Genomic DNA, 122,126 nt, shown 5'->3' with positions numbered 1-122,126 from the left:
CTGCAAACTGGGCGGTATTTGGAAGTCTCTGTGGCAGGCTTTATGTGGCCTACATATGTCAATCTAAGCAGAAGTCCCCAACCTGAAACGTATCTGACCATCAAAATCAGACAAAGCCCACCTTATTACCTTAGTGATGTTTGGGTACCATCCATCCATCTGAAGGCTTTGCATGGCCTTTGAAACTGAGCAGAACACAAAGCATTTCTCATCAATTTTATTTTTCCTTCACTATCCTGCAAATAAACACTTTTTCTCTTGTCGGGAGACTGTACAGTGGAATATCATTTGCTGCTCTCAGTGCATTCTTTAGTCAAGAGGATCCCAAATGATTAACTCCGTTGACAGGTATAAAATACCATCTGGTACTCGACCATCTGACCTGAACAAACCTGAGGAAAAACCTTTTTGCTCATTAACGTCACACCTTAACTCCCAACTTGGAACGTCTACCTTGGAGCTAAGAGCATGGAAAATAAAAAGGCAACTGGGTGCATATATATATATAGAGAGAGAGAGACACAGAGAGAGACACAGAGAGAGACCATCAATTGACTGGCTAAATTGGTTACAAAACGGCATTCAACTGACAAGCAGCTAGTATTTAAAATAAATAAAAAGCCAAGGTTCAAAACAGATCTTCAGAAATCTGGTGGAGGGACTCTAAAAGGTGTATTGGCTCCACCCATATGCAAATATGGCTTGTGGGAAAGTTGGGACTGTACCATGTGAATTGACAAAGGTGGGAATGGGGTTTGACAACTGCATTAGCTTCACCATTTGGGTGAAATGATTTTTGAGTTTGTTTGGGATGTCTTTTTGTCTGGGTTATTCTCTATTTTACCACAGACTGTAGAATCCAATAACCTCCTCCTAATTTTCAAAAGACAAACAAAAGGATGACAATCTAAGAAATCAACACCCTCCTTTGTGCTTCTATAAATATGTTTCTGATCTTTTAATTTTATTTCTCGTGCTCCACTGTACTGTTGACAGTTACATTGTGTATAATTTTTTTTAATTTGGAATTTTTGCGTTGTATAGGGTTTAGTTTTAAAAATATATATATATTTTTTCCATTTTTTAAAAAGGGGTGTTGCAAAAAAGAATTGCACGATTTAAATGACAAATAGTTAAAATGCTGCAGTTTTTAGAGATATGGAAGCAAAATGGAGCTTATTTATTCTCAAAAGCTATAAAAGGTGTAAAATGCATGAAGAAAAAAACATTTACAAAAAACAAAAAAAATAGACAAAAAAAGTGTAACCTGAACAAAGTGTAGCGTTAAAAAAATTTTAAAACGATTACAACAATGAAAAACAGCTAATATATTGTGTTTGGCTAGTTTGCTTTTGTTTTTAATTGTTCCTTTTTTGAGAATGAAATACAATTGTGTATATTTTTCATATAAGAAGTATGCACTGATATGTTTCAAAAAATGATATATTACTTTCTAAAGGTGTGGTTACTTACCAAAGTCTGTTTCTGATCTTTTCCTTCTTGAAACCTATGTGGATCCTTCGACATACATACTCTGGAGTTAAACACAAAGAGGCCTAATTCAAGTTACACTAAGACCTCTTTACATTGCTGTGGAAGAGGAAAGGAGAGAGAAATTAAAATGGCTTCATCTTAAAGCTTCTTTACACTCCGAGAGTGGTGTAAAGAGTCTTTTGTGTAACAGGTTTCTCAAGCAACTTAGATGTTGGGTTTGCTTTGATGTGTGGTATCTTCCCTACCAGCACCAAAAATGTAGGGCGTAGCCTAGGTTCTGAGCAGATTTTAACCATAGGTTAACTGTTCCATCAGAAACTGTTTTAACCCATCAGGAGAACAAAATAGTCCTTCATGGATGGGGCGTGAGACAAATCAAGACATGCACTGAGAATTTCTTGGGTAGATTCAGACTCAAACACAACACTGGATTCCTGTTTAAAATCATATTTTGTTGAGTAGATTCCAGTGCATGAAATTGGATCAGGAGTTTCATCTGCATACATCCTGGAAGTTGTAGCATTGTGGTGCCCTGGTTGGTGTTCCTTTCAACCCCTTGAGTATGCTATATTTGGCCATAAAAAGGCCATTTGACTGTGTTGGGACAGATTGTGGTCATGTGTTTTTTTTTCAGCCCTAACGTTTATAGAAATTCTAGGTCATTTCAACAATAATGTTATATTTCCTGTTGTCTCTTAGGAAAAGGAGCTGGGTTTGATTCCCCTCTTTGTGACTAAGAAACTAAGGGGAGGAGGGAGGGAAGGAGGCAGCAAAATTTCAGAGATCGGTGTCTTTTCAAATATTGGTTGGCAGCAAAACATTGTCAAATGTTCTATTGGACATGGGGTCTCCTGCGTTCGAAGGGCAGAGAGGGGAATCTCTCGAAGCTTGAGTAGGATGCTGAGAAACTAGATAAATTTCACAGAGCACAACTTCTCCGGCAGTGTACAGGGACCTCCTCATTGAGTCAGTTATAGTTGTGACTACGTGGAGGCCCTTTTATGCTGCCAGAGTGGTGGAAAGGAGAAAGGGGAAAGGTACAGATAACTGAATAGAAATAATTGGACAGCAAAAGTCCATAGAGTTTTCCAGTGGAAATCAAATACCATTGCATATGGGAACAGGAATAAATTGGGTTGAATGGAAATAAGGCCAGAGGGAAAATCTTGCAACCTACCATCCCGTTGCTTTGCCGGAGCAATCCGGGGTCAACTCAATGCAAATTTCATACTTGGTTCCCATCTGTATAGTAGGCTAAAGCCAAACACAAGGGGCTTGGTTCTTCGCAGGCCTGCTTCTTGAGTAATTCCTAAGGCTGCTGCGAAGTGAGTGTAGAATGTTGCTGTCTCGCGTTTCACACTCACATTGCACTGACGTCAACGAGCAAATAAGGGGCCAGCCAGCCGCAAATCAGGGAGCTAGAAAGCCAGATCAGTGTTGTGGCCTGAGCCCACTTCTGGACTTAGGCAGTGAAGTACGTGGGATCAAATCCACCACTGGTGTAAACTGCAGTTAGTAGAACCATGATGAAGCTGTTGGTAGTGGGGGTAGGAAGTCATTTTGGAATCCCTGGATTGGAGGGATGGCTATGTTAATTGAGTTCTTTCTAAATGTTGGCACTATTACTACCGCTTGTTCCTTCGAGCTTAGCAGAAATCTCCTCCATAGAACGTACTTTACCAGCAACAAATCACATGGTTTTCTGAAATTTTGCATATTAAGGGTCTTATCCTAACTCCCCACCCTGAGTTATACAGCCGTAAAGCAATATTACTACCCAGAAGGTCACGTGGGGATACAGGGCAGAATTAAGTGTAAACTAGAGCTGATGAAGAAAAAAAACAGAGTGTCTGTGTTTCACACGAGGAAGCAAAGACAATTGTCTTAACTTCCACACTGCTGAAAAATCTCATCCATCATAATAAACAAATGGATTTTTTTATTTAAAAAAAAAAAGGCAGGTTTTTTGGTCAGAAAATTCTGTTGAGATCTTGAAAAAAAATCAATGTTGACTAGTTTAAAAACCCACAAGCCCACTCTCAAAACAAATTTCAGCAGTCATTTAAAACCTTTGGACTAGCTCTAGGAGAAACCTTGTAAAACTTTTAATAACCATACGGACGGGTAATATAGAGAGAAATATTTATTTCTTTTAGTGGTTCTCTTAAGAGATATTGCAGGAAAAGTGTGTATATATATATGCACATAAATATATCTATGTGGGAGTTCTTCAACTTTTTTTTTTTTTTGGTAAATGCAAACTCCCTACATTGCTTAACTGTCCCTCCTAGCTACAAGGGTTCTAGTGAAAGTTTACACAGTTTTGTAACCTGATGGAGTCAAAGAATTTTCAGTTTGCTAAAAGGTTCCCGGTGTGTTTCTTCCCATGCCTTTTTTTTTTTTGTTCCATGCCATTTTCCATTTCATTGTGACATGTCCCACCTCGTCCTCTCTTCCCAGTTCATTCCCCCAAACATTGGGCAGGATTTTGAGAGAGTCCATTTAAAGCATCGGTAATATATTCTTTGATGGCCTATAATTCTGTTTGCCCAATAAAATTAGGGAGTGGGGGAGGAGAAGGAGGTGATGGAGGGAGCTGCCTGAATCCTACCTAGTCTGTTCAGTTGTTGGCCTTTGCTCCATGTCCCAGTTGGCGTATGGCTGTTTAGTGACATGGCTTGGTGGGAGCGGGGGTGAAGAGAAACTGGGAGGGCAATGCCTGGAAGCCAGATCCTATGCTGGGGAAAACATGGGAGTGGGAGCCGTGGGTGCCTGACACTTGAATGGTGGCCTGACGGCTGCACCAAAAGCTGCCTCAGGTGTAAAAGGGGAACAGCGCCCTGGTGAAATGGTGACCCTGCACTAGAGTAACGGTTTCCTCGTTGGGTTTAAGGAGGGCTCCTGCCTTCAAAGGAACAAACTTATATCTTCCGCCCCCCTGGCCTCCTCTAAACAAGGCTCTTTGGCCGAGGCAAGATAAGCCAGGGTAGCCATCCAGGACCTTTAGCACCAACTGCACAGGCCTCTTGTCACTTGAGCAAAAGGAGTGTCTCCCTCAGCCAGTAGCAGTAGCAAGCTCTTATCCTCTGCACAGACCAGCCACTAGAGGGGGACATGGCAGGCTCAGCCAGTCTGTCGCATTAGCTTCGCTGAGAAGGTCGCAGACTCTGTTTGCTCAACGGGGGGCAGAGGGGGGCACATATGTCTCCTGGTCCCCCGAGACGGTGCTCTAACACTGTTAGTAGGACTCAGTGCATAGTTAGCAGTGGGGAGAGAGAGGGGAGCTCAGGCAGAACAGGGCTTCCCTGTTGTAGAAGGCAGGAGAGTAAATCAACAGGGCTCACTCCCTGAGGGAAGTGAGCCAGGTTTGGGGGAGAGAGTGGCTCATCTCTACTGTTATAAAAGGCCAAACACTAAGTCCAAAATAAAGCCTAGAGTCAAGATGGCTTCTCCCTGAGCCAGGCCCTCAAAAGCCACTTGGGGAGGCCCCTTTCTGGCCATAATAAGATCCCTGCAAGTTGTGTGAGGTAAAAGAAAACCGTTTGCCTGCACTTCTCCCCCAACGGCCCCTGGCAGGCGTTGGGAAGCTAGGATGGGGCCTGGAGAGCTGATGCCGCCCTCTCCAGTAGTGCCAGCTTGCCTTGGGGGTCCCATCTTTGCTTCATAGAGCACCCAAGCTACATGGGAGCTGGGTTAGGAACGGAGCCAGAGCAGGCCTGTCCTGACCCCCTCATTCCCTGCTGCAGAAATAACATGTCCCTCCTCTCTCATCTTCTCATGAGCCATGCCCCCAGCGGGTCTAAAGCAGCGGAAGGCCAGTGACAAGCCAATTGGCACCTGTGGAGGGTTAGGTCATAAATTTCCTTTCTTTCTCATCTGTTTCCATCGCCCCCTTCACTCTCCCTCCTTCCCGCTGTTAAAAAACCAACCGCCCATGCCCCATAAATGGAGTGTTATGTCCTCGCTACCTCTGCCATCCCTCCTTCCGTCTGAAAACGAGAAGCCATGAACCGTTTGTAGAAGAGGTCCTTTCCTCTGGCTTTTCTTTCTTCTGGAGCTCCAGTCTCCCGGTCTCTCTTCCCTTCTCTCTGATCTTTAACTTGTAGTATTTTACCTGGCTACTGTAACTGTAAATAGCAAGTTTCAATATGTTAGCAATGGTAACAGTACATGAAACTGTTTTTCTTTTCCTTTTTCTTTTTGTTTGTTGTTGTATTGATATGAAATGAGATTATATTTTTGTCAGAGTATATTGTAATAATACTGACTTTGAACATGGCCACAACTTGTACAGCTTATTCTTGTTTTACCTTCTGTTGACCTGCCTTTCCTCCCCTCCTTTGTCCCCAGACCTGCTCCGCTTCCCCCGCCCTGGTTTGTTCTGTATCGCAGAATTTCCACCCACCCAGGCGTTGGGTGGCTAGAGGGCCAGGCGTTGGTGATGAATTGAGCAAAGAGAAAACTTGCAACAGAGCCCAGAATGATACTCTGTCAAGAAGTCCTGAAAGCCCAAGCGACCCATTTACCCCCTCCTTTGCACCTTACACCAGTGCAAAGTCGGCATGGAAAGCACTAGTGTCCGGTCAGCATTCACGCCGGCTTTGCACAGGTGTCAGTGACAAGGCGAGTTGTGTGTTACAGCTCTCCGGGCTGGGTTGTCTGAGGAATGCACCTGAGACCAAGGGATCTATTTCCCAGTGATTTTAGCAGGCAGCAGCTAAGTCCTCAGATGGAGTAAATGTATTCAGAGCTCTCTTGAAGCCAATTGGGCTGTGCTGATTAATGCCAACGGAGCATTTGACCCACTATCCCAATGCGATTGCCCCGTCTGGCTTGTAAATAGAAACTAGAATCCCACGGAAGCCTTCAAAATCAGCCCACAGTGATACATAGGCCTTGTGCTGGCCCCTCTGCATGAGGGTGAATTACAACCCCCTCTGGATTCCCCATATGGGACAGAGAAACTGAGGCACTCTCTTTGGATTGGGGCAGAAACAGGCATGCTCAGATCTTGTAGTCTTTGGGGGAGGGTTGCAAAAGGAGCTTCCGGATCCTTTATTTTCCCCTTTTTTATTTCTGTTCTCTGCTAGCGGTGGCTGGATCACAACGAGATGAATGACCCTGCCACCTCCTTGGCTAAGCGGGTCTTTTAGCTCCCTGCATTAAAAGCCTTTAATACTCTGGTTTCTGATGTGATTGTCCCCCTGCTGGCTTGGAAGGCAGATGTGAAGGCTAGATGGGTGGCATTCAAATTCAGGGGTTCCCTATTTTTGTTAAGGGTGGTCATTTTTTCTTTAAAAATACCCCAAACCCCCAGAGCTGGGCTTGAGACATGAAATGGGGATTGAAACTGTGTCTGGCTGTACTGGGGCGAGAAAATCTCCCAGCAAATTTGGGCTGGCTCGTGATAACAGGCACTAAGCCAGATTCCCAGCTGGTATAGAAATCAGTAGGGTTCCATTGGAGTCAATGGGACAGATCTTTGGCTACTGTAACTCAGGACAGTGTCTGTGAAGTCAATGGAGCTACACTGGTTTTCACTGGCTGCCCTTTCTGGGCCTCATTCCCATTTACCGAAAGGCCCCTGTACACCATTCTGGCCAGGTAAACGTGCATCAGTGTAAACAAGAATCGAGCAGACTTCTATTTATTTTCCCATCTGAATTTTTTTTGTCTGATCCTTTCCTTTCAGTCTCTCCAGCAGAGAAAACAAATCCGGGGGCAAGCCCCATGACCCCCGAGTAGAGAAAGGGACCTGCCAGCCCCTCATCTACAGGTCTGGCTCTCATTTAAACACAGATTTCGCCTCAGTATAACTGTATCCGTGAGGGGAGGTGATTGGTAAAATAATCTAGTTATTACAGTGTAACCCTTAGTGTGCATGCAGTTAAATTGGTGCAAAGGTGCCGTGTATTGACATAGTTTATTCTCCTTCCCATATGGGAAATATAATATATATGGGAAATATATCCCATATATTATATATATTATATTTCTCATATGTTATATATTTTATATATATTTCCCATATTTATATATATATATACACACCATACCAATATAAGCCCCTTAATGCTGATATAACTGCACTCAAGGGTTTTCTCTCTTTAACAATACTGGTATAAAGTGGAGCAACTTTTGTGTGCCTTAAATCTCTTTCACACAACTGTGATAGCAGAAAAGAGGTTTTAGTGGGTACAAATTTGTGCTCACTTTAGGGCCCCTTTACCCAGCCAGAATCATGTAAAACTGTAAATGAGACTCTAGCTCATATTCTCCTTAGGAAAGGCAAACCAGAAAGGGCCCTTTTTGGCCACGCTCGGTGCAATTGCTCTTTGTTGCATCTCCGCCCAGCCCCCTGTTTCAGCCTAGCTTGTGGCCACTGGCGTGATGCTAAAATTCTCAGGATTGTGGTTGGTGACCCTGCAGGCCTCTCTCAGAGCTCTTAGGGATGGTGTTAGCTCCGGGTCCGCTTTCCTGCCTGCTCCCCCCGGCCTCCTCATCCCTGTAAGTTAGATAGATCGGGATAGATGTCGTGTTCTCTGGGCTACGTGCAAAAACCTTTGTAAAATAGAATACACCCTTTAAATTATGCACTAAAAAAAAACAAAAACAAAACCCCAACATATATATATTGTGGTGAGTCGAATTTCCTACACAATTCAGCCCGCCTATAAAGTCACGGGCAGCTTTTATTTTCCCGCCCGTGATGGTGCAAATGTACAAAAAATTGTGCACTTCCCTGTATTAGGTTTTATTTATTGTTTAGAAAGGCAATTTTAAAAAGCTATACCGTGTATCTATAAGTATACATACATATATATAAATATATATATTTTTAACCTCTTCTTTCCCAATCCCTGCACCCCATCTCCCAAAGCTCCCTCCCCTTTTTTGTGTGTGAATTAAGGGATTCTGTTCTCTTGGGTGGCGGCACATCAGTTTAAAAAAATCCATGATCTTCATGTAGGGGAGAGATGGGGGGAGGGTAATTTTTCTGGGGTGTTGCCCTTCTTTGATACATCTGGATCGTGGGAGCCCATCGATCCATTGAAAGTAAGAAAGCGGTGGAGAGGTGGATACGTGCTAGTAGCTTGTAAATTTCCATCAAGGATCTTTTACTAATTCCAGCTTTCTCTAGGCGTTTGCATCCCTGGGGTTTGGCCTTCTATATTAATCTCCCAACCCCTGGGAACGCTTTCTTGGTCCACCTTCGCTTTCTTATCCCCAGGCCTATCCTTTCCCCACTCCCACCCCTTGACAATCAATGACTCCTTCCCAGGAACAGCAGCACGTCAGTGAGATGTCTGATTTGTTTTTTCAATATTCCTTTCTTTGTGCTGTATGGTGATGCGTTATTGTATATTACACAATAAGAAAAAGAGATGAAAAAAATGACCATGGAAAAATTCTTATGAGTTTTGTTTGGAAACTCTTTCACTATATTTGTTGTAAAGAGGTTTACTATTAAAAAGAAAAAAAATACACATTTCTGATAACTTTCCTCGCCTCTGATTATTCTTTCCCCTTCCCGTGTCTCTGAGTGGCACGTTCAGTGCAACCATGTGAATGCTAGAAGCGGGACAGGGGAAGGGCCGTAATGACTAGTGCCGGCAGGGAGGAAGAATGTATGGGGCATCGGATTTAGCAAATAAAATGTTGGCTGGGGAACATGGGGAGGGGGGGAGTGCAGCTTCCAAGTCACCGATGGGGATGAGAGTTTATTCATTAGGAATTTCACTGGGAGGAGAGGGTGGGAGAAGTATTTGTTACTTAGAAATGAAATGAAATTTCTTACAAAAAAGAAATGAAATCAGAGGGGAAAAGAATCAAACTTTTTTTTTCAACTAGCTTCATAATGGAATTTCCATCTTTTGGCTCAATGAAAGAGCCGGAAGAGAAAAATAATCCAGGAATTAAGATGCTAAATACCTCCCAAGATATTTAGGATTTTGGCTTTTTAATGTTCTGTTATCTGGAAAATGGGGAAACCAGCACTTCACAGTTGTGTTGTGAGGATAAATGCATTAAAGATGGTGATGTCCTCGGGTACTACAATCTCGGGCCATATAACAAGTTGGTGTAGGTGGCAGACACTAATCCCCATGGACATGAGTGCATTTTGGATCACATTCTAGAACTGGTTGGAAGAGCGTGGGGGTGATTTTGTTTGGCTTTGGTTTTGCGATAATCTCTAGAGATGTGCTGTTGTGTGGTTTTCGAAATGGGCCCAAATGCTTGTGTGTTTGACAGAGTTTTGAGAATTATTTTTATTTTTGAAAACTGGAAATGCAATTGTTCATTTCGGGGAGGGGAGCTCATATCCCATCCTGGGATTAAATTCAGTTCTTAGTGTGCATGATGCAGCCATAAAAGGGGGAATGAAACCCACCAACCAAAACAATCAAACACAAGGCCTGATTCTCTTGTATAGGAAGCCCTTTTCACCCTCTCTTGCAGTGTAAAGGGATCTTAAAGTGGTTGTAATTTACGCTCACAGATGGCTCCTTTACATGGCCACGGAGGTGTAAAGGGGGATCTGTGTAAATGAGAATCATGCCCAGCAACCAAAGAACAGACTCCACTTGGCATCAACATTTCTGTTAAAATGTTTTGAAAACTTTTAAAAAAAGTGTAAAAAAATGTTTTAAGGGGATTTTTCTATGACAAACTAATTTGTTCCAAAGGATGCCAGCAATTGTACATCAGCTAGGGTGTGTGTGTGTGTGGGTGTATGTGTGTGTCTATCACCCTCCCCCTTCCCCAGCGGCGGGTGCACAGCGGAGCAATGCAAGTTCTATCACTGCTGGCTCCTAAAGGGGATTCTCCTGTAATCCATGCAGCAGAAGAATTACTGCAGCCAAACCCCCCAAGGTCCTAACCCAGTGATGGGCAACTGGCAGCCCGCTAGGGTTCTCTGTGTGTGGCCCACAAGACACTTTGCTGCCTGTTGCCCAAACACAAGGTTGCCAGATTCTGCTGGTTTTCACCCGCGTAGGTTTTTTCCTACTGGTGTTACTATAGCATGTAAAGCCAGGACATGTGCAGTGCGGTGCAGGCTGATCGCACGCAACACTGAGTGTGAGAGCCGTGCACTGCCTCTGCAGCCAGTCACAGCGCTGCTATGGTTCCATTGACACCCCTGCGCATTCTAGGTACACCAGAGCAGTGAGCAAAAGTGCCCTAGCCCGGGAGATCGTCTTGGTTACGACAATCTTGCAGCCCACAGGGATGAAGGAGGCCCCTCATGCAGCCCACTCACTAGCCTAGGTTGCCTGAGGCTGCTCTCGCCCCATTGCTGAGTGGGGGGTTTGCACCATCTATGCAGCACAGAGTTTTGTCCTGCAGTGGCAGGTTCCTGCTAATAAAGCACAAGAACCATCTGTCCCCTCACCCTAAATTGCTTTACAAACACAGTCAATACCCTCATCCTCGCTTTATGGACAGGGAAACAACTTCCGCAAAGCCACCCAACAGCACAGCCAGGTACAGAACTCAAGTCTCTGAGTCCCAGCCCCATGCATGATCTGCCAAGCTGCCCACAGTGCCTCCTTAGGCCTCTCTGGCACAGGGCATGGCCAACATCTCTCGGCAAAGCCAGGAGCCAAAGGACACAGCACTAATACAAAATACAGAGAGTCCATCCCGTTTTGTTCCACGCCTGCTGCTTCTTCCTATACAGGATCTTTACAGGCCAAGAGATGCTCTAAATGTTTCCATCTAAGGCTACGTCTAGAATACATCCCTTTTTTGTAAAAGGGATGTAAATTAGACCTATCTCAATTGCTAATGAAGCGGGGATTTAAATCTCCCCCGCTTCATTAGCATAAAAATGGCTGCCGCTTTTTTTCAGCACGGAGCTTTGCCAGAGAAAAGCGCCAGTCTAGACGCTGATCTTGCAGAAAATAAAGCCTTTTCCGAAAGATCCCTTATCCCTCTTGAAATAAGGGGTAAGGGATCTTTTGGAAAAGGCTTTATTTTCCGCAAGATCGGTGTCTAGACTGGTGCTTTTCTCCGGCAAAGCTCAGTGCCAAAAATAAGCGGCAGCCATTTTTATGCTAATAAAGCGGGGGAGATTTAAATCCCCGCTTCTTTAGCAATTGAGATACGTCTAATTTACATCCCTTTTACGAAAAAGGGATGTAGTCTAGACATAGCCTAAATGTTTTTTGATAGAAAATTGGAGTTTTAGATACATTAAAAAGTGTGCAAAAAGTGTCCGTTTTCTGTGGAAAATCTTGATTTGTTTTTGCTCCCCAAATGGCCCCAAATCCAAAAACATTTCTGTTTTCAGCCAAAATCTGAAAGATTTCAGCTGATGATTCGGAAATGCCACCGCTCGCACCCCCATTCTCCTCTCTACTGGAGCTGGGTGAAAAACAGCTTTTACATTTGGCCGGCACTGCTGAAAAGTTGGGGAGAAGATTGTGTCACATTCAGCAAAACTTTTATTCAAGTCAGTACAGCTCTGAGGTCTTTGGTTCAGGATTCACATGGGTGCTGGATGGGTATCCATGCTGTACTCACTACAGGTCCAAGGTACATTCCAAAACACTTGGACTTAGAGCAAAACAACTTAAAGTAGGAGGATTTTTTTCCCCCACAGCTGACTTCCACTTGCGCAAATTGTGGGGTTTTTGAGCAACTTAAGAATGGGGAATGGGAGAATGGGAGGACTTATAACGCATCCGTTCCTACAAGCTGCCACAGTCTGGCTAGATCTAGACTGCAACAGTTTTGCGGAAAGAGCTATGCAAAATGTTCTCCACATTTTGCATGGCTTTTTCCGCTTCTTTTTTCTTGGAAGAGGCTTTTCCGCCATTTAACCCCGTCTAGACGGAGCCAAATGGCAGAAAATCCTCCTCTTTTGGTGGAGCCCTTAGATATGGCTACAGTGCTGCTTTTTTCGATATTTTTGTCTGAAGAGGCTTTTCCAACATTTGGCGCATCTAGACTGGCCAAATGTAAAAAAAAAACCCTCTTTCAGAAGCCCCCTTATTTCTCGTAGAATGACGAATACAGGGGCTTCCCAAAGAGCGGGTTTGCTCTTCCAGAAAAAAAACAAACAAAAAAAACCAGAAGAGCAAACACGTCCCTGGATGTGGAAAAGTTTTTCCAGGTATCCCGGAAAAACTCTGCCATAACCTTTATGTCTCATGAAACGAGATATACAGGGTTCCCCGAAAGAGCATGTTTGCTCTTCCGTGGAAAAAAAGCAGAAAAGCAAACACGATCCTTGGACGCAACAGAGTTTGAATGTAGTCTAGACATAGACCTGGTCTTTCTTTCTTTCTTTCTTTCTTTCTTTCTTTCTTTCTTTCTTTCTTTCTTTCTTTCTTTCTTTCTTTCTTTCTTTCTTTCTTTCTCTCTCTCTCTCTCTCTCTCTCTCTCTCTCAAATAGAGGATTGTTTCCCCTGACTGCTCTTGCACTAAATTCACTTTATTATTTAAAAGCAAGACCAACCAGCCAAAAACCTCCACTGATGGAGCAACAGCTAGGTTGAGTTCTTCCTGCAAGCCACAAGGTGGCAGTATGTAGCAACACAATGGAGTAAAGCTATCAGAACAACTAAAAAACAGGACTATGTAGCACTTTAAACACTAGCAAGATGGGTTATTAGGTGATGAGCTTTCGTGGGCCAGACCCACTTCCTCAGATCAAATAGTGGAACAAATAAAGGCTGACAAGTAGCATCAGACCAGGAGGTAGGATGCGTGGGTTCAATTCCTGTCTGTCACAGGCCCCCTGCATGGCCTTGGGCAGCTCACTCAGACTAAAATTTTCAAAGGTGCTGCAAGGACTTAAAAGCTTAAATTCCATAAATTTTCAAGGTGATGGCGCTTTTGAAGAGACCCCTTGGCCTTCGTGGTCCTCGGAGGATGCTTCTTTCACCAGTGAGCAATTGCCTTGTAGGTAGGCCGTGTCTTGAGGTTTGCCCCCCCCCCCCCACAGCGGGGAGACCATGCTAGCGCACCAGCCCCCCAGACCCTGACGCGTTCAGAACACCAGCGCCGGCTTCCTACTGTGGAGGGAGGGGGAACATGAGCCCTGAACCTTATGAGCTGGATCCAGCTCATGCGGGAGCAACTGGCTCCATGCACTGCCGTTCCGCCTCCCTCCCTGGCTGGGAAATGGGTGTGCAGGGATTGGGAAGTGCTGCCTGGAGGCTTTCCCCGCTGCTCCCATTGGCCAAAATTGTGGCTAATGGGAGCAGCAGGGGCGGTGCCTGGGACGTAGTGCCTGGGAGCAGCAAGGGATGCGAAGCCAGGTATGCACTCCCCCCTCCCCCTTACGCCCAGACCCCTCACCCCAGCCTGCTCCTGAATCCTCCCTCCTGCCCAGACCCTGCATCCCAGCCTGCTCCTGCACCCTCCCTTCTGCACAGACCCTGCATCCCAGCCTGCTCCTGCATCCTTCCTTCTGCACAGACCCCACATCCCAGCCTGCTCCTGCATCCTCCTTCCTATCCACCCCCCCCACACCAAGCCCACTCCTACACCCCCCACACACCCCAACTTACTCCTGCACCCAGCAGGCTGATCACCACCATGGGCTCTGCGACCAGATGTGTGGGGGCAGTTCCACCCCCCCACCCCCCACAAGAGGCAGGGCCGAGGGCAGTCAATCTTTAATGCCACCTAGACCATGGCACTGTCACTCCTCCTACCCCTCCTCCCCAAGCTCTCTAAGCCATAACATGGCCCCGGACTGAGAAGCAAAAAGACACACCCCACACCAGAACCTAGGGTAGCCCAGGCTAGTGGATTTTGTGTGCTTCAGCCCTGCAGCAAGGCGGTGGGGGGGGGGGGGGATAGAAGGGACTGGGGTGCCAGCATGGACTCCCCAATGCTGGGAGCTGGGGAGGCCTGAATCTTGGGGTCCAGATCCAGGCAAGCCGGGGATCTTATTCAGCCCCTGGGCTTTAGGTTCCGCACTCCTGTTCTAAAAGCTACGCTCTAGTCCGGTTATAGGCCGTCGGGTTCAGTGCAGGAATGAAATGAGAATACCTGGCGTGTGTTGTGTCCAAAGTCGGAAGGGAAGAACAAGGTGGTTCCTTCTGGCCTTGAAATCTATGATGCTGGCTTTCTTTCAAATCACACTGTGCCTCGGTTTCCCCTGCCTCTGGGTGTGTCTTTGCTGGCTTCTTACTCCCAACTGGAACATTTTAATATTTACATTGCATTAGCTAGATTTTTATTTTCCAGCTAGAAAGCATTGAGGTTAGTTTGGATAAGTGTATTAATGTTATTTTTATAGCTAGATATTTAGCCCTTATTTCTCAATGAAAGGAGAACAAAGCTCTCCCCTCCCCCCCCCCCCCCCCCCCAAAATAAAGGTCAATCTGTGTCAAAAGTGCTCAGCTTTTTGTAAAAACTAACAAACATAAAATAAAATAAAAAACCCTGAAACCTGACAGATTAAGCGTTTGGACAAAAAGCAGAAAATGTGGGGCCAAAAAAGAGGCAAGATTTTCCGTGTGTCAAAATTTCTCCCAGGGACTCGAAAATAAATTCCATCCCTGCACTCCCTCATAGAACTTGGGAATCAGCAAACAGCTGCACATTTCATCACTCCAGGCCTCAGGAAAAAGGGGCCCAGTCTATGTGGGGATAGCAGCGTCTTCTCTCTGCTTTGATCCAGTTAATATCTGCTGGGGAAGCTGCCCTTGACATTGCAGAAGTCTGATAATGCCGGGCCTTTTATTGGACCAACAAAATAAATTATACGCCAGAAAATCATTTCTCCCAGCTTGGCTTTCTGCTGCAGGATACATTTGAGAGCTTGCCAGTCTCTCCAAGGGCATATTTCCTTGCAAATGTAGATTAAAAAGGCTTCAACATGACATGGGCCAGCCGGTATCTCAAGACCATTTGGACAGCAGATCTCTAAGCATTACAAAATGTACTGTCGGGAGTCCCCTGCCTTGAAAGAGAGATGGATTAGGTGGAGCCTGACAAATAACCACACAGCTCTTGATTGCAGAAGAGCTCAGTGCTGTAGAATGACAGAGCTTGGATTCGGTCGCTGCTCAGAACTCAACCAGAAGATGGTGACTCTAAGGTAATGAGGTAAGTGCAAGCCCTTAGAGTTATTTTTACAGGGGCAGTATGGTCCAGTGGCTAGATTTAGGAATCAGGAGTCCTGGATGTAATGTCCCCTCTAATCTTTTCCAGTGATGTGTGGAATAATTTTTTTATATGCGCACCAATGCGTGTGTGAATGTGTACCCCTGGTAGAAACTGAAAACCTAACTATGGGTGCTCTGCTAATCAGCTGAGTGGCATTTGAATCTCTCCTGAGTCGCCGCACAAGAGCACAGCTGACAGGGAACACTTCCTGGGTGCCACCCCTGCCTCTGATTGACTGTGGGACCTTGGCCATGTCCTATTTCCTCTGTGCCGGGCTTGTGTATGTAGTTAGATGCTCTTTGGGGCATTGACATTGTCATAGATGTTGGGGAAGGGGCCAATGCAATGTAAATCTTAAGCACCTGGACTTTGCCCTGCAATCTAATGACTCAGGTATTGCTGTAGGGGGGGGGATGTGTTGTTTGAGAAGACCCACCCCCCATCAGCTTCCCCAGAGTCATGTGGTTCAGTGTCCTCCATTGGCTTCCTCTGCAGAGCCCTCTATCTCCAGGCAGGATCTCAGGGAATGCGGATGAGCCTTCTGGGTCATTGCAGCTAAGGTGTAAAGGCACCAGACTCTGTGGCCAGACGTAAACCTAAGATGCACCCTTCCCCCCATTTCAATCTGCTGAGATCAGGTCGCCAACTCTCCTGGACAGGACAGACCGGACTCCATGACTGCAGATGGTGTCCAGTCTAGGAGAGTTGGCAACCCTCATCACCCCAGGCTGGCGCCAGCTGCAGAGCCCTGGGCTGGTGGCAGGACCCCGGAGCTGGCAAGGCCAGTGGGCAGCAGGACTCCGAGGGTCCATGGGATCAGCAGGTGATGGGACCCTGTGTGGGCTGACGGAATGCCAGGGGACGGGCTAAGTAGGATCCTGGGGGGATGGCATAGTTCTTAGGGCCAGCAGGACCCTTTGGGGGACTTCCCAGAGGCTGAGACCCATGGCAGGAGGAGCCAGCAGCAGGGCCAGCCCCCAGGTGTGGGGAAGCTGGGTGCAAAACCTGGGAGGACTGCATTACCCCCACACCCGTACTTCCCCTGCCTCTGTGTGGCGGTGACTGGATCCTCCACCTTTTGGGACATTTCAAATTAGACTTGACAGAAGAGACACTGTCATAGAATCTAGAACACTAGAACTGGAAGAGACCTCGGGACATCCTCAAGTCCAGTCCCCTGCCCTCACGGCAGGACCAAGCACCATCTACATCATCCCTGACAGGTGTCTGTCTAACTTGCTCTTAAATATCTCCAAGTGATGGAGACTCCACAGCGCCCCTAGGGCCGTGTCTACACTACACCCCTCTGTCGGCAGAGGGACGTAAATAAAGCACATCGAAAGTGCAAATGAAGCGGGGATTTAAATATCCCGCACTTCATTTGCATAATTACGTTCTGGTGCTGTTTCGAACAAGCATCATTTTGAAACTGAAACCACGGTTTAGACGCGGCTATGCCGACAGTGGGGTTTTTTTTGACAGATCCTGTACTCCTCAAAAAACGAGGAGTACAGGATCTGTCAAAAAATCACCCCGCGGTTAGCAGAACCACATCTAAACTGCGGTTTCAGTGTCGAAATGGCGCTTGTTCAAAACAGCACCAGAACGTGATTATGCAAAGGAAGCGGAGGATATTTAAATCCCCGCTTCATTTGCACTTTCGATGTGCTTTATTTACGTCCCTCTGCCGACAGAGGGGTGTAGTGTAGACACAGCCTAGGTGATTTATTCCAGTGTTTCACCACCTGGACAAGAAGTTTTTCCCAATGTCCAACCTAAACCTCCCTCGCTGCAATCTAAGCCCATTGCTTCTTTTGAGGAGCAATCCCACATTGGCTGGTGGAGACAGACTAGCTGTGAGTAATAGACTAGAGCCGGGTTGGGCAACCTTTCCAAATCAAAGAGCCAAACTCATTTAACACGATAGATGCTTTTCTGAAAATGTTCATGCTAAGCGAAAATGTGCTATGCGAGGTCAATTTTCCCATTAAAAATAATGGAAAAGCTGGTGGTTGCATTTCAGGTGGTGGTGGCAAAGTCAATTTTTTGTTGGTGCTGGGTCATCAACATCTACATTAGATCTCTAGCAACACAAGTCGCCGCGGTTTCTTAAAAGACAAAGATAAACATGTGAGTGAGAGGAGGAGCTCAGTGACCACGTGTATTCATCCACTCATGTGTATTACCACTGGTTTCACCAATTTATACTGCCATGCGAAGTAGTCTGCTACTTGATTATTTTCATGTTATTTCGGGGCGATTGTGTTAGTCGAAAAACGTTCCCCCCCAAAAATCGTGCTATTGCAAAAACGTGTTAAGTGGGCATGTGTTAAACGAGTAATTACTGTACATCAAAATTCAGAACAAGTGGTCAACAAAGAGCCGTATAAAAATACCCATTGGCATGACTGAAAATATGCAGCTTGATATTATTGACAATGGGCCTGACGATTAATAATAGCATCAATGAAACATTGTGCTCACAGGTTTTTTTTAAATGATTTCTGCTGCTACAGCTCTTCACACATTTCTTTGAAGCTGACATCAGAACTGGTCACATTGCGGTTCACGCGCGCATTCAAGCTACGTAAGTAATGACACATTTTTAAAAGCTTGAGTTAATTTTTCAATTTTAATTTTTAAAAGTTGCCAGCATTTTGGGAACAACAAAGGAGCCCTGTTTGGTTCTATATTGAGCCATAGCTCGCAGACCCCAGGACTAAAGGTAAAAAAGACCTGGGAGAGTCTATAACTTGAGACCCAAACATCCCTCCCTCGCTAATTAGCCAATCTGACCACCAGGGGGCAGTAGTGAAGTAGGAAATGTAGGTGTGTGTGAAAGAGATCAGTAGTCCCTTTCCTCCCATAGAAAACGCTTCTAAAAGCAAATACCCCATGTTCAGTTCCAAAGAAAATATGATGGCTGCTTGTTTACAACCGATCTATTATTTACTTCTATTATTGAAGCCCCTTGATAGGGACCCATTGTGCCAGATCACCGGCAGGGAACCTTTTTAAGGTGAGGGGCTGCTGACCCACAGAAAAATCAGCTGGGCCCAGGCTTGTAGATTTTGTGTGCTCCAGCCCCACGGGGGAGGGGGAAACAGCGGTGGGACTTGAGCGCCAACACAGGCTCCTCAATGCTGATGGGGAGCGTCAAGGGCCAGATCCAGGCAGGGCTAAGGTTCCCCACTCCTGTGCTCGACAGTCAAAAAAAAACCATCCCTTCACTTCTTTTTCTTTCACCATCGCCACCTCCTCTTCCAGGTTCCATCGCTGCTCTTGTCTAAAAGCGGCCCCATCAGACTTGCAACCCTCCATGTGCTTCGTCTTAAGCAGCCGAGGAACCCTATTGGATTTTGCGGGACCTTTGTGTGTTGAAAGTTAAACACTTGTGTAAATGTTTAAAGCCTCAAGGCCTGCCCCAGCTCTTTTGCCTCATCTCAAAAAGAATTTGTCCCAGCTGGCGCGTGGCACAGATTTTGGTTCTGATCCCTTTTCTTTCATGGGGGCTCTTCATCTATTAACAGTTAACCTGTAAAGAAGTTCCAAGATTGTGAGAGGAGGCTGTTAAAAATGGTTCTGACAAAGACTGAGACATGGAAAATCAATTCTGGATCTTTATTGGTTTGTAGCTCTCAGAAAAAGGAAGGAAGGAAGGAAGGAAGTTAAATACAGCCCCAAAAGGTAGCCATGACATTTAATATTTTAATTTGTTCTGGGTTGGTTTTCTATTGTTTTCCCTTTTCAGACAAAATCCTACAGAGAAACAGCAAAAGACGTAGGCTGTATTTATGCAAGCAGGAGTTATTTTCTAGTGATGCCAGTTTTAGAAGGTGGCTGAACTGGATCCGAGGAAAAATTGCTGGAAATCCCAACAGACACCTTTTCGCTTACACTAAGGCCTCTTTGCACCGTCTTGGAACCATAAAGAGGCCTTACACAATCAGAGCAGTATAAAAGGGCAGTAGTGTAAATGAGGATCTAGCCCAAAGCACCTGTGACTTGGAAGAGTTAAAATCAGCTGCCTCTGTTTCTCATCAGGTTTTTTTTTTCTGTCTGAGCGTGTCACCTTTGAAGCAGGAAATTAAGTTAAATTGGAAAATATAGCAGAAATCCAACAAGAAAGAAAGAAGTTAAAATGTCTCTCTGAGCAAGAGGAAAGAACATTTTTGGTATTAATTTTAAAGCAAGGAAAATAAAATTGAAAATAGAATAAAAAATGATTATGGAGCTATAATTATTTTCACTCAACTTTAAAATTTCATTCTTTCTTTCTTTTCTACATTAACTATAGTGATGCTATATCCCAAATTTGATATTTACATAAATACAAATGAAGCACTTTTATACATAACTCCGAAGTCTTTGCTACATTTATAATATGATTCTGAACAGGTGTTTTTTCACACCTGCTTTTAATACCCAATCTGTTTTCCAGTGACATTTATTTTTAAATGTATTTTTTTTTCATTGCATGCAATTGATTAGATTGCAGGAAAGCTAATAAAAGCAATTTAAAATGAGTGACTTCAACTGGCTGCTCATTAGAAATAGAACAGGAATGAGGATTTCTTTTGTTGTAATAACAGAAATATTGGTTCATAATTATGAAAAATATACAGTGCAATAAGGTGATATAAGCAAGAATTCTGTGTCTGGTGAATACACTTGTAAATATTGAATCTTCTAGCCCCCAAATGCTAGGTTAGACTTATTTTACTAATAAGTTTTAAATAAAAGAATGACTCCTATTAAATTATTTCTGTACAGTTGCAGGAGGGTTCATTGTCTCTGACAATCATTCCACCCCTTTTCTGCCTTTGATGCTGACAGGCATTTCCTTTTCTTTCATTACAACTTTTAGTTTAACTAAGCTGTTTTAATGCCTTTAATTTTTCCTTCAACAATCGGACCTGCTTTTTCCCCTGTTTTGTATTTTATTTATTATTTTTGGTGTTAAATTCCAGGGAAATGTGTTGGGATCTAAGAGGAAAAAAATCTTGTAACATTTGTATATCTTGCACGTGTGTGTGGCCTTGTGTTTGGTTCCTTGTTCTTACCGCTGGTCCTCCATAAGAGGGATCTCATTTTCCTTTGTGTTTTCCTGTTAATGTTTTAGGTTTTCTAATAGAGAATTGTGTGGAGTCTCTGGATTTCTCATGATGTAACATCCTAGTGTTTATAACATAAACAGGTAGATAGGAGAGTATGACAGGTTTATGGTATGAAGTTATCATAGAAATCTGTGCAAAGATGGGGAAATACCTGAGTAATAACTTCAGTGTGTGACTTCAGTGTCTGCCAAATACATGTGTCATAGTGTATGTGTCTATGTGTGAGAGAGAGATGATGGTAAACTGTAGAAAATATTGCTGATCAATGTAGCAAGTATCTCTGTAAAATTGAATACACTTGCCTTTTTGTTTACTTTTGTTCTCTCCAACTGGACCTTGTAAAATGAAAACCTTAGATTCACTTGTTAATATTTTAAATTAGAACAAAGGTCTTTTCTTTCTTTCTTTCTTTCTTTCTTTCTTTCTTTCTTTCTTTCTTTCTTTCTTTCTTTCTTTCTTTCTTTCTTTCTTTCTTTCTTTCTTTCTTTCTTTCTTTCTTTCTTTCTTTCTTTCTTTCTTTCTTTCTTTCTTTCCAAAGTAGTTTAAAAACGTTTACAACTTTGGCAGGGAGTTCAGAAGGATGATTGGGTATTGTTTCATGTTCATCCCCCTTCCCGGCTGGACTGCTTGACCACAGGGCTGGCCTTGTTGCCTGCAAAGCAGAGAGCTCATACTAGGTCGCTGGCTTGTCTATAGACACACAAACGCCACTAGTGATTGCTTATATGCGCTCAGTAAAATTCTTGTGAACCATCAATGAAAGAGTAAAATGTTAACCCCTAGCAAACACCTTCCCGGCCCCTTTCTTGTGCTTTTGGGCGGTGTGATCTTGGAGCCAGGTGAAACCAGCAAACCCCAGAGCTCGACAAGCTGGAGGAAGCGAACGAAATCCCTCAGCCTGCCTTGTCAATTTCAGACCCAGGGGCTGAGAGCGCCCTGCTTCCAGCCTGGCCTCTCCCAGCACAGCGAGCGATTCTGCGTGGGATGCATCGGGAGGTGCCCCAAAAATGCCAGTTTGAGCCCAGTGACGGAGCTGGGACGCTCACGCCTCGTAGCCTTTTACGGGTCCCCGAGTATCGTCCACAAAGAATTCCCTTAAAATGCCAAGCTTGCGGGGCGCCTTAATTTGGTGCAACCCCCTTCCCCCCTCCCCCGCCGGTCTGTTTTATTTTACTGCAGCACCCACGAAGGAGCCAGACTTTGGATCGGCGTCTCCTTGCCAAATAATTCGGGGGGGGGGGGGGGGGATCAGATCCAATAGATGCCACAGAGGGGAACACTGAGGGCTGGTAGGTGGCAGCCTTTCTGCATTTCCCTCTCCCGCTGTGTTTGGGTTCCTCGTCCAATTTCTCTTTCCTCCCTCCCCTGCAATCCTACTCGCGGGCTCGCAGCTTTCCTTTTGGGTGACTTGAGATTTTTTTTAACTAATGCCTGAAACACTAGGTTGCTCCTAGGGCTCCAATTATCTCCAGCGTCAGTGATTTGGGGGTGGGGGATGGTTCTGCTCCACAGGCTAAAAGCAGGGTCCCCCCACCCGTCCAACCCAGGAAAGGAGGGAGAAAAGATCAGCCTAGAGCTGACACCTTTTATTCTCAGGATTTCCGTTGCGGGGGGGCTTCCCAAGAGTTAGATTCAGTAGCTTCCTCCCCAGGAATTGAAATTAGGGAGAGGGGTGTTAAAATTGACAAGGGGGTGTCAGTGCCGATGAGGGGTGAGACCGTGAGGGTGAAGATGGGCTGTATGACACCATAGTTCACAAAACTGGGGGGTCTTGGGGAAATTCGGGGGGTAGGCACCCCCTTGGGGAGGGTTGGGGTGTAGGGAAATCCCTGGTTAGATTTGCCTTGAAAGGAACTCTAACTGAAAGGGTGGAGTTGTAGTTGGCATACGATTGTATGCCTGTCATCCCTCGATTCCAAGTAGTGATGCAGTGCAAACCGCATGTATACGGGGGAAGGGGGATATATAAAATCTATCCGTGTTTTCACGCTGAGTTTTTCCTCCAGGAAACAAGGAACGAACACACACACACACACACTAGCACTACCACCACCAACAAAAAAACAAAAGAAAACCAAAATTAAAAGCCTCTACAACCCCAAACTTTCAAACAGCGCAAACTTTTTCCTCCAGGAAACGAGGAACACACACACACACACACACACACACACACACACACACACACTAGCACTAGCACTAGCACTATCACCATCACCACCAACAAAAAAAAAGAAAACCCAAAAGAAACCCAAAATTAAAAGTCTATACAAACCCCAAACTCTCAGACAGCACAAAGAAGCTTTCCCAGAAACATAAGAGAACAGAAACAAACCCCACACATCTCCCAAACAGCCTAAACCAGTCCGGGGGGTGGGGGGAGGAAGGGGAGATTCCAACACACGCCAGAACTGCAGAGAAAAACACACACAACCCAACCCCAAAAGTAGTACCGGGCAGACAGACAGACAGACAAACAGACAGCCTACTTAGAAGACCTAAGACCGATAGCTCTGCTGCCCTCAGTTCAAGAGGAAGTCAAATTGGGTTACAAACGAAGTAAACCTCCCCTGCCTGTAATGTTTGCACCCCAAATCTTGCACCTTCGTGAAAGTGACTAGAAACAAAAGTGAAATTGACATAAATGATTTTAATTGAGAAGACACTCATAAGCAAATAGAGTTTTTCTTTTAAAAAAACCCCAAACCTTTCAACGTTACTACGTTTGTTCTTGATTCTGGCTAAGGCAGGATAGTGAAGAACCCTTAAATTGTGATATTTAAAATAGAAATGTCCCTTTAAACATTTCTCCCCGTAAAGATCCCTCGCTTAAAATCTAGGGATATATAACAGCTTCTTTGTTACGCCTGGGGCTGCAGAAAATCTGTTCTCGGTAAGTTTCACCAGCGCTTTTGAGACGGTTTTCAAATATTGTCCAAAGTTACGCCAAATTCTCCCCCCTGAGCAGTTTATCTTTGGAGGAAGCGGTTGCCAGAAAAGATTCCAACCTTGAGCTGAAATGGCGCCGATAAAATAACACGATGATATCGATATTTACGCCTTTTATTGATTGGGAAGTAAATACTAATATATGTTTCACATAGTTCTCTGAGCCTATGGGGCAGAAAGCAAACTGAGCCGATGATCCCTTCCCTTCGCAGGCCAAACTGTTGGGAATTTTTTTTCTTTTGGCTTTTATGGGTAATTTAATTGAACGGATATTACTTTACCATTCTCTGTTTAGGGGGAAAAAAAGTAATTTACGCTCAGAATTTACCTTCCTAGGGTTCCCGCGGCACTGACCACCAGGTGGCGCTAGAATAGAAGGTTCTACCTGATGCTTTCTCAGACTAGTTGATTCAACATCGGGAAAATAATGAGAGTGATTTCTCTAAGGTACATTTGTCTAATCACCCCCCCCCCCCACACACACACACCTTCTAGCTTCATCCCTCCATTCCCTGTATAATCTATCTGTCCATCCCCCAGCTACTAAATCTATTCATCCCTCCATCCCTTTATTCTCCTCCTCTGACAACTGGCATGTCAGTTTTTGCCTGGTGTGTGGGTTTTTTTTAAGCTTGCAGAAATGCAGCTAGCTCCCTCTCCATCCAAGGGATGTGTTTTCAAAGCCAACTGCCCCCATCTGCCTCCATCATACTCCTCTGACTTCCCTAGATTTTGCAAACTGCACACTGCTCAGTTGGCATTGGGATTATCAGATGGCAAAAGCCAGGAAGAGTCTGAAGAGAGCATGGATAAAGAGTTGGGGTTGATTCAGGAAAGCATGAGTTAGCAGTTGAGATATTTTAGATAATAAATAGGGTGTGCATAGGTAGGAACCTGAATGCCAGGCCTCCTCATAGAATCATAGAACACTAGAACAGGTCATCAAGTCCAGTCCCCGGCCCTCACGGCAGGACCAAGTGCCATCTAAATCATCCCTGATAGATGTTTATCCAGCCTGCTCTTAAATATCTTCTGTGATGGAGATTCCACAACCTCTCTAGGCAATTTATTCCTGTGTTTAACCACCCAGTTACAAAGTTTTTCCTAATGTCAAACCTCAACCTCCCTTGCTGTAATTTAAGCCCATTGCTTCTTGTCCTATCCTCAGAGATCAAGGAGAACAATTTTTCTCCCTCCTCCTGGTAAGACTCTTTTAGGTACTTGAAAACTGCTGTCATGGCCTCTCTTTTCCAAACTAAACAAAGATCTCAAAACAAGGTATGTCCAGGCTTCTCCTTCTTGAGAGCTCCCTTTCCCCGTGTCTTTCCTAGGGAATATCACATGGTGTCATTGGCTTTGTGGTTTGCTGCTAACACAACACACAGGAAGAGCAATAGAGCCCTGTGCAGACACACCATTTGTATCCTCATCCATATCTGCAAAAAGGAGCCATGGATATCTGCATCCACAGCCGCGCATGCAGATCCCTGCGGCTATCAAGTGGTGATCATGGATTTGCACGGCTGTGAAGATCTAAACGTTTAGGCCAGATTGTTCAAAACCAAGCACTGAGTCTATTTCCTCGTTTGTGTTCTTACTGCAGGAGGAATACTGGGTTCTCGATGAATCAATGTTCCACATGGTGAATGGGTCTCCGGGGAAAGTGGAATCCAATAGTGAATGTTACCAATCCATCTGGGAAATAAATTTCCAACAGTAAAAACATACCGGTCCGGAGCTTTCTTTTAACAGCCTTTCACCCGTCGTCCCTTGAAATCGAAAGCAGTGAGGGATTTCATTGCAAATAATGGATCATTTTCCCATTTACGCATGATTCAAGGATTAATAACCTAATCCCATCAAAGGACATCTGCTTATATTGTTCCTTGTCAGTGAAAGTAAATAGACCCTTTTAGTCCTTAGACCTAAACTCCTCTGAGGTTATTGTGTTCGGGGAGCCTTCTACAAAACCGTTGCTTTCTATTTCACTCCTGCTGCGACTAACCCTGGAGGGAGAAAAACAAACTTTGCTGGTCCCTGGACATAAAGGTTATTCGCTAGAATGGAGCAGGGTTTTATGGACGGCTGCCTACCAATCCTCCCCTAAGGTTAGAACTTTGAAGGAGGCTCTGTCCCGGGAAGACCTTTGAGTGTATTGTCCTTCAGCTATGTAAGAAGTTTCCCTTTCAGAAAGTTGATACGGTCCCTTCGTGGCCCTGTGTCTAAAGACACGTCCTCTGTCCCCATTAAAAACTGCCTTATTTACTAGTGTGTGTAGGAGGGGGGAGTAGACGCCTTTATGGCAAGGCCCAATTCAAAGCCCCGTGAGGTCAACAGAATCACACTAGCTCCACTAGCCTTTGGAGGTTGGTGCTTTTGGAACGGCTGCTTTTGAAAGAGCTTAATGTAATGGGCCAAGCGGCTTGGCTATTTCCAACTGGCATCACCACATGGATGTCCCTCCAGGATCTGCCCCATGGCTGTGAAAGAGCTGTGAGCATCCTGCAGGGGGAAGGTGTCCCACGGTATGTGCAGGCTGCGCCTACCATTGTGAAATTCTGATTTTGGGGGACCGTAGGGTGCTGCTGGAATAGACATAAAAAATCGTGATCGTATGAGGCTTGGAAAATAAGTGGGAAGATAGTAACAAGAACAACATAGCTTTTATGAAGCACTGTGCATCAGGAGCTCTCCTAATGCTTTACAAAGGCGGTTGGCACAGGTGGGGGAAACTGAGGCACGGAGTGGGCAAGTGACTTGCCCCAAGTCAGCCCAGCAGTCTAGTGGCATGGGATGATAATCGCTTGCCCTGCTATGCAGCCCTCCATGAGAGGCCATTAAAGCACTCAGCACATAGGAATGAATTCACCTTTTGGATCTTCTCTATTTTACAAATGGTTGAACGTCTCTCTGTTGCATAGCTACCCTCACAGTCTGTACAGGACTCACTCTCATAACACCCTGGAGAGGCAGGGCACAGACTATTATCCCCATTGTACAGATGGGGAAACTGAGGCACCGAGCCTGCATGACTTGCTTAGAGTCACGCAGGAAGTTTGTGGCATACTAGGGGCCCAAATCTTAGGCTGTTACCTGAACCATTAGATCTTCCTTACCCTCAGCCAGGGAGTGACTGAGACTTGCTCAAGAAAACAGCAAATCTGTGGCAGAATCGAGAAAGAAACACCCATCCATCCGTCCCCCCACCTCCCATTCTTATGTGTATGTGTGATTAAGTTAGATTGGTGCTTTTGGATTCTGTAAGTAGGTACATGTGCCATTTTTTGGCTGCATTTGATGTGTTCTAAGACTAGATTTTTTTAGCCTGGAAGTGGAATAAGCAATATTTTTTTAAAGGCATCATTGTCACTGAACAAATTTCAGGGCAATGTTCCCTTTGTTGTTGTTTTGGGAAGGTTTCTTGCAAGCTACAGACAAAAATCCATGGGATTCTGGTCTCACGCTATTGTGACAAGTACACTCCCAGCAATAACAATCACGTACTCCCATTATTATTTATTATAACCCATGGATGCCCTGTCTGAAATCAGACCTCTGTTGTTCTATGCCCTTTAGATAGAGCACCTCAGCCCTTAATGAGCCCAGGAAAACTTGCATCCAACTTTTCGTCCATCTCTTGTCAGCTAAATTCACTCCACTGAGCCTCAGTGTCCTTCAGTTCTTGCAGGTCAAAGCCCTATGCAGCATATATAGGTTATACCTCTCTAATCCAGCACCCTCGGGACCTGACAGGTGCCGAACCAGAGAACTTGTTGGACTATGGGAAGTCAATATTGCATTACCAACGTGTCTGCTCCTTGCTGGGCTCTTAGAAGACATTTAGGGGTAAATTAGAGCTAAATCACAACACAGAACACTGAGAGTCAAGACTGGGGGCTATAAACAAACTTTATGAGACTGTGGGAAACTTGGCTACACCCATGATAAGTGGGCATCTGGCTAACTAAAATCACGCTGGATAACAAACGTTCCCAGACCAGAGAGTGCCAGACTAGAGAGGTTCAACCTGTACTTCATGGAAGCATCTGTGGATAAGGAATTGACTGAAAGCAAAGGCCCTTGGTAGTGAAGTAGGAAGGAACTTAAATGAAGGCCTAGGGAACTAAGGGTATGTCTACACTACATGGCTCCATCGACGGAGCCATGTAGATGAACTTTGTAGGCTTAGCAAAATGAAGTGGCGACGTAAATAATCTCCGCTTCATTTACATCAAAATGGCTGCCGCGCTGTGCTGATCAGCTGTTTGTCGGCTCAGCATGGTAGTCTGGACGCTCGGCAGTCAACATCAAAAGCCTTTGTTGACTACCCCGTTATGCCTCGTGGGATGAGGTTTACCGGGGCGGCCAACAAAGGCTTTTGATGTCGACCGCCAAGCATCCAGACTACTACGCTGAGCCGACAAACAGCTGATTGGCACAGCGAGGCAGCCATTTTGGTGTAAATGAAGTGGTGATTATTTAAATCACCACTTCATTTTACTATGCCTACAAAGCTCATCTACATGGCTTTGTTGACGGAGCCATGTAGTGCAGACATACCCTAAATGATCACAGTTTTCCCTATCTTCTGTTGCTTAAAGATGATTTAAATATATATGTTATCCTGTATTTAAATACACATTAAAAACAATGAGTAGTCCTGCAGCATCTTAAAGACTAACAAAAATAAATAAGATCATGAGCTTTCTTTGGTAAAATCCACCTCATCAAATGAGTGTGGTGAAACTGCTTTTCTCCTAGGCTATGTCTAGACTGCAGGCTTCTTTCGAAAGATGCTCTTTCGAAAGCATCTTTCGAAAGAGCATCTTTCGAAAGATCGCGTCTAGACTGCAGGCGGATCTTTCGAAAGAAAAATCCGCTTTTTCGAAAGAGAGCACCCAGTGAGTCTGGATGCTCTCTTTCGAAGACGGCCTCTTTACATTGAAGAATGCCTTCCTTCGAAAGAGGAACTTTCGAAGGAAGGCGTTCTTCCTCGTGAAATGAGGTTTACCGCCATCGAAAGAAAAGCCGCGTTCTTTCGAAATAATTTCGAAAGAACGCGGCTTGAGTCTGGACGCAGGGGAAGTTTTTTCGGGAAAAGGCTACTTTTCCCGAAAAAACCCCTGAGTCTGGACACGGCCCTAGTGTCCAAAACTGGACTCTGAGGAAGTGGGTTTTACCCACGAAAGCTCATGATCCTATATGTTTTTTGTTAGTCTCTAGAGCTATGTCTGCACAGCAGTGTTCTTTCAGAATAACTGACGTTATTTCAGGATAACCTAATGTGCGTCTGCACAGCAACCCTCTATTTTGAAATAATTTCGAGATGGCGGACTTCTTACTCCAACTCCTGTAACCCTCATTTCATGAGGAGTAAGAGAAGTAGAAGGGACAGTGCTCTTTCTTTGACTTCCTGCTGTGTCAACAGTGCCAAAAGTCAAATTAAGCTATTTTGACTTCAGCTACGCAATTGATGTAGCTGAAGCTGCGTGGTTTAATGCGACTTCTGCACTGCAGTGTAGACATGACCTACGGTGTCACAGGACTACTTGTTGTTTTTCAAATTACAGACTAACATGGCGACCCCTCTGAGACTTTTTGAATAGACATATTATCCTCTATTTCAAGATGTCATCTCAGACGTGTTGCTGTGTTAGGCTATAACAGTGTTTCTTAAACTGTGTTCTGTGGCATACCGGTGTACCGCGACACACTTGGAGGTGTGCTGCGGAGAGCAACAGAATTCAAAATGGCAACCCTTAAAGGGGCAGGAGACCCCTTTTTTTTGTTAATAACTTTCCCCTGACCCATTTTTCCCCTCAATAACTTCCCCCGCTACAAACCTTTTCCCCGCCCCTGACTTTTTTTTCCCCCCACAACAAAAAATCCTTGGTGTTCCTCATAAAAAAAATTATTATTGTTTGGTGTTCCTCAGTCTTAAAAAGTTTAAGTAATACTGAGCTATAACTTTAAACACAACAAGCAGTCCTGTGGCACCTTAGGCTACGTCTACACTGCGGGTTTTTTGCAGAAGAGGAAATGCAAATGGAGTGCTCATTTGCATATCTCACACTCTCATTTGCATATCTTGTTCTGAACCTTTTTGCAGAAGAGGTTTTGGTGATAAAAAGCCCTGTGTAGACAGGGCCATGTGTCAGAAAAAACCCTTTTGCGTAAGAGCCTGTAAACCTCATTTTTTGACAAATACAGGGGTTATCCTCTATTTAAACATACGTATTATCCTGTAAATCCAGAGATGGGTTGTGTTTTAACCAGTGTATGACCCTCTGGCCATGTGCACACAAGCCCCTTTTGATAATAGTTCTCCCACTAAGCCTGACCAAAACTTGTCAAATGGGATAGGAAGGCTTCCATTGACTTGGGGGGAGGGGTGGTCATGCCTTAGCTTCAGAGTCCAGTTTTGGGGACTAGGAGAACATCACCCGAGCACAGGCGATTTGTGGTAGCACCCAGGGTGTACACTGCTCCCCCAGTACACCTGCCAAAATTTTGATTGCTCACTGCGGTGCTCCCTCATGCCCCCTCCTTGTTCTTCTGAGTGACTCTCCCCGCAGGCATCAGTCGTCTTGCACCCGAGTGTCTTGCAGTGGGATTTTACTCAGGATTTTAACTCAATGGAAGGTAAGTGTCTAGAGTTCTGCGGATCTGAGCCTAGCTCTTCTAGGTGCATTTGAAACTTTTTCCCCTTGGTGGGCAGGATTAGCCCTGTTGGTGATTATGGTTACAAATCAGTATGAAATCAAGAGTTTGGGGAGGAAAACAAAGCCACATTAGACTTTAGCACATTTCATATAACCAGGGACGGCCCGAGACGAGCTGCCGGCAACTGGTGCCCCAAGCAGAATGCGGGATCAGCACCCCCACCTCCGAGATGAGCTGTCGGCAACTGGAGCCCTAGGCGGAATGTGCGATCAGCGCCCCTGCATCCAAAGTCCTCCATGGTGGTGCATCATCATTGGGCGCCCCGTTTCATGTGACGACTGCCGAGTCTGCATGTATGCACGGGCCGCCCCTGCATATAACTCAACAAACCCCTCCTTGATTCCTAAAGAACTGTGTCTACATAGGACCAAAGCTGATGGCCTCCTTTAACAGGGCGCTCGTGCCTAGCTTTACACACACTGGTGCGTCTACACAAAAGGGCTTAATTTGAAATAAGCTATGCACATTGAACTACGTCAATTGCGTAGCTTATTTTGAAATTGAAATTGGGAGCATCTATACAGCACTTATTTCGAAACAGAGCACTTTTCCTCCGACTTCCCTTACTCCTCGTACAATGAGGGTTACAGGATTCGGAGAAAGAAGTCCCCAAGTTTGACAGTATTTTGACATTATTTCGAAATCACTGCCTGCTGTGTAGGCCCGGACTAAGTTATTTCAAAATAACACTCGTCATTTTGAAATAATGTTGCTGAGTGGACGTACCTCTACAGTCCCATGGGATGACTTCCATGCTTCAAGTTAAGTACGTGCATAAGGCCCTCACTGCATTAGAGCCCATGTTAAGGGCTAGTCTGTAACATTTCAGTTTACAACATGAATCAATCCAATTAAAGCTCTCAGATGAATTCTTGGTGTCTGTGGTTTTCTTTGCTGCCATCATATAAGAATCATAGAATCATAGAACACTAGAACTGGAAGGCACCCTGAGGGGTCTTTGAGTCCAGTCCCATGTCTTCACATCAGGATCAAACACCATCTAGATCAACTTTGGAAGCCCCAGGAACTATGATGATACTTACAGAACATGCCGAGGGCCACAACTTAAGTTACATATATATGCAAAAATATGCAAATAGCTTCTTTCACACTGATGAATACAATACACACAATGAATACAATAATTAAGGCAAGACTACACAACATGCAGGCCCCGTTTAAGTCAGTTCTGCTGATATTAATAAAATGCAATATTGACCCGATTCCACCCATATGACAGCACTTTTAATGAGCAATGACAGTCCAGGAATTTAACTTCTAAAATGCATATCAACAGAAGACAATTATATTGATTACTTTTTTGTTTTGGCTCCCATCCGCGGGCCTGCGTAAACCCAAACCACACTGCGGGCCGCAAACAAACGGGCCACTGGCCGCATGCAACCAATGGCCCTCATGTTGAGTTGCCCTGATTTATATTATCCCTGATAGATGTCTATCTAACCTGCTGCTAAATATCTCCAGTGACGGAGATTCCACAACCTCCCTAGGCAACTTATTCCAGTGTTTAACCACTGTGACAGGCAGGAAGCTTTTTCCTTATGTCCAACCTAAGCTTCCCTTGCTGCAATTTAAGGTGTTAGGTTAGTGTCAAAGAAACAAAAAAAATCTTGCTTCTCAACTATAAAACTGGTATTTAACCTCTAAAATGCCCAGATAGAAAATAGTAAGATTAGGGGACTTTTACATTTTAATTAAATTCAGGGAACTGCACTGATTTTTTTTTAAATTTCAATGTCTCCGATGAACCATATGGTACAATATAGGGAGTAGATTTCAATAGAGCTGAATTTCTTTTTAATTCACTTCAGGCCCAATCCTGCAAAGTCTATTGTCTTCAGTGTGACCATTAATACGCACAGAGTTAATCACATGCCCCAGTCTTTGCAACTTTGTGGCCATGGAAATTATTAATAAGTGTACTTTAAGCCAGAGGTATGTGACTATTATACACTGTGTTGTTATATATGAGAAACAGGTAATAGAAAGTATTATAAATGTATGCATAAAATGTGTATGTACACGTATTCATATATATGTATTATACAGTAATTCCTTATTTAACACTATAGGTATATTTCAGAAAATGATCGTGTTAAGTGAAAATGTGTTCTGCGGGGTCAGTTTTCCCATTGAAAATAATGGAAAAGGTGGGGTTGCGTTTCAAGTGGTGCCGTCTGTTGGTACCGGGACATAAGGTTGGAGGAGAAAGGGGACTGGGTTACAGCAGGGAGGGGAGGTGTTTGGCTCTGGGGAAGGGAAGGAAAGGAGAGGGGAGGAGGATTGGGTTGGGAACATGCCCCTGAGATGGGTCTGCCGGGACCTGCACTATGTCCGGAGAGGGGGTGGGCACTGGGGAACGGCGTGTTGAGTGGTGAACCCTCCGCCGCTTTGCAGGGAGGCAGGGGAAGACCCGCGCAGCCACTGGCAATGGGTCAGCTGGGGAAACCCAGCCGACGGCCTGCAAGCAGGGGCAGAGGAGAGGGGGCAAAGCGTCCGGCAAGGGGGAGTCAGCGGGAACGGCGTGGCGAGAGGCAAACCCTCGCCGCTTTGCAGGGAGGCGGGGGAAGCCCCGTGCTGCCAGCGGCGACAGGCTGGCTGGAGAAATCATGTTATTCCGGAGACGGTCGTGTAATTCAAAAAACATTCCCTAAAAAAAATCGTGCTATCACGAAAACGTGTTAAACGGGCACATGTTAAATGAGGAATTACTGTCTACATGGGGGAAAGCTTATGTGTGTACATATATATAAACATGTCCATTTTTAAAATTCTGCTGCTAATACACTTCTTAAAAGTGTTATAAAGATGAATATGTGTGTAGGATGCTTATGTGTATATGGATATAAACACACACACATATATACATACATATATCAACACATGTTCATTTATACAATATTGCTACTAATAAACTTGTTAAAAGTGTTTCGTATATATGAATACGTGTGTAGGGAGCTTATGGATGTAAATATATATAACACACATGTTCAATTACAATTGTTGCTGCTAATACACTTGTTAAAAGTGTTTTATATCTTTATCTATATATCTATAAATATGCATGAATGAATATGTGTGTAAGGAGCTTAAATGTGTAAACATATCTAAATGCATGTTCATTTATAAAATTTTGGTGCTAATACACTTGTTAAAAGTGTCTCTGGCCCTGATCTGGCAAACATATACATATGTGTGCAATTAAATATCTATGTAGTGTTGTGTATATTGTATATGTGTGGGTGTGTGTACACCTCCATGTACTCAGACATATGATCACTCAGATATTTGTGCATCTTGCTTATAATATACTTGTTAAAATTGCCCATATGTGTGAAAACAGACATAACATATGTAAAAGGTATGCCTATAGTTCTTGATAATCCTTTTCTCTTATTGTTTTTATTATTAATACAGATAGTGGATTCCATCCTGCAGTTCTTATTAAATCAGTCTTCGAGGAAGCGCCTGAATATATTGCCGTTTAGTAGCTGTCAACATTTACCTTTAAAAAAATAATATTTGTGACTTTTAAAAATCCAATTTCTCGGAAGGACGTTTCTGAAAAGGGAATTCTGAAATGGACCAGGAAGGAGGTGGGGGAAGGGAGCAGACAGGTTGACAACAATCAGCCTTTCACGTGAACTATGGAATGTGTGTTCTCTTAAGGAAAAGCCACAACTTGTGTGGTGGACACAGCTCTCCCCTAACCTGGTCGGCACTAGAACGGGTGGAAAGTTCTCAGGAGAACTGATCACATAAGTCCTAAAAGATTCTGTGTTGAGATCAACTTTAAACACATCTTTCCTTTCCTGTCTTAAGAATCACCAGGAGAAAAAGAACAACCCGACCTCAAGCCCTCTGACTGTTACCTTTTGAAAAGCAGGACACAAAAAATGAAGAAGTCAAGGATTTCTAAGGGTATGTCTACACTATCACCCTAGTTCGAACTAGGGTGGTAGTGTAGACATACCCTGAGAGCTTACATGGGCTGTAAATTCTTTGCGTTCATTCCATGGTACGACTCTCGGTTCTGGGGACAAGCCGGGGGCTGGCCAGAGCTTGATACCCACACCGATCTTTCTCCTAAGATCCTTCCTCGAAAAATCAAACTCAACGAATGGCAGACCTAGAACCTAGCAGATTTTTGGATTAGAACTGGGCGAGGTATGTCTTTCCCCTTTAAACTCGTCTGTAAGGGACTTTAAAGTGTATTGATTTGGGGTTTAGCTATTCTGGATCGCCCAGACTCTAGTCAGATGAATCTAGCCACAACTTTAACATTTCCTGTGTGTGAGGTCAAAAGAATGTGCTTCCAGTCTCTGGAGGGATGGAGCTCTGCGCACCTCCAACCGTGTCTCTTTCACTCACAGAAGTTGGTCGGGTGAGAAACTACCTCACCTCTCTCCAAACTTACGGGGAGACGTGATACAATCCACACATTGCAACTGTGTCAGTTTCCTTCTGCTGTGATCGGATCTGTGATCTTCCTTTTAGAGAGGCTGGCGTTCCAAACGAGCTGTATTTCATTCCGGGCGCCCCTGACTTTCTTGGCTTTCCTTGGGCATAACCCGCCTGTTTTAGCAAACCAGTCCCCACTGTGTTTGACTACCGATGCAAATGGCAACGCTCTGTTTTATCATAAGTCTGAAAGAAGGGCAAAAATGTTGTTCCCAGCAGAGAGAGGTTTAAGTTAAGACCTTCCCAAGGCTGGGTTTCGTGCAAAAATGAAAATAGACGCAACACAGAGACTGGAGTTTGAACAACAACAAAAACGTTTCTGGTGCCACTGACAGATTTCTCGGTCCTCTCATTTCAAAATGAATGAAAACATGAAATACCGTGGATGGAGGCATAAAAATAAAATCAATTTTACAAAATCCTAGACATATGATAGGACCTGTATTTGTAAAGCCCCCGTCTCTGAAATTCCTTCTTTCTCAGCCAGGAAAAAGAATGAAGAGTAGAAGATGCGACATTTGAAAACAGAAAACTGGAAGTGATTGGGAAAGCGGTAAGAAAGAGCAGTACAGAAATTATATGTGGGTTTATGATACATACAGACATTTCTCCCGGACACATTATAATATGACAGCAGTAAGTCATAGGTCTGTTATAGAGACTATATTATGCAATATATAATGGTATAATGGTGTGTATATATATATATATATATATATAATGGTCTGAAGGTATATTTCCTATATAATATAAATATTAAAATATAGAATATTTAATATATACATATAATAGTGTATATCTACTATGTATTAAATAATAGTTATTTGACATTCTCTAATCTTATATATAACAGGAGGCATAATATTATTAAACATAATATTAAATATTAAATAACAGGACGTATGAAATATTTTATAATAGTTTTGTATTTCATAGCTACATCGCAATATGCTCTTTATATTTTACGTATATAACAGTCATAATTTCTGTGTATCTTATTTAAAAGCTATTGAGGCTGTTTATAATTTTAAATAGCTTTTAGCTATCATATCATTTTGCAATGAGTTACCATCGGAGAAACGGATTTTATTCCCCTGTCAACTTTGATTACTGCGTTGAGAAAAATGTTTTCGTTGTAAAAAAAAAAAAAAGATCTTTGCAGCGATTTCCTGTCTTAATCTTCGTTTCTTCCTGGAAAACGCAAACAAACGGGGCGGAGGGGGCGGGGGAGAAGAGACTTTTTCTCCTTGCCTCTTTTAGAGAACGGGGAAAGGGTTACAAAAGGGCCTGATTCCTGTTGAATGCAGGCTCGGCCCCCAGGAGGAAGCCTTCCTTTCCTAAGCAGGTGACCCTCGTGAGGTTGTGTGGGAGGGAAGGCTGCACGTGTGTGTGTGTGTGTGTGTGTGTGTGTGTGTGTGTGTGTGTGTGTGTGTGTGTGTGTGTGTGTGTGTGTGTGTGTGTGTGTGTGTGTCTCTCCTGTGCAGGATTAATTGTGATTCTCGCACCTAACATCAGAGCACGTGCAAAAAAAGAACAAAACACCCCACCAAAGGCGCGCAACTTTCTCCCTCGCCCCGCGCCTCCGACGCGTAGCGCAGGCCTTGGGGCTAGGGCGGGCAATCGGCTGCCTGTGCCCGGGTCCCTCGCGCCTCTCGGGGCTCTCCCCCCGCTTCTCTGTCCTGTGCCCTGCTGTGACCCGGCCAGTCTGCCCGGGTCTTCCCGCTGAGCTTGTCGGTGCCAGGGAGAGCGGAGTTAGACTCTCCCGGGGGGGCTGAGAAACTTCCCCGTGCGCGCCTTGCGCCACGCCCCGCTCTGGGATGGAGCCGGCTTGGTGCCTGGCTGCAGCAGCGCTTCCAGCTGGGGGGAATTGGAGGCCGCGTCCCTCTCCACCTGGAAAACAACCCGCCCCCAAAGTAACGAGGTTTGTCCTCGGAGTGAGCACTCCCCTCCCCTTTTGCAGCTAGTGGCGTTCAACTTTTGTATCCGAACAGCCAGCGAGTCCCTTCGGTGGCCAGACCTGGAGGCAGTAGCCTAGCGAAGCAACTGCAGGTGACATTTAGTCTAGTCCTCTCCCCATCCTCCGATGGGGCAGGAAAAACAAAAGATTCAAGACCTATGATGTTTTGAAGAGCATTCTCTCCCCCCCCCCCCCCCAAGAAAGAGCAGAGAATGAAGTTTGGGAAAACATTCCTGAAAACATCCAGAACGGCTTCAAAGCAACCTAGAAACGATTCCCTTTGTACAGTCCAGCGTCTTTTCGAGGTGTCTGCATTAGCGCACAGGGCTAGAAAAGGCCTGGCTTCTTCTGATCCTTTTTTTTGTTTTGTTCAAATCTCGCTTTCCTTCCCCTCCCCCCAGCTGTGATTGATTAGTAACAAGAAAAGAATTGCACCTTGAAACAGAGCGAAGGCTGGGTTGGGTGGCTTTCATGGTCTGCAGACACAAGAGGTGTGGGTAGCTGCATCTTACAGAGTGGTACTGTAAGAATCAGGACCAAGTGTGTGGGGGAAGGCAACATAGGGAATCGAAATGGGGAGACCAATCATTAAAAGAAGCAGAGGTATTTAAAGACCCTTTCCCCTCTTTCAGTAAAACCAAGTACAAAATGTCTGAGAATGCAAACGCTTATGGATAACATATATACATAAACTTTCGTGTACTGTGTGGGTATACATACATGAACTATCTATCTATCTATCTATCTATCTATCTATCTATCTATCTATCCTCATACACGCTCTCTCTCTCTCTCTCTCTCTCTCTCTCTATCTCGCTCTGTCCACTCCTTCTATCTATCCATCCCCACACCACATCTATCTATCTGTCAGTCTGCCTGTCTGTCTAAATATGATTAGCTCTTTGAATACTACAATAAAAACCTATTTTGACAGTATCAGATATGCCAAGCATGTTTCTACCATGTGTATGTATGTTTATTACATGCAATGTGCACCTCTGTGTACATACACACATATTCCATGTTTTGTGTGTATCACACGCCAATAAATAATAATAGAATCCAGTTTTACCCCTTAAAGAATGACATACAGCCAGTTGTACTAAAGATCAGCTGATAATGCTAAGAAGTAGTTTAAAAGGGGAGTGCTGGGTGTTTCTAAGTGGTGTATTTGAATTTTAGCCTCACTAAAGAATGAAAAGCGAAATCAATAGCAAGGGCTGAAATATTAATTCTTCATCATTTTTTACTTCGGGGAAAGTATCTGTATTGCGTTGCTTGTGTCTTTTTTTTCTTTAAAGGGGAATAGGAAATAGATTTCAGACTCAATGCAAAAAAAATGCAAAATGAATGTTGCCAACCCACCAATGCTGCACGGAGAAATAGAAATTCAAAACAGAACAACAATCTGTGTTTTAGGGTCCTTTTATTGTAGAAATGGTCGCAGATACAAATGTCCCTCTACTGCATTCTGGTTTGAAAAGTGTAATCAGGAAAAGAAAGAAAGAAAGAAAGAAAGAAAGAAAGAAAGAAAGAAAGAAAGAAAGAAAGAAAGAAAGAAAGAAAGCTCAATCAAGCAATGGCATAAACAGGTGTCTGACAATATTGTTTTGTCTACCACCAAAAAAAAAAAAAATCTAAGTCTAAATTCTTCCACAGGGCTGAATTTGCAGGGGGCTCACCATAAAATGCTCGCCACGCAGATGGGTCCCTTCGGATCCACCTTGGGCAGCAAGGGGGAGAGGGCGTAGGGGGGAAAGTTCCTATCGCTGTGTAAGCCTTGTCTCTTTAACATAGTGACAAACCCGCCTTCACAGAGTTAAGGAAGGATTTTCAGCCGAGCTGAGCTCCACAATGAAGTGGCTGGTTTCCGCCAAGGGGGGTTCCTAGGTGCTCCACACGTTTCAGGTCCCTTCCTTTAGGTGCCTGAATAGAAGCTAAGCCCTTTTGATTGCCTAAGCTAGTCTGGGTTAAAGGGACCCCTCCTACCCCTAAGACCCTAGGTTCCGCAAGGGAATCTATGTATCTCTTTGTCAGGCTTTTCCCCGCAGAATTCCCATGCCATATGGAGGAGCCTTCTAGACTTTACCAGCCTTCTCTTTCTAATGCTTCTCCTCCCCCCCCTCCCCGCCCATGCCACCTCTTTCGAATATTTTCAGTGCAATGGGTCCGCAAGGTATTTTCTCACCCTTCCGTGTTCATGATACGATAGCCCGTTGCCAAGCATAGGGCTTCATGTTCTGTAACAGGCTTTTATTCCCTGCCTCCTTCCAGCGCCGTGGTGGGACGCTCACACAAAAGAACAAAATCGTGTCACTTCTGTGGGGCGTCTACCCTATCCGTTGTGCATGTGTGTAGCGACTCTGTACACGTGATGGGCAACATGTGTTGTCTTCAATTACGCCTGGATCCAGTGGAATCAATGGGAGTGAGTTCAATTCAGGGGATTCGATTTAAGCCTAGATACAGTAGAACCCTCTAACTAGGAGAGTTATAGGTGGCTAGATTCAGAGAAATGCAGGGCTGGAAAGCTGGGTGTGATTGTTAGATATGTGTGTACTTATCACGCACAAATACACACTGAATATTTATACTTACTATATATACAGCGATGTGTTCGTAAATGATCTATCTATCTATCTATATATCTATCTAGTATATGCACAAAAGGGGCACAAAACACAGTCACACATTTGCGGAAAGGAAAACAGTCTGCATTTTAATGGTGTAGGTGTCTATAGACGGGTGTGTGGATGGGTGGGTAGATGTAGCGGGTGGGTGTATACAAAGCGACACACACCTCTGTCCTTTGAGACAGATAGAAGTATGTAGATTAGGTATATATATGCATGCAGATGTGTATCAAAATTTGCATCTCTAGTTAGATATATTTGATGGCTGTAAGTGTATGTGTACACACACACACGCACACACATAGAGAGAGAATGCGTGTGTGCATAAAATATGTCGGTGTGTACACACAATGTACACACAATGCACACACACACACACACACATATGCAGATCATGGAGCTGAGGTTCACTTTGTAAGGTCCCTTTAGCATGCGAGAACAGTGCAAAGAATCTTAAGTGTAACTGAAAATAAGATCCTACTGCGGGATGGGTGTGTGTGTTTAGCTAGAGGTATATGTTCAGTTAGTAGTGGGTTATACAGTTTTGATACTATAGATTATAACTGGACAACGCTGGGGGAGTAACGAGCTAGGGAAGGGACTCCCAATCAAACGAAAGTTTCCATGCATGCAACACATGCAGCTGTGTTAATCATATGGCAGTTACTACTTACCCTTTCAGAGACCGCTGTGTAAGGGGCTGTATTCATCCCAAGTAAAACCGTGCTGGGGTTTTCACCCTGACCGGCCGAAAGTGACCGCGTGACAGCTATCCCTGCCTAATGGGATCCACGGCATTAGTTGGGAAGGGAAATCGAGGCACGGCAGTGAATTCTTGGCTGCTCCTTCTCAATAAATAGAGGGGTTCCCCAGCACTGGCAGTGCTGCGATTTTGGGGAGGATCTAAGTGGGGGGGCGAGAGAAAGGGAGGGGGAAATCCAGCCATTATTTCAGACAGATGCACAGACATTTTTTAGGCTCAATCCATACTCTTCAGAGTGTGGGACTGGAACTTTTGCAATCATGCATTTGTATCCTGTGACTCGGAAGCTTGCCATTATCTCAGGGGAAAAGAGACTGGATGTTACTGTTAATAACCCGGGCCTTTTCTCCAACACACAACAGTGCTGTCTTTGCATTCCTCTTTCTCTGTTAATAAAACACGTGTGTGTGAACGCACTTTTCACAAGACCATTTAACAGAATTCTGTCGGTCGGTCGGTCGGTCGGTCTGGCTGTCTATCTATCACCTCCACCTCTCTATATACCAGAGTTATATATTTGTAACCAGTATAAGCTATAGGCATCTAATTCTATATCGCAAAGCGATATTGTGTAGTCTGTACAAGAACACTTATATAGGAAAAGTCCGTATCATAGAAGTTCATCTCTTTTGTTAGCTACAGATTAGTAATTCTGTATGAACACCTCACAACATCTGGCTGTAGATATTGTCCCGGAATATAGTTTTAGACACACCTCCGTGTTGTTGCATGTTCCGGGGTAACATATTGCTGAACAATGTGTCTGTGGATTCATTCATTTATCATAATAATAATAATAATTAATAATAATTAATAATTAATTAATTAGTTTAAGTGAAAATGCCTCTTTTCCTTTGATGGTCTGTAGTTTAATTGACTAACCCTTTTTGCTTGTTTTGTTTTAAAGATACACTATCAAATCGGTATAACACGCCCCATAATATTTCCAAAGGGGGCGTGCACTAAAATAAAGAAACACAACAAATCTAGATTTAAAAGGAAGCTGAAATCTCCAAAATCTGGCAGGTTTTCTGTTGTTGTGGCTGCAAGAATGGTCTTCAAAAAAAGCAAGCAAACAAAACCAGGAGCGCAGAATACAGCAGAGCTCTGTGTTACCGGCACGAAAGTGGAAAAGTGCAAGATCGGATGCCAATTCCAACCTACTGAGAGCAGTGACCACATATGATCTTCATTTAAAGGCGAAAGTCATCACTTATTTGAATTGCTACGTTGGAGCAACGGAAGGAAACCAAATGTGTTGCTTTCGCATAATCTGGTCAATGAAGCAACCCCCTTCCCTAAAATTCAGTCCTATGAAACCATGACCTAACAAATGGGGATTGCTCTTCGCAAGAATATAGATGCTTGCTCGTGTATTCCATGTTCCTGAGAATTTGCCGCGAGGAGGGAGCGATCGCTGCATATTACAAAACGCAGTTTCTCATGGGCTTTGCAAAACCAAATGGACAAAGCCCGATCCGAATATGAAATAGGTGTCTCTAATAAAAAGGAAGTGAAATTCCCAGTTTGGAAAAGTATCCACGGATCTATCGCTAAGTGGCTGCTCCGTTTCTGTCCATCCTCACTAAGTTAAAAAAAAAACAACCCAAAATGTAGATCAAGAAGCAACTGCAAAAATACATAATCTTCTCCCGTCTGATGGGGTGTTGAAAAAGAACACATTGGCCGGAGATCTGTGTTCGTGGATTTGTACGTTGCAACACGGAGCTTTTTCAAGAGCTGCAGTGATATTTGCCAGCTGAAGAAGTGGGGTTTGCCCACGTAAACTCATGATTCCATCTACATATGTTGTTAGTCTTTAAGGTGCTGCTAGAGTTGGTTGCAGCTAGACTATTTGTAGTTTTTAAAGTTTTTACTGTAAACCAGTGACAGCTCGGAAATTGACGTTGGTTTGTAAGAGCGAGCTATGCAGGAGGATAAGGGGGATAGCTACTGAAACTAGGGGGCTGGGGTTACTGCAGCACCCCCTGAAAGGGACCCCAAATAACGGGAAGTAAAATAAATGATTCACATCCTAGCATGGTTGCACAACATGTCACACCTTATGGCATTGGCACTGAAGGCTACATTGACCTTCAGTGAAGGCTACATTGACCTTCAGTGTGACCCAGTCTGGCCGTTCTTATAGAGAATTGAGACAAAAAGCACAGAGGTTTTCTGGATGACTGTCCCACATTAGCTTCCTTGGTGGCTTTCCCACACGCCCCTCCTCCCCCAGCGAAATATGAAGTGATGCATTGATAGGAATCGAATCCCGTTTTCTTCTGCTTTTCAGGCTTTCCAATTCGCCTCGAAAACTATTCACCCACGTGTGGGAGAAAATGTTATTCTTACTTTCACTAGCCATTGGTCTATAAGTGCCCGCGCGTGTATTTAATCTCCAACCTGAGATTTAATCCATGTGTGGGGAGGGGAAGCGGTATACAGCTGATTGTAACTTCCTAAATGGACACCGAAGTTATCTAGAATCTGGGTTTTGTCGCCAATATTTTCCTGCCATGGCCAATCAAGAAGAAATCCATTACGCGATTGCTTCTGCGATGTATACCTATTCAGCTGGGATCAGAAGTCAACCAGTCCTAGGAAGACCTGCTGTGAAACTACCCTTATTAAGCCACAAAATCCTGATCCTCGAATAAAATGCCCGCGCGGATAAGATTGCAGGTAACTCTTCCAGGCAATAACATGTCCACAAAGCACAATAAGGTAACATGTTTGTACACTCGGAAATGAAAGGCGTCTGGTTTAGGTTTCTTTTTTTGGGGGGAGGGGGGTGTCCCAAAGCTCACGAAATAGTGCAAACCTACGGCCAGGAAAACAGGGGCATCCCAGGAAAATCCCCTACCAGGTCTCACGGAGATCTAGCGAGCCCAACTTTAGGGGAGCCGGAGTTTGTTTATTTCAGCCCCGTTCGGATTTCTGGCTGCGCCCCCGAGATTTTCACCCCAGGAAGGTTTATGATGATGATGATGATTGTGCAGGGTCCCAAACTACAGAGTACGGTTGCCTGGGGAAAGGAGGCGGGGGGAGGGGCGTCAAAAATGGATCGACACTGGTATCCGCTGCTCTGTCTATTTCACACGGATACCGACACACACAGGGACACAAAGGCGTGGGAGAGGCAGCGTGGCCTCTGTTCACTCCCGCCTAATTAGGGGAGTAGGCCAATTACTTCTCTTAGCGACCCAAACTCGGGTGCCTGACCTCAACAGCTAGGCTCCCTGCTCGCCACTTCGGGCGAAATCGGAGCGCCGAAATCGGAGCCGAAATCGGAGCGCCATCGAGGTGGACTCGGCCGGCTTCCTGCTGAAACCAGCAAAAAAAGCCATCAACTATGTGTGTCTCTCTTCCCTTCCAGTCCCTCTTCTCTCCCCCCCCCCCATTAAAGTCAACAGCGGTGCTATCATTTGGCGTCATTGCTAAGAAACGCGGCTAAGAATTCATCCTGGTAGCCTCCACGGCGGTGGCTGTAGGTTGCCATATTTGCATATATGGTAATGAGCTTCTAATTGCCAAGCTGCTGGGCTTTGCTGATCGATTGCTATAAATACATAGGTTAAGAAAGCTTTGCACTATTGCGCCCCCACCTCCCTCCTCCACCACCCCCTTTCAAAATACCCTTGTAATGTATGAGTTTGACCTCCCAACATTTGCATATCATCTTTTTTTTTAAATATAATACGTATACTTTACGTATAGGCTACGTGGAAGTCTCCTTTGGCGGCTCATATATATCCTCACGCCTCGCATCTCTTTCCCCCTTTTTTTCCTTGTCAATTCCATCTTCAGCGTCCCTCCTTGAAGACTTGTTTCTCCTCCGAGGATTAAAGGAAGAGGAGAGAAAAAGAGCAAGGAAGAGAGAAAAGGCGAAGATACGTGCCCATCTTTTTAGCCAAAAGCGAGGGGCTTCGTGGCAGACCCACGAGGTAAGAATCAAAGCAATGAGATAATATATTTTAAAGGTTCCAATTCTTATGTCCCCCCCTTGTTTTTTCTGCATGACAGTAAAGGGGGGGGGGAGAAGTTAAGATGTTTTCCCCATTCTTGGATGCCTGAATCCAGCAGATAAACGTCCCTGGCAAAGAGGTGTTGGTTTTTTTAAATCAAATTACAAATATAGAGACAGATCTCTCGGCGTGATTAGCCCAGAAATTGAGATTGCAAACTCCCCAATTCCTGGGCATCAAAGAACACCCCTCAATTCCTTGAACTCCCCCCTTGCCCTGCATGGGAGAATTTCTCTCTGTCTCTCTCTCTGTGCGTGTATATGAAAAGCGAGCAATCAGGAGAGGTTTCTCTTTTTAATTATAATTACCCCCCTCTTCGCTTCCTTTCTGCTAATGAGCAAATTTTTTAGAGGGGGAGGGGAAAATCGGGTGGGGGGGGGTGAGGAAAAGCCAGGCTCACGTGATGCTGGGGAGGAAGGCGGGTTTAAATCAAGTCCCATAGAGTGATAACAATGTGAGATTTGCCAGAACAAAAGGCTGGGAGGCTTTGGTTGCTGGACACGTCTGAGGCCAGACAGGCCGTTCAGTGTATTGGAGTTGGTGAGAAAATGACAATCATCATCATCATAATAATAAAAATGTAAAAAAAAAAAAAAAAAAAAGGAAGGGGGAGGAGAGAAAACTGCGTCTCTCGGTGCCTCTTTAGGAGAAGCACTGAAGTAGAGGTAATCAAAGCAGGGGGGCAAAAGGGAGGGAGGGTGTGCGTGCGGGGGGGGGGAGAGAGGGGATTTTGCAGGTTACAGCCTAGGCGGGCTGTTTGGCTTTGCTTGGCAAATACAAGGATCAATCCGTGGGTGTGACGGGGAAGGCTGTAAGAGGCACAAATAGGGCAGCGAACAGTGCTTCAAATGAGAGAGAAATAATCCCTCCCCCCCCCCCAGATACAGACCCAGGAAAAATAGGGGACACTCCCGGGGAGGGGAGACCACAATGAGCACCAATTAGCACTTCCAAATAATGTGGCTAAAAGATGGGAACCCAGGAGTGTGTGTGTGTGTGTGTGTGTGTGTGTGTGTGTGTGTGTGGTAGCACTTCCAAATAATGTTGCTAAAAGGTAGGAACCTAGCAGGTGTGTGTGTGTATCTGTGTATCTGTATCCTAGCAGGTGTGTGTGTGTATCTGTGTATCTGTGTCCTAGCAGGTGTGTGTGTGTATCTGTGTATCTGTGTCCTAGCAGGTGTGTGTGTGTGTGTCCATGCCTGGGGGTTGAATGGCTGCTGCTAGGAGTGAGGCTACGTGTAGCGCCTCATTATGCCCGTCTACGAGTTTGTAGTTTCAAAAAGCCCCCCCCCCCCCCCTCGGGGAGGGTGGGGAGAGTTCTTGGACAAAAGTTAGTCCTGGGAGCCGTGTGGCCGGGGGCAGGGCGGGGTTGTCTGCGAGGCCTCGGTGACAATGAACTTGAGACGTGGGCTCATCAGCATGCAAGAGGGTGGCTCCCAAGTTCAGGGGGACCTGAGTTCCCATGCAGGCTCAGAGACACAGTGAATTCATTATGCATTTTCTACGGACCGTTAGATTTCTGCTGCCTTTCCGCGGGAGCCGGGGAATCTACCCTGGAAACCAGACTGGAGAGAGACCACAAAACAAACACAAACAGAGCAGGCCCTTCGCCAGCCAGTAATTTATTTACACGGTGCAAATCTCCTCCCTCCTCCCATCAGAGGGAAAAAATCAAACCGCGGAGTCCTCCCCCACAATCTCTCTCTCTCGCTGTCTTTCACCCTCCCCCTACCCCGAGAGACAAAGTTTTGCAAAACCAGGGGTACCGACCCCCTCCCTCACCCCACCTCACCCCAGTCTAGACTTTCAATCTAGTGCTTCCTTTTCCTTTATTCAAAGCAACTTGCTGGAGATGTGATTATTATGCTAATGCTCACTCCCCCCTCCCCATACCGCACTAGCCCCCCCCCCCACCTCTTTTAAAGACCTCCAGTCTGCAAAGCTCAACTTGGGGGCTTGACAATCGAGATTTCCACGGTCTTGAGGCTGACCCAGACGAATTCCTAGACTTGAAGAGGCTTTCGGGGGCTGCTGGCGGGAGGGGTGTGTGTGTGTGGGGGGGAGAACTTGATGGCTTTAAAGGGGATGCGCTTAAAGAGGCGCCACCCCACTTACAAGCCCCCCTCTTTTTTGACCCCCCCCCCCAACCCTGCCACCAACATGTTTGCCATTCATGTGGATCTCTTAATGTTCTCTCGAGCCTAGCGGGGCAGAGTAAGGGGGGAGAGGGATTGGCTGGGGCGTCTGGGCAGATTTCCCCTTTGTCTTTCGATCACAAGATAGGCACGGAACAGCCTGGATCCTGCAACCTTGCTCGGTCTTTCTCTGTAAAGAAAAAAAATCCACCCAGCACCGTTGATTTGTTTCTCCCTGTTCATTTTTAAGCAGGATTTTTTTTGGGGGGGGGGATATATGGGGTAAGAGAGCTGGGCTCTTTGCAAGATGTGTTACCTGGGTAAAGACCCACGCCACCCCCCGTAAGGGGAGGCAGGGATGGAGGGGGGGGAGGCGGAAAAATATCTTGAATGGATAGACTGCAGCTACGTCACCCCAAGCGCCAACCATCCATCCACAAGTGGGTAGGATGCCAGAGGGAGAGGGTTATTCTAGGTACCTCTGGTGGGCTGCAGGGTTGGTCATGGAACCTCCGCGGCCAGCAATGGTAAGTGCTAATTATTATTTGCAATCAACGGGGAAGGGGGAGGAGGGGGATTGTCTAGGTCAGGACGCCGCGTTGCAGCGGAGCTCTGTGTGTTTCCAATGCAGATGGAGTCGTCTGTGCAGAGACAGGCTTGCTCCTTTTTTTAAGCGAGTGCTTGCTGCCTTCCTCAAACCTCCCCCCGGCCTTGCTTTGCCATGGTCAAAGATCTCAGTCGAGGGCGGTAGCAAAGAGGACCCGGCCTGCTTCAAAGCCCATTATTCCCCGGGGTTTTTCTTACCTAGACCCACACCCGCCCGGCTCTGGAGACCAAACATCATCCTAAAAACCTTCCCCGCGCTGGGAGCAGATGAGAAGTTTTTTCCCCCGGGAGAAAGGGCGAGGGTTACGCTTGGTTCTATCTTATGAAAACCCTCCGGGCGGACTCTTGGCATCTCAATTTGGCCGGGGAGAGGGGGATGAGATCGCTGCAGTGTAGCCATGAGCCGTTGGTTGCCTTGATCCGGGGGGGACGGACGGGAGAACACCCCCGCCGCCGCTGTAGACCCTTCTTTATTTCCCTCTTCCGTCTTTTTTTTCTCCCCCCTTCCCCGTGCCTCAAAAAGTCCATCAAAGGACACCAGGGCTCACGGACGAGAGTGTGTAGACCGTAGACTGACCATGTATTGATTGGCATCCTCAAAGGAGCTGTGTCTGAGTGGGTTTAATTTCAGAAGGATGGGTGAGCTGAATTCCTTTCCCCCTTATTCTACACACACAAGCAAACTGTACTAATTGATTTATAACCTGTGTGTATCAGGACCAATTTGTACTTCCCTTCTGATGTAAAAATCTATCTTGGAATAACCCAGCGAATTTTTAAGACATTAATGTGACAGGCCAGGGAGCACAATACCGAATGGTATATATATACACACACACACATACACACATGTGTGGGAAAAATAAGGGATACACTTAAGAAGAAGAAGAAGAAGAAGAAGAAAATAATGTAAACACCTCACCTTTGGACTTTTGACAATACGGACCATATTTTGTAGAAGCAAATTCCTAGATTGGGTAGGGGAGAGCAAACACACACACATACATAAATCTTTTTGCAAACACTCTCAGATTTGAGTGTGTATTTTAATTCTATCTATCTATCTATCTATCTATCTATCTATCTATCAGTCAGCTAAAATTTCCCATATATATGACACCCACCCAGCACTGTGTCTGCATTTTCCCTCTGCCTTTAGTGTCCCCACCTAACTTAATATCCGCAGCATGTTTTCATTTTACAGGGTTCCCCCTCCTTCCCTTAAACAAACTTCTGAAAGACATGAAAAAATGTGAACGTTTACTTTAATTGTGTATCTCTCTTGCTTGATGTACATTTAGTTTATTTAGATACTCCAACATTTGTGCGGGGACACACACACACACACACACGCAGATTGTCTTTGATAAGAACATCTATCTCAATATCTCTCTTTTTAGCATGACAGTGTTCGGAAACCCAATTGCTTTACTAGCTAACTACTGGCATGTTGACTAAGAAAGATTACTCGTGTGTTCTAAACCAGAGCACTGAAATAACATTATCTGTAGCTCATGATCAAATAAGCAGATCTGCGCCGATGGTGTTTATGTGTATAAAAGAAACTCAAATCTCAAGTTACAATAGAGTTAAGTACCGGGCATTAGCTCTGGAATTTCAGAACTATACTAATGCCGTGTCTGGTTTGCAGTAGTTACATTCCTCCTATTAAATTAAGGCAATTTTGAAAAGTACAAAGGCCTCCTATCACCTTTGCTAGAGAAACGTACATGGGAAGGGAATGATTTATTTAATATACTTATTATATTAGCTCTCTCTCTGTGTAATGTATGTGTGGGCATTGACAGAGAGCAATATAATTTCTCACCGCCCTTCGATTGCTGATCAGTTCCATTTTGGGTTTAAAAATACCCACTCCCAGCTGGCGATACAATTCTGCACACGAACGTGGGCCCGTGTTATTGCATCTGGTGGGGGGCAGAATCTATTTTAAAGCATTCGGTGGAATTTAGAGGCTACCTACAGCATCAGCCGGAAGTGCATTTGTCAGTTACCACCACACAGCAGAAATATGGCTTCCTGGCTATGAATAGAACCTTGCATCCCAATTGCCTGGTTTTAGTGCACTGGGTACAACTGGGAACGGGGGCGGGGGCGGGGGATTAAGGAAGAATGTCAGGCTCTAAGAACTGTCCAGTTCTTTCTGAAATTCTCGTCTCCTCTCACCTTAGGTTAGAAACATACCTCTCTGTCTTAGCGCCATACTTTGCTATTCACATGCACCGGGAGGAAAATCAGAGTTGTCCCACCATCTATTGCGTCTCTGAAAAAGCTGCAGCCTATTCCTTGAGCTCGAACACACCAGGTTCTCCACACTGGGAGATATCGTTCTTATTAGACCAGCTGCTAGATTTTAATGCCTGCAAAGATGGATTTTTTTTAAAGAATGGGGTTGAAGCACGGCTGTTTCTAGTTGCGTCTGGGCACATGCCAACATGTCATTCTAAAGACCCTTGGAAATCTCAAAACCTGAAGCTCAGTAGGCAGCCTTGATTCTTCAGCGTGGGCAATAGATCATTGAACCTGGCTGCATTTTCCCTCTGCCTTCAGTGTCCCCGCGTAACTTTATGTAAAAATGTCCGCAGCATGTTTTCATTTTACGCCTCATTTGTTAATGAAAAGGTGCATCTCTCTCTCTCTCTCTCTCTCTCTCTCTCTCTCTCTCTCTCTCTCTCTCTCTCGCACACACACACACACACACACACACACACACACACACACACACAGGCTGCAAATTATTCTCAGCCTCCCATAAGTCTCGTAGACCAGGACATGTAAAATACGATGCTAATAAAAAATGGATGATCATCAGGTTTAACTCATGATGTCTTGAGTTCGAATGCTGAATCCGTGCCTTTGTCTTGTATGTATTCCAAGTTAAACAGCCAAATCCACGGTGTACTGTTTTTTAGGACAGGAGCGTCTAGTATAGGGACTGATTTTTTTATGAGGATTTTTTTAAGAGAGAGAAAATACGGTTAGGTCGGAAAGGAAAGCGGTTGTATTTTAAAAGATTCTGCCTTCATAAGGACTGGGAGTGACTAAAACTCATTTCGATTTCAAGGCAATGTCATACCCCCCACCATGGTAACGTCGTAAAGGGCCTCTGGTAGCAATTCGACTGCATTATGCCACAATATAGAGCTGTGTTGAAATTGACCAGCCTGTTTAACTCTCCCCTTTCAATCTCTTCTCTTGCAGAACAGATCCGGCGGTCGCATGGAACAGGTATAGTCACTGCTTTACTTAAGATCTCGTTCTGCTTCCGTTGAATGCAAGACCTGGAACGGCATTTCCTCTTGCATTGCAAAACTTTCTCTTTCCTCCCTCTTCTACGCCTTGCATGCATTATCCCTACGCCATTCCAGATCTCTGTTGACTGCTTCTCTTGCCTAAGTCCTGCCTGGCTCCCTTAGATCATGGTATACAGCCCCATGACACTATCAAGATAAAAATGGGTGGGCCAGTTTCTTTGGTAACATACAGTGTGTATGATCCTGTACTTCAGTGAAGTCGCTCCTGAACGATTTACACCCATAGGAGAGAGAGAGAGCCGGATGGAGCCCTGTAAACTGATTAATCTCGTTTTAACTCTTGCTATGTCACACAATCCACCCGTGATCTCGTTTCTTCACGCCCACTCGGGTCGCCTTTCCCTTTCTCCCTCTTAAGGCAAGCAATGCTGGTACCTACTTCTTGAGCAAGGACACGCAGGTGGCATATACAGATAAGCAAGAATAAAACTCCAGCGCTTTTTTTTAACCTTCGGCCCAACACGAGTGCATAGAGTCTGTAACGTGGGTTGCTTTAAAATGGGATGCGGGATTTTTCTATTGAGAGAAAAACAGTCACTGTTAGTCATTGTTGTTCCTTAGATATTATCTTTCAGGGACAGATCGTAGTTTTAAGTAATTGTGTTAGTGATCAAACATACATTGCATATCCAAACATGATCGTATGATTATCTATCTATCTATCTATCTATCTATCTATCTATCTATCTATCTATCTATCTATCTATCTATCTATCTATCTATCTATCTATCTATCTATCTATCTATCTATCTATCCCTCTTCATAGTAAACATACCTTTTAATGTAAGGAGATGAAACATCTTTTCTCCTACATCAAATAGACAGGTAGGAATCTGTCCTTTTGTATGCTGGTTTCTGACAACAGAAACAAGTCTATTTACAATGAGAGCAACTATTTAAACCAGCACCACTATTATTGCCTCTTTATACAGTGTTTAAGGAAAAAGCCACTAAATAAATAAAGGAAGCTCAGTCCTTTGCCAATTGAAAGAACGCCCAGTCCACCCCTCTGGATATATATAGTACAAGCGAAAGTGAACAGTTTCTGGGGTTTTGCCAGTTTTAATAAAGATCATAAAAGAATCTGGTTGGGGATTGTTGGTAAAGGAGTCTGAAAAGTAGAAGGATCTAATGCAAGGGCTTCAAGGACTGCACTGAATGCACGGAATTGTGTGTGTGCAGAGAAATAATATAATATAATATCATATAATATCATATAATATCATATAATATAATATAATATAATATAATATAATATAATATAATATGTGTATTTATAGAGAGATGTTTCTGTAAATGAATGTATGTCGTGACCGTAAACCTATATGTGGATCTAAATATCTATACATAAATGCACATAATTTTAGGTAGCTATAGATGGTTACACACAGAGATTCATATGCATATACATAGAGACACGTGTGCATATAGGTTCTCACACGCCTGTATAAAGAAATAGCATAACGGTATAGACATGTGCATACACAGCCTTTATTTTTCCTGCGATATGGTTATAAAGATGGGTTGAATCCCCCTAGATTCTCATCAGTTTTCTATAGATAGCAGGCTTTCTACCTGGAGTAAAAGTGTCTTTGATTTTTAACAGGGCCACCCATCCAAACATTAAGCAGCTCTCAAAGCAAAAACACGTCTCTGAGTGCATTTTATCAAGTATTGGGGGACCTTTTCGCATACGCCTCACTGCGCGAGTGTTTGCAAATTTAAAATCTAACCCCAAGAGGGTTTGTTCTTTAAAAAAAACAACCTGCCATTTTAGTCTGTGGTTTCTGGTTGAAATTTGACTGTTCTTCTTAGCTGGAGAATGTGTAGACCGAAGGTGCAAGTTTTCTTTGTTTACATAAACGTTTTGTTTTAAAACAACAACAATAGCCATAGAGTGGAGAATAATATCTTTGTATTTGTTGTTGACATCAGAATAGAATTTATAAAGGTTGATTTTAAAGCAATCGCAACACGTCTTGGTGCAGAATTTTCTCGGAATATATTAATTTAGCCCCCCTTAAATATGTAATACTTTATATAAACACAATCGGTAGACTTCTGTTTCCCGCTGGAGGAAACCGGTCGTGATGGGAGAACAGAGGGGAAAATGCTGGTAAAACCTACAGGGAAGAAAATAGATATGTGATCGAACATTGCTTTTAGGCTGAAGTGGCTGACCAAAGCAGAGAAATAGAAGAGAAAATAAATCAAGCCCAAACACTTCGGGGATCCACATCTGATGAGATGTGAAACTTACCTGTCATTAAGAGGTTTGAGGACTATAGCTGTGGGGTGATGGTTTAAGAAACAAGAAACTTGCATCAAACGTATTGGAGAGCCCCACACGGATTTTTTCTTTTTTGAGAAACAAAGAAGTTACATCCACACAGCAGCGTGTAATGGATAGTATGTCTACTGTGTTCAGCTTTGTAAATTTCAGGAATGCCCTCCGCCGCTTGCTGCTGTATGGATGTTAGTTCCTGGTTTCTAAAACTTAAGGAACTGAAATCCACTCAGAGCCATGGTATTTCCGAGACAAGGCGAACGAAGTAGCCTCTTTTACTGGACCCACTGCTCCCGGGGAGACCGGGCAGGAGACGACCCTACAGTCTAGACTCTAGAGTGAGGGCATTTCTGAAATTGACCAATGTGGGGACATCAGGAGAAATGGAGCTGATAGCTAGATAGGCCTCCAGGAAGAGAGGAAGGTCGGGTGCATGGCGAAATACTCAGGAACAAACTCGCTTACAATCGTTTGGAAATTCGGACCTTTTGGGCGGTGTTGGAACGAGTCTATGCTGTTTAAGTTCTTGGATTGTGCCCAGTTAAATTGCTGTAATTGTTAACGTAGTCTAGGGATCTGGTATTTTTTTTAAATAACAATAATTAAAGATACTCTATTGAATGGCCGGCTGCCTCCAACCATGTCTTCACAGAAGCCAATGAAACAATCGGATCATCCTTGCTTTTCTTTGGGTGACCTCATAGCACCTTCAAGCCCAAAGGGTTAACCCACAGGGCTCACGGATAGCCAAAGGCGGGGAGCGGAGCCCTTTTTTTTCCTGCAATAGCGCCCCTCGATTTCCGTAACCTCTGGCTGCGTGGCAAACACGGGCCAGATGTATTTAGAACTTTGTCCATTTCGCTTCTGGGCTTCGAGGCCACAAATACTTTGGCTCCCGCTGCATGAGAGGCCTGTTCTTTTCGTGCTTCCCCCTTCATGTGCTATTTGATCTTGCATTAAAAATATACCAGATTTTATCCTGTAAACAACAATACCCAACACAACCTTCTTTCTAAACCCCTAGCCGGATGCAAGGGCCCTCTTCTGGCATTTGAACAGGTGGGCACGTGGAGATAGATTAGGTAGCAAACTCTTTTCATTAGGAAAAATGCCGGATTTTCAAGGAGCATACATCCGGGGGCTGATTCCGAAAAGCTGCGCTGTCAGATTTGCCCAATAGTGATAGAAATGTAGCCGTGTTAGTCTGGGGTAGCTGAAGCAAAATGCAGGACAATGTAGCACTTTAAAGACTAACAAGATGGTTTATTAGATCTGAAAAAGCTTCTGTTCTCTTTCACCTCCTAAAGTTGGTCCAATAAACAGAACTCTCTCTCTCTCTCTCTCTCTCTCTCTCTCTCTCTCTCTCTCTCAAATTTCACTCTTTCCTGAGATTACCATGAACTGTGAAGAGTATGGTGAAGGAAAAAGCTGGAGAGTATAGACTCGTGAGGACAATAGAGCAGCCAATGGGATAGCAATACTATTGCATCTAAAATGTAAGGCGTTAGCCATCCTACGCACGACAGAAAAAGTGAAAATGGAAACAATTCAAGTGTGGCTAACGGTGTGTCGAGCAAACGTTTGATAACCTCAAAGGGGTTTGTTCTTGAATACTTGGAAATAGTTCCATATAAGCCCTGTATGGAAAAATGTGTAGGTTTCCTTCGGGCTCAGATTCCCGCCCCCCCCCCCATTCCCCAAACCCCTGTTTAAATTGGTAGAAGAATGGCAAAAACATTCCGTTGAAAAGCTTTAGCGGAGGGGAAGTGGGGGGGGGGGGACGGGGGGACGAGACCAGCATAAAATAACCTGGAAGGAATTTTGTACATTTAAGGAAGCAACAAAAATTGAAGCCGGTGGGAAATTCTTTCATACCATTAATCCAGAAGTATTTTCACGCAGGAATCTGGTGTCAAAAAATTCTCCGGGCTTAGTTTGGCGAAAAAAGGTTCTCTGTCATTTAAAGAGGATTTGAAAACACACGCACAACACACACAGACACACACACAGAGCCCCAGCAATTCTCCTCCTCGGGCGAGGATTGCACCTTGATCACTTCAAAGACAAAAAAATAAGACTCTGAATAAATACACCTTCCCCGAAAGATTTTTTTCCCATCTTTAGTATGGACCAGAAAGCGCTTTGTGGTCAGTTACTGCATTGTAATTGCCCAGACGGGATTAATTTGGTCCAAATCTCTTTCGCAGCAGGCAACACAAACCCTTGTTATTTTTTCCCCCAAAGAGAGGATCGCCATTGTAATGTTTGGGCTGCCTGTCACAGGGAGGAAAAACCTCTGTTCTTAATTGCATTGCGCCCGTGGGTACAAAGGTGAGCCAAAAAGGTGCGTTGCAAAGAAAATGAGGGAGAATTCGAAGGGCAAATTGAGTCCGCTTTAAGGGAACAGTGTATCTACTAGACACACTGTTCCCGTATAGAATAAGGCTTAAGACCCCTCATGTGCCCGCCCCAAAGGTCGCACGTAGCAATGGAGGTTAGCCAGGCGAGTACACTCCAGTGCACGCGTAGGCTTAACCTAAGGGAAAGCGGTGTGAATCCGGATCTGACAACTCCGAAGAAATGGGCAAAGCGGCGTAGGTGGGGAATATTAAAATAGAGCTAGGGAAAAGCCGAACCTTCGTAAATATCCAATCCCGAATCGAATAGGATTTAAAGAAGGAAAGATAATATTTGCAAATAGACATGAGTCAAAACACACGGGTTTTCTTTTCTTTTCTCTTTCTTTCTCTCTCACACAAACACACACTTAAACTATCTATCCGATCACACAGACAAACACACACTTAAACTGTCGTCAGTCTGCTACAATCCGTTCTTAGGTAGGTGTCTCTACTCTAGCTTCACGGGCAAACTCCTCAGAAGGCTTGTGACATGCGCAGGTTTCTAGTCATTTCAATAGACGCAGAATAAGGCCTTGAGATGGAAAGCAGGCTGCAGACACCCAGAAACGAATCAGAGTCGAGGCGGAATGAAACCGAATTCACTCTGCAATGGGGTAGAAGGTAGGGATTTGGGGAGCGGGGAAAAAGAAATGGCAGGCCTGCGCATCAAAATTAAAATAATAGGCAAGCTGATAAATAACAATCCGGCTGGCGATTGGCTCGCTGGGTCAGATGTGCGTGAAAAGCCCTTGTAGGAGAATCTTCGGCAGCAGATTGCTTTGTTGAGTTGCAAGGCAGAGGCGCTTGCAGTTCTAATCTGTCTTTTGGTGCTGAGAAAAGTTGGTTAGATCAGGTTGTGTTCAGGAGAAGGTAAAACCAGAGTATTATTTTTTTAAACCTAATCTGGTGTGAAACGAAATGAATCCCGACCCAAGTCTCCATAAAGAATTGCAGGGCAAAGTGATTTACTTGAATGTTATTTTATTTCCAGTTTTAGTTTAAAGGAAAAGATCACTGTATTAACCCTGCTGTCATATGCCAGTATTTCAGAACAGCAAATAAAAGGATAACTAGGTAGCAGCCCTACCGGTTACAATTAACAAACGATTCCAATCCGATTTGATCTAATGTCCGAGTAAAATCATCAGCTCCCATTAGCTAATGAGAAACTCACAGCAGCTCACTGACAATGCATGCAAGAAAACAAAAGATGGATCTGGCTTCATGGAACCTCATTAATTGTGAAGAAATGGGAGCTTTACAAAATACTGTTGTTGTGAAAGAAGACGGAGATAGATAGATAGATAGATAGATAGATAGATGGGGTGAATGGCGATAGATAAATAGATTACATGGAGTGGGTGGAGAGAGAGTTAGAGGTAGGTGTATGAAGGATAGATAGCTAGGAATAGGTATGCAGATATAGATACATGAGTCTACGTGTGTGCATACTCCTTTATATATATATGTGTTATTGCACAATCAGTCTTAGATGCCTTCTATGCTAACCTTATCGACCACAATTAGTGATAAATCCAAATACAATTCGGGCAATTAAAAGGGTTTGATGTACAGAGAAAAAGCCACCGGGGTTGCTTGTATTTTCATGTGCATGTGGAACTCGGTTTTTGGCCAATTTTAATCCGCTGCTCAGGGGAACGCGATGGGCTCCGAGCAAGGGTGTGTGGGTCTGTGCAGGCTTCTACTTCCTCTTGCCAGTTTTGCTCCGCTCATTGATGAACGGACGGGAGCCGCAAAGTGGTTGGAGCCAGGGCGGGTGACGTCAGGCCGGCCCGAGCCAATCAGGAGCAGCGACGAGGGAAGGGCGAGTGAAAGAATGAATGAAAAGTGCGTCTCCCATCCCTTCTCCTCCCTCCCCCTCCCGGTGCAGAGGCTGCAGGCAGAGTTGGGTGGGGAGGAGGGTTGGAAAAGGAGCAAAACCGGGCGGCGAGCGCAGAGTAGCTCAGAGCATGTGTCGGGCTCTCCTTGCTCGCATCAGGAGCCGCTGGGGGAAATTTGGAGGGGGTTGCCTTTGCCCTCCTAGTCTATCCTGGGGGGGGGGGCATTTTGGGGGAGCAGAGGCCAGGCCGCCTGGTACAAGGAGCCCCTATTGCAGAAGGAGGAGGAGAACCCGCGGCGTTTTCAAGGAAATCGGCTATTTCTCACCCCCTCCTATGTAAGTGCCTTTTTTTTTTTTAGCCTAGGAGGGAGTAGCTGCTTTTAAGAGGGGATTTCAGCGAGAATGGGCTGAGGTGTGTGTTTGTGCGTGCAGGCTGATTCTGAGCCTGCTTGACTATTTTCTCTTCCCCACTCCCATTTCTTCTGTATTTGCAATCCTCCCGTCTCCTATTCTATTAGACATTGTTTCTCTTTGGAAAAAAATTGCATCCTCTGATGCTTTCCCCTTTCAAGTCCTTTTCCTCCTACCCCCCCCCCCCCCGCATTCTTGAAATGCAATCATGACCGTGTTCTGTACTTACCTAATGCTATAGGCATCGATACAGTTAGGACCTATGTCAGAGCCTTGTTTTTTTTTTAAGTTTTGCCAATTTGTTCAAGCTTGGTCCAGTAAAAATGTCTATGAAAGGTTTTAATTCTCCACCCTAACATTGTTACTTTATCTCGGTTGAAGTGAATAAAAAAATAATCTGCAGCCAGTTGAGAATTAAATCTTTTGTGTGGATATCCTAATCACGGCACTTTTGCTTAAAAAATGTGTTTTACTTGGCCTTATCCTGTCCCATTGCAATCAATGGGAGTTTTGCCATTGACTTCAATTAGTTACAGGATCAGGGTCCCCAATGCATTGATGCGCCCATGCTTTGGTTCCTATTATTAATATTTGCATCTTTTTATTTATTTCCTCTTCCTTCTAAAAAGACATGTGCCACTGAAACCTACTGGAGAAAAAGAAGGTGCTTTTTGTTTTTGCTTTGCGGCTGTTGCGGTAGACTTCAGGGGTTGGTTGTTATCTTTGGTTATCTAGCTGTATGAGTGGTGTCAATTCTTCATAAAGCTAGATAACCGAAAGTAAAAATAACCCCATTACACGCCTGAGGAGGATGTGGAGAAGAAATAAAGCCTCTGAAAGGAAGAGGAGGGGGAGAAAAGAAAGAAGAAAGAGAAAGGAAAAGAGAGGAGAAAGAAAAGGAAAGTCACCTTTTTGAAACTGGAATAAAACCTGAGGTAGGCTTTTTTTTTTTTTTTTTTTTTTTTTTTTTTAAGAACCTATTTGCATCATAGAATTTAAAGAAGTAATTTGGTTCAATGCATGGAACAAGAAAACACTTGTCTTAAGTGAATCTAGTTTCCTATAATTGAATTGCACAAGCAAAACTTCTAATAAATGATGAATTGGTCAAAATCAGCACACTAACAATAGAGAAAGGTACACTGTAGTTGCATAACCAATCAGATCACTCCAAGGAATGCATAAAAATATAGATGGTTGTGATGGGTTGTCTTTTAAAAATACTTACTTATATATACTTAACCTTACTTATCTACGGGCCTGAGTATTGCAGTGTACATAGCGAAGTGGCAACAGTATAGCATAGAATTAATCAGTGGTTGCATTGAAAATATGGGCCCTTGCTTTTTTTTCCCACTCCCATCCCGTTATATACATTTAAAAAAAAATTTGTTCCCTATCATATATCATTGATCAGGATGAGGAAAAAGTGGTACAATGATTTGGAAAATGGTTTTATTAATTTTCTATATTTTTCTTGCAATATAGCTGCACAAATATTTTTTAAAAATTCACATTTATTTTAAAGGATTCAAGTGTCCAAATTTGGAAATTTAAAACAAAAATAAATCTATGTTCTGGGTGAATCTTTATGAATGGGATTTTACTGAATTGTGCATAATTCTTCCCCTCTCACTTCAAATTCACTTCGATCTTTGCCCCCTTTTTTGGATTTCCTCCCAACTTGCTCTAGATACGTTTTCTCAAATTCTATCTACTTTACCTTGAATGGGAATTTTGAGTCAAAGATTTGGACTAACTGTGCCCTGACTGGTTGACCTAGACGTCATCAGCAAAATATGACAAACTATTTGGAAAGTGATCTTGATGGCATTTCAAAGAGCTCAAAAGTCCAGTAATGGCTTAAAAAACCCCAACAACTCAAGGCTTAAACCCCAACAACTCAAGACTATGTTCCAAGACACAGATTTAATAATCAATGAATTAAAAAGTCAGAATTAAATTTCAATGATGTCACTGGAGGTAATTTTGGAAAAGAATGCTTTGTAACATTGCAACTTCCTGTGAGTTCTCTCCTGCAATGAGTGTAATAAGAATTCGCTCTTGAACTTTGCTGGACCTGTTCATTTCTGTCCTGTGTGGACTGAGTTCATCAGAAACTTTTAAAAAAGAGCAGGAAAAACCAGCATTGAAATACCTTATCCTGGCTGTTGATGTAAATCTTAGGACAAATCATTTATAATGCACTGCTTTTATATGATGATTCCAAACAAGATTTTTTTTTTCCTCCTTGGTCACATCCTGGTAACTCACAAGAATTCAACACATGCATACTATCTATTTGCAATCTGACATGCCTGTCTTAGCAGGTAAACTCGAAGCCTACTGAGGGCCGCACAAACAAACTGATAGCTTTCAGGGCCACCAAAGAAAATGTACTTCTATTGGAAAATCATAATTATTATAGATGTTTTAGTTATATTTTATAATTTTTCAGGCCTTGTTTTAATACAATACAATAATTTGATGTGTAAAATTATTTGCCCAGAACAATAATTTTTAATTTAAATATAAATTTAAGGTACTTTTAATTTTTTTATATGATGCATAACTTGTTTTGTTGAAATAAAAACAAGTATAGATCATGGTTAATCAAATAGAACAGGCTTCTGTGAAAATTTCAGATACTTCGTAAGTTTGAGATTTTGCATAAACATAATTGACATTTATTGATATAAAATGAATATATATTTTGTGACTTTTTTTTTAATTTGAGAATAAATAAATATAAACCAAAATGATAACAAAATATCCTCCTTCTGTCCCCTGGAGCCAGGCACTGCCATACCCCCACTCTAACCTAATGCCTCCCCCAGAGCCAGGCACCCCCCAGGCCTCTTAACCTAATGCTTCCCTCCTCCCTCAGAACCAGGCACTCCCAGCGCTACCCGCACCCCTCAACCTAATGCCTGCGTCCCGGAGTTGCCACCACACATTTCTTCCTCAGGCGCACTGAGTGCTGTGCGCAGAGCAGCCTGGCCGGCCGTGATCAGTCGCTGGAGCACCGAGCAGCCTGGCCTGCCGTGAGCTCCGAGCAGCCAGCGGGCTGCACTTTATTCTTTTATAAAAATATAGTGGCGGTCCGCAAAAATTTTTAATTGGGCTGCATCCGGCCCTGCAGAGGCCTGTTTGACATGCCTGCACTAAGAGGAATCTCCCTTAGCTATTTTGCCATCCATCTATTTAGGTATTTATATTGTCACAGCAGCGAGGAGTCCTGTGGCACCTTATAGACTAACCGAAGTGTTAGAGCATAAGCTTTCGTGGGCAAAGACCCACTTCATCAGATGCATGTAGTGGAAATTTCCAGAGGCAGGTATAAATATGCAGGCCAGAATCAGGCTAGAGATGACCAGGTGGATCCAGTTTATTGTCACAGTCACATGAGTATCTGAGCAACTATCCTGTATCGATGAATCTATTTTCCCAGTTTTCCTGTGATGTAGGGAGGTTTATAAAACTCCAATTTGTCAGTAGCCTGATTCTCTGTTGTACATCTCCTTGTGCCATTCCTTGCACTGGGGCAAAGTGGTGTTGGTCTGGTCTGGTAGCATTTGCACATCCACTGGGGGCTAGACTAAGTGACAATGCAAGATGACAGTGAATCAGGTCAGGTAAGGCATAGGGATCACTGAAGTCAGTGGAATGACTCCCATTGAGTTCAGATCAGACCCAAAGTGACTAGGCTATGTCATGCAGCGAGTCTGTGGCACAGCTGGAAACTCAGAGTCAAAATCCCAGCCACATTGAGGTTGGTGGGAGTTATACCAGGGACTTCAATAGAGTCATTTAGTTTGCCCACCATCTCTTGAGTCCCAATCCAAGGCTTTACCAGAACTGCATCCTTTTCCCCCCAAAAGAGCAGACTCATTAAGAGGGTGGCATTGGGGAAACAGTTGGGCGTAAAGATGTCTGAAGACTGTGGGTGAAGAGTGGGGAGCGTTTGCAAGACACATCTTGGAATTCAGCACGTCTGCTCATATGTACACATTTGCTATGCACAAGCACTTGGGTGAATACATTCGTTCATATGAACCCTGGAGGCATGGCCGTTGGTAGAGTAAATGCCCCTAGTCACATAGAAATGAGGGGGCTTGTGCATGAACAAAAGGATTGGTTGTTGGTGACTGGTGACCTGCCATTGGTTACTCTCCATTTAAAAAGAAATCTGTCATCCAATCAAGGACCAGGAACAATACGGTGTTAATTTTGTTAGGCGACCAATCACATGCTGTCAGTAATGGAGGGGAGACCCCATAGGCTGTAATTTGTTGGTGTAAACTGCCTGGGAATAGCAAAGACATTATCAGAAATCGAGGAAGATTTAATTCACAATGAATAATTTAGCCAGAGGTAGCTGATCTCGGGGATAAAATTCCTCCCTTGCTGTTATACCACTGAAGTCAGTGGAGTTATACCAGGCATTCATTTGATTCCTGAGGTTCGTTTTTTATTTTTTGTAGTGGGGGGGGGGGGGGGGGAGGGGGAACGATTTAGAAAGGCTGAAATTTTAATTGCTCATAATAAACAATCAGGAGGAAGGGTGTTGGGGGCAAAGTGCTGTTGTCTGGCTTACATGAATGGGCCCCTTTGGCCCTGATTTTCCTTTATACTCCAGCGCTGGGAAGGGGCCCGGAAGTGGGCATAGATGTACACCTTCCTTAAAACCCCTTTAGACAAAGGAGCCAGGTGCAGTACGTAAAGCAGTGATGAGCTGGAGCCTATGTAGATAATGAGCGCTCACTGATGAGCCCCTCCCCCAATGTTCCGTCTAATCTTTTTCCATTCATGCTCGGAATAATTTTTTGTACATGCACCAAGGCGCATGTGCACCACCAGCAGAAACAAACACCAAGCTGTGGGCGGCTCTGCTAATCAGCTGGGCGGGACCGGAATGTGTCCTGAGCGGCCGCGCCAGCATTCGGCTTACAAGAATGGCCTGTTGTCATTCTTGTAAGGCAAAGGAGCCTTAAATCCAGAGTAAATATTCACCCAGTTTAAAGGTCGCTTTATGCTGGTAGCGTGGTGTAAAGGGATCGCTGTCTAAATGAGAATCCGTCCAACTGATGCCTCACAAGCAAGATTTCAGGTTGTGAATTCGGGGTGGTGTTTGTCCCTTTCCTCCAAGCCTTTGCTAATAAGACGGAGCCAGAATTTTCTTCCTGAGAGTCGAATTTTCTTCCTAAGCACTTGGCAATACACCATAGTGATGGCATTGTCTTAAGAGACTCATGCGTCTCAGGTGCAGTCTAGTGTAGAACATCTAAGGGGAGCTGATTGGAGAAGGAAGGAAGGATGGGTGGATGATCTCCCTTATTGCCTGCAATGTCTGGACATCGCTAAGTGTTGCCTTAGCTACCCCGTTCCAGATTTGCCCATTTCTAATGGCTGAAATCGGAACCGTAGCAATACAGGTCTGGCAAACAGTGCCAACTTCTCACCTGCTTCCCCAGTGTGTACTTCAGCCAAGCCAGTTGCAATAAGAAATCTCAAGGTATTGGCATGACATTGATCCAAATTGCAGCTTACACGCTGCTGTTTAAGCTTGCCTGGATGTTCTGATTTGACTGGTAAACACTCAGCATGTCTGTTCTGTTTTCCTTAGGCAGGCACAATTCCCGTTGACGTTCCCAGGAGTGATGCCTGCATATCTCGAGGAGAGATTAGCTCTCTCTGTGTTCTGTTCCATGCTTGAGAGGGAGGTGGCTATTTATTTATGGAAAAAGAAATGGCAATACTGTATTCTTCTTCAGTCTGCAGGTGAAGCACTTTGGGAGGAGATGCCCCATATAATAATAATCCTTTACTCTTATACAGAGTGAGTTTCATCTGGAAGACACGCCTTCCTCCCCCCCCCCCTCCCCGAAGTTTACAGCCAGCGGGCTTCATTTCACTATCACCCTGCACCTTTTATGCTCACACAAAGAAGGTGCAAAATATTACAGGTCAAGGTCTCCTTTACAGTAAGCCCCCCATCCCCCATCATTTCTTTGGCCATACAAAGGGGTCTGAAAGGGAGTGTTGCCGTAATTCACACGTGCTTTGAGACCACTTTACAGTGCTGGAGTGGAGTAAAGGGTCTCAGAATGTCTGCATATTAGGCCCTACCACTGAAATGCAGCCACTTCTGGGGTGGAATTATTGCAGTCACTGTGCATTAATGATAACACTGCCCAACAGTACTAAGATGAGGCACAGACTAGCAAAGGCACTATGTATTTAGATGCAAGTGGAATTACGTAAGGGGGAAAGCAGTTGAACACAATGATGTGTTTTAATGGTCAGCAGGAATCCTACGTTGAGATTCTCACATTACTGACTTCTCCTTCGTACGTCTCAGTTATACACTCCGTAGTTTGTGGCCTTAAAACCTAAAGCCTATTTGTTCTGCATCAAAAATAAAGATCCATAAGAATGGAGTTGGTCAAAAATGTTCCTTCTTCAACTCCTCCTCCCCAGCCTCAGAAACTTTGACAATTCTGAAAATATTTTCACTTTCAACCACATTTTCAATGGCAATTGTTAACTGTTCATTGAAAAACACAGAATTATTTTGGTTTCTGGCAACTGGATATAGAAAGATTTTGGTCCCATACTCTTAGACACTGTTTTGTTTGTTTTCGGTTTTTTGGGTGAGCAATTGATCTTTGAGGAAAACAGACACTTTCTGCCATTTTTTTTGTTTGTGTACCCCATTTTCCAGAGTAAAGATGTGTCCGTGGATACAATAGAATAAACTTGGTCCTTAGTCAAAAACATCATCATCCTTCTGCTGTTGTACTGTGGGCCAGGTAATTGCATTTCATATATGTGCTGTTTGGTTGTAAAATGAGTCTGGGATGGAAGGTACCATGTGAAAACAAGCTTTTTATTATGATCCAAATTTGAAATTGGCTAGAATCCTTATCTGATACCCTATCTCTTGTGAAAAGGTTTGGGTCTGCATGTGATATTTTTTCTAAGCTGTCGGTCCAACAAGGTCAAGTTTATTCCATGCTTAGCTTCTCTGTTGTGGCTGACTCATTGGGAGCTCATGGGCTGTTGTATGGGAACTTTTACCCTGTGCAACATCACATCCTTGGTGCTTGGTCCTGCCGTGAGGCAGGGGACTGGACTTGATAACCTCTTGAGGTCTCTTCCAGTTCTAGGATTCTATCACTGATTTCAATGGAGTTGAACAATGAGGATAGAATTAGAACCAGTGACCAACTCTTGCAAACAGGGACTTTTTTTTGGTGTGGAGGGAGGGGTTCCCAATTTGACATGCCTTACAAGATCCTGATTTTCAGAGGACAGGATGAAATTTGAGGAGTGGGACTGGAAAAGAAATCAGGCCCCTTTAAGACATCCCAAGCTGGGTTTCAGCAGAATCATTGATCATCTTTTTAAAATCTTGGCCTTTCGTGCCTATAAAGTCCTGCTTCGTATTTATACCAAGGTCCCTTTATGTGACCATGCCGGCTTAAAGGGGCTTTTAAATGGGTATAAACTCCACTTATTTACTTTCAGGCCCCTTTGCGCAGCTAGAAGGATGGAAAGGGGCTTTTCTGTCAATGAGAATTTGCTCCTAGATAATTACTGATATTTTAAAGATCTGTTTAATCAGAGCAGTGATGGTGAAAAGTTTAAATTTAGATTAAAAAAAAAAAGAAGAGAATTCAATCGTTTCATTTGAGGATTCCAAGATGCTGTGGGACAGATAGGTAAGCAATCTTTATTTAATGCAACAGACATGTTTGATTTAGCTCCCTTTTGCTTTCTTTTTAATGACCTAGTTCATCACAGAAACCTGATGGTAAGAGCTTTGTTTGTAGTTTGCGCAGAAAAGATTTGGGTCCCCCCAAAACTGTTGGATCTAGACACCAGCAGTCATTTGTATTAGAGTAGCCCCTGGAAGCCTCCTGTTGAAATTGATCCTGTTGAGTTAGGCAGATGGCCATTTAAGTTGCAGTTCCTCCATGATTTGGGGGCTTCGTACTTCCCAATCCAGCACTGCACAGGGTGGCCCTGGATTTTAAGCTGGGGTTGAAGTCCAGTGGAAGGCAATGGGACTATCAGCAGCTGTCTAAATTTAAATCTGTGCTTCAGTGCACTCCTGAAAAGGAGTTGATTGGTGGCTGCAGAGTGTACAGTTAAGCACATCCTGGATCGGGACCTAAGTAAAACTCTGTGATGCCACTAAAGCCATGGGTGTGGTAGTGAGTTTTAGAGCCCAGGTTCACTGAGTAGAAAGATAGCAGGTAGCCCAGTAGAGGGAGTGTAACTTGGGACCTCTGGAGCTTAGTACAGGAGACTCAATCCTCTGAGCTAAAAGCTGCCTGGCTCTCAGCCCATGCTGTAGAGGTCTCTTGTTCTTATCTGTTGCTGTGGTCTAGGTGATACTGCATTAGAGAGTCAACCACACTAGGGCTATGTCTACACTCGCGGCTTCTTGCGCGAGTAATATGCAAATGAGGCTAAGCATGGAATATTGCTGAGCCTCATTTGCATACATAATGAGCCACCATTTTTTTCAGAAGAGGCTCTTGCCCAAGAAGGAGCATCTACACTGCCCCTTCTTGCGCAAGAAAGACCCTCTTGCGCAAGGCCGTTCTTCCAGAAAAGTAATAGGTGTAACGGCATTGAGCAAGAGGGTTTTTCTTGCCCAAGAAGGGGCAGTGTAGATGCTCCTTCTTGCGCAAGAGCCTCTTCTGAAAAAAAATGGTGGCTCATTAGGTATGCAAATGAGGCTCGGCAATATTCCACGCTTAGCCTCATTTGCATATTACTCGCGCAAGAAGCCGCGAGTGTAGACATAACCTAGGTGTGTGGGTAACAACTCGCTGCCATGAGTTGTTTCCTTGTAGTGTAGACCTCTCTAAAATGTGAGTAAACTAGAGTCTCCTTCACGTTCTTGAAGGGTGCATCTACACAGCAGGGCTGAACTCGAAATAAGTGATGAAAAATTGAGCCACATCAATTGCGTCGCTTATTTCGAAACTCAGAGCAACTACATACTGTGTATTTCGAAATAGAGCACTCTTCCTCCGACTTCCCTTACTGCTCGTACAGAGGGGGTTACAAGAATTGGAGTAAGAAGTCCTCCAGCTTGACAGCATTTCGACATTATTTCAAAATAACTGCCTGCTGTGTAGACGCGGGCTAAGTGATTTCGAAATAATGTTGCTGTGTAGACGTACCCTAAGTGACTTGGCCAGGGTCAGACAGAGTCAGTAGCAGAGCTGGAAATTGAACCCAGATCTTGCAAAGCCACTTCCAGATCTTAACCAAAAGACTGTCTTCACTCCTAAGAAGGAATTCCTGTGAGTTGCTTAAAGGCAGCAGGTCCGATATAATGTGGATCTGTGGAATGATTCTATCACTTCAGTTTCCTGGGTTTGGTGGGACCCGTTGAGCCATGGGAAAGAGAGCGGATTCCTTATATTTGTGCTATCGGAGGACAAAATGCTTATTAAAACCCCCAGCTGTTGAAACAGGAGTGGGAGGGGAGGAATGATGAATGGAAAGGGGGGGGGGATCGTCTTTGTGCAGAGAACACAATCTTCCCTCTTCAAACAATCGGGGCTTCAGTGTTTTCAAGGGAGTGATTTTTATGTCTGGATTATGATAAACTGGCCGAGTGGGAGAGCTAAGCTGCCATACGCATTAGCTCAGGCCCGTGCTTTCATTTCCAGCCAGTGGCAGAGTTTGTGGGAACGGGCGCATGTGGGACACGATGAATAACCCCGTGAGCTCCCGGGTAGCTAAAGCCTTTGAATAAATCATGTGACTGGCTCAAGTAGGCCTTGCAGCCTCTCTTGCTGCCGGCACTAAGCGTTGGTAGGGGAGAAGCTGACAAGGAATGTCACCGCTCAGGGTTAGTGGCAGTAGTGGGTTCTTTAGACTGCTTTGGGATCCCACGCTCCTTGAGGGGTGCTGTGTGGTTCTGGTCCCGTTTTCCCTGGTGGTGTGATGGCCGCCTTAGACCCCATGTCCCTGAAGGGCCCTCCTAGCTCTATTCGGTGGAATTCAGCTGCCCTATGCTGCCGTTTTTGAGGAAAATAATTGTGTGGGGGGGAAAGGAGGGTGGGGGGGGGGGGGGGGAGGGCTGCTTCAAACCATTCCCTGAGTTTGTGGGAGGTGTTGGACAGCTTGCAAGGGGACCAGATTGGACTTTTGGCCCCCTGGGGGGGCAGCCAATTAAAGTCACGCTGCCAGTGGCCTGAAGTGGACCCATTAGCTCTTAGGTTAGACCGAAGAGACGGCCGTCCACTAGAAAGGTCGCTCCGATGCAGCAGGCGGTGATTAGATGTGATGGGGGAGACGCGGAGCTTGCTCTAGGGTATTCGGTATCCGTCAGCAGGCTGGAAGATGTGTCCCCATCCTCCCTGCGCACCCAAGCAAATCAAGGGAAGATTTTGCTGGCCTAGGCTCATATGACAGCATCAGCTCTAGCTGGGTGCCTTGAAGAGCGCTGGATGGCAGAAATGTGCATCCGCGAGCCACCCATAATAGGCAGGACCTGATTCTCATTTACACGATCGTCCTGCAGCGTCAAGGGGCCTGGAAGTGAATGAGAACGTAACTTATGACCTGGAGTTCTAACTTTCCCTGCTTCGTTTCCTTCCCCCTCCTCACCACCTCTCTTTGGCAGACGGGAGTGTCACTGTTCTACCCCTGCACTGGGAAGGTTGCAAGTGTTAGTGTTTGCAACACCGTTGGGGAAGATGAAATGCACAATCAGAAATATTGTTAATAGTGGTGGACGTAAGCTGCAGATTTCGCTACTGGAGCGTTGGAAGGGGCCCGGTTTTGGGGCGGGAGCTGGGTGTGTGTGGTCCAAACACCTCCAAACACCTGGGGGAGGGGAGCAGTTTCAGATCTGTGGCTTGGATTCAAGCCCATCTCTTCTCGTTAGAGAGTGGACCGGAGTCCAACAGCGGTGAACATGCCGGGTGAAGTTACATGGCATCGATAGCCTTGTAACGGTGATCGCAATCTGGCCTAGTAGCTGCAATGCTAGGAGTACGCGGTTTAATTCTAAATGAGCACTGGGCCTGGATCTATGCTAGGAGCCCTTGGCATTGCCAGATGACGTACATGGGATGAGCATGCAGTTTATTTTCGCTCTCAGACCCTATTGCATTGTACAAAGAGAGGTTTGCATAACTAGCAATCAAGTCTTAGTGCACATGCCTGACCAGAAATAGCTGGGTGTGTTGAAATGGGAGCGTATGTTCCGTGGGAGACTAGGACTACGTGATTACGGCGCTAAGGTTTCTAAGATTTGGGGCAATTTAAGGGATGGGGCAGGGGAGACCGTGGGAGATGTCATGCTCACACTGGCGGTACTGCAAACCCATTCCTGACAGACTGAATAATCCCAGACCCCTCTGGTTCCCAGGAGGAAGGGTGCACTCAGTGTCGGATCGCTGCTGATGTATGGCAAATTCTTTAAGTGGCCACTGAAATTATGTGAGCTGGCCCCATAAGCAGAGGCCTGAGATAAAAAACTGGCATCTACATCTGCAGCTGCAAAAATGGTTTGCAGATACCCGCATCCACGGAGATCCACAGATTTGCAGGGTTCTAGATACAAAATTGGTATCTGGCTCTGTATCCGCAAAAAGGAGCCGTGCAGACCTGTGTCCGCACTCACGGTTGCCTGCAGTGATCTGCAGGGCTCTGTCTATAAGGATACTGGTCTTAACTCACTCTGTGACCCAAAGAAGTGGCAAAATCCCTGCAGAAAGCCCTAATTTATAAATCCTAAGCATGCTTTTGTCTGCTCGGAGTGGTCTGGTTGACTGACCCTGAGCTCGGCTGGCAGGGTTGCTTGGGAAGTTCGTTCCACCCGCATTGTGGTGTAATTCCACTGGGCTGAATGCAGTGATGCTAAAGATTGACCTGACCCTAAAAGCCAGGTCCTTAGCATGTGTAAATGGACCTGACCCCCCCACTGGAGTCGACTTAGATCCTCCGATTCTGTGATGCCGAGGCCCCATCGGTGCAAGAGGGCCAATGCGCCGTCAATTCCTTTGCAGAGTGGAGGGGAGGAAGGGTGAAAGTTTGTACGGGTGCTTGGAAGGTGGGGAGTGCTGCTCCTTCCAGACCCATGCAGGGCTCATGGTAGGTCCTTTCCCAAAAGAACAAAGAGGTGGCCAGATCCTCTCCAGGTGTGACTTGGCAAAGCCCCATTGAACTAAATGGGGCCATTTCGATGGATGCCTGCTGAAGAGCTGATCGGCGAGAGTCCAAACAGAAGTAGAAAGGGTGCAGCTGTGGCCGCAAAGGGTTAAATAGCAGAGCACAGGAGACACATTTCTTCTCACAAGGCACTTCATGATAATCAGCCTTGTGGGGCTTGAGCGAGGGATCCGATGCCTTCAGACAGAATGGAACGGAGGTGAGCTGTACAGATTGGGGCTGGCACTCCATGGAGCAAGCCCCAGTGGGAGTTTTATGGGGCAGATCCTAAGCTGGTGTATCACAAGGTGGTGCAGCCCCACCAGCGTCAGCAAAACCCCTAAGAGGACAAAGGGCCACAGAGCACTGTCCCCAGGCATCCAGAGTTAGGAAAATTCCTTTCCAGGGAAGGGATATTTTTACAGGTGGGGAAACAAAGGATATCTTTTAGTTATGTTTCACCCACTCCTTCCAGTCGCCTTTTCTTTTGGATGCAGTTTGGAGAGGGGGGAATTGGGGAAGGGCCTTCTACAATGACATAAGGTCTGTCTACATGGGAGATCCAGGAAGTTAATCCAAATCTACTACAAGTGTGAATTTGAAGGGACTTAACCTTCATTAAACCCCTATGTGAACCCCCCAAAGTGAATCAAATTAAACCAAATTAAGGCCATGTTAATTCTCACTGAGGGCATCCAAAAGGGTTTTAATGCTGTTTAATTAATCCACTTCCAATTCACACCTTGGCTATGTCTACACTGGCATGATTTTCCAGAAATGCTTATAATGGAAAACTTTTCCGTTATAAGCATTTTCGGAAAAGCACATCTACATTGGCAGGATGCTTTTCCGGAAAAGCACTTTTTTGCGGAAAAGCGTCCGTGGCCAATCTAGACGCGCTTTTCCGCAAAAAAGCCCCAATCGTCATTTTCGCGATCGGGGCTTTTTTGCGGAAAATAAATCTCTGCTGTCTACACTGGCCCTTTTCCAGAACAGTTTTCCGGAAAAGGACTTTTGCCCGAACGGGAGCAGCATAGTTTTTCCGGAAAAGCACTGATGATTTTACATGTGATCCATCAGTGCTTTTCCAGAAATTCAAGGGGCCAGTGTAGACAGCTGGCAAATTATTCCAGAAAAGCGGCTGATTTTCTGGAATAAGTGGCCAGTGTAGACACAGCCCTTTAGTTAGTTTGGATTAATTTTCCTGGCTATCTCTAGGAAAACAAATTCTACATGAATTTTGCTTCTCCCTGTGGCAGGAGATTTGCTAGAATGGAATTATGCATGTGAGGCCTGATCAACCCTCCTGTTGGTTCGGAGCCTCCTTTGGGCTCCTAACTCCTATTGGTTTTCTGTGGGATTTAGGAGCCTGCTTTCCTAGGTGCTCTTGTAAATCATGCTAGGCACCTATTTGCATCATTAGGCACTTTGAAAGTCTGATCGTTCACTTCCATATGAATGTTTCTCTTAAAGTCTAGCTGTGATCTTCATCCAGGAGTTAAGAACATAAGAATGGCCACACTGGGTCAGACTAACAGTCCATCTAGGGCAATGTCCTGTCTTCCAACAGCGGCCAATGACGGGTACTCCAAAGGGAGCAAACAGCCCATGGAATCATAGTGATCCATCCCCTGTAATCCATTCCCAGCTTTTGACAGAGAGGTTAGGGACACCATCCCTGCCCAGCCTGGCTAATAGCCGTTGATGGACCTACTCTCCATGGATTCATCTAGTTCTTTTTTTGAATCCTGTTATAGTCTTGGCCTTCAGAGCATCCTCCGGCGAGGAGTTCCACAGGTTGACTGTATAGTGTGTGAAGAAATACTTTTTTTTTTTTTTTGTTTTAAACCTGCTACCTTGGCAGACCTGCTAGTTCTTGTGCTATGGGAAGGAGTAAATAACTCTTCTTTTTTCACTTTTTTTGCACACCAGTTCATGATTTTATAGACCTCTGCCCTATTCCCCCCTTGGCATCTGTTCTTCAAGCTGAGAGTTACCAAACCCTCCTCTGCTTTTGTACCTCTAGAAGGCCCTTTGCATGGTCTGAAGAACCTTTCTGGAGGTCTGTGTTCTTGGGGTAACAGCACTGTTACCCCAGGCCTAGCTGGACAGCAGTCTCTGACATTTGCATGAGTAGCTGTGGAGAAGAGCTCATTCTGATATTAAGGACCAGGTGTGGAAATCAGGGGCCAAGTGAGTCATAGTTGGGTTTTTGTGTGTATCTCAATTTTGGGCTTCCCAAATTAAGACTTTCTAAAGGTCCTGATTTCCAGATTGTGCAAAGCACCTTTCCTTTAAAAATGGTCCCTCTCCAAATAGGAACCTAAATACCTAGTCCTCCAAAAGCTTCATGATTTGACTTTCTTCCTTGCCACCCATCAGACTTTGATTCAGGTTTGAAGCATGGGCTGGATTTCTGCTCATGCATGTCAATGTCTCTTCTTTGTTGGGGAGAGGGGAATATTGCACGAAGGTCATGCAAACAGAAGTGAGCAATGATCTGTTCTCTTCTTCTCCCTCTCCCCCCTTTCCTCCGATCCATTCCCCCCCCCAAAAAAAGTATTTAGACAGATTTGAAAAAATCCTTTTGATGCCTAACTTCACATACCTCAGATGAGTCTGGCTTTCAGAACATCATGGTCCTTTAATTGGGCTCAAATAAGATAGTTCTGTCTTTTTATATAATATATATAATAAAAAGCTAGACCAGACTAACATGGCTGTATCTCTATCCCAAATCACTAGTCACTCTTGATCTACTCCCAGTATTGACCTTGTGAGCATCCCAAAATCCTGTGTATAGCCTCAAAAATGAGATTTAAACCAAACTCTCTTTATTTGTTTTCTAGTTTCAGAGCGTCTAGTTGCAGGCCATATTTCGAAACTTTTTCTCCCTGATGACGAGGGTGAGACACTTAAGCTCAGATCCCCAAAGGGGTTCAGGCACTTAACTCCTGTTGACTTCGCGTGTCGTCAGGGGGCCGAGGCTTGAGGAAAACCACCAAATCCGGTGAAAGTCACGATCAGCGCCAGCAACCGGGAGTTATTTTTCTCTTCCAGACAGGAACAAATGGAAGGGAGTGGGCTGTTAATGGGACCTGACTGTCCATTGGCTTGAATCCTGTGTGGGCATTTGAACTAGTGCAAAATGGCCGTGAAATGCTTCCATGGTGACGTGGAAGCATTTTCCATTCACTTTGCACTTGTGTAAATAATTTACACAAAGGAGTGGAGAATCAGTGTTCCCCCCCCCCCCCCTACCTGATTTTTTTTTAATGATCATGCTAGAATAAGATGCCAAATAAAAGTTGTGGAGAGGGGGAATTGTGATCAGCTTCTTTCTTCCTGAGCTTGGCAATTTTAACTTCCAAATGTTTATTCTCCCCCCCACCCCTTCCCCCTGCTTTTGCCATCCCAGCTTTTGCGCCAGCTTCTCCAGCGGGGCTCTTATCTCCAATAATCCCCCAATAAGAGGTCTTTCTGCTTGTTATGACACCCAATGAAAGCGCTGGAGAAAGATCCATTCTTTCCCCTTGTCCTCCACAGCTAGCCACTAGCTTGAATGGAAGGCTTTTTTTGTGTGTCTGTGTGCCTGACTAATTGAGCTGAAGGACTTGCGTCTGGAAGAGTTTGAAAGGGCCTTTTGTTGCCACTGCAGAGTTTGTAGAAGGCAAATGAGCCCTGCTTTCTTAAGGAACGGGGGTCCTGGGCAAATTTGACTCTCGAACACTCGTGCCTGCGGGCGCTATGGAGAAACCAGAGAAAGGGCTGATATGTGAAAGGCTCACTTGCCTTAGACATTCAAAAATTAGGATTGAAGCCCCAGGAAAATTCATGAGACTGTCTTAAAACTCATGAGATTTTTGGATAATAACATAATCAACCTAGTGATTGTGTCTACACAGCGTGTGTGTGTGTGTGTGTGGGGGGGTGTTAATTGGAATTGCTGTGTCGGTCAGTGGTGTGTTTCAGTTTGGGATTTTTAAAGTTTTAAGCATAGATGAGAGATTCTGGCCTGGTCTAATCAGTAAAGAGAAGACAGAGGGGACATGGTTACAGCTTTCAAGTGCCTAAAAGGGTGTGACAAGGAGGAGGGAGACAAATTGTTCTCCTTAACATCAGATGAGAAGAAGCAACGGGCTTAAATTGCAGCAAGGGAGGTTTAGGTTGGACATTACGAAAAACTTTGTAACTGTCAGGGTGGTTAAACACGGGAATAAATTGCCCAGGGAGGTTGTAGAATCTCCATCATTGGAGATTTTTAAGAGCAGGTTAGACAGACACCTGTCAGGGATGACCTAGATGGTGCTTGGTCCTGCCATGAGGGTAGAGAACAGGACTTGACCTCTAGAGGTCCCTTCCGGTTCTAGGATTCTATGGGCATGTCTATCCTAGGAAATTATTTAGAAATAACTAAATTCAAAATAATAGCTCCCAAAATAACATGGAAATAGCGTGTCCTCACTATGGAGGATCCTTGAAATTAGTCCAACACAGTCTCCGTTATTGTGGATGTGCTACCTCAACTTAGAGGCCCTGGAAACACTGCGGAGTAATTACAGGCCATCCCCGACTTACGAATGGGTTACGTTCCGAACACCTGGTCATAACTCGATTTGGTCATAACTCGGAAATACCCTTAAACGTGCTGCCCGCGCTGTTCGAAAAACTTGACGTACATGGTTCTCAACTTGAAAATATTATGATGGGGTTAATGGGAGGTTGGTCGTAAGTACAGATAGTCATAAGTCGGTGTGTTTGTAAGTCGGGGAGTACATCAAATTACTCTGGGGAATAGTTATTTCGAAATAGCAGCAGTGTGGACTCGCCACTGCTTCTATTTTGAAATTAGGGTTATTCTCCAAGGAAAGCAGGAGTACAAATTTTGAACTAACTAGCCCGTTATTTTGAAATAATGGGGTTGGTAGTGTGGATGTGCCGTTTATTATTTCGAAATAAGGGGGGTCATTTCAAAATAACTCTCCAGTATAGATGAGGGCTCTGATTCTAAGTCCAGGACTTGAGGCGTTAAGAAAAACAGCTAGTGGTGGGAGACTTGTTAAAATCACAAGCGTGGGCAAGGCTGCCAAATCTGCCAAAGTTAAGTTGTGCCACATGCAATGGGATTATAGTGCAGTGATTGGCGAGAGTTAGACACACATGGGCTGCATGAGTCAGGCTCATGCAAGGGACTGGTCCCAAGTCTCCAACCTTGCTCAGACTTTTAGAGAAGATTGTGGAAAAAAGTTATGGAGGAATGAGGGACAATGCTTGAACATCTGCCCTTTCCCCCACCAGTCTGTGTGTCTAAGTCCAAGAGGGTGGGTGGGTCGGTGGATGGGTGGAGAGCTGCCTGTTGCCTCTATTTTTGCACCCAAGACTTCTACAAATACAGAGAAGGGGGAAGATCACCCCTATTACCTCTTCTTTCCAATGCTGATGTTCTATAGGAATGGCCAAAAGTCAGGGTTACTTTGGGATGTGCTTTCATTAGTATTTGGCGTACAGTTGCACCTAGAGGTGCCCACCACACCTGTGCTAGGGGCTGTACATCAGACCTGCACTGATACAACATTTTTATACGCATCCCTGTCCTCAAAAATGAGCCATGGAGAGTCACATCTGTGGATACAGATACCTGCAGGTACAAAAGTGGAGAGCTGCAGCTTTACAGCGCTCTAGAGACAATGTTTGTATCAGCAAAAATGAGCAGCTACCTATGGATTTGCAGGGTTTCCAGCTGTACATACAGGTAGTCAGAAGCAATCCCTGCCAAGAAAGCCAGTAATCCACATAGACAACAGGTGGGAGGGCAAACCAAAGAATGGAGCAGCAAGCTGACATGCCCAAGGTAATTCAGCAAGTTAGTGGCAGAACAGGGACTAGAACCCCAGGTCTTCTGGCTCCCACATCAGCATCCATGCTATCTGGTTATGCTGCCATTATGTTGCTTTTTGAGCTGCTATCAATTAGCAGAGATGTTAATTAAAAAAAAAATCTCAAATCTTTGCTTGGGCACCAGATTTGGGAGTTTGGGCCTGTGATCCTTATTCCTGTGATTTCAAAGATTCTGATTGCCTGAAGATTATTCATGTCAGGTATTAAGGATATAAGGTGTGAAGCCTATGTCGTGGGCCATGCTTTGTTTTTCTATCCATTATTGTCTATCCTAGTTTGTGCTAAGCCCTGACGCTGAATACTGGTTTTGCAGGTGCAATGTAGGCCGTTGGTTTTGGAAATGCAATCCAGATTACATACGGACTAGCGCAATTAAGAGCAATTTGTGTGTGTGTGTGGTACAACACACACACACACACACACACACACACACACACACACACTCAGAGGTGGAGAATTTTTTTTTCTAAGCACTTGTTAACTTCTAATTTTACTTTTTTTCAAAATTTCACTTCCCTGAAATTCCACGAAAACGTGTTTTCTCTAAGCGGAAGATCAACGTTGTAGCAGTGCCAATCTTCCGGAGTTCGATGTAGCAGGTCTAGATAAGACTTGCTATATCAAACTCAGAGGGCGCCCCTGTCAGGTGGTCCTGCTGCTGCAAGAAGTAAGGGAAGCCAACAGGAGCATTTGCTCACATTGGCCTCCTGCTATGGGGGTGGTGGGGAAACTCAAATCAAGGTATGTTGATGTAAGCCACATACATAGTGTGGTTCACTGTCCCATACAGTGGCACCTAGACCACAGCAACAGCTAAGCTCAAGAGACCTCTACAGCAGGGGCTGAGAGCCATCTGGCTTTTACCTCAAAGGGTAGAGGCTAGTATACTAAGCTCCAGAGGTCCCAGGTTCAAATGTGCCCAGTGGTGGTTACATTACCTCCAGCTATGGAATTAGTATATCTTGATTCAACTTTCCCCTTTAGCGAAGACCTGACCCAAATGTGTGTGGTGGGGTGGGTTTTTTTTGTGTTTTTGTTTTTTGTTTTTTTCCCCCAACAGGCATCACATGAAACATGCTGAATATCTACCATACAAATCACATTTTTTTTTTTCCAGTGGGGATGGGAGGGGGACAGAAGCTGCCTTTCACTAGAAAGAAATAAAAATGTCAGTTACAAAACCTGGTAAAATGTCTGGCAAAATGCTTCTGTTGATCTAGCTGCATCTACAGTGAGCCCTCGCTACTTCGCGGTTCGACCATCGCGGATTCACGACTTCGCGGACTTTTTCATTACATTATGTATATACGTGAATCCGCGATAGTCGAACCGCGAAGTAGCGAGGGCTCGCTGTATACATGTTAAATATACATGTCCCTACTTCGCGGATTTTCAACTATCGCGGTCGGGTTTGGAACCTATCTACCGCGATAAACGAGGGTTCACTGTATAGTGAAATTAAGTTAACCTAACTACATCGCACAGGGCAGGACACTTTTTGCATCCCTGAGCAATGTAGCTAGCTGCACCTAAATTTTCTGTATAGACCCAGGCCTAAGAGGTTCCCCCCCACACTTTTTCCTAAGGACTACTTCCCTGTTATCGTCAAGATTATTAATACCTATGAGTGATGGGTTAAAGCGGTTTGGGGTAGAAAACTGGGATTTTGGTGAAGGAGAAACTTTATTTATTTATTTTGAAAAAAATTCTGTCTCTTCTTTCCATTGACAACTTTTCTCTCTGGGTTTTCAAAGAAAATTTCCTAAGAAAAATAACCTCACTTTCCAATCAGCTGTAATAGAACCAACTGCCTGATGCGTCCCACGCATGTCAATGCTGTGTTCTCCAATTTTATAGATGGCAGGAGGGAAAGCCAAGCAAATCCATGGCAGAGCAGGGAATAGAACCCAGGATTCTAAACTCAATCAGCTGGAATGTGCAGTGTTTCCAGGAACAAGAATCCAGTGGGTTGTTGTTTTAACTTGCAGATATGTTTCCCTTTTCACCCCCACTTAATATTGGAAATGGCCAGTTTTTCTTGGTTTAGTGAACAATGTCACACGTTTTCAGTTCTTTCTTTCTACTGCCTCATAAGTCCAGAGGGTTAGGGTTTGGTTTTTTTCCCCCTCCTTTTCCCAAACCCACTGAGCCAGTTGTCTTGCATTGTATACAAATATTTGTGGTTCAAGCTGTGATTGGTCACAAATGTCACAAGACCTTGATTCGGCACCATTTGGATGAGTGCCCTCAACATACCAAACTCGCATATGGGTTTTTGAGAACAGAGCTTGTTTGAAAATGTTGAAATTTTGATGAAAAATGCCCTTCAAAGGACACTTGTTCCCCACAATTATTTATCCTAGTACAACTGGCAATGCAAAAGCAGGTATGAAAGATATTAGCTGGAGGAAAAAATGGAGTGAATAGACACAACTTCATTTTTTTTTTTTTTTTGGTATTAATATATTGACTATTGGATAAAACTCGAGAGTGCATCTACACAGCGCGCTTACCTCAAAATAAGCTACACAATTTGCATTACGCAAATTGCATAGCTTATTTTCAAATTTGGCACGGTCTACACAGCGCCAAATTTAAAAATAAAGTGCTATTCCAAAACATCCCTTATCCCTCATGCTGTGAGGTTTACAGGGACATCACAATAGCAAGCCTGTTTAATTTCAGTATAAGAGGCTTGCTCTTAAGATGCAGAACAGGTATTTTGGGATACAGGAGGTATATCAAAATAGCTTCATAGTGTAGACATAGCCTGAGAGATTGAGGTAAAAGACTGTCCTTAAATATAACTATTTCTATTCCAGTAGCATCAGACAGTGTTCCCTCTAATCTTTCCTATCCATGTGCGGAATAATTTATGTGCACTGAGGCATGTGTGAATGTGCACCACTAGAGAAACACAAACCTAACTCTGGGTGGCATCCAAATCTCTCCGGAGCGACTGTACAAGCACCCAGCTAACAGGTAGTACTATTGTCAGCTGAATACCTTGTAAAGCAGGGTTAGAATTCTACAAACACATGGGGAAGACTGTATTTAGATAAAGTGTGGGGAGGAAAGGAGGGCCAAAGTCACACTGCAGGGCCAGGAAAAGAACCCACCTCCGTGCAATCTCAGACCACTGCATTACCTGCTGGAGCATGTAATTCAGATTCACATGGGTATCTGAAATCTGTGCTACCTTTCCCCCTCTTGTGCTTTTAACATGCATGGTCCAGTAGGTATAACACTGAACTGAGATGCAGGAGGGCTTCTAGCCATTGTTCTGTAAGCAGGCCAGGCTGGAAGCTTTAGGAGGGTTCTTAGCTCTCATGAGTCTGGGTTTTAAATGAACTTCGCATGTTGAAAATCCACAAAGAGTGGCTGCTGAGCTGTCGGGAAATGGTTCCTGGGTTGTGTGTTTTCTTTGTTTTGTTTTAAGATCATGAATCTGATCTTAAATGACTTGCTCGGTTTCTCCAGTTCAAACACTGCAAAATCATATCCAGCCAACCAAAAATCCTGTGTGGCTTAAACCATGAGGTTTTTGGGGGGTAAATTTGGGGTGCTTTTTGTCTGCCTTCTGGTTTTGGAACTTTCAAAGGAATCACATTTCAAGCTCTACTTTGCAGCCAAGAAGGTTATACTTTTTTTTTTTTTTTTTTTAAATTTCAATGAAAGGGGAAAAGATCAGCTAATCACATGACTAGGAAATGGTGCTTTACGAAAAATCACCAAATATCACGAGTTGACACTAGTGCTTACTCAAGGAGTTTACGTTGGTGCTAGGAACTAAACTGAAGTCCCCTGGGTCTTAATCACAAACCCAGCTGCTCTTCCAGGAAACTAGCTTCATCCAGCTCTGACTCCTGGCATGAATTTGACAATGGTGATTTGCGAAGTGAATCCGAATTCATTTTCCGCCTAGGTAAATGACAAGTTACGGGCTATAGTGTATGCTCATGAAAAAGCAAGGGGGAAGTTTGCTTTCTCAGCACTGTGGTATGAACATGATGGTGCATATTAGTCACTAATAATAAGTAGTTGTCCATGTCAGTTTCTCAGACGATGCATGGAAGATGCAGACAAGGTACTCCTAGGAGAAGTGGCATTTTTGATGACCCTGTGAGCTGGACCGCTTATGCTTACAATACAAAACAAAACAGGCTTGGCTGAATCTTTCGTGTGTGTGTGTGTGTGTGTGCGTGTGTGTGTGTGTGTGTGTGTCCCCCTAACAGTTGGTATGGTCTGATGAGGTTGCCAACAGACCATACCAGTTGGTCCATCTATGACTCCTATTAGCACATATCTCCAAAAGCTGGAGATGGGGCACTAGATAGTTGCGGGAGGGAGGGGTTTGAGTTGCTACAGAGAATTATTTCCCAGGTGCCCGGCAGATCGGCTTTCCCTGATCATCATCATATTTGAGTTTGGGAAGGAACTTTCCTCTCAGAACAGATTGGCAGATAACACTGCAGATGAAGGGGCGGGGGGTAACCACAAGGCTGGTCGGTCGCCACTAGACAGTGGCGAAGTCTCTGTCACTTGCTGTTTTTAAATTGAGAGGTGAGGATGTCTAGAACGAAGCTAGAGGTTATGGGCCTATTCCAGGAGTGGGGGAGGGTGGTTCCATGGCTTGTAATGTGCAGGAGGCCAGATGACGTGATCACCGTGGTCCCTTCTGGCTTTAAAGCCTGAGTTATTCCAACTGAACTGCAAAGGCGACGGGGGGTGTTCCAAAGGAGCAGCTCAAAGAAGTTAAGTATTAATTCTGGTCCCTAACGCCTTTGGAATCCACTCCAAGTTGTGTGCAACTCTGGGGCAAACTGCTCTGAGCCCAGTTTTCCGAGGCACTGACTAGCAAGGAGCTAAGCCTGCATCATTGGAATTGAGGGCAATCCGTGCTTGGCAACAGCGGTCCTTTCTGGGTCCAATCCAACTGCATTGGAAGTCCACAGCGAGACTCCCAATACAGCTACGCCAGCACAGGTGGGTGCCCTGTTTGGGGTGGGTCTGATTCTTTTCCCGCATGCGCCTGAACCAGACAGGCACAACTGTGTTGAAGTCATTGAAGCCAGGTTCACAGGGAGGCCTCTTGACTGCATTGTGGCAGGATAAAGTAGGCTTAAGGGGGAGGCAAATTATAGCTACTCTCGCAGGAAGGCCTCTTTCCTTTGCCTTTATGCCCTTTTTCTATTTACTTTTACTTTTTGCCATCCTGTATTTTCACTGGACTTTTATTGCTTCCTCCTCCCCTCTCCCCCAACTTTGCTCCTTAGCCTCTCCCCTACATCCCACTGTTTGTCTAAAGCAAAATACTTTCTGGGCCTGGGTGTGTATCCCAGGAGGTAGAATTAGCTCTTCCAAGCCACCATTTTTTCAGGTGGGATCAAAATTCCTGACTGAATTCTTGTTTACCCTTCAGCCTACCGAACAGTGCTCTGACAGCATAAAGGGGGATGAAAGTAAGAGTATCAATGAACCTTCTAACCATATCACAGCAAAATACCACTCCTTCCATTCCTGGAGACACTGTTGTGGTTTTTCTCTCTTTATTAACGGAGGCTGTGTCTAGACTGCAAGCCTCTTTGGAAAAAGCCTCTTTGGAAAAAGAGCGTCTAGACTACAATCAGTACTTTGGAAAAGCAAGACACTTTTTTTGAAAGAGAGCACCCAGGCAGTCTGGATGCTCGCTTTCAAAAAAGCACAATTTGCATTACCTAGCGCCTTTTCTCGAAAAAGCACTTTCGAAAAAAGGCGACCTTCCTCGTAAAACGGGGTTTTCCATGGTTGACAAAACTGCCACGTTCTTTTGACTTACTTTTGAAAGAACGCAGCAGCAGTCTAGATGCAGGTAAAGACTTTTAGAAAAAAGGCCACTTTTTTTTCGAAAAATCCCTGTAGCCACACCCTAGCTGGCCGACTTTTTTTTATTGCAAGTCTCATAGTATTTGGTGTCTTTTTTTCCCACCCCTTCCCCCTCAAAGCATCAGGAGTTATGTGAAAATCCGCTTTCATTTAATAACATAGTCATCAAGCCAAAGCCAGAAGGGACTGTCAAATCATCTGCTCTAACCTCCTGCCTAACACATGCCACTAAACGCCACCTAGCACCTACACACTTAACCAACATCCAAAATTAGACCAATGTTTTCCAGCCGTCAAGAGGCTAATCTATGATAACAAAATAAGTTGAAGCATTCATAAAAGGCTCAGCCCAGAAGACTAGTAAAAAGAATCCCAGTTTCAATATTAGTGTAAATCTCATCTTATTTGGCAGTGGGATGGGTCTGATGTATGATTTGTGAACACTAGTGGTGGAGATGGAAATGGGCAACGGGAGGGCTCATGTGAGGATTACCTGTTGTATTCCCTCCCTCTGGGGCATCTGGCATTGGCCACTGTTAGCAGACAGGATACTGGGCTAGATGGACCTTTGGTCTGACCCGGACTGGCCATTCTTATGATGACTCCAGGTTTGCCAAAGTTGTTGTTAGTTGCATGACGGCAGTGCCCAGCAGCTGCAGTTAGAATTGGCACATAGAGCCCTCCGTTAGATTGGTGCCCTATTGCACTAAAAATAGAAAATAAAAATACAAAAGTAGGGCAATGTTTTTGAAACTGGCTAGTGTATCAGAGCCCCTGAATGTTACTCTTGCCAAACTTGAAAAACCTTAAAAGGGCCTGTTTTTTGTTTTTGTTTTTAAAGTGTGATCAGCAGTCTTAAAAGGAAGCCCCGTTTGAGGTGCCTCTAGCTAGGTATTGAAACTTACTTGATGCTTGGGGAGAATGTTAGCGCTGTCATCTCTGATCGTAACGTCCGATCAAAAAAAGCCAAGTGATAACAGGTGATTGAAATAAAGAGGGTGAGGTAGTGAGGAAAGACTGGCTGACAAATTATCGGGTGCTGTAGCCCACCTTAGAAGTGCACATATTGACTCAGCCAACCAGCCACAAAGAAAATATTTCTAACTAATAACCGATCAATTTGCTGTTTAGAATTATACACATTTTTAATAGAATTGTGTTGTACTGGCCACTTATAGTCATTGTTGTGCTTCATACATTTATTTTTGCTCTTAAGTGAAATATCGGCTGATTTTAGGTTTAGAGAGATTAATTTTGGGCTGTTTCCATCACTGCAGAATGAGTCCCTGTGTCGTAACATATTCTGTAAGGCCTGAATATAATAGAAAAACAAGCTGATACTGTGGAATGAGAGGTAATCCTATTGTGTAAACATTTCTCTCTTTAGGCCTGGTAGTTCTGTTAACATCCACCAAACCACCGTGCCTTGAGAGGTTTGCAGGATTGTCTGCCATTATTTCAGTCCTTGTTCTGTCTTTTTTTCCCCCCTCTCCATTGCTCACTCTCCCTTATGGGAAATGGCCCATTTTTGTTTTCCAATTTTAAAACCAAAATTCAACCTCAGATATCTTGCGTGTATTGTGGAAAGTGAATTTTATTTTGCGGCCATCCTGGCATATGGCTCTTGAGTGGATTTAAGCAGCCAACACCCCAGCTAGTGGCTACCCTACCTTTTTGCCAGTTTCACAGAGGGGCTTTATTATGATCTATCGATGGCTGTGTTTTTAAATTCTGAGTTTAAGCCTGCTTTGTTTCTCTTCTCCTGCGGACGTAGTTAAGGAAGGAGTAACTACCTCTAGGCCAATGTGTTTTCTTTTTGCTTTGTCTTACCGGATGCCCCAGTTATGTTCCATCAACCTTACACACTTATACAGAAAGTGGGGCCAGGTGCTGTGTTTCTGCCACCATGTACCAGATTTCAGATTTGGAGTGGTGGATCAGAGTTTAGGGAGGGAATGGTGTGTTTGTGAAAGGGAGTAAGGGAGAATAAATAAAAAAAAAAAGCCAGAGGAAGACACTGGCTCTTTCAAAACCACAGTGGTGGCTGCCAGTGAAAGAGTTAACCCATTAACAATTCCGAGCCCCTCTTCCGATAGTTAAACCTGATTTGCATGCATTTGCATAATGAATGTCATTTGCATTCTTGGAGGTTGGCTACTTCTGTGGGAAAAGTCAAAGCGGGATTGCGGGGAGGGCGAAGGGGGGTCGGCAAAGGAAAAAAGGGAAGATTCTCTCTCTCTTCACTTCCCCCCCAAACGGAGAATTTAACACGACATCTTGTCTGCCTTTTCCTTCCGCAGGACACATAGAAGCCAAAGGCAGATAGGCCTTTGTGAACTGAACTACATCCTTTTTTCAATTGTTTTTCACTGATCTATTTCCCCCCTCCATCCCTTTTCTTCCCCCTCCCCACCCGCAAATATTGAGATTCCTCCCCCTCTGGCATATCCGCGTGTGGGGGGAGGACATACAAAAAGTCTATCGCAAAAAGGGAAAGGAGGAAATCCACCATCTTAGGCAGCTGGCATCTCTAAAATGGCCGATCCTCCTCACAGGTAATGAGTGATGTGCTCGGTAGCGTACTGCGTGTCATAGTGGCAGCACTGCTCACCCCATTGAGGGACGTGACACGAGGAGCCGTGGCGGAATTCCCCACTGGAAGGCAGCTGGGTTGAGAGCAGCCGACTGAGGCTAAGTCTTCACTGTGGGAAAGAGGTGTGGTATTGACATCAAGAGAAGACGCTTGTGGTTTTGACCTCCATGTAAACCCTGTGGTTGGGATATAAGGTTGACCTCATGGAGGTAAAAACCACCTGGGTCTTGTCTACACTAGAATTTTACCTTGCAGAAGCTAAGGCGGTGTCAAAAATGCACCTTTTTTGTGCCATGAAGACAAAGTCTGTGTTAATTTAGGCTATCTCCTTACACACTGTTTGCATTAGGGTGGGATGCAAATGGATGTGAACAACATTTAAAAATCCTATTCTATACAGAACAGATGTTATTACTTATTTTAACACATGACTAGAATTTGCTCTATGTGCAATTGTGGTTTTTTTCATATTTTTATTTTGGAGCGACTGCAAAAGAAAAGGAAAAATCTCTCCCCCCTATATCTCACACACACAACTAATCTATGTCATCTCTTTTGTTGTTGTTTGACTAAAAATCTCTGTAGGCTTAATTCCCCTCACCTTGGATTGTCACTTATATCTGTGCAAGATGAGTGTGAAACACTCCCTAATAAGAATGGTGGTGTTTTATGCTCTTTGATATTTTAAAGGGTAATAGATAGGAGATTTTATTAATTTTTATTAAGTCTTATACTATTAGTCTGTCCTGTATGAGAATGAAAGCTACCTATATGTGTGAGACAAAAGTGTCACCAATTCTTGTGCTTGTAAGATGAGTCTCACTATTTTTAATGTTTTTCTTAAAGATCCCAGCTGTTGGAGTCCTGTGATTTAAATATTAGTTTCACATAATATTTTAAAGTAAGTTTCCAGCCCTGTTTATTCATGCTGTTGATTCCCTCTGGGGCAGCTGGCATTAGCCGCTATCAGAAGGTCACTGGGTTGAATGGATCTTAGGTCTGACCCAGTCTGGCTGTTCTTATGTTCACAGTTGCAGCGAAAAGCTTGAAGACATGAAATGAGTGCACCCTAAAGGCTCAAACTAGAAGGAACCCCCAAATTATTATTTGGCTTAAAAATCATCAGATTTTTTTCACTGTCATGATATTTGTATGGGTGGGCCTGAATTTTTTTTTTTAAAAACGTCCAAACAAAAATTGCAATAAAGCATGAACATGCTACACAGCAGATTGCTTATTATTTATTTGGGATCAGGTTAATATTCAAAGAGCTTGTCTGTCTGGGAAGCCCTTCTCAGACTGTGCTAAAAAGGGAGACCAAATTTTTAAATACTCATTGTCGTCTTCTTCCCCCCCCCCCCCCCACACATTTCTTGTAGTGGAAAAGCTCCCCCCCCCCCCCCCCATATACAAGGAGAGTCGATATTTTACTATACCACAGCTCTACGGGGAGGTGGGGGGAGGGGCGGGGAGGTGTCAAAATTTCCCAGAAATTTGCAATACAAAGCCGCCTATCTGCTAACCATTAAAAATAATTTGTTCTATTTAAAATGTAGATCCTATGCTGAAGCATTAGGCAGGTCACGGGGCCTCTAGAAAGCCAGAATTTTGTCAACAATTGCTACAGGTTCCCCTTATAAGACTTAGGGTTGGCAATACTCAGTGTTGTCCTGTACACATGTGTAAGGGTTCCCAGTGCAATGCGCACATATACCCTGTCAAAATGCCCTGAAACAATTTTTGAAAGTCAAATTCACTTTTTCCCCAGGCCTGTCGACCTGGGGGGGGGAGGGTGGTGAGGAAGGTGGGCAAAAGGGGCTGTTGCCCCAAGGTCCAGTGATTCAGAGGTGTCCGGGGCGCCAGGCTGCAGCCAATGCTACGTCTACGGCTGGAGCCCTGGGCCTTTAAATTGTCACTGGGGTGCTGCACCATGCAGTCTTTGTGGCTCTAAGGGTGTGTCTAGACTACAGGGTTTTGTTGACAAAACTATACCGGCGTCTACACTGCCGCTGAGTTCTGTCGACATAGCTCAGCAGTTTTGTCACCCCATTCTATGAGGAATAACGCCTTTTGTCAACGGAGTTATTGCATCTACACCGTCCTTTGTGTCTACACTGTCATGTCGACAAAGCGGCTTGCTTTGCCGACAGAACTGGATGTAGGCTAGAAGCTTTGTCGACAGTATCTGTTGACACAACTTCTGTCGACAAAAGCCTTTAGTCTAGACATACCCTAAGAGCTGGGGGAGAGGGAGGCACATGGTTCGGTGAGCAAAGGGGAAGGCTAGTTGCCCTTAGCTCAACCCCTTCCAGGAGCACAGAGCGGAGGCTCCCCTGACCTTGTCCAGGGGCCTGACTCCTCCCCTGCTTTTCCCCCCTTGACTGATAGGGAAGCCAGTCAGTGGTGTAGTGAGAGGGAAGTGTTGGGAAGTTCCCCCGGATGCCACACTAGGGGGGTGCCAATTTAGTCCCCCTTCACTCCCTTTGTCATCCCTCAGCTCGCCTGCTCCTCCTCCACTTGCCGGCGGCAGCTGGAGCTGCCTCTCCACCCCCAGCCCGACTCTCCTCCATCTCCGCTGGTGGGTTAGTGGGTGCTGGAGGGGACGGCGCAAGACGTGGTACAGGCTCCCCCTGCTCCCCCGGGTCGGGCTCAGCTGTGCGCCAGGTTCAGTGCCCCACTGCACGGCGGCGGCAGGGGTGTGTGGGCAAATTTTGCCTTTGCCCCCAGGTGCGTATCAGCCTCGCTACGCCTCTGAATCCAGTTTAACCTAAGACTGATCTTCAAAGACCTCCTCATGTGCTTCTCTCTGAGCTGGAGAGGGAGACCCATTGGCTTTGCTGGGGCCACTTAGAATGGCCCTGCTGGGTCCGACCAAAGGCCCATCTAGCCTGGTATCCTGCCTTCTGACAGCGGCCAACGCTGGGTGCCTCGGCGGGAATGAACTGAACAGGGCTCCATCACAGGATCCCTCCCCTGTCGCCCGTTCTCAGTTTGACAGAGGCTGAGAGGCTCCCAGTTCTAACCCAGGCCCACTTCAGATGAATTCCCTATTTCTTGTCTATTTCCTTGTTGTTCTTGTGGCCCGGTGTGACACAATTGGGTTGGGGTTCTTCACACTCTGGGGCGAGGTTGCTGTCATGATGTGAAGCCCTCTCTTTAGACGGTGGCAGGAGGAAACATTCTAACGAGGGGGCTTGATGAAGCTATTGGCATTGCTGTATCTGTATTTCAGTCAAGTCTAGAAGCCCTGAGGCCTGGCCTATGACCCCTTTACGGTAGGTGCTGTACAAACCGAGAACAAAGATGTCCCTATCCCAGAAGAGCTTTAAAACAACACCCCAGTTCTCTGGTGCTGAGCACCCTCCTCACTGATTGTAAACGCCTGGTGGCAAATGACTACCATTTTGTTTTCTGCGTGTACAGCACCGAGCGCTGTCAGGCCTCAGGGTGTGATGGCAAAACAGTCAGTGAACCTGAATCCTATTTACACTAAGGCCTCTTTATGTGTCTCTGTAAAGGGGCTTTAAAATAACAATACATTACAGTTGTATCCACTTTAAGGCTCCTTCTTGCAAGCCGAGTGGCATAAAGAGGCCGTCGTATACCACTAATAATATGGGGCCCAAATTCCCTGTCGGACTCTGCTAAGCCCAAGTTATAAAGGGCAAGCTGTTCTGTGTGTGTCTCTTTGACTGCCAACTTGCTTATCCAAGAAGGGGAAAATATTTGCCTGGTGCTTGCAAAAGTCTCAGCTATTTTAGCTTAGCAGCATCAATGCAGCCTCTTTCCCACAGCTTTTACTTATAACCTTAGTCACTGTGGAAGATTTCCCGTCTACTTTTTTATGCAGAGTATCATAAGTTGTTTGGCAGGGTTTCCTAATGGTTAGAGCATGGAAGGACTAGGGTTTCTATTCCCAGCACAGCCCCTGACTCACAGGGTATGTCTAGACAGTGGGGCTATTTTGGGATACTGGAGTATCCCAAAATAGCTATCCCGTATCTTTTAAATGCGCCCATTATTTTGAAATATTTTTATTTGAAATATTTTTTGAAATAACAGGTGAACTGTTTTGGCATCCTTGTAACCCTCATTCCATGAAGATTAAGGGGCATGTTGAAATAGTGGTGTAGATGCACCAAATTTCAAAATAAGCTTGTTTGAAGTACAATTGAGCTATTTTGAAAAACAATCGAAATAAGATATGCAATTTGCTTAGCGAGTTTAGGGTGCTGTGTAGATGCATCCACTCTAGCTTCTTTCTACCAAGGCTGGATGATGAATCACTTGCTTCCACCGAATAGCCCGGTTTGATTTTTGGAGGAATTACTTGTGGTGTAAGGTACTATTTAACATGAAGAAAAGGATCACAGTCAGATTCAAAGTGGTCTATTTTCCATCTGGAAGGTGGATCTAGTAAAACCTGAGGTGCTGAGAAGCTAAAATAAACATGAAACACTTTAACAGAATTTGCTAGCACTCTAAGCAAGTTAATAGAGCCCTGCGCGAATAGAAAATTGGTAGCCAGATCTGTGTCCGTAACGGCAAAAAGGAGGCGCGGGCATGGAGGCAGATGCCTGTGGATATAAAGTGGATGGACGCGGATTTGCAGGGCTCTATGAATTAAGCCTCTCCTAAAAGTAATACCATAATGGTCATAAATGGTATGATCCAGCTGGCATGAGCTTGACTCTGCTGAAGTCCACGTAACGAGGCCATTAACAACCATCAAGGAGCTGGCCCGATATTTTACAATAACTCTGCAAGTGGTTTCCTCGAGGAGAAAACCATCCCTTTCCGATCTGAAACAGCATTACATACATTTGAAGCACTGTGCACTGCCAAGGCACACCCATTCTGACCCCCATGTCTGGGTTTCCTCCCATTACAGAGGCGGGGAGAGGAGGCCCAGAAAAGTGGGGAGGACAAGAGTAGTCGTGTTGTGAATGTGGTGGGAATTGTAGTAGGCCGTGTTTACTTCTGGGTGGAAAGAGGGTTAGCAGCAGTAGCACTGTGGCTGCTGGTGGTTTTTTCTTTTCCGCAGTATTGTGATGCCGTGTGTTTCAATGTCTGGGGGAATGTGTTCCGAAGCTCTTGCGAGAGGAAAGGACGGTGTTAGACCCTTGAGTTTAAAGGCTTGGATCTTGTGGCCTTGTGCTGCGTGGGCTTTATAGAGTCTGGTTCTTTTCCTTTGTCAGGTTATAGAAAGCGCTGCGTTGGAGTAGGAGTTTGGCTGTTGGTGGGGGCAGGGCTGAAGCAAGCAGCTGATGTGAATGCCTTTCAGGCTAATCATGCACGGAGGTTCTTGTTGTGTCTCACCCAAGGATGCCAGACTCTTGATCTGGGGTGTCCAACCAGTTCTGAAGCAGTATCCAATCTAGTGGCTACTGCTATAGCACACTAGCCCCACTCAGCTGGCCAAATAGCCACCTGTGGCTAATAGCTAGCATGTTGGGTGCCACGGCTCTAGATTAACCGGTGTTGTCTTCAAGTTGTCATTGTCAAGTCCACATTGCGTCTCACGTCACTACAGTTCAAGTCTCAAGTCGAGTCTCAAGTCACTTTTGTACAAGCCATCAATATCGTCATTTTCGGACAATTTTTTCACCAAGTCGATTGAAGAAAATTAGCGAGTCTCAAGTCGCACACCATGAACCCGAGTTGAGTCTCAAGTCACCTAGGGGACTCGACTTAAGTCGGACTCGAGTTCAAGTCCCACGACTTGAGTCAACAACTCTGCCTTAAACTAACCTAGTTCATTCCAGAACAGGCACCTGTAAAAACCACTTCCTCCCTGAAGTGTTGAGGATAACGTCACTCACAGCTCCCACACTAACGCGTTTGGAGAGGGACAGAGTTAGATAAATGGGGCCAGATGTTAAAGGCCTTGGAAACCACAGATAGGGCTCCGTGTGCTGAGCATGTTTGAGAGCCTACTCCTGGGGTGGGGAACCTCAGGCTCCGGGGTTTGATGTGGCCGCTGGCTTGTCAGGAACTGTCCCTCAAAGCTCAAGCCCCGCCCCCGGCATTGAGAAGCTGGTGCACATAGGGTTGCCAGATGGTTTCAACAAAAATACTAGGCACACTTGATATGACATCACAATCGACATTCCATCTTATTTAGAAAATACCGGACAGTTCTATTGTCTAAATTGGTTTCCCGAACAGAAAGCTCAAATACTGGATTGTCCAGTTCAAAACCGGACACCTGGCAACCCTAGGCGCGCACAAATCTTCTAGCCTGGGCCCCTCTAGGCTGTGGGTGTGAGGGAAATGTGGGGAGTGTCTTTCTCCTTCTCAAATAGGGACCAATTCAGTGAGGGTTTTGTTGGGTTTTTTTGCTTCTCACTTGTGTGCGGCCCCCGACTGATTTTTTTTTTCCTGTTGGTCAGCGGCCCCTGACCAAAAAAGGTTCCTCACCCCTGTCCCTCACCCAAGGTTTTTCCCCCCCTCTTTTTAAGCCCCTGCTGCTAGAGTCATGTAATGAGTGGAGAACATGGACTCTTTTTAATTCAGAAGAAAAATTCTTGTGTCTCTGGTTACAGAGAAGTGCAAAAACCAGAAGGCAAATTAAAAAATCAACAACCCCAGATGTATTAATTTTTTAAATGGGATGATTTTTAAGTCAATCTTCAAGCCTCCCAAAAAACCCAAATGGAAACTCATGAGTTTTTGGAATTGGCAGGAATGTCATTATAAGCATTTGCATCTGAAAGGCTGTTCTAACCCTTACACCTATGCAGTCAGAAAACTGGTCAGGTGGGATTGTTTCGGTCTGGCTTAACATGTTTCTATGGCATCCTCACAATAGTATCAAAATGCACGAGCCTGCACATTCAATCTAAACAGCTCTGATATTGACTGTGGGCCACAGACTGTTTGCAGATGAGCTACAAGGCTCCATAACGCTAGCCTGGCAACAAACCTCTTTGTGCAGTTCTTTACACCCAAAGAGGGTGTAAAATGGTTTAGTAGGGTGTGATTCTCATTTTGCACTGTTAATGACTGCGCAAAGAGCAGGGCAAGGAAGAATCAGGCCCCAGGGCCAAAGGCCTATATTGGTCGGTTCTCTCCCTTGTGATTTAAATGAAATATTTTGGGTCTGTTTCTCATTGATACTAAGGGATAGGTGGGCCACATGTGGCCCATTGGGGTTCTGTGTGGCCCACGAGACATTTTGTTGACCGTTGCCCATGCACAGGGTTGCAGGATTCCCCTGGTTTCCGTCCAAGTATTTTTTTTTTTTTCCTACCGGTGTTCAGTGACATGCACACGAAGCCAGGGCAGGTGAAGGGAAGTGCACGCAGCACTGACTGTGAGATCCGGGTGCTCCCTCTGCAGCCAATTCCAGCGCTGCTACCGTTCCATCGGCACCCCCCACACATTCTAGAGAGGCAAGCGCCGTGAGCAAAATGTCTCCTGGGATGGGGTCAATCTTGTGGCCCCCTGAGATGAAGGGCCCACTCACTCACCTCGGTTGCCCATCGCTGCCCTGCTGTCCTTGTATCATGCTGGCAGTGCGAAGGCATCTGAAAGCAAGCGTGACTGGAAATAACTTCCATTTTAGGGCCTTTTTTTATGTTGCCAGAGCAGTGTAGGTGGGTCTTAGCAACTTAGATTTTCATCGGCACTGTATCATCTTGAGCCAAAACAAGCTGGTGGGAAATTTTCAGATGAAGCTGCGTTTTTTTTGTTTTTTTGCTGGAAAATGTCAGCTTGCCGAGGCTACCGGTTTGCTTGGGAATGTACCCATTTCCACTGACTGTTTATCAGGCCAGGCTTCTTGGGTCCAGGATGGGATTTTTGATCCCATCAGGTCAGGACAGACGGCCCTGGGGCAGGCAGGATAAAGGGCCTCCCTGCGGTAAGGTGGTGGGATAGGTTCCTGCATGGCCTAGGGGATGGGGCACTTGCCTGGGGAGGATAGGGTTATAGGTTCAAGTCCCACCTACACCAGCACCCAGTCAGGATGGGACAGGTAGCCCTGAGTCAGGGGTGATAAAGGGGCCTGGGTTCAGATCCTTGGTCCAAATCAAAGGTTTAAATCCCCCATCTTCTGCATCTCAGCTGATTTTTCTAGATGCCAGGTGATTCTGGGCAGTAGGTTTCTCATTCAGCCAGCACTACTTGTGAGCTTTTCCATGGAAAACATGCATGATCTTTTCTACCAGAGCTCAATTCTGGAAGCAGCCACTAATGAAATAATGCAGGGAAAAGGCCCAGTCACAAACCTGTCTCTATCTTCCTGCCTCAGTCCCTGCAGGAAAAAGCTAGAACAGAATCCAGGAACATCTTCCTGGCTGTCTCTGTTGCTTGTGAGTTATCTAGCCATGGATTTTATTGCTGTTTATCACAAAAAGGGTTTCCTTTCTTTCTCCCTTAGGGTCTAGCGTGGGTGTCATTTTAAGGCGATGTCCCTGTGCCACTGTCACCCTGGATGGAGAAGTGTGGGTTTTGAGTCCCTGTGAAAGTTCACTTGGAATTCCTGGGTAAGTAGACTTATTGGAAGCTCCCATGACTGTGACAAGGTTTTTCTTTGGTGGTGGTTTGTTTTAAGCACAGGCATGGCATCCTAGTGGGGTGAGTTTCCCTCCTGGTGTGTGTTCGTGGACCAGGGACAAGATGCAATGGAATCCTAGAACTTGAAGGGACCTCGAGAGGTCATCAAGTCTGGTCCCCTGCCACGTAATAATCCCCCAAAATCATGATGGAGGAAAGCCCTATCTAGGGCAGGGGTGGGTGGTTCGCCAGAATTAGCCCCTGCTGGGCTGCAATCACTATATTCACCTGCATCTTCACGGGCACTGGTGATTGTAGTTCCTGTTGGCCATGGATTGCCATTCTTGGCCAATGGAGGCAGCGGGAAGCAGTGTGGACCAGATACCGCTTCTTGCAGCTTCCATTGGCTGGGACCAGCAATCTGCTGCCAATGGGCGTGGCAATCACCGGTATCTATGGAAACGCAGGTCAGTATAGCAGTGGGGGCCCCCAAAGGCTAACCCTGGGGACCGGATCCAGCCCACGGGCTGGTATTTGCCCACCCCGGTATAGGGGTTGCAGCAAAGATTAGGTACCGAGCCTGTTGCACTTTGTCCCTACCTGTGTCATTCACTCACTGGCCTCGGACAAATCATTCCATCGTTGTGTCAGATTCTCCTTTATAACCTGGTCCCAGTGTGAAGGGGCCTTGAAGTGGACATAACTGTAATTCAGACTCATTTTAAGGTCCTTACAGCTCTCTTCTAGGCTGTGGGTCTCCATTGCCATCGTATTTGAGAGCCTCACCATTTTCAATGTGGGTGAGGTAGGAAAGAGCTTTTATTCCCATTATACAGATGGGGAAAACTGAGGCACAGAGGTTGATTTTTTTTTTTTCATGGAGGTCACAGAGGCCAACCATCAGAGCAGGGAGTTGCATGCAGCCTTCTCACATCCAAGGTTGTTGCTCTAACAATCCATCCACTGCCAGAGGATGAGACTCATGCTCATGGTGTCTAAACCTTCCCATTGGCACCAGGGGTTACACCAACAGGCATGCCTGCCTCGTAGCTGGACGCTTTTCTCCACCACTGTATGGGCTAGAAGCTTTTTTTTTTTTAAATATGAAAGCTGCGATTCTCTCAAAATAACATGACACCAGGGGTTTTCAGGAAAACCTCACTGGACACTGATGCTTGAACGGGGAGACTTGGCCCTTGCCAGTCTGTCTATTGTCCATGTGTCCGACAGCAACGGCGGCGTACAGAAATAATCACACTGAAGAAATAAGGAACCCTAATTTTCATTTACCCCACTCTGGCAGCAGAAAGGGGCCACACAGCTAGGCTAACTCACACTTTTGACTAGTTAAGGGGCCTTAGTATAGAAATGAAAGTTCAGACCCAAAGGTCTTCCTGGAAAAGAGACACTGCAGAGAGGCTGCACCCGCCTCCTAGCACCAATCCGGCCAGCAGCGGTTTTTAGTCCCATGTCAAACAGGCTGGATTTGTACCTGTGAGCGGGAGGAGGAAAGCACCTGTCTCATGGGGTTTTGAAATGTCCTCCTCCCCCATCCTTGGGCAGCGAGTCGCAGTGAGAGACAAAGGCCTACTGGCCCCGGCCACGTGGGTGTCTCAGGTGAGGTTCCGTTGGCAGGTGTGTGGCAGTGGCCTGGTTACAGGTTGCTGTGCAGCAAAGCATCCCAATTCTACAGGGATCGAGTGCTATATAAATGACTTTCTGAGTTAGCTCAGGCATGGATATTAGAGAACAGATAGTAGAGACGAGTACCTGACCGTAACAGGCTCTATCGGTCGTTAAGCGGCACGCAAAGCAATGGATGGGTAGGAATGTGAGCCCGCAGAGCAGTAGATTGATGGGAGGGTGGTTTCAGGCAGGGGCCGTTTCATGCTGGGTGCTAGGATATGCAAGTGTTTCCAGCCCCAGAGAAATTAAATCTACAGGGGGACAGTGGGAATGCTTCCCACAAGAGCGGATTGTCCTTTGGCTGACAGGCTCTTCAAAGGTTGTGGGGAGAGGGGTTGGAGAGGGAAGGGGAAGGGAGATGGGAAAGGGCCGAGGCCTGGCTCTGACCCAGGGACAGTACTTTTATTAATGAAGCACAGCTGAAGCGGTTTCTTTGCCAGCGGCTCCGCTTGATTCACAAACTCCTCATTGTTTTAGAGCAGGTTCAGCCTGGTTTTTCCCTCCCCGCGCTCCCTCTCCCTCCCCCCCCGGGCCTCTTTTCCTCTTTTCTCTCCCTCACACAAAGATGTTAGTGTGCTAGGGACTCGGCAGTAGCAGCGTTGCGATTTGGGCCAAAAGGGAAAGAGAAAAGAAGAAACAACCCAAGGTGAAGAGGCTTAAATCAGCTTAGCCCAAATGCCAATTAAAACCGACGAGGATTAGCCCTTGCGAAGGGGAGAATAGACCATCATTGTGCCCTGAGGAGCATGTGTATGTGTGTTTCCTCCCCCCCCCCATGCCTCCCAATCTATCTCATTCAAATTCTTTCTGTCAATTGTCATCGCTTTCCTATCTTATTGGGACGGAGAGATGCACAGAACCCTGCTCCTCATCTTTGGAGCTCTGCCAGCATCCACCAGCCTAGAATCTGGCCCATGAAGAGTGGGGAATTAAATGCAAAACTAGAGCATCAACTCCTTGAAGAGGGATTATTTTTTAAATCTGTGTGTGTTCTCCTGGATCTCAACTTGGAGGGGGACTGGCTGAATGTGCTTAGTCAGACTTGTTTCTCATCGGACAGTCCCTGCCCCAAATGTCCTGCTTGCAGATGCCAAGCTCTTGGCCTCCATAGTACCTTGTGGCAATGAGTTCCACAGGTGAACTGTGCCATGTTGGGGTGAAGAGGTGACACTGTCTCATTGTTAGGGTGACGCCACCTCATGTGTCTACTTATGGAAAGGCAAAAGACAAATGGTGCGGAGGTCTTGGAGTTAGTTCACTATTTCATGGTAGAACCAATTGGGATTCTCCAATTTCACTAGGCATATTTACATCAGGAGCTGGAGATATGTAATGCACTGGTGAGAGTGAGTTATGGGTTCCCCTTTCTACCAATCCAGAGAAGTTATGAGCTATTACAGTTGCTTCTCAAAGAGAGTTGGCTCTTTAATTTGAGTTGTAGTAGATCATGATATTAGCTCTGGAGCTCCCCTGTAAAAATCCTGGTGTATTGGCCAAGGTGAGAGCCATCACACATACACCTAAAGAGAGATCTGCGGTCTAAGACTTGGTCTAACACCTGTACTTGCTACACTTTAACGAAAGGTGTTACTTTAAACCCATGTAGTTAAACTGGTGCAGCTTTGGGTGTTGCAATCTGTTTCAATCTAAGACAGAACTATGAAGCACTTTAAAGACTAACAAGATGGTTTATTAGGTGATGAGCTTTCGTGGGCCAGACCCACTTTCTCAGATCACATTGTGGAAGAAAATTGGCATGACCAGGGCTCGCCAAGCCACAGCGAGCCTCACTCGCCAGCCACGCGGTTCGGCATGCACTGACCGCGCTGTGCCGGCTTGTAATCTACTCGCCATGCGCAAGTAGATTACATTAATTGTCAAGCCCTGGGCATGACCATATATTTTCTTCCACAATTTGATCTGAGGAAGTGGATCTGGCCCAAGAAAGCTCATCACCTAAGAAACCATCTTGTTAGTCTCTAAAGTGCTGCATAGTCCTGTCTTTTGTTTCAGCCAGACCAGACTAACACGGCTACATCTCTATTACTGTTTAAACCTAGTTTCTACCAGTTTAGCTTGCACCATATAAACCTGATTTTAACCGCCATATGAATCAGGCCTTGAGTACGTTTTTTTTTTTAATGTCCCTAGTTGTATTTGCTTTTCACAAACCACATGTACAATGGTACAAATGTTTGTGGGAATCCAGCTTCCAGCTCATGCTCCAATATGGGCAAGGAAGTGGGGTATGTTTATTTTTTAGCTCACTTTTCCATGAAAATGTACACTGGTAACTCAACAGAGTGTCACCGTGGGACTTCCTGGACCAATGAAGTTCAAAAATGTTGGCTACTGACCATGGCGGAGCAAAGCTGTAGAGTAAATGAGATGTGCGTGCCACTTTCAAGGTGCGCATAGTGCTCCCTTTTATTTAAGAAAACCACCAATGAATAATTTCAAATTCGGAATAAAACCAGGGTGCAGGAGAGGGGGAGGGAGGTCTGCAATCTGCCCATTGACTTTCTGCTGGCTGAAAGAGGCGAAATGTGTCAAGTGCATGATTTGGTTTGGGTAGGCACCACCTTCTCCTTCCACAGGAGATAAGCCTTCCTAGAGGGCAAGTCTAAAGAGGAAAGTCTCGGTTTCCCATTGTTATCTTTAGACCAGTGTTTCTTAAACTTTTTAAGACAGAGGAGCACCAAACAATAATTTTTTTTTTTTAATGAGGAACACCAAGGACATTTTGTTGAGCCCTCCCCACCCCCCCAAAAAAAAGGGTCGGGGGGGGGGAGTTATTGAGCAATAAAAATAAAATAGGGTCGGGGGAGAAAGGGGGGAAGTTGCCTGTCCCTTTAAGGGTGGCCATTTTGAATTCTGTTCTCCGCGGCACACCTCTGACTGCCTCGTGGCACACCGATGTGCCACAGAACACAGTTTAAGTATCAGAGGGGTAGCCGTGTTAGTCTGAATCTGCAAAAGCGACGAGGAGTCCTGTGGCACCTTATGACTAACTGAAGTGTAGGAGCATAAGCTTTCGTGGGCAAAGACCCACTTCGTCAGATGCATGTAGTGAAATTTCCAGAGGCAGGAATAAATATGCAGGCCAGGATCAGGCTGGAGATGATGAGGTGATCCAATCAAGGAGGATGAGGCCCACTTCTAGCAGCTGATCTGGAGGTGTGAATTCCAAGAGAATAGAAGCTGCTTTTGTAGTTAGCAAGCCATTCACAGTCTTTGTTTAATCCAGAGTTGATTGTGTCAAACTTAAAGATGAACTGTAGCTCAGCAGTTTCTCTTTGAAGTCTGGTCCTGAAGTTTTTTTGCTGCAGGATGGCTACTTTTAGATCTGCAATTGTGTGTCCAGGAAGATTGAAGTGTTCCCCTACAGGTTTTTGTATGTTGCCATTCCTAATATCAGATTTGTGTCCATTGATTCTTTTACGTAGGGACTGTCCTGTTTGGCCGATGTATATAGCAGTGGGGCATTGTTGGCACATGATGGCATATATTACGTTGGTGGATGTGCAGGAGAATGTACCAGTGACAGTATGGCTGATCTGGTTAGGTCCTGTGATGGTGTTGCTGGTGTATATATGTGGGCAGAGTTGGCACCGAGGTTTGTTGCAAGGATTGGTTCCTGAGTTCGAGTTATTATGGTGCGGTGTGTAGTTGCTGCAGCCAACTCTGCCCACATATATACACCAGCAACACCATCACAGGACCTAACCAGATCAGCCATACTGTCACTGGTACATTCTCCTGCACATCCACCAACGTAATATATGCCATCATGTGCCAACAATGCCCCACTGCTATATACATCGGCCAAACAGGACAGTCCCTACGTAAAAGAATCAATGGACACAAATCTGATATTAGGAATGGCAACATACAAAAACCTGTAGGGGAACACTTCAATCTTCCTGGACACACAATTGCAGATCTAAAAGTAGCCATCCTGCAGCAAAAAAACTTCAGGACCAGACTTCAAAGAGAAACTGCTGAGCTACAGTTCATCTTTAAGTTTGACACAATCAACTCTGGATTAAACAAAGACTGTGAATGGCTTGCTAACTACAAAAGCAGCTTCTATTCTCTTGGAATTCACACCTCCAGATCAGCTGCTAGAAGTGGGCCTCATCCTCCTTGATTGGATCACCTCATCATCTCCAGCCTGATCCTGGCCTGCATATTTATTCCTGCCTCTGGAAATTTCCACTACATGCATCTGACGAAGTGGGTCTTTGCCCACGAAAGCTTATGCTCCTACACTTCAGTTAGTCTATAAGGTGCCACAGGACTCCTCGTCGCTTTTGCAGAACACAGTTTAAGAAACACTGGTTTAGACCTTGGCAAAGATCTGAAGTCAGTGGAGCTGTACCAATTTAGAATAGCCAGGGAGCTGTCCAACCGATGCCTCATTACATGGCTGGTATTAGAAGAAAATCATCCGACACAGATGTTTCCATGCAAACTGGAGAGGAAGTGTGGCCTTCTCTGATGCAGAGGGCTCGGTGTCAGGGAGGCACAGTTCTTTTGCTGCAGCCATTCTCTGTGCCCTGGGTGAATTCACCGTGCCAGTCTGTTTCCCCATCTATGAGGTGAGCATAGTAGGATCTTCAGGGGCTCTAGGCCTTAAAGGGTTATTAATAAATCAAGTTAAAAGTTGAGGGTTCAATTTCTTTTTTGAAGGCAAGAAGGGGCCACTTTGATCATCTAGTCTGATCACTTACAGGGCAATGTTCCCTCTAATTTTTTCCACCCATGTGCAGAATAAATGTTATGTGCACAGAGACATGTGTATGTGCACCACCAGTGGAGATGCATGCTGCTGGCTATGGGTGTTGTGGGTGCTCTGTTAATCAGCTGGGCAGCATCTGTATCTCCCCTGGGTGGCCACCCACGTGCTCCACTTACAGGGAATACTGGTATAATCAGTGCTTTTTGTGTGTGTGTGTGTGTGTGTGTGTGTGTGTGTGTGTGTGTGTGTGTGTGTGTGTGTGTGTGTGTTTTAAAGTGCCGGTACTCCAGGGGAAAAGTTGTTGAGCTCTGACTGGAGGTGCTGATACTGCGTCTGGAGGTGCCGATACTGTGTACTGGGCAGTACCATGACAAAAAAGCACTGGGTACAATGCAGAGAATTTCTCACCTAATAATTCCTGCAAATTGTGAACAGTGATGGTATTTAACCACTGGAACAATCTGCACCTTATTTCTAGCTTCCAACCACTGGATTTTGTTTTGCCTCTACCTACCAAATTGAAGAGCCCCCTGCTATCAGAAATCTTGTCCTTATGCAAGTACTTGGAGAAATCAGAGGTTTATTATAAATGAAAGCAGAATTTTTTTTTTGTATATCCCCATGGGGAATATTGTACCTTAACACCTGTCTGACACCAGTTGGAAAGGTATAGGCTGGATATTAGTCTTGCTCAGGTATGCCTTCTGACGGTTGACTTTTCACCTGGAGCACAATTATCATGTGGCAGTGAGTTCCACTGGCTATTGCTGAGGCCAAGAACTTTGCAGGGGATTAAACAGACAATCAAAAACTAGATGTTTATTGGGATAACAAGACTGTACAAAATTACAATAGCGTGACTTCCCAAGTCCTCAATATTTGGGGAAGGGATTATGAATCCTCATCTTTTCAGGGCATAAAGGAACCTCTAGCTGACAGAGGGCTTACCTCTGAGAACCCTCAATTCCTGTGAAGGTCAAGGGGAGTTGAAGGCATATGACGTTCTTGAGGGTGAACGGGGATGAATAGAATAACACAGATCCTTCATAAAGTGGCTTCATGTAAACACAGTGGGAATGGCTCAGTTAGCTTGATTTATTCCCCTCTGCTCTTCCTTCCCATCTCCTTTCATTTCCTTGTTGCAGCTGAAGTCGGGGCAGCCATTTTGTATGCCGTATCGTGCTCTGGATGATAGCCAGGTTAACACGATGTTCTCTATGGCTAGTACCATATAGGGCATTACCCAGATCTCTTCTCCTCCATGCAGCTAGCAAATCAGTCCTTGTCTTTGGCCTGGGGAGCCAAAAGCAGCATGCGGGATAAGAGGCTGGAATGTGTGTGTTTACATGCACGCCAGCGTGCCATCTGGGAGAACTGATTGGTGCAGTATCCAGCATATGGGGAAAAGGGGAAGAATCTCTCTTACGTGCATGTGGTTCCATGGCCAGGGGAGATTTTTACCCAGTTTTGTGCCATCGTCTGTCCTGGTTTAGTCTTAAACCACCAAATTCTGTACCTCAGTGTTTACAGAAGGGACCAAAACACTTCCATTCCTCACCCTCCATGTAGGTGTAAAGGGATGAGAAGCTATATGTCTATACTACCAGCATTACAGCAGCACAAGATGCAGGCCAGAGGCAGAGAGGTAGAATGGAGCCTTTGTTCTTCTGCTTCTCAACGGTCTAATGCTCTTACCACTAGGGAATGCTGCTTCAAAATGTCTTACCTTTTGGCTTGTAGTCAGTACAATAATAATGATTTGCTAATTGGCATCATTTCTGTTCTGCTTGATACAGAGCCCTTAGCTGCCTTCGGAAGGGAGGAGACGGCCTTGTCTATATTTACCTCAGATTAGGTTTGCGCGGTTTGATTTAGCAGGTTTAGTAAGGATCTACTAAATCAACTGCTGATGGTGCCCCCCATTTACCCCGGTATTTGATGGGGTCATGAGGAGTAAGGGAAGTTGACAGGAGAGTTTCTCGGGGGACGCCACAGAAATTTGACTTAAAGTATGTCAACTCCATCTACACTATTCTTGTAGCTGGAGTTGCGTATTCTAAGTCAAATTTCTTCCCCAGTGTAGACATGGCTACAGCATTGCTCCTGGGGTATATCTTGTTGCTATAGCAGAGGAACAGGGCATAGGAGACATGGGTAATATTCTCAGCCTGCGTGCCTGGTTTGCCCAAGGCGCAATGGCCAGAGTTTTCAAAATAACTGGGAGAGGGATTTGCAGAAGAGTTCTGCACACCATGTGCTATACCAGTTTGAAAACTGGGTCCCAATTTTGGAAGCTGAACATTTGGAAATCTGGCCCTGAGAACAGCTGGAAAATGAACCAGTTTTCTGGGGTGGGAATCATGCTGAGCTAGTTACTGACATGTGGCCAGAATTAGCATTGTTGTTGGAAATTTTTCAGCCAATTTTCACCTTTTGATTCCCTTTGCTCCTCGTATACTGGGATCAACGGGCACAATCAGAAGTCAATGTAGTGGGTCCTTACTAGACCTGCTCAATCGAACCCTGGAAGATAGATCTCTGGAGCATCACTCTCCGAGTAAATATAGACAAAGCTTTTCAACCAATATTTTTACATCTCATTCTCTCCCTCCTATGCTTTTTCATTTTTGAGTTTCATACAAAAAATGTCCAGTGTTTGGTTTTGCCTGTTACTTCTCCTTTCTTCCCTTCCCTCCTCCAATTTTTTAGTGGCAAAATGTTAAAAAAAAAAAAACCCACCACCAACAACAAAAATCTTCCATGGCGGTGTAACTAGAGCCCAGTTGGTGCCGTTGGAAGAGCTGAGGTCTAGTCCTGGCACTGCCAGCGAATTGCCTTGGGATTTTCGGAAATGACTTCAGCGTCCCCTGTTTTTAAAATGGTCATAGCGATAGTTGCCCACTTCTGTAAAACGTGTTCAAACATGCAGATCACAGGTAGTCTAGAAGTGCCAGCTCATTGCAGGTAATGCTTTTCCTGGTAATGCCACTGTCTCTTTAACAGTGCCACTGATTGGTTAACGTTCTGGACCCAGCTTCTTTCTTGTTTGGGTGGGTTTGAGAGCCGTGCTCTCAGCTTTTCTTTAAGAGCCTCTATCCATCCTCGGTACTTACTAATGTAGTGTCAGACCATCTCACATCACCTGTCAGCCCCAGTGCAAGGACTTGTCGACACATGCAAGTTATTCCAGAATCCAGAGTGAATTCATAGCAGAGAAGCTACTCCAGAATAACACTAGATAGGGACTCTCTTAATCCAGAATGAATACTTGAAAAAATAGAGGAGAACCTTAATTCCTTTTGGATGAAGGCACTCTTATGTGTAGACAAAAATCACCCAGGGAAGAAGTCCTGCTTGGCTGCCCCACCCATGAGTCAGTTTTTCACTCATGCTCACTAGAGACTTACTGCAGAAATGGGCCCGTTCAAATCCAGAAAACTCAAATGAAAAGCATAACACTGAATTACAAATAAAAAGAAAGAAGGGCATTTGAGTGGTGCCTTTTAAACAATGAAAGCAACATCTATGCTGTCTTCTGATTTAGGCTGCATAACTCCACTGAAGTCAATGACTGATTTTTAGACCCAGTGAAAATATTTATAACAAAAAATGTTCAAGGGGGTTGGGAGGAGACGCTTTTTGACCAGTAGAGAAAGATGTTTCATTTTGTGGATGATATTGTCTAGTTTCAGCTGACAAATGCCCCTCCCCCCGCCAAAAAAAAAGTTTTTGGTTAAAACTGTTTGGTTTGTGATGAACTAAAAATGGACCCCAAAACAGGTTTTGCACACCAAATATGTGCGTTTCTTTCTCTTTCCCCCTTTCCTTTCTGAGTAACTGAAAATTTTACACTGGAAATGTCTTTAAAACAAAACTTTTTCTTCCCTTTTTTCAAAATTTAAAGTGTGCTCCCCCCCCCCCCCCCCCAAATCATGGGCATTTTTATCACATCTACCGATTCGGCATCAGGCATAACCCCAATAAAGTTGGTGGAGCTGCGGTGGTCTGAAAACTCCACTGAGACCAGCTCTGTCCATAGAAGAAGCTGTCTCTTTTGAAGTCACTCAATGTGTTAGTGTTGATCCCAAAGCTCCAAACAGAGGGAGGGAACAGTGGGGGACCACTTCCGAAATGTCTGTGCATCATGCAAGCCCACCAAGTGCCTCCACGTGGGCTATTCGAGATTTGCTAATGAGGTTATCCAAAAGGAGTGATGGGGGTATAGGAATAAGGGGAACCGTCTTTTATGTATTGGTTTTTAGGATGGAAATTAGGAGGAACCGGTGTGCTCACAAGAAACTCTGTAACACTGGAATTCACACGGGCTTGTCTTGCCTTCGGTTCATGATACGTGATGCCTCTTTTTGGGTAGCACGTCCGTTGGTGTGGGTTTTGGGAACCCCTCCCTGGGCATTGGTCTCTACTTTTGGGAGTTCTGTTGTGAGTCGACTTGGATGCTTTGTGGTGAATGGAAAGCGGGGTCCACACCAGAGAAATGCTGAGCATTGGCACTGGGAGGGGCAGCTTCTGTCTGCCTAAATGAAGGGCAAGACGTGTGTTGAGCAGAATCTTCTTTGAACACCAAGAGCTACCCAGGGGCCTTCACCATTAGTAGGAGTAGTAGATATTAACATAAGAACAGCTGTACTGCATCAGGGTCCATCTAGCCCAGTATCCTGTCTTCCAGCAGTGGCCAATGTCCGATATCCCAGAGGGAGTGAACAGAACAGGGAATCATCAAGTGATCCCTCTCCTATCATCCATTTCCAACCTCTGACAAACAGAGGCTAGGGACACCATTCCTGCCTGTCCTGGCTAATAAGTATTGATGGACCTAACCTCCATGAATTTATCTAGTTTTTTGAACCTTATTGTAGGCTTGGACTTCACAACATCCTCTGGCAAGGAGTTCCACAGTTCAACTGTGTGCTGTGTGAAGAAATACTTCCTTTTGTTTGTTTTAAACCTGCTACCTAATCATTTCACTTGGTGGCCCCTAGTTCTTTTGTTATGGACACAAGTAAATAACTTTTCCTTATTGACTTTCTCTACACCTGTGATGATTTTTTTTAGATCTCTATCCTATCCCCTCTTAGTTTCCTCTTTTCTAAGCTGAAAAGTCTCAGTCCTTTTAATCTCTTCACATGGCAGCCATTCCAAACCCCTAATCATTTTTGTTGCCCTTTTCTGAACCTTTTCCAATGCCAAGGTATCTTTTTGAGATAAGATCGCCACACCTGTATGCAGGTTTCAAAATGTGGGCATGCCATGGATTTATACAGAGGCAATAACTTATTCTGTCGTCTTCTCTGTCCCTTTATATTACAATAGCTTTTTGAGATTGCCACTAAGATCAGCAGCCCAGGGTGCTAGGTGCCGTTCAGACATGGGGCAGGGATTGTATCTTGCGACGCGAGCGTATCACTGATGCCAAGCGACTGAGTCTCATTCAATCTCAGGCAGAGCTTACACAAGCCAAAGAAGAATTCCATCTCTCTTTGAGGGTGGGGCAGACAGGAGTTTCCGGCAGCAGAATGTAGGTCAGCCATTTTGTTTGGACTGTTGGTCCAACCCACTCTTCAAATTTTCTCACACACACACACACACAGTGAGGATCTTGGCTGTACCATTTCACTCCAATGAGTGGCATCTGTGCCGGCTGCGTGAGCCCCACCTGGAGACCACAGAAGGGCGCTGGTTCCGTGACTGACTAAAACATTTTTGCCCTCCTGGGAGCCAGAATTTAGCTGAGTCTGAAGGCTGGCAATGCAGAGCATTTCTATGCCATTGTTACTTGCGTTATGGTGTGAGCACCAGCCTGCAATTGTCCTGACAGTGTTGCATACTTACAGTAGCACTCGGCACATGCTACGTGCTTTCTAGGTTCTCAAGAAGGAGCCGTCTCTGCATAGAGGTGTCAATCTAAGGATGGACAGACTAGCAGACGGGAGTTAGGAGAAGGGAAAAGACAATAGGTAACTGAGATCCTAATCAATTTGATTCACCAGAAGGGGTTAGATGTGGATTTTTCCAGAGGCACGTGAATGTGGATGGAGGAGGGGAACAGAGCTGATGGAAAACCATTTTTTAATTTATTTTGTGACCCCAGCCTACGGAGATTTTCAACAAAGGCTCTGAAGTTTGCCCATAGATACCTGAAACCCATGTGTTTGTCTCCAAAATTTAGAAGCTGAAAGATTTCAGCTGAAAACCAACAAGCTATCAGCCCAAAACTCAAAAGTCCTAAAGATTTTGGCTGACAACAGAAAAGTTTTTGGTTTTCAGCCCAAATCTGGCTTTCAGCTGAAGGATTTTGACGAGAAACAAAACTTCCCATGGGAAGCAGATGCTCTGTGTGTTTTTTTTTTTTTAAAGTTTGATCAAACCCAATTTTCCTTCCATAAACTGTTTTGTTGGAAAATTTTCACCTTGCCCTGATAGGAAACCTTGTGGATGAGCTTGGGTAGGTTGTACCGTGCTTAGGAAGGTGCTTTAACAATTGCCAGATGAGACCCTGGAAGGCAAAAGCCTTCCCAGAGAAGTTCACAGCGGGCCCAACTTCAAATGCCAGGCTCTGAGAAGGCCTTTCTCCTGGTCAACGTCCACCCCCTTCCAATCCCCACTGAACAAAAACCAAGAGAGACTTAGAAGAAAACAATTATTATACAGTGGGAATGTGGGAAAACCAGGAAAGTTTAACCTCCTTCCTGGGATGTGCTTATCCACCTTCAGTTGTTGTTCAATGTTTAGATGCCCCAATGCTGGGGATTTTAAAAGTACGATCGAGAGATGCAATGTTTGGATAGAAGTCGTGGGTGCAGGCTATAGATGGAGGTGGTGGACTGAAGGAAGGAAGGGTAGATGTTATGGATGGAAGGATACGGGTGGGTGGGATATGTTGGGAAGAGAGCAGACTGTTATTGGATGGATTGACATGCGCATAGCAAGGTTCTGTAACTATTGACTCTTTTCCGTCTTACCATTCCAGATGTTTGTCTTAAATGGTTGGATTATGAGGGCAGTAGGACAGGCCTACTTCTCCCTAGGTGTTTGCACAGCATCTAACACAATGGGGCTTTTGGGGTTCACAGTGCACCTGTGGAACTCCTTGCCACAGGATATTGTGAAGGCCAACCTTTAACAGGGTTCAAAAGAGAACTAGATACATTCATAGAGACTAGGTCCATCAGGATGGGCTAGAAAGACGCCCCTAGCCTTAGTTTGCCAGATGCTGGGAATGGATGACGGAGTGGATCACTTGATGTTCCCTGTTCTGTTCATTCCCTCTGGGGCACCTGGCACTGGCTGCCTTTGGCAGCCAGGACACTGGACTAGATGGTCTGATGCAGTCTGGCCATTGTAGTGTTCAAATGATACCTTCCTTGGATGGCTGGAGAAATCCCAGGCACAAGAACAGGGCTCTTCTTTCACAAGGGCACAGCAACCGAGAGACGCAAACGCCAAGAACACAGGGAAAGGACCCGCTGCCCCAGCTCATGCTGAGGAAGGAGAGGGACTGGTCGGTGGGAAAGGAGGTAAGGGAAAGAAAGAAGCACGTCTCTTTGGAACACCAACATCCGAGCACCCGGACCCCCGGCGTTAGGTGCCAGCCAGAATCCAGTTGAGCGGGGGCGGGGTGCCGCTCTGTAGCTGCTGTGTAATTTATGATATGAGAGACCGCCATTGTCTGGGCCCATCCTGTATTTTTCTTAGGGCTCTGCCTCTCTTCCCAGACCCCTGCTGCGCTCTGGCTACTGTACCGTTGCTATGTGACATGCTCCTGATGCCGTCGCTATGCGGGGGAACGGCCAGGGAGGGGGGACGGCTGCAGCTAGACCCATCTGGAACCTGAGGCCTACCTCCCAACAGACTAGACCGAACTTGGCCCCCGGGACGCCCAGAGGGCCTGGGAATGGGTCTTTGCCTCCCCTCAAGTTCATGGCCACTGGAGGTCAGTTGACAAGGGGAGGAGGAGGGGAGGGGGAAAGTTGGGCATTTGACTCAATTCTCCCTTCTCCGCCGCCATTCAGTTCTGGCGGTGTCCTCGCTGCATACTGATCCCGCCGTCCCTTTCTCCTCCTGACATGTGCGCACATAAATAAATTACCCCCACCGCGTGAGTGTGGAACAATCTGTCCCCTAAACTCTATTCATCTCCCGACAGGCCCCATTATTCCCCCGATTAAAGCCGCTGGAGTAGTTTGCAAGGGATACTGTTACTCTGTCAAACTGTAAATAAGACACTAAAAATAAAGGGAGCTAGCGAGCGAGGGAGAGAGCAAGCGAGAGGAGAGAAAAGCTAGACTAATGCCTGCTGCTAGGGAAACCGAATGAATCCCTAATGACCACTGTGTACAAACTGCAAATAATGAAGGGAAACTGACAAATGCACCCTGGTCTGTTTTCGATGAGCTGTTTGTTATGGGAGTTTTAGTGAGATCCTAGTTTTAGAGCAGCAACACCACCAGCAGGGACCCAGTCTTCTGCCTTTCTCTTCCCTTGGCCCTTTATTCACCCCTCCATCTGGACCCCCCCCCAAAAGAAGGGGGGAGCTTTTATAAACTTTCTGCCTTCTGTTCACCACAGCGGTGGAAGTGGGATTTTGACCAATTTCCTTCCACCCCGCCTTCCTCATTCCTTTACCTACGAAGCTGGCCCAAATTCTCTTAGCCTTTGCTTCAGATTGTTGACACGCCTGCTAAACTTTCTGCATGGGCTTAAATCTCATAGATGTCCATGCGATTTGTGCCCATGCTGAAATGCTGCTCCAAGTCCGTTTGGGTGGCCCGCCACAGTCTGGGACCACAGGAAGAGTCGTGCTGTCTGATGCCGATTCTGGGTTCATTTTTCTTAATGTGAGCTCGCAGCAAAACGTCTGTCAATTGTTGCCCTAAAATGCGCTTCTTGATAATCAGCCCCTGAATATTTTGCTTGCCCTCTGAAATTTTTGTCAGTTTTAGGTGCTTTCTCTCTGATGGTTCCATCCTCGTTTGCAATGGTTAGCTGTATTTCTCGCTCATGTACTCTGGGTCTAAAGAATCACTAGATTTCCAGTTGGGAAGGAATTTTCTTCTAAGTAAAATAGAAAAGGCACAGGTACTTTCCTGCCTTCTGGCCACTCCCCAAGAGGAGTAAGGCATTTAAATACCTCTGATATCCAGCTTGATGAAAGAAACTGCCACAGATCCCCATTTCAGTTCCCTTTTACATTTGGGAAGACAGGGAGTGTAGAATAGCTTTACTTTTCAATATCTTTTTTACATTTTTTTAAAGTGTGGATTTATACTGAGATTGCTTGACCCATCTCAGGCAGCAGGATGGTCTAGTTCAGGACAGCGGCTTTCTGGCTTTCTTGTACCTCTCTGCCTTTTAGCTGGGATCTAACTCGCTGTGCCCACCTAGTTAGAGATAAATCTCTCATCTATTTCGACTGTAACCAACCAGGAGTCAGGAAAGCTAGTTCTCCCCCCAGCTGTGCTGTAGGTGAGTTGACGTGGGCTGCATTATACAGTGTGCCCCGTTACAAAGAGCCTCTTGTGTATTGATAATTTTCTCGCTCCTTGTCTTGGTTTTCCCTGTTTGCAAAATGGGAAGATTTACCTCATAGCAGATGAATGTATTCGTGTTTGAAACCACCCTTGGCTATGCGGGTACAAGAAAGAAGGCAAAGCGGTATTAGAGGAGGACCTGGATTTAGGGTTCAGTTTTGAACCTCTTCTAGATTCTGGGAGTGTTTGGAGGCAAATGTTTTTGTTTTAGATTGATGCTGGAGTGCTATGTAATCTACAATCCATTAGCATCCTCCCCCAAACTCCACACACACAGAGAAAAACTGCTGGCCCATTAGAACGCGGATGGTGCAGAATTATGCACAACAGTTTCAGCAAAAGGCCTTGGCGGTTTTTCATCTTCAGTGTATGCCCAATACAGGCAATTCTGAGTATTCATTTTGGGATAGCCTCTAAAATAGATCCGTGACCCCATTGTGCTAGAAGCGATACATACACATAGTAAGATATATTCCCCACCCTGCATGCAATCGAAATAGACCAGACAGACAAAGGAAGCACTATTATTTGTATATTGCAGAGGAGGAATTGGAGCGGGAACCTTAAAGGTATTTAGGTGCCTAAATACTTTTGAGGATCAAAGCCCTGGAGTATCAACGCACTGTGTGACTTGCCAAAGGCAATTAAGGGAAAATTGACCTAGCTCTGGGAATTGAAACCCACTTCTCCAAGGTCGTAAAGCAGTGTTTCTTAACCCTTTTTTTTTTTTTTTTAATAAAATACCTTAGTACTGCTAGTACCTACAGTTTTCAGACACACAACATTTTTTTTCTACTAGTGCAACACATTTGTTTAAACAACTTAATTGAAGCTGGGTGGGCGATGAAATTTTTGAGGGCAAAAAGTGTAAAAACAATAAAGCCCTGTAAAACTTAAAACAAAAATTCAGTTTTCTCCAAATTTCAGTTGCATTGACATACCCTCCCCCCCAGACTTCTCTCGAGTACCCATAAAGGTACTTGTACTACTGGTTGAAAAACACTCTCCTAGAGGACAGTCTCACCTTCAAGTCCATCTTTAATAAGGACATAAGATCAACTATGTTGCATCAGACCAACAGTCCTTCTAGCCCAGTATCCTGTCTCTGGCAGGGGCTACTGCTAGATGTTTCTGGCAGCCCAAAGTTTAGGGACAGCCGGAGCATGGGGATGTATCCCTGACCATTTTGGTCAATGGAGGATGGATCCAATCTTTTTTAACTTGTTTATGTTACTTCTCTGGCGGCTGATTCCCCACTCTCCCCCTCCCCCCCAATGGATAGCGCCGTGGGTCACACTGGGTGGAGTGACATGACCTGCACTCTGCTGAAATGGGTCAGCAAACAGCACAGGGCTGGGCTCAAATGGGGTTTGAACCAGAGTAAGGGGCACCCTCATAGGAAGGGCAAATTCATTTCTTCAGGGAGCTGAAAAAGGTCTATGGCCCCTCATGTTTGGAAAAGCTCCTTTGGCTTTCGATGACCAGAGCCCAATTCCTCACTTTTTGCCCTGCACCGTCTGCTGTGGTCTATCCCAGAGCAAAGGAAGTTTGGGATGCTGCCCATTCTCATTCAATAGCTTACTATGCTCGCTTGGCACTGGTGCAAAGGAAGTGTGAGAGGCACAGGGCAGTAGTGAATCAGGGTGCACAAGTAACTATCCCAAGATGAGGCAGATTGTAGTTCTGCTACGAGTCAGCAAGTCAAGGTGAATCCTTTACATCCCCATAGTTTTTACCCTGAGCAGCTAATGGGAGTGACTCTGCAGTTCTTTGGAAAATTTAAGGGCTGGAATTTTAGAGCGAAACCTCTCCTGGGAGGCCTTTTCCAGTCTGGTTTCTAAATACCAGGGTTGAGCTGCCTTCTCATTTAAACTGGTTTCATATCTGAGTAAAGGCATTGACTTAAATGGAGCCACTCTGGATTGATACTAGTTTGAGATGGGAGTCAGTCTCCTTAATTCTTATTGGTTCTTTTAATATATTTATGCTGCTGGATTTGGATTACATTCACACCAATGTAAATTAGGACTAACTCCATTGAAGTCAATGGCAGTACTGGTATAAATCTAATGTCAATGAGAATTGTTTCATGCCTATACAATAATTAAGCTTCCCTGTAAGCCAAGTGCTTAAGTGGCCACTCAGGAGAGATTGAAACACCGCCCTGATAATTAGCAGAGCACCCAGAGCTAGGTTTTGCTTTGGCTGGTGGTGTGCATTTGCACATGCCAAGGTGCATATAAAAAACTTTATTCTTCATATGAATGACAAACATTAGAGGAAACATTATTCACAATCATCCTCTGAGGTAGGTCACTATTATTACCCCAATTTTACAGATGGGAAAACTGAGGCATGGAGAGGGGATTGCAGTTGCTCAAGACTCGTGGCAGACCCTGGGATAAAACCCATTCCTATTACTCTGTTCACTAGGTCTCACAGCTGACCAGAGCCACAGCTGCTGTAAAACAGCGGGGCTTGGGCTGACATCATTGTTGTTACACCATGTACACCACCCAACCAGCTGATCCATGGTCGCTTTTTGAGCTTCGGCTGGCTTCTAGAAAGTTCCAGGAAGACACCTGCACCCAGCACCAGTTGCCCCAGAGATGGAGCTGGCTCCCCCATTAGGAAGGCAGATTAAGGGATGCCCTCAACCTAAGGTAGTAGGACAGGTTCTGGAGTGGCCTAGGGGCTAGCGCATTGGTCTGGGGACCCCAGGGTTGTGGGTTCAATACCAGCCCACCCTAACATTGATCCTGCACCCATGCTTCAAAGCAGTCTTTTCTAGTACCCCAGAGCCAGTCCACTTCTGTGGCACCTCCTGAGCATTCTGTCTCCCAGTTCTGCATGCCCCGTGGGGTTGCACTGACATTTGCCAAGTGTGGCTTAACATGCTGCCAGCAAATCTGTCCCAGCAGTATGGCTCCAATGGGAGGGGCACCATGTTCCATGGCATTGTTCTTTCTGCAAACTGCTGTGCTAATGTCACCTGTCAGTGCCCGTAGATGATGGGCATGGCTGCACATTGAAATCACTTTGAGGAGGGGGAGCATTAGCATGAGCTTAGTCAGCCCAAATGCCACAGCTTCATGTGTGCCAGGGCTGAGCCCTAGCACCAGGGCCAGCCTTAGAGAAAATGGTGCCCTGGGCAAACTTGTGTTTTGGTGCAGCACCACTTATTTCCCCTGGCATTCAGGGGCTCTCCAGCCTGTGCACCCCCATCCAGTGCCCCCTTCACCATTAACCTCTGCATTGTGCCCCCAACCTCTGCACAGGCCCCCTTCATCCCAACCCCTGCACTCTCCTCCCACCGGCGCCCCCAACCCCAGCCCTGAGCTTCCAGCCTGTCCTGCCACGCAGCTCCCCTGCCCAGCTCCCTCCCCCTCCTTACCCAGCAACACTCATGCATAGTTGCCCCTCCCCCTCTGTCTATGGCACTCTTGGTAAAAAAAAAAAAAAAAAGGTAAAAAAAAAAAAATTCTTGAGCCCTGGTAGCTTTCATGACAAATTAAGCACCGACAAACTCCCCCGGGGGAATGGATGGAGTGTGTGTGCGTGTGTGTGTGTGTGTGGGGGGGGGTGTACACTCATACTGAGCGCCAGGACCAAAAACTTCAAACCCTCTGTAGTGTGAGGGTCCCCGTCCCAGTGCTGGAGGCTTGGGGGTTTGCGGGAGCTCGAAAACTTGTCTCTCTCACCAAGTGACATTGGTCAAACCCAAGATAATCCCTCACCCGCCTTGTCTCTCTCAGTAGCTATTCAAATCTTTGCCCCAGCTTAGCCGCAGACCAATGATGACTTCAGGCATGACGCTGTCCCGTGCCTCAGTTTACTTCTCTGTGGAAACCTAAATTGTCCAAAGTGCCAAATGATGTAAACCTTGCTTATACACACAAATTGCATCACTTCATCCATTCCCCTTGCATAGCTGCAGCTATATAGTTATGCAAATACTTAACCATTCTGCCTCTTCTCATAGGGACAGGGGGAGAAACTATACTACTGCAAGGCACTTTTATGATAGTATTAAGGTTGTCCTAGTAGACTGATAAAAGAAATCATACCCCTACCTGATATAGCCAGACAAAAATCTGAGCAGAAGCAAGGCCTAAGTTCTATTGAAAACAGAACTTATAAGAACTTTACAAACACTGGGCCTGATTCTGTTCCCTTTCACCTTAAGAAGCTGTTTATGCCATTGCAAAGGGCGTGAAAACTGAATCAGATCAGAATGTGAGTGTGCAGCTCTCTTGCACTGGGGAAAATCATTGCACAAAGAGCCGGGCAATTGGAGAATCAGGTTCACTAAATCAGGCCTTATCTTCACTCTGGGGAAGGTGGATGCTGCAATGATCAAGCTTTTGGAGTTTGATTTAGCAGGTCTAATAAAGACCCACTAAATCGAACTCAGAGGGTGCACCTCTTGACAAGAGCATTTGCTCCCATCAGCTTCCTACTAAGGAGACAGCAGGAAAACTCAAATCGAGGTATGTCGACTCCAGCTATGTAATTAATATAGCTGGAGTTGCATATCTTGATTTGACCTTCCCCTTTAGTGTAGACCTGGCCTCAGCCTCAGAGCTCCCCTCTGAGCATTGTAAGTGGTACAGAGCAAACAGTTTACCTGCTCTGAAATGCTTTTGTTTTTGGGGTGGAGCCTGGGAGTTGCTAAACCATGCTCAGTAACAGGGAGCGAAGCAGAAAAATAGGATCAGTTGCATCTGTTGGAGTTGTTTAGGGAGATGGAATGTAATTACCTATACTGGATTTTGTACCTTGTACGAAAGACTAAAATAATAATTAAAATGAGGTAGTCTCTTTTTAAAAACTAGCCTACAACTAGCAGATGTGGGAGGAATGGCTGGCACAACTGATGGCTTTTAGATATCTAAATTATTATTATGGTAGTACCTAGATGACTCAGATCAGGTCATGGTCTCTTGTGCTAGGCAATGAAGTGTACACGCATACTAAAAGACAGCTCCTGCCTTAAAGAGTCTGTAATCTAAGGCTACGTATCCACTTGCTGTGCTGGAGATCGATCTTCTGGCATTCGATTAAGCTGGTCTAGTAAAGAGCCGCTAAATCGCACACTGAGGGTGCCTCTGGTCACCACCAGTATTCCTCAATTTGCAAGGAGTAAGGAAAGCCAACGGGAACATTTGTTCCCTTCGACCTCCTGCTGTGAAGATGGCGCCAAGCTCAGTTTAAGGTATGTTGACTCTAGCTATGTGATTTACATAGCTGGAGTTGGGTATCTTGAGCTGACCTTCTGGGTCTACTATGGACTTGGCCTAAGTAATCAAGACAGAAGGATAGGAAGTATTATCATCACCCTTATTTATATAGATGGGGGGTGGGGCACAGAATTGAGACCCAAAGAAACCGTTAAGTGATTTGCCCAAGGTGTTACAAGCAGCCAGTGGCAGAGCCAGCGACTGCACCCAGAGATGGCAAGTGGCAGTTCAACTCTTTAATGTCTCAACTACCTGGGTGGACTGACAATTCAGGTCATTTGATGCTTGCAGAACTGCACCTGTAATTAAGCGAGGCCCTACGCAATTCATTGTTCTTGCAAAACCTGGGACTCCTTTACAAACCAGGCCCTACAATTCTACAGCTGGTCTGAGTTATTTGTTACTTTTTTTTTTTTCTGAATGAATCCAGACCTTGGTTTGGAGACAATTGATTCCTCCCCTCCCCCATGTGTTTCTTGTTTTGTTTTTGTTTTCAGACTGAAATGCCGCAGGACTGGAAAGGCATTTCCAGGGCAGTCCTTAAGCTTAAAGGCAGGTGCAGAATTTCAAAGAGCAGCACGTAGCTTCAAATCTTCCCTACGTTTTTTAAGTAGCGTTTGGTTATTTGATCTGGGGAAACTCACAGTGGGCGCAAAGAAAACCCAGAGGAGCAAACTAGATAAAATGCTGACGTTGGATGTCCTGTACAACCTACTTCTCCATGAGCCAAGATACTTTCTAGTAATGTTTCCAACATTCCTGGTTCTGTTCTTAAAGACCCAGCTCCTGGAGTCAGGTGATTAGGTGAGATTCTCAGCTTCTGGTTAGTATTTTAAATTAAGTTTGCAGCACTTGTGGTTGCCCCCTGAAGGCTCCAGCACTGGAGGGCACGTAAAAAGAATCCTCATAATTTTTTTTTCAAAATCTCTTGATTTGAAAGCCCATCTCAGGATCATCTCAGGGTTGGTCCTGCTTTGGGCAGGGGGTTGGACTTGATGACCTCCTGAGCAATCCCATGAACATCAGATGGGTAATGCTAGGTGCAGGCCTTCGCTGGATCAAGGCCTACATAGGCAGCGAGAGTAGGAAGGAAGGGCTCTGCTTCCTTTCTAACAGACTATGGAGGGGCTGAGGGCCCAATTTTCAAAATGATTTGCTGCCTAACCATGCAGCTAGATGCTCAGTTGCAATTTTCAAAAGCTCCTACATGGGTTGGGCGCCGGACTCCTCTTGGGTCCAAGGTGTCCCTAAGCTCCTAAATGCCTTTGAAAATCCAGCCCCTAAGCCTAGATTCACGTAAGGACTTTGGTGCCTGACTCCAAGAGAGGGTTAGAAACGTGAGAATGGTCAAACAGGGTCAGACCAAAGGCCCATCTCTCCCAGCATCCTGGCCAATGCCAGGTGCTCCAGAGGGAATGAACAGAACAGGGAACCATGATCCCTCCCCTGTCGTCCATTCCCAGCCTCTGACAAACAGACGTGAGGGACACCATCCCTGTCCCTCCTGGCAAATCGCCAGTGATGGACCTACCCTCCAGGAATTTATCCAGCTCTTTTTTTAACCCTGTTTGGGAGACCAGACAGGATCACCTCTGGGCAATGTGTGTGGTGGGATGGAGCTCAGTGGGCAGAAGGGGTGGGGCAGCCAGTCCCCCCCCCCCACAGGTCCTCTGAGCCCTGTAGAATCCAAGGGCCCTGGGGCGGTTGCCCCTTTTGCTCCCCTTTTACCTGCCTCCGCTATCTTTTTGGCCTTCACCACACCCACTGGCAGTTCATTCCCCAGGCTGACTGTGCATTGTGAGGAGACATCCTTCCTCTTGTTGGTTTGAACCCTGCCACCTATGAATTTCATTGCATGATCCCCTAGCTCTTGTGTTGCGGGAACAAGTAAATCACTTTTCCTTATTTCCTTTCTCCACGCTCATCATGCTTGTATTGACCTTTATCATATCCCCACTTGGCCGGTTCTTTCCCAAGCTGAAAAGATCTTGTTAATTTCTCCCTCATGGAAGCTGTTCCAGACCCCTGTTCATTTTTATGGTGCACTTTTTCCAGTTCCAAGGTATCTTTTTTGAGATGGGGTGCCCACCTCTGCACACCATATTCAAACTCCTGACAGGTGCAGGGCTTGGGACACACATCCCTCTCTTTGGCAACTCCCCTTGGCTAGCTTAGGCAGCACTCCGTATAGCATATTGGCTTTTGGGGTTCCCTTTCTGAAGCCTCCTTTTTCTTGCTATGCATTGTATAGAAACCTGTGCTCTGGGCTTATGGATTGCAGCAAAAGGCAGGTCTCTTTGTAGTTTTGGGCATTAGCAACTTCCCCTGGAAATAGTAGAGAGTGACCCCAGACCCTCAAAACCCAGTCAAGCACTTTCACCACTAGACTACCCTTCCTTTTAAAGGTCTGGTCAGTCTACACTAGACCTGGCTATGTAAAAAGCGTAGCTGGAGTCGGCTTACCTTAAGCGGAGTTTAGTGGCTTCCCTTACTCCTGGCAAGAGCAGGAGTATCGGATGCTGGCGGGGCACCCTCTGAGTTTGATTTAGTGAGTCTTAACTAATCGAACTCTGGAAGATCAATCGCGGCAGCGACGCTCTTCTGTTTAGTGTAGACAAGACCTATGCTTAGTGTTAGCTTCCTTTACTGGGATCCATTTTTATTTGCAACTGTGGCTAAATCAAAGAGGGACTCAGCAAATATAACCCCCCCTCCGCCCCCCCCAGCCAAAGCAGTCCTCCGGTAGATCCCAGGTTAATGAACTTTTTGTAACGACCCCCTTTTTGAAGCAGGTTGAATTACCTGCCTGCTCTGTCATGGGAGAGCAGGTAAGACATGCCTTTGAATAAACAGATACCGTACATGGCATGCATCACAGATATCTCTGCGAAGTCCCGCTCAGCACTGCACCAGAAGACTCGGAGGCTGATGTTCCATATATACCATAAAGTAGAGTAATTAAGAATTGCTCGTTGTGATGACTTCAAACAGAGTGACTCCAGGAAATAAGCCCCTTCTTTATAATTAGTGGGATTTCCTCTGCATCAGATGGAGGATTAATTTTTTTTAATCTACTCACATGCTTTTGATTTTAGTTCTCAGCTTGCTCGTACCAGCTGCTTCCACCCCCTGCTCCTTCCGATAAAGCCCTTGCAAAGGAGATTTTGGAGAGGCATGACCTGGGCTGAGGTGTAGGATTTTCTTTCTTTCTTTCTTTCTTTCTTTCTTTCTTTCTTTCTTTCTTTCTTTCTTTCTTTCTTTCTTTCTTTCTTTCTTTCTTTCTTTCTTTCTTTCTTTCTTTCTTTCTTTCTTCCACAAAATAATAATAAAACCAGCTTATGCCCAGGTCAAAATACCTGCATTTCCCCAACTGTACCCCTTCTGTATTAATATCTGATGTATCTTCAGGTGGGATCTCCCTGGTCTGGCACCCTCAGGACTTGACTGGTCCCGGATGAGGAATTTTGCTAGATTCTGGTCTCCCTGCCACGAGCTTTCCCAGCCCTGGCCTGGCCCTCTGGTCTCCTGGCTGGCTCCCCACCTGCTGCCGGCCCCGCTGCCCTGCCAACCCCCCAAGGCTCCCTGCTGCTGCCCTTCCACCAGACTCTCTGGTCCTGCAACATCCATGCTGGACCATGGAAGTTGCCAGACCAGAGAGTCCTGGTTAAGAGAGTTTCAACCTGTATCATATGACCTGCTGTCTAAAGCTCTTCACTGTTTACATACCAGTGTGGATCCTACAGGCTAAATTTTGCTTTCAGCATAAATCTAGTGTAACCCTGGTAACTTCTGTGAATTTACTCCGTATTTGCCCCAGACTAGCAGAGATTAGAAATTGAGCTCTTGTCTGTAAAACGTGGCAATCAACCGTGTAAGCCACAAGACACCATCAAATGACTGATGTGGGAATAATTTGTTTACCAGGCTAGTGTCAAGTTGATAAGGCTCTAAAAAACTCTGGTAACAATTTATTTAACACCGGTTCTACAGACGCAATAGAAAATTAGGTTGTGCTGGGTGCTAGAACCGTGCAGAGAATGGAAGATTTTGAAATTTGTTTTTGTTTCCAGTGGGAGCAAAATCTGCCAATTTCAAAATTCTTCACAATTCTGAAAAAAAAAATCCCACTTCAGGTCAGGCACAATGAGTCATTTCTATTTTGACTGGTACAAATTGTATATGATGGAAGGATAGGATGTAATACAAAGTTATTAAAAAAAAAGGCTAAACCAAAAGTCGCTGTCAGAGGAAAAATCAGAACATTTCTGTTTCAGCATTGTCTAAACAGATTTCCCTTTCCCCGCCTCCATTGAAATTTCGGCTGCTTTTGCACTGTTTTACCAAGCATTCTGATTTTGATTTTGCCCAATGGAAAACAAGTCCAGTAAAAGTGTTCTGCCCAGTTCTTCTGGGAATTAATTTGAGAGTATTTGTGAAGCAACATGGGGGCCAGTGAACAATGAAATGGACTAAGAGACCTGGTTTTTATTTCTGCCTCTGGCTTGTAGTGTGCTCTTGAGGAAGGCATGCTGCCACTGTTCCTCAGTTTCCCCTTTCATGCTTTGTCTCATAGACTTTAAGGTCAGAAGGGACCATTATGATCATCTAGTCTGGCCCCCTGCACAATGCAGGCCACAGAATCTCACCCACCCCTCTTAGAATAATCCTCTCACCTATATCTCAGATATTGAAGCCTTCAAATACTTTGAAGGCCCCAAGATGCAGAGAATCCTCCAGCTGTGATCTGTGCCCCATGCTACAGAGGAAGGCGAAAAACCTCCAGGGCCTCTGCCAATCTACCCTAGAGGAAAATTCCTTCCCGACCCCAAATATGGCGACCCATTGACCTATTTCCCACTGATAATGAATGGTTAAGGAATTGTCAGGGATTTGTTTGGATTGGGGAAGGACTATCTCCCTCTCTGCATATGTATGGTGCCCAGTCCAGTGGCACACCAGGGCTACTGTATTAAAAAACAATAGCAAGTGGAAACAGTATTTTAAGCCAATACATGATTTACTCCTAATATTCACAAAAGTCATCCTTTTTTATTCATATTCATCGAAAGCAAATTTTCTGTTTTGGCCAGGCACCTGCTTCCAATTCTAGAATCCTAGAACTGGAAGGGACCTTGAGAGGTCACTGAGTCCAGTCCCCTGCCCTCACGGCAGGACCAAGTACCATCTCCATCCCTGAGAGGTATGGAGGACCAGTCAGAGGACCTGAACCACCCCCATGTGACCTCTGTGTCCAATCAGAACAGCTTGACTACGGAGGTGTCACTGCAAACCAATCCAAGATAAGAATTGTTTGTGGGAAATTCTTGGGTACTACCTGCTGAGAAAATTGCAGGTGGAAAAAATGGAAAAATACAGGGAATTCCTTCTTCCTTGCGAGCCCGGCTCTACTGGGAATGATCTGTGAGAGAGCACCAGGTCTTTGTGGCAGGATGTTGACCATGGACAGTCAGCACAAGCCATATCCTTAGCTGGTGCCAGCTGGCGTAATTCCCAATGGCTGCGTCTAGACTGGCAAGTTTTTCCGCAAAAGCAGCCGCTTTTGTGCAAAAACTTGCCAGCTGTGTACACTGGCCACTTGATTTTGTGCAAAAGCACTGACGTTCTACTGTCCGAAATCAGTGCTTCTTGCACAAATGCTTTGACGTTCCCATTTGGGCAAAAGCCCTTTTCTGGAAATGTTTTTGCGCAAGAGGGCCAGTGTAGACAGCTAAAAACTGTTTTGCGCAAAAAAGCCCCGATGGCAAAAATGGCGATCGGGGCTTTCTTGCGCAAAACCGTGTCTAGATTGGCACGGACGCTTTTCCGCAAAAAGTGGTTTTGCGGAAAAGCGTCCGTGCCAATCTAGACGCTCTTTTCCACAAATGCTTTTAACTGAAAAGCTTTTCCATTAAAAGCATTTGCGGAAAATCATGCCAGTCTAGACGTAGCCAATGAGTTCACTGGAGCTAAGCTTGGCGTATCGTTTCCCATGGTGCCATCATTGGAGCTGCAGCAGTCCTAGGTGGCCAGGTGAAATTCACTGAACTTCCATGGCTGTGTGAGGGACCTGCTGGCTATGCAGTTTCTTCACTCTTCCTCTGAACTGTGGAGGGGATCTCCAGGCCAGCCTTGCATAGGCTAGTGTGGAAGGCCAATAGAGTTTGGCCAGTTGAGGCCACGCCGATATGACTCCCGTGGCCAGACGATGTGTGACCGTCTGGTGAAAGCACTGAGCTGAGATTCATGGGAACTGGTTTGCATTCTTGCCCTCGCCACGTGCTCCCGGCGTGAGCTTGGGCAAGTCACTTAAGCGTTGGGTGCCTCAGTTTCCCAACTGTAAAAAGGGGATACAAATGTCTCCACCCCTCCTCGATTTAGCTTTTCAGGGCAGGGACTGTTGAACAGTGTGAGTGTACAGCGCCTTGCGCAATGGGAATTTAGGGGCACCTCTGGGTGATTTCTTTCAGGTGCATGGAAGAGCACTGTGGGAAGAGCGTAGGCAGGCAAGCCTGGTTCTAGGTTGGAGAATGGATTTAACTCTGCAGCCACGCCAGTGTATACCCTAATATCCAGACTAGGGGATCTTTAAGGGTAGAGTCCATAGGTAGGTACATAGAGTACCAGTTTAGTATGCCCACGGCAAACCTTTTAACTGTCTGGAGCGGTGTCGAACACAGATTATATAATTAGGGAGCCGGTGAATATGTAACTGTACAATTATGCAAATGATGATCAAAATCACTGTTTTCAGCAGAAATGCCTGAAGATCAAGACAGAAGCTTCATGCAACCTTAATTTAATCTGGTCTTGCAGGAGAGGGGAGGTCTAATAGATGACCCAACCTCATGCCTGCCTGGGTTTAGCAAGGATGGGAGCAGGGGAAGACAGCAATGATTTAGCATGCTAAGCAAGCTTTGCAACATGGCTGGATAGGGGAAAAAATGGCCCAGAGATCATGTTAATCTATAGCAAAAACATTAAAAAAAAAAACCAGAAGTGTTGATATTTAGAGTGTTTTTGTTTTTTTCTCCTTCTGATTTGCAGGTGAAGGATGCAAGGCGGAAAGGAAGAATTTGATCATCAAAGAAAGAAAGAGCCGCAAAGGCCTGAAAACCTGGAAATCTGTGTTAATTGCTTCTGAATGTCTCTGTCTGAAAAATTATCAAATTGATGTCGTCGTGCTTTTTTTTTTTTTTGACAGCCTGTCTGTTACTTTTTTTTTTAAATATTCATGGGCGGAAATCTAATTACTAGGGAAATTTAATGATAATGAAATGAAGGCACTTTGGCGGAAAGCGTGGGGGACCTGTTCATGTTTTCTCAGCCTCTGTCTTGTTCAGAATTCTTTTTTTTTTTTTTAACGACTGCCTTTCTTGTACTTTAAAATATAAATTGCCCCACAATAAAACTTGGATGCCTGAAAATGTTTGTGGCTGTTTCATTTGTAACAACATGGAAATAGCAAGGTGATTAAAGGAGTTTTGCAAAGATCAAGTGAGACTAACCAAATCAAATCAGGCAGATGAAATACGATTAGTTTTGCATGAAGATGGTTCTTTGAGGCCTCCACTGAGACCAGGGCCTGCTTGTATAAAGTGTCTAGAACAAGTGACAGGCAACCTATCTTAGTTATTTCAATGGCCACTTAGGTCCCCTTAGCATATTAGCAACCCCCTGTGGGGGTAAGGCCGTGCTATCATCTGTGTTGTACAGATGGGGAAATTGAGGCATGGAGCTAATGCTGGCTGCCAAAGTCCGAGGCTATTTCCCTAACCTCTGACCCATCCCTCCTCTCAGTCCTCCCTACTAAGAGCATTCATTCTAATGCAGAATGACAGATAAAGGGGAAAAGAGAGGCTTAGAGTAACTCTCCCAAGATTGCATCTCAGGTCAGTCACAAAATGTGGGAGAGAACCCACATCCAGGGCGCTAACCAGTAAGCCACGCTGCTGCACTATAAAATCATCTTTAGCAGCAGGGCTACTGGATATATCTGTGAGAGCATTTACTTCATAGCAAGGAATCCATCCTGATCCCGTGGTGGTCCTATACCACCAAATCATGTGGTACCAGCAGTAACTCCAGTTGCAAGATACTTCACGGTGGCTTGAATCCTGATATGCAAGTCAGTTTGAGAAGTACATTAATAATAGACAAAGGGGCTCGACCCTTCTATTATCCCTTGATGCTCAACAACCAAAGTCCAGCATCCAGCTGATAACGCTGATTTCAGCAGAAGTTACAAGCCTGAGGGTGTGTCCACACTGCACCGTGACTCAAAATGAGCTACGCAGTTTGAGCTACACAAATTGTGTCTCTTATATTTATGCTTATTTCGTCATTTGGTGTTGTCTACCCAGCGCCCCATTTCGAAATAAAGCGCTATTCTGAAACGTCCCTTAATCCCCATTGAATGAGATCTTCAGGGACATCGGAATAGTGAGCACAAAATAACGGGCTTGCCATGACATCGCGGGATAGCTATTTCGGGATACCCCGGTATCCCAAAATAGCATTGCAGTGTAGACATGCCCAGAGTGCCTTTAAGTCTTATGAGACTGGGATAAGGTGAACAGGACT

General features: G+C 45.2%; 1 long non-coding RNA gene across 2 annotated transcripts; it reads left to right on the top strand.

Moving 5' to 3' along the window:
• Positions 1-46,797: 46,797 nt before the first annotated feature.
• LOC102462559 (uncharacterized) lies at positions 46,798-120,970 on the top strand. Of its 2 annotated transcripts, XR_331388.5 has the most exons (4): positions 46,798-46,935; positions 50,237-50,263; positions 92,216-92,321; positions 120,591-120,970. It is a non-coding gene; the product is annotated as an uncharacterized LOC102462559 (long non-coding RNA). The 2 variants fall into 2 exon arrangements; XR_012897456.2 differs by lacking the exons at positions 46,798-46,935; positions 50,237-50,263 and adding an exon at positions 58,089-58,225.
• Positions 120,971-122,126: the final 1,156 nt, after the last annotated feature.

This window comes from Pelodiscus sinensis, chromosome 22 (genome assembly GCF_052426305.1).
Source record: "Pelodiscus sinensis isolate ZL-2025 chromosome 22, ASM5242630v1, whole genome shotgun sequence".
Lineage (NCBI taxonomy): Eukaryota > Metazoa > Chordata > Testudines > Trionychidae > Pelodiscus > Pelodiscus sinensis.
The sequence above is the reverse complement of the archived record's forward strand: the minus strand, read 5'-3'. Positions and strand labels throughout refer to the sequence as shown.